Raw genomic sequence first — 137,762 nt, forward strand, 5'->3', positions numbered from 1 at the left:
CAAACTGAATGAGCCAGGACAGAAAGACCTAGCTGGCCTGAATGGCCCCCAGGGGGCCCCCAAGCAGCCCCTCTCAATTTGGGTCTGGGGGCTTTCGTTGGGCCGGGAATCTGGGAGATTCCTGCAAGGTTGCAGTTCGCGGCCCGAGAAGCACTCTCCGGCCAACATGCCCAACTGCAGCAACAGCTCCCAAAGCGAAGGAGCCAGGACCCAAAGACCTAGCTGGCCTGAAGGGCCCACAGGGGGCCACCAAGCAGCCCCTCTCCATTTGGGTCTGGGGGCTTTCGTTGGGCATGTATACCTGAGAGGTACCTGCAAGGTTAAAGTTCGCGGCCCAAGAAGCACACTCCTGCCAACATGCCCAACGTCCACCAAGAGCTCCAAAACAGAAGGAACCAGGATCCAAAGAAATAGCTGGCCTGGACGGTCACCAGGTGGCTCGCAAGCAGCCCCTCTCCATTTGGGTCTGGGGGCTTTCGTTGGGCCGGAAACCTGGGAGATTCATGCAAGGTTGCAGTTCGCGGCCCGAGAAGCACTCTCCGGCCAACATGCCCAACTGCAGCAACAGCTCCAAAACAGAAGGAACCAGGACAGAAAGACCTAGCTGGCATGAAGGGCCCCCAGGGGGCCCCCAAGCAGCCCCTCTCCATTTGGGTCTGGGGGCTTTAGTTGGGCCGGGAACCTGGGAGATTCCTGCAAGGTTGCCGTTCGCGGCCGGAGAGGCACTCTCCGGCCAACATGCCCAACTGCAGCAACAGCTCCCAAAGCGAAGGAGCCAGGACCCAAAGACCTAGCTGGCCTGAAGGGCCCCCAGGGGGCCCCCAAGCAGCCCCTCTCAATTTGGGTCTGGGGGCTTTCGTTGGGCCGGGAACCTGGGAGATTCCTGCAAGGTTGCAGTTCGCGGCCCGAGAAGCACTCTCCGGCCAACATGCCCAACTGCAGCAACAGCTCCCAAAGCGAAGGAGCCAGGACCCAAAGACCTAGCTGGCCTGAAGGGCCCCCAGGGGGCCCCCAAGCAGCCCCTCTCAATTTGGGTCTGGGGGCTTTCGTTGGGCCGGGAACCTGGGAGATTCCTGCAAGGTTGCAGTTCGCGGCCCGAGAAGCACTCTCCGGCCAACATGCCCAACTGCAGCAACAGCTCCCAAAGCGAAGGAGCCAGGACCCAAAGACCTATCTGGCCTGGAGGGCCCCCATGGGGCCCCCAAGCAGCCCCTCTCCATTTGGGTCTGGGGGCTTTCGTTGGGCATGGAACCTGAGAGGTACCTGCAAGTTTGCTGTTGGCGGCCCGAGAAGCACTCTCCGGCCAACATACCCAACGTCCAGCAACAGCTCCAAAACAGAAGGAACCAGGACCCAAAGAAATAGCTGGCCTGGAGGGTCCCCAGGGGGCCCGTAAGCAGCCCCTCTCAATTTGGGTCTGGGGGCTTTCGTTGGGCCGGGAACCTGGGAGGTACCTGCAAGGTTGCAGTTCGCGGCCCGAGAAGCACTCTCCGGCCAACATGCCCAACGACCAGCTACAGCTCTGAAACCGAAGAAGCCAGGACCCAAAGACCTAGCTGGCCTGGAGGGTCCCCAGGGGGCCCCCAAGCAGCCCCTCTCCATTTGGGTCTGGGGGCTTTCGTTGGGCCGGGAACCTGGGAGGTACCTGCAAGTTTGCAGTTGGCGGCCCGAGAAGCACACTCCGGCCAACATGCCCAACTGCAGCAACAGCTCCCAAACTGAAGGAGCCAGGACCCAAAGACCTAGCTTGCCTGAAGGGCCCCAGGGGGCCCCCAAGCAGCCCCTCTCAATTTGGGTCTGGGGGCTTTCGTTGGGCCGGGAACCTGGGAGGTACCTGCAAGGTTGCAGTTCGCGGCCCGAGAAGCACTCTCCGGCCAACATGCCCAACTGCAGCAACAGCTCCCAAACTGAATGAGCCAGGACCCAAAGACCTAGCTGGCCTGAAGGGCCCCCAGGGGGCCCCCAAGCAGCCCCTCTCCATTTGGGTCTGGGGGCTTTCGTTGGGCCGGCAACCTGGGAGATTCCTGCAAGGTTGCAGTTCGCGGCCCGAGAAGCACTCTCCAGCCAACATGCCCAACGTCCAGAAACAGCTCCCAAAGCGAAGGAGCCAGGACCCAAAGACCTAGCTGGCCTGAAGGGCGCCCAGGGGGCCCCCAAGCAGCCCCTCTCAATTTGGGTCTGGGGGCTTTCGTTGGGCCGGGAACCTGGGAGGTACCTGCAAGGTTGAAGTTCTCAGCCCGAGAAGCACTCTCCGGCCAACATGCCCAACTGCAGCAACAGCTCCCAAACCGAAGGAGCCAGGACCCAAAGACCTAGCTGGCCTGAAGGGCCCCCAGGAGGCCCCCAAGCAGCCCCTCTCCATTTGGGTCTGGGGGCTTTCCTTGGGCCGGGAACCTGGGAGATTCCTGCAAGGTTGCAGTTCGCGGCCCGAGAAGCACTCTCCGGCCAACATGCCCAACTGCAGCAACAGCTCCCAAACCGAAGGAGCCAGGACCCAAAGACCTAGCTGGCCTGAAGGGCCCCCAGGGGGCCCCCAAGCAGCCCCTCTCAATTTGGGTCTGGGGGTTTTCGTTGGGCCGGGAACCTGGGAGATTCCTGCAAGGTTGCAGTTCGCGGTCCGAGAAGCACTCTCCGGCCAACATGCCCAACTGCAGCAACAGCTCCCAAAGCGAAGGAGCCAGGACCCAAAGACCTAGCTGGCCTGAAGGGCCCCCAGGGGGCCCCCAAGCAGCCCCTCTCCATTTGGGTCTGGGGGCTTTCGTTGGGCCAGGAACCTGGGAAGTACCTGCCAGGTTGCAGTTCGCGGCCCGAGAAGCACTCTCCGGCCAACATGCCCAACTGCAGCAACAGCTCCCAAAGTGATGGAACCAGGACCCAAAGACCTAGCTGGCCTGAAGGGCCCCCAGGGGGCCCCCAAGCAGCCTCTCTCCATTTGGGTCTGGGGGCTTTCGTTGGGCCGGGAACCTGGGAGGTACCTGCAAGGTTGCAGTTCGCGGCCGGAGAAGCACTCTCCGGCCAACATGCCCAACTGCAGCAACAGCTCCCAAACTGAATGAGCCAGGACCCAAAGACCTAGCTGGCCTAGAGGATCCCCAGGGGGCCCAAAAGCAGCCCCTCTCCATTTGGGTCTGGGGGCTTTCGTTGGGCCGGGAACCTGGGAGATTCATGCAAGGTTGCAGTTCGCGGCCCGAGAAGCACTCTCCGGCCAACATGCCCAACTGCAGCAACAGCTCCCAAAGCGAAGGAGCAAGGACCCAAAGACCTAGCTGGCCTGAAGGGCCCCCAGGGGGCCCCCAAGCAGCCCCTCTCCATTTGGGTCTGGGGGCTTTCGTTGGGCCGGGAACCTGGGAGGTACCTGCAAGGTTGCAGTTCGCGGCCCGAGAAGCACTCTCCGGCCAACATGCCCAATGTCCAGCAACAGCTCCCAAAGCGAAGGAGCCAGGACCCAAGGACCTAGCTGGCCTAGAGGGTCCCCAGGGGGCCCCCAAGCAGCCCCTCTCCATTTGGGTCTGGGGGCTTTCGTTGGGCCGGGAACCTGGGAGGTACCTGCAAGGTTGCAGTTCGCGGCCCGAGAAGCACTCTCCGGCCAACATGCCCAACGTCCACCAACAGCTCCCAAACCGAAGGAGCCAGGACCCAAAGACCTAGCTGGCCTGAAGGGCCCCCAGGGGGCCCCCAAGCAGCCCCTCTCAATTTGGGTCTGGGGGCTTTCGTTGGGCCGGGAACCTGGGAGATACCTGCAAGGATGCAGTTCGCGGCCCAAGAAGCACTCTCCGGCCAACATGCCCAACTGCAGCAACAGCTCCCAAAGCGAAGGAGCCAGGACCCAAAGACCTAGCTGGCCTGAAGGGCCCCCAGGGGGCCCCCAAGCAGCCCCTCTCCATTTGGGTCTGGGGGCTTTCGTTGGGCATGTATACCTGAGAGGTACCTGCAAGGTTAGAGTTCGCGGCCCGAGAAGCACTCTCCGGCCAACATGCCCAACGACCAGCTACAGCTCTGAAACCTAAGAAGCCAGGACCCAAAGACCTATCTGGCCTGGAGGGTCCCCAGTGGGCCCCCAAGCAGCCCCTCTCCATTTAGGTCTGGGGGCTTTCGTTGGCCGGGAACCTGGGAGGTACCTGCAAGTTTGCAGTTGGCGGCCCGAGAAGCACTCTCCGGCCAACATGCCCAACGTCCACCAACAGCTCCAAAACAGAAGGAAACAGGACCCAAAGAAATAGCTGGCCTGAAGGGCCCCCAGGGGGCCCCCAAGCAGCCCCTCTCCATTTGGGTCTGGGGGCTTTCGTTGGGCAGGGAACCTGGGAGGTACCTGCAAGGTTGCAGTTCGCGGCCCGAGAAGCACTCTCCGGCCAACATGCCCAACTGCAGCAACAGCTCCCAAACCGAAGTAGCCAGGACCCAAAGACGTACTTGGCCTGAAGGCACCCCAGGGGGCCCCCAAGCAGCCCCTCTCCATTTGGGTCTGGGGGCTTTCGTTGGGCCGGGAACCTGGGAGGTACCAGCAAGGTTGCAGTTCGCGGCCCGAGAAGCACTCTCCGGCCAACATGCCCAACTGCAGCAACAGCTCCCAAACTGAAGGAGCCAGGACCCAAAGACCTAGCTGGCCTAGAGGGTCCCCAGGGGGCCCCCAAGCAGCCCCTCTCCATTTGGGTCTGGGGGCTTTCGTTGGGCCGGGAACCTGGGAGATTCCTGCAAGGTTGCAGTTCGCGGCCCGAGAAGCACTCTCCGGCCAACATGCCCAATGTCCAGCAACAGCTCCCAAAGCGAAGGAGCCAGGACCCAAGGACCTAGCTGGCCTATAGGGTCCCCAGGGGGCCCCCAAGCAGCCCCTCTCCATTTGGGTCTGGGGGCTTTCGTTGGGCCGGGAACCTGGGAGGTACCTGCAAGGTTGCAGTTCGCGGCCCGAGAAGCACTCTCCGGCCAACATGCCCAACGTCCACCAACAGCTCCCAAAGCGAAGGAGCCAGGACCCAAAGACCTAGCTGGCCTGAAGGGCCCCCAGGGGGCCCCCAAGCAGCCCCTCTCAATTTGGGTCTGGGGGCTTTCGTTGGGCCGGGAACCTGGGAGATACCTGCAAGGATGCAGTTCGCGGCCCGAGAAGCACTCTCCGGCCAACATGCCCAACTGCAGCAACAGCTCCCAAAGCGAAGGAGCCAGGACCCAAAGACCTAGCTGGCCTGAAGGGCCCACAGGGGGCCCCCAAGCAGCCCCTCTGCATTTGGGTCTGGGGCTTTCGTTGGGCATGTATACCTGAGAGGTACCTGCAAGGTTAGAGTTCGCGGCCCGAGAAGCACTCTCCGGCCAACATGCCCAACGACCAGCTACAGATCTGAAACCTAAGAAGCCAGGACCCAAAGACCTATCTGGCCTGGAGGGTCCCCAGGGGGCCCCCAAGCAGCCCCTCTCCATTTAGGTCTGGGGGCTTTCGTTGGCCGGGAACCTGGGAGGTACCTGCAAGGTTGCAGTTCGCGGCCCGAGAAGCACTCTCCGGCCAACATGCACAACGTCCACCAACAGCTCCAAAACAGAAGGAAACAGGACCCAAAGATATAGCTGGCCTGAAGGGCCCCCAGGGGGCCCCCAAGCAGCCCCTCTCCATTTGGGTCTGGGGGCTTTCGTTGGGCAGGGAACCTGGGAGGTACCTGCAAGGTTGCAGTTCGCGGCCCGAGAAGCACTCTCCGGCCAACATGCCCAACTGCAGCAACAGCTCCCAAACCGAAGTAGCCAGGACCCAAAGACGTACTTGGCCTGAAGGCACCCCAGGGGGCCCCCAAGCAGCCCCTCTCCATTTGGGTCTGGGGGCTTTCGTTGGGCCGGGAACCTGGGAGGTACCTGCAAGGTTGCAGTTCGCGGCCCGAGAAGCACTCTCCGGCCAACATGCCCAACTGCAGCAACAGCTCCCAAACCGAAGGAGCCAGGACCCAAAGACCTAGCTGGCCTAGAGGGTCCCCAGGGGGCCCCCAAGCAGCCCCTCTCCATTTGGGTCTGGGGGCTTTCGTTGGGCCGGGAACCTGGGAGGTACCTGCAAGGTTGCAGTTCGCGGCCCGAGAAGCACTCTCCGGCCAACATGCCCAACTGCAGCAACAGCTCCCAAACTGAAGGAGCCAGGACCCAAAGACCTAGCTGGCCTAGAGGGTCCCCAGGGGGCCCCCAAGCAGCCCCTCTCCATTTGGGTCTGGGGGCTTTCGTTGGGCATGTATACCTGAGAGGTACCTGCAAGGTTAGAGTTCGCGGCCCGAGAAGCACTCTCCGGCCAACATGCCCAACGACCAGCTACAGCTCTGAAACCTAAGAAGCCAGGACCCAAAGACCTTTCTGGCCTGGAGGGCCCCAGGGGGCCCCCAAGCAGCCCCTCTCCATTTAGGTCTGGGGGCTTTCGTTGGCCGGGAACCTGGGAGGTACCTGCAAGTTTGCAGTTGGCGGCCCGAGAAGCACTCTCCGGCCAACATGCCCAACTGCAGCAACAGCTCCCAAACCGAAGTAGCCAGGACCCAAAGAACTAGCTGGCCTGAAGGGCCCCCAGGGGGCCCCCAAGCAGCCCCTCTCCATTTGGGTCTGGGGGCTTTCGTTGGGCCGGGAAACTGGGAGGTACCTGCAAGGTTGCAGTTCGCGGCCCGAGAATCACTCTCCGGCCAACATGCCCAACGTCCAGCAACAGCTCCCAAAGCGAAGGAGCCAGGACCCAAAGACCTAGCTGGCCTGAAGGGCCCCCAGGGGGCCCCCAAGCAGCCCCTCTCAATTTGGGTCTGGGGGCTTTCGTTGGGCCGGGAACCTGGGAGATTCCTGCAAGGTTGCAATTCGCGGCCCGAGAAGCACTCTCCGGACAACATGCCCAACGTCCAGCAACAGCTCCCAAAGCGAAGGAGCCAGGACCCAAAGACCTATCTGGCCTGGAGGGCCCCCAGGGGGCCCCCAAGCAGCCCCTCTCAATTTGGGTCTGGGGGCTTTCGTTGGGCCGGGAACCTGGGAGATTCATGCAAGGTTGCAGTTCGCGGCCCGAGAAGCACTCTCCGGCCAACATGCCCAACTGCAGCAACAGCTCCCAAAGCGAAGGAGCCAGGACCCAAAGACCTAGCTGGCCTGAAGGGCCCCCAGGGGGCCCCCAAGCAGCCCCTCTCCATTTGGGTCTGGGGGCTTTCGTTGGGCCAGGAACCTGGGAAGTACCTGACAGGTTGCAGTTCGCGGCCCGAGAAGCACTCTCCGGCCAACATGCCCAACTGCAGCAACAGCTCCCAAAGCGAAGGAACCAGGACGCAAAGACCTAGCTGGCCTGAAGGGCCCCCAGGGGGCCCACAAGCAGCCCCTCTCAATTTGGGTCTGGGGGCTTTCGTTGGGCCGGGAACCTGGGAGATTCCTGCAAGGTTGCAGTTCGCGGCCCGAGAAGCACTCTCCGGCCAACATGCCCAACTGCAGCAACAGCTCCCAAACTGAATGAGCCAGGACCCAAAGACCTAGCTGGCCTAGAGGGTCCCCAGGGGGCCCACAAGCAGCCCCTCTCCATTTGGGTCTGTGGGCTTTCGTTGGGCCGGGAACCTGGGAGATTCATGCAAGGTTGCAGTTCGTGGCCCGAGAAGCACTCTCCGGCCAACATGCCCAACTGCAGCAACATCTCCCAAACCGAAGGAGCCAGGACCCAAAGACCTAGCTGGCCTGAAGGGTCCCCAGGGGGCCCCAAGCAGCCCCTCTCCATTTGGGTCTGGGGGCTTTAGTTGGGCCGGGAACCTGGGAGGTACCTGCAAGGTTGCAGTTCGCGGCCGGAGAGGCACTCTCCGGCCAACATGCCCAACTGCAGCAACAGCTCCCAAAGCGAAGGAGCCAGGACCCAAGGACCTAGCTGGCCTAGAGTGTCCCCAGGGGGCCCCCAAGCAGCCCCTCTCCATTTGGGTCTGGGGGCTTTCGTTGGGCCGGGAACCTGGGAGATACCTGCAAGGATGCAGTTCGCGGCCCGAGAAGCACTCTCCGGCCAACATGCCCAACTGCAGCAACAGCTCCCAAAGCGAAGGAGCCAGGACCCAAAGACCTAGCTGGCCTGAAGGGCCCCCAGGGGGCCACCAAGCAGCCCCTCTCAATTTGGGTCTGGGGGCTTTCGTTGGGCCGGGAACCTGGGAGATTCGTGCAAGGATGCAGTTCGCGGCACGAGAAGCACTCTCCGGCCAACATGCCCAACTGCAGCAACAGCTCCCAAAGCGAAGGAGCCAGGACCCAAAGACCTAGCTGGCCTGAAGGGCCCCCAGGGGGCCCCCAAGCAGCCCCTCTCCATTTGGGTCTGGGGGCTTTCGTTGGGCATGTATACCTGAGAGGTACCTGCAAGGTTAGAGTTCGCGGCCCGAGAAGCACTCTCCGGCCAACATACCCAACGACCACCTACAGCTCTGAAACCTAAGAAGCCAGGACCCAAAGACCTATCTGGCCTGGAGGGTCCCCAGGGGGCCTCCAAGCAGCCCCTCTCCATTTAGGTCTGGGGGCTTTCGTTGGGCCGGGAACCTGGGAGGTACCTGCAAGTTTGCAGTTGGCGGCCCGAGAAGCACTCTCCGACCAACATGCCCAACGTCCACCAACAGCTCCAAAACAGAAGGAAACAGGACCCAAAGATATAGCTGGCCTGAAGGGCCCCCAGGGGGCCCCCAAGCAGCCCCTCTCCATTTGGGTCTGGGGGCTTTCGTTGGGCAGGGAACCTGGGAGGTACCTGCAAGGTTGCAGTTCGCGGCCCGAGAAGCACTCTCCGGCCAACATGCCCAACTGCAGCAACAGCTCCCAAACCGAAGTAGCCAGGACCCAAAGACCTAGCTGGCCTGAAGGGCCCCCAGGGCGCCCCCAAGCAGCCCCTCTCAATTTGGGTCTGGGGGCTTTCGTTGGGCCGGGAACCTGGGAGGTACCTGCAAGGTTGCAGTTCGCGGCCCGAGAAGCACTCTCCGGCCAACATGCCCAACTGCAGCAACAGCTCCCAAACTGAAGGAGCCAGGACCCAAAGACCTAGCTGGCCTAGAGGGTCCCCAGGGGGCCCCCAAGCAGCCCCTCTCCATTTGGGTCTGGGGGCTTTCGTTGGGCCGGGAACCTGGGAGGTACCTGCAAGGTTGCAGTTCGCGGCCCGAGAAGCACTCTCCGGCCAACATGCCCAACTGCAGCAACAGCTCCCAAAGCGAAGGAGCCAGGACCCAAAGACCTAGCTGGCCTAGAGGGTCCCCAGGGGGCCCCCAAGCAGCCCCTCTCCATTTGGGTCTGGGGGCTTTCGTTGGGCCGGGAACCTGGGAGATTCCTGCAAGGTTGCAGTTCGCGGCCCGAGAAGCACTCTCCGGCCAACATGCCCAATGTCCAGCAACAGCTCCCAAACCGAAGGAGCCAGGACCCAAAGACCTAGCTGGCCTGAAGTGCCCCCAGGGGGCCCCCAAGCAGCCCCTCTCAATTTGGGTCTGGGGGTTTTCGTTGGGCCGGGAACCTGGGAGATTCCTGCAAGGTTGCAGTTCGCGGCCCGAGAAGCACTCTCCGGCCAACATGCCCAACTGCAGCAACAGCTCCCAAAGCGAAGGAGCCAGGACCCAAAGACCTAGCTGGCCTGAAGGGCCCCCAGGGGGCCCCCAAGCAGCCCCTCTCCATTTGGGTCTGGGGGCTTTCGTTGGGCCAGGAACCTGGGAAGTACCTGCCAGGTTGCAGTTCGCCGCCCGAGAAGCACTCTCCGGCCAACATGCCCAACTGCAGCAACAGCTCCCAAAGCGATGGAACCAGGACCCAAAGACCTAGCTGGCCTGAAGGGCCCCCAGGGGGCCCCCAAGCAGCCTCTCTCCATTTGGGTCTGGGGGCTTTCGTTGGGCCGGGAACCTGGGAGATTCCTGCAAGGTTGCAGTTGGCGGCCCGAGAAGCACTCTGCGGCCAACATGCCCAACTGCAGCAACATCTCCCAAACTGAATGAGCCAGGACCCAAAGACCTAGCTGGCCTGAAGGGTCCCCAGGGGGCCCACAAGCAGCCCCTCTCCATTTGGGTCTGGGGGCTTTCGTTGGGCCGGGAACCTGGGAGATTCCTGCAAGGTTGCAGTTCGCGGCCCGAGAAGCACTCTCCGGCCAACATGCCCAACTGCAGCAACAGCTCCCAAAGCGAAGGAGCCAGGACCCAAAGACCTAGCTGGCCTGAAGGGCCCCCAGGGGGCCCCCAAGCAGCCCCTCTCCATTTGGGTCTGGGGGCTTTCGTTGGGCCGGGAACCTGGGAGGTACCTGCAAGTTGCAGTTCGCGGCCCGAGAAGCACTCTCCGGCCAACATGCCCATTGTCCAGCAACAGCTCCCAAAGCGAAGGAGCCAGGACCCAAGGACCTAGCTGGCCTAGAGGGTCCCCAGGGGGCCCCCAAGCAGCCCCTCTCCATTTGGGTCTGGGGGCTTTCGTTGGGCCGGGAACCTGGGAGGTACCTGCAAGGTTGCAGTTCGCGGCCCGAGAAGCACTCTCCGGCCAACATGCCCAACGTCCACCAACAGCTCCCAAACCGAAGGAGCCAGGACCCAAAGACCTAGCTGGCCTGAAGGGCCCCCAGGGGGCCCCCAAGCAGCCCCTCTCAATTTGGGTCTGGGGGCTTTCGTTGGGCCGGGAACCTGGGAGATACCTGCAAGGATGCAGTTCGCGGCCCGAGAAGCACTCTCCGGCCAACATGCCCAACTGCAGCAACAGCTCCCAAAGCGAAGGAGCCAGGACCCAAAGACCTAGCTGGCCTGAAGGGCCCCCAGGGGGCCCCCAAGCAGCCCCTCTCCATTTGGGTCTGGGGGCTTTCGTTGGGCATGTATACCTGAGAGGTACCTGCAAGGTTAGAGTTCGCGGCCCGAGAAGCACTCTCCGGCCAACATGCCCAAAGACTAGCTACAGCTCTGAAACCTAAGAAGCCAGGACCCAAAGACCTTTCTGGCCTGGAGGGTCCCCAGGGGGCCCCCAAGCAGCCCCTCTCCATTTAGGTCTGGGGGCTTTCGTTGGCCGGGAACCTGGGAGGTACCTGCAAGTTTGCAGTTGGCGGCCCGAGAAGCACTCTCCGGCCAACATGCCCAATATCCAGCAACAGCTCCAAAACAGAAGGAAACAGGACCCAAAGAAATAGCTGGCCTGAAGGGCCCCCAGGGGGCCCCCAATCAGCCCCTCTCCATTTGGGTCTGGGGGCTTTCGTTGGGCAGGGAACCTGGGAGGTACCTGCAAGGTTGCAGTTCGCGGCCCGAGAAGCACTCTCCGGCCAACATGCCCAACTGCAGCAACAGCTCCCAAACTGAAGGAGCCAGGACCCAAAGACCTAGCTGGCCTAGAGGGTCCCCAGGGGGCCCCCAAGCAGCCCCTCTCCATTTGGGTCTGGGGGCTTTCGTTGGGCCGGGAACCTGGGAGATTCCTGCAAGGTTGCAGTTCGCGGCCCGAGAAGCACTCTCCGGCCAACATGCCCAACTGCAGCAACAGCTCCCAAACCGAAGTAGCCAGGACCCAAAGACCTAGCTGGCCTGAAGGGCCCCCAGGGGGCCCCCAAGCAGCCCCTCTCCATTTGGGTCTGGGGGCTTTCGTTGGGCCGGGAACCTGGGAGGTACCTGCAAGGTTGCAGTTCGCGGCCCGAGAATCACTCTCCGGCCAACATGCCCAACGTCCAGCAACAGCTCCCAAAGCGAAGGAGCCAGGACCCAAAGACCTAGCTGGCCTGAAGGGCCCCCAGGGGGCCCCCAAGCAGCCCCTCTCCATTTGGGTCTGGGGGCTTTCGTTGGGCAGGGTACCTGGGAGATTCCTGCAAGGTTGCAGTTCGCGGCCCGAGAAGCACTCTCCGGACAACATGCCCAACGTCCAGCAACAGCTCCCAAAGCGAAGGAGCCAGGACCCAAAGACCTAGCTGGCCTGAAGGGCCCCCAGGGGGCCCCCAAGCAGCCCCTCTCCATTTGGGTCTGGGGTCTTTCGTTGGGCCGGAAACCTGGGAGGTACCTGCAAGGTTGCAGTTCTCAGCCCGAGAAGCACTCTCCGGCCAACATGCCCAATGTCCAGCAACAGCTCCCAAACCGAAGGAGCCAGGACCCAAAGACCTAGCTGGCCTGAAGTGCCCCCAGGGGGCCCCCAAGCAGCCCCACTCCATTTGGGTCTGGGGGCTTTCGTTGGGCCGGGAACCTGGGAGATTCCTGCAAGGTTGCAGTTCGCGGCCCGAGAAGCACTCTCCGGCCAACATGCCCAACTGCAGCAACAGCTCCCAAACCGAAGGAGCCATGAACCAAAGACCTATCTGGCCTGAAGGGCCCCCAGGGGGCCCCCAAGCAGCCCCTCTCAATTTGGGTCTGGGGGCTTTCGTTGGGCCGGGAACCTGGGAGGTACCTGCAAGGTTGCAGTTCGCGGCCCGAGAAGCACTCTCCGGCCAACATGCATAACGTCCAGCAACAGCTCCCAAACCGAAGGAGCCAGAACCCAAAGACCTAGATGGCCTGGAGGGCCCCCAGGGGGCCCCCAAGCAGCCCCTCTCAATTTGGGTCTGGGGGCTTTCGTTGGGCCGGGAACCTGGGAGATTCATGCAAGGTTGCAGTTCGCGGCCCGAGAAGCACTCTCCGGCCAACATGCCCAACTGCAGCAACAGCTCCCAAACCGAAGGAGCCAGGACCCAAAGACCTAGCTGGCCTGAAGGGCCCCCAGGGGGCCCCCAAGCAGCCCCTCTCCATTTGGGTCTGGGGGCTTTCGTTGGGCCGGGAACCTGGGAGGTACCTGCAAGGTTGCAGTTCGCGGCCCGAGAAGCACTCTCCGGCCAACATGCCCAATGTCCAGCAACAGCTCCCAAAGCGAAGGAGCCAGGACCCAAGGACCTAGCTGGCCTAGAGGGTCCCCAGGGGGCCCCCAAGCAGCCCCTCTCCATTTGGGTCTGGGGGCTTTCGTTGGGCCGGGAACCTGGGAGGTACCTGCAAGGTTGCAATTCGCGGCCCGAGAAGCACTCTCCGGCCAACATGCCCAACGTCCACCAACAGCTCCCAAACCGAAGGAGCCAGGACCCAAAGACCTAGCTGGCCTGAAGGGCCCCCAGGGGGCCCCCAAGCAGCCCCTCTCCATTTGGGTCTGGGGGCTTTCGTTGGGCCGGGAACCTGGGAGATTCCTGCAAGGTTGCAGTTCGCGGCCCGAGAAGCACTCTCCGGCCAACATGCCCAACTGCAGCAACAGCTCCCAAAGCGAAGGAGCCATGAACCAAAGACCTATCTGGCCTGAAGGGCCCCCAGGGGGCCCCCAAGCAGCCCCTCTCAATTTGGGTCTGGGGGCTTTCGTTGGGCCGGGAACCTGGGAGGTACCTGCAAGGTTGCAGTTCGCGGCCCGAGAAGCACTCTAGGGCCAACATGCATAACGTCCAGCAACAGCTCCCAAACCGAAGGAGCCAGAACCCAAAGACCTAGATGGCCTGGAGGGCCCCCAGGGGGCCCCCAAGCAGCCCCTCTCAATTTGGGTCTGGGGGCTTTCGTTGGGCCGGGAACCTGGGAGATTCCTGCAAGGTTGCAGTTCGCGGCCCGAGAAGCACTCTCCGGCCAACATGCCCAACTGCAGCAACAGCTCCCAAAGCGAAGGAGCCATGAACCAAAGACCTATCTGGCCTGAAGGGCCCCCAGGGGGCCCCCAAGCAGCCCCTCTCCATTTGGGTCTGGGGGCTTTCGTTGGGCCGGGAACCTGGGAGGTACCTGCAAGGTTGCAGTTCGCGGCCCGAGAAGCACTCTCCGGCCAACATGCATAACGTCCAGCAACAGCTCCCAAACCGAAGGAGCCAGAACCCAAAGACCTAGATGGCCTGGAGGGCCCCCAGGGGGCCCCCAAGCAGCCCCTCTCAATTTGGGTCTGGGGGCTTTCGTTGGGCCGGGAACCTGGGAGATTCCTGCAAGGTTGCAGTTCGCGGCCCGAGAAGCACTCTCCGGCCAACATGCCCAACTGCAGCAACAGCTCCCAAAGCGAAGGAGCCATGAACCAAAGACCTATCTGGCCTGAAGGGCCCCCAGGGGGCCCCCAAGCAGCCCCTCTCCATTTGGGTCTGGGGGCTTTCGTTGGGCCGGGAACCTGGGAGGTACCTGCAAGGTTGCAGTTCGCGGCCCGAGAAGCACTCTCCGGCCAACATGCATAACGTCCAGCAACAGCTCCCAAACCGAAGGAGCCAGAACCCAAAGACCTAGATGGCCTGGAGGGCCCCCAGGGGGCCCCCAAGCAGCCCCTCTCAATTTGGGTCTGGGGGCTTTCGTTGGGCCGGGAACCTGGGAGATTCATGCAAGGTTGCAGTTCGCGGCCCGAGAAGCACTCTCCGGCCAACATGCCCAACTGCAGCAACAGCTCCCAAACCGAAGGAGCCAGGACCCAAAGACCTAGCTGGCCTGAAGGGCCCCCAGGGGGCCCCCAAGCAGCCCCTCTCCATTTGGGTCTGGGGGCTTTCGTTGGGCCGGGAACCTGGGAGGTACCTGCAAGGTTGCAGTTCGCGGCCCGAGAAGCACTCTCCGGCCAACATGCCCAATGTCCAGCAACAGCTCCCAAAGCGAAGGAGCCAGGACCCAAAGACCTAGCTGGCCTGAAGGGCCCCCAGGGGGCCCCCAAGCAGCCCCTCTCCATTTGGGTCTGGGGGCTTTCGTTGGGCCGGGAACCTGTGAGGTACCTGCAAGGTTGCAGTTCGCGGCCCGAGAAGCACTCTCCGGCCAACATGCCCAACGTCCACCAACAGCTCCCAAACCGAAGGAGCCAGGACCCAAAGACCTAGCTGGCCTGAAGGGCCCCCAGGGGGCCCCCAAGCAGCCCCTCTCCATTTGGGTCTGGGGGCTTTCGTTGGGCCGGGAACCTGGGAGATTCCTGCAAGGTTGCAGTTCGCGGCCCGAGAAGCACTCTCCGGCCAACATGCCCAACGTCCAGCAACAGCTCCCAAACCGAAGGAGCCAGAAACCAAAGACCTAGCTGGCCTGAAGTGCCCCCAGGGGGCCCCCAAGCAGCCCCTCTCAATTTGGGTCTGGGGGCTTTCGTTGGGCCGGGAACCTGGGAGATTCATGCAAGGTTGCAGTTCGCGGCCCGAGAAGCACTCTCCGGCCAACATGCCCAACTGCAGCAACAGCTCCCAAAGCGAAGGAGCCAGGACCCAAAGACCTAGCTGGCCTGAAGGGCCCCCAGGGGGCCCCCAAGCAGCCCCTCTCCATTTGGGTCTGGGGGCTTTCGTTGGGCCGGGAACCTGGGAGATTCCTGCAAGGTTGCAGTTCGCGGCCCGAGAAGCACTCTCCGGCCAACATGCCCAACTGCAGCAACAGCTCCCAAAGCGAAGGAGCCAGGACCCAAAGACCTAGCTGGCCTGAAGGGCCCCCAGGGGGCCCCCAAGCAGCCCCTCTCAATTTGGGTCTGGGGGCTTTCGTTGGGCCGGGAACCTGGGAGATTCCTGCAAGGTTGCAGTTCGCGGCCCGAGAAGCACTCTCTAACCAACATGCCCAACTGCAGCAACAGCTCCCAAACTGAATGAGCCAGGACAGAAAGACCTAGCTGGCCTGAAGGGCCCCCAGGGGGCCCCCAAGCAGCCCCTCTCCATTTGGGTCTGGGGGCTTTCGTTGGGCCGGGAACCTGGGAGATTCCTGCAAGGTTGCAGTTCGCAGCCCGAGAAGCACTCTCCGGCCAACATGCCCAACTGCAGCAACAGCTCCCAAAGCGAAGGAGCCAGGACCCAAAGACCTAGCTGGCCTGAAGGGCCCCCAGGGGGCCCCCAAGCAGCCCCTCTCCATTTGGGTCTGGGGGCTTTCGTTGGGCCGGGAACCTGGGAGATACCTGCAAGGATGCAGTTCGCGGCCCGAGAAGCACTCTGCGGCCAACATGCCCAACGTCCAGCAACAGCTCCCAAACCGAAGGAGTCAGGACTCAAAGACCTAGCTGGCCTGAAGGGCCCCCAGGGGGCCCCCAAGCAGCCCCTCTCCATTTGGGTCTGGGGGCTTTCGTTGGGCCGGGAACCTGGGAGGTACCTGCAAGGTTGCAGTTCGTGGCCCGAGAAGCACTCTCCGGCCAACATGCCCAACTGCAGCAACAGCTCCCAAACCGAAGGAGCCAGGACCCAAAGACCTAGCTGGCCTGAAGGGCCCCCAGGGGGCCCCCAAGCAGCCCCTCTCCATTTGGGTCTGGGGGCTTTCGTTGGGCCGGGAACCTGGGAGATTCCTGCAAGGTTGCAGTTCGCGGCCCGAGAAGCACTCTCCGGCCAACATGCCCAACTGCAGCAACAGCTCCCAAACTGAATGAGCCAGGACCCAAAGACCTAGCTGGCCTGAAGGGCCCCCAGGGGGCCCGCAAGCAGCCTCTCTCAATTTGGGTCTGGGGGCTTTCGTTGGGCCGGGAACCTGGGAGATTCCTGCAAGGTTGCAGTTCGCGGCCCGAGAAGCACTCTCTAACCAACATGCCCAACTGCAGCAACAGCTCCCAAACTGAATGAGCCAGGACAGAAAGACCTAGCTGGCCTGAAGGGCCCCCAGGGGGCCCCCAAGCAGCCCCTCTCCATTTGGGTCTGGGGGCTTTCGTTGGGCCGGGAACCTGGGAGATTCCTGCAAGGTTGCAGTTCGCAGCCCGAGAAGCACTCTCCGGCCAACATGCCCAACTGCAGCAACAGCTCCCAAAGCGAAGGAGCCAGGACCCAAAGACCTAGCTGGCCTGAAGGGCCCCCAGGGGGCCCCCAAGCAGCCCCTCTCCATTTGGGTCTGGGGGCTTTCGTTGGGCCGGGAACCTGGGAGATACCTGCAAGGATGCAGTTCGCGGCCCGAGAAGCACTCTGCGGCCAACATGCCCAACGTCCAGCAACAGCTCCCAAACCGAAGGAGTCAGGACTCAAAGACCTAGCTGGCCTGAAGGGCCCCCAGGGGGCCCCCAAGCAGCCCCTCTCCATTTGGGTCTGGGGGCTTTCGTTGGGCCGGGAACCTGGGAGGTACCTGCAAGGTTGCAGTTCGTGGCCCGAGAAGCACTCTCCGGCCAACATGCCCAACTGCAGCAACAGCTCCCAAACCGAAGGAGCCAGGACCCAAAGACCTAGCTGGCCTGAAGGGCCCCCAGGGGGCCCCCAAGCAGCCCCTCTCCATTTGGGTCTGGGGGCTTTCGTTGGGCCGGGAACCTGGGAGATTCCTGCAAGGTTGCAGTTCGCGGCCCGAGAAGCACTCTCCGGCCAACATGCCCAACTGCAGCAACAGCTCCCAAACTGAATGAGCCAGGACCCAAAGACCTAGCTGGCCTGAAGGGCCCCCAGGGGGCCCGCAAGCAGCCTCTCTCAATTTGGGTCTGGGAGCTTTCGTTGGGCCGGGAACCTGGGAGATTCATGCAAGGTTGCAGTTCGCAGCCCGAGAAGCACTCTCCGGCCAACATGCCCAACTGCAGCAACAGCTCCCAAACTGAAGGAGCCAGGACCCAAAGACCTAGGTGGCCTGAAGGGCCCCCAGGGGGCCCCCAAGCAGCCCCTCTCCATTTGGGTCTGGGGGCTTTCGTTGGGCCGGGAACCTGGGAGGTACCTGCAAGGTTGCAGTTCGCGGCCCGAGAAGCACTCTCCGGCCAACATGCCCAACTGCAGCAACAGCTCCCAAACCGAAGGAGCCAGGACACAAAGACCTAGCTGGCCTGAAGGGCCCCCAGGGGGCCCCCAAGCAGCCTCTCTCCATTTGGGTCTGGGGGCTTTCGTTGGGCCGGGAACCTGGGAGATTCATGCAAGGTTGCAATTCGCGGCCCGAGAAGCACTCTCCGGCCAACATGCCCAACTGCAGCAACAGCTCCCAAACTGAATGAGCCAGGACAGAAAGACCTAGCTGGCCTGAAGGGGCCCCAGGGGGCCCCCAAGCAGCCCCTCTCCATTTGGGTCTGGGGGCTTTCGTTGGGCCGGGAACCTGGGAGATACCTGCAAGGATGCAGTTCGCGGCCCGAGAAGCACTCTCCGGCCAACATGCCCAATATCCAGCAACAGCTCCCAAAGCGAAGGAGCCAGGACCCAGAGACCTATCTGGCCTGAAGGGCCCCCAGGGGGCCCCCAAGCAGCCCCTCTCCATTTGAGTCTGGGGGCTTTCGTTGGGCATGTATACCTGAGAGGTACCTGCAAGGTTAAAGTTAGCGGCCCGAGAAGCTCTCTCCGGCCAACATGCCCAACGTCCACCAACAGCTCCAAAACAGAAGGAACCAGGACCCAAAGATATAGCTGGCCTGAAGGGCCCCCAGGGGGCCCCCAAGCAGCCCCTCTCCATTTGGGTCTGGGGGCTTTCGTTGGGCAGGGAACCTGGGAGGTACCTGCAAGGTTGCAGTTCGCGGCCCGAGAAGCACTCTCCGGCCAACATGCCCAACTGCAGCAACAGCTCCCAAACCGAAGTAGCCAGGACCAAAGACGTACTTGGCCTGAAGGCACCCCAGGGGGCCCCCAAGCAGCCCCTCTCCATTTGGGTCTGGGGGCTTTCGTTGGGCCGGGAACCTGGGAGGTACCTGCAAGGTTGCAGTTCGCGGCCCGAGAAGCACTCTCCGGCCAACATGCCCAACTGCAGCAACAGCTCCCAAACTGAAGGAGCCAGGACCCAAAGACCTAGCTGGCTTGAAGGGCCCACAGGGGGCCACCAAGCAGCCCCTCTCCATTTGGGTCTGGGGGCTTTCGTTGGGCCGGGAACCTGGGAGGTACCTGCAAGGTTGCAGTTCGCGGCCCGAGAAGCACTCTCCGGCCAACATGCCCAACTGCAGCAACAGCTCCCAAACTGAAGGAGCCAGGACCCAAAGACCTAGCTGGCCTAGAGGGTCCCCAGGGGGCCCCCAAGCAGCCCCTCTCCATTTGGGTCTGGGGGCTTTCGTTGGGCCGGGAACCTGGGAGATTCCTGCAAGGTTGCAGTTCGCGGCCCGAGAAGCACTCTCCGGCCAACATGCCCAATGTCCTGCAACAGCTCCCAAAGCGAAGGAGCCAGGACCCAAAGAACTAGCTGGCCTGAAGTGCCCCCAAGGGGCCCCCAAGCAGCCCCTCTCAATTTGGGTCTGGGGGTTTTCGTTGGGCCGGGAACCTGGGAGATTCCTGCAAGGTTGCAGTTCGCGGCCCGAGAAGCACTCTCCGGCCAACATGCCCAACTGCAGCAATAGCTCCCAAAGCGAAGGAGCCAGGACCCAAAGACCTAGCTGGCCTGAAGGGCCCCCAGGGGGCCCCCAAGCAGCCCCTCTCCATTTGGGTCTGGGGGCTTTCGTTGGGCATTTATACCTGAGAGGTACCTGCAAGGTTAAAGTTAGCGGCCCGAGAAGCTCTCTCCGGCCAACATGCCCAACGTCCACCAACAGCTCCAAAACAGAAGGAACCAGGACCCAAAGATATAGCTGGCCTGAAGGGCCCCCAGGGGGCCCCCAAGCAGCCCCTCTCCATTTGGGTCTGGGGGCTTTCGTTGGGCAGGGAACCTGGGAGGTACCTGCAAGGTTGCAGTTCGCGGCCCGAGAAGCACTCTCCGGCCAACATGCCCAACTGCAGCAACAGCTCCCAAACCGAAGTAGCCAGGACCAAAGACGTACTTGGCCTGAAGGCACCCCAGGGGGCTCCCAAGCAGCCCCTCTCAATTTGGGTCTGGGGGCTTTCGTTGGGCCGGGAACCTGGGAGGTACCTGCAAGGTTGCAGTTCGCGGCCCGAGAAGCACTCTCCGGCCAACATGCCCAACTGCAGCAACAGCTCCCAAACTGAAGGAGCCAGGACCCAAAGACCTAGCTGGCCTAGAGGGTCCCCAGGGGGCCCCCAAGCAGCCCCTCTCCATTTGGGTCTGGGGGCTTTCGTTGGGCCGGGAACCTGGGAGGTACCTGCAAGGTTGCAGTTCGCGGCCCGAGAAGCACTCTCCGGCCAACATGCCCAATGTCCTGCAACAGCTCCCAAACCGAAGGAGCCAGGACCCAAAGACCTAGCTGGCCTGAAGTGCCCCCAAGGGGCCCCCAAGCAGCCCCTCTCAATTTGGGTCTGGGGGTTTTCGTTGGGCCGGGAACCTGGGAGATTCCTGCAAGGTTGCAGTTCGCGGCCCGAGAAGCACTCTCCGGCCAACATGCCCAACTGCAGCAACAGCTCCCAAAGCGAAGGAGCCAGGACCCAAAGACCTAGCTGGCCTGAAGGGCCCCCAGGGGGCCCCCAAGCAGCCCCTCTCCATTTGGGTCTGGGGGCTTTCGTTGGGCCAGGAACCTGGGAAGTACCTGCCAGGTTGCAGTTCGCCGCCCGAGAAGCACTCTCCGGCCAACATGCCCAACTGCAGCAACAGCTCCCAAAGCGATGGAACCAGGACCCAAAGACCTAGCTGGCCTGAAGGGCCCCCAGGGGGCCCCCAAGCAGCCTCTCTCCATTTGGGTCTGGGGGCTTTCGTTGGGCCGGGAACCTGGGAGATTCATGCAAGGTTGCAGTTCGCGGCCCGAGAAGCACTCTCCGGCCAACATGCCCAACTGCAGCAACAGCTCCCAAATCGAAGGAGCCAGGACCCAAAGACCTAGCTGGCCTGAAGGGCCCCCAGGGGGCCCCCAAGCAGCCCCTCTCCATTTGGGTCTGGGGGCTTTCGTTGGGCCGGGAACCTGGGAGATTCCTGCAAGGTTGCAGTTCGCGGCCCGAGAAGCACTCTCCGGCCAACATGCCCAACTGCAGCAACAGCTCCCAAAGCGAAGGAGCCAGGACCCAAAGACCTAGCTGGCCTGAAGGGCCCCCAGGGGGCCCCCAAGCAGCCCCTCTCAATTTGGGTCTGGGGGCTTTCGTTGGGCCGGGAACCTGGGAGATTCATGCAAGGTTGCAGTTCGCGGCCCGAGAAGCACTCTCCGGCCAACATGCCCAACTGCAGCAACAGCTCCCAAACTGAAGGAGCCAGGACCCAAAGACCTAGCTGGCCTAGAGGGTCCCCAGCGGGCCCCCAAGCAGCCCCTCTCCATTTGGGTCTGGGGGCTTTCGTTGGGCCGGGAACCTGGGAGATACCTGCAAGGATGCAGTTCGCGGCCCGAGAAGCACTCTGCGGCCAACATGCCCAACGTCCAGCAACAGCTCCCAAACCGAAGGAGTCAGGACCCAAAGACCTAGCTGGCCTGAAGGGCCCCCAGGGGGCCCCCAAGCAGCCCCTCTCCATTTGGGTCTGGGGGCTTTCGTTGGGCCGGGAACCTGGGAGGTACCTGCAAGGTTGCAGTTCGTGGCCCGAGAAGCACTCTCCGGCCAACATGCCCAACTGCAGCAACAGCTCCCAAACCGAAGGAGCCAGGACCCAAAGACCTAGCTGGCCTGAAGGGCCCCCAGGGGGCCCCCAAGCAGCCCCTCTCCATTTGGGTCTGGGGGCTTTCGTTGGGCCGGGAACCTGGGAGATACCTGCAAGGATGCAGTTCGCGGCCCGAGAAGCACTCTCCGGCCAACATGCCCAACTGCAGCAACAGCTCCCAAAGCGAAGGAGCCAGGACCCAAAGACCTAGCTGGCCTGAAGGGCCCCCAGGGGGCCCCCAAGCAGCCCCTCTCCATTTGGGTCTGGGGGCTTTCGTTGGGCATGTATACCTGAGAGGTACCTGCAAGGTTAGAGTTCGCGGCCCGAGAAGCACTCTCCGGCCAACATGCCCAAAGACTAGCTACAGCTCTGAAACCTAAGAAGCCAGGACCCAAAGACCTTTCTGGCCTGGAGGGTCCCCAGGGGGCCCCCAAGCAGCCCCTCTCCATTTAGGTCTGGGGGCTTTCGTTGGCCGGGAACCTGGGAGGTACCTGCAAGTTTGCAGTTGGCGGCCCGAGAAGCACTCTCCGGCCAACATGCCCAATATCCAGCAACAGCTCCAAAACAGAAGGAAACAGGACCCAAAGAAATAGCTGGCCTGAAGGGCCCCCAGGGGGCCCCCAATCAGCCCCTCTCCATTTGGGTCTGGGGGCTTTCGTTGGGCAGGGAACCTGGGAGGTACCTGCAAGGTTGCAGTTCGCGGCCCGAGAAGCACTCTCCGGCCAACATGCCCAACTGCAGCAACAGCTCCCAAACTGAAGGAGCCAGGACCCAAAGACCTAGCTGGCCTAGAGGGTCCCCAGGGGGCCCCCAAGCAGCCCCTCTCCATTTGGGTCTGGGGGCTTTCGTTGGGCCGGGAACCTGGGAGATTCCTGCAAGGTTGCAGTTCGCGGCCCGAGAAGCACTCTCCGGCCAACATGCCCAACTGCAGCAACAGCTCCCAAACCGAAGTAGCCAGGACCCAAAGACCTAGCTGGCCTGAAGGGCCCCCAGGGGGCCCCCAAGCAGCCCCTCTCCATTTGGGTCTGGGGGCTTTCGTTGGGCCGGGAACCTGGGAGGTACCTGCAAGGTTGCAGTTCGCGGCCCGAGAATCACTCTCCGGCCAACATGCCCAACGTCCAGCAACAGCTCCCAAAGCGAAGGAGCCAGGACCCAAAGACCTAGCTGGCCTGAAGGGCCCCCAGGGGGCCCCCAAGCAGCCCCTCTCCATTTGGGTCTGGGGGCTTTCGTTGGGCAGGGTACCTGGGAGATTCCTGCAAGGTTGCAGTTCGCGGCCCGAGAAGCACTCTCCGGACAACATGCCCAACGTCCAGCAACAGCTCCCAAAGCGAAGGAGCCAGGACCCAAAGACCTAGCTGGCCTGAAGGGCCCCCAGGGGGCCCCCAAGCAGCCCCTCTCCATTTGGGTCTGGGGTCTTTCGTTGGGCCGGAAACCTGGGAGGTACCTGCAAGGTTGCAGTTCTCAGCCCGAGAAGCACTCTCCGGCCAACATGCCCAATGTCCAGCAACAGCTCCCAAACCGAAGGAGCCAGGACCCAAAGACCTAGCTGGCCTGAAGTGCCCCCAGGGGGCCCCCAAGCAGCCCCACTCCATTTGGGTCTGGGGGCTTTCGTTGGGCCGGGAACCTGGGAGATTCCTGCAAGGTTGCAGTTCGCGGCCCGAGAAGCACTCTCCGGCCAACATGCCCAACTGCAGCAACAGCTCCCAAACCGAAGGAGCCATGAACCAAAGACCTATCTGGCCTGAAGGGCCCCCAGGGGGCCCCCAAGCAGCCCCTCTCAATTTGGGTCTGGGGGCTTTCGTTGGGCCGGGAACCTGGGAGGTACCTGCAAGGTTGCAGTTCGCGGCCCGAGAAGCACTCTCCGGCCAACATGCATAACGTCCAGCAACAGCTCCCAAACCGAAGGAGCCAGAACCCAAAGACCTAGATGGCCTGGAGGGCCCCCAGGGGGCCCCCAAGCAGCCCCTCTCAATTTGGGTCTGGGGGCTTTCGTTGGGCCGGGAACCTGGGAGATTCATGCAAGGTTGCAGTTCGCGGCCCGAGAAGCACTCTCCGGCCAACATGCCCAACTGCAGCAACAGCTCCCAAACCGAAGGAGCCAGGACCCAAAGACCTAGCTGGCCTGAAGGGCCCCCAGGGGGCCCCCAAGCAGCCCCTCTCCATTTGGGTCTGGGGGCTTTCGTTGGGCCGGGAACCTGGGAGGTACCTGCAAGGTTGCAGTTCGCGGCCCGAGAAGCACTCTCCGGCCAACATGCCCAATGTCCAGCAACAGCTCCCAAAGCGAAGGAGCCAGGACCCAAGGACCTAGCTGGCCTAGAGGGTCCCCAGGGGGCCCCCAAGCAGCCCCTCTCCATTTGGGTCTGGGGGCTTTCGTTGGGCCGGGAACCTGGGAGGTACCTGCAAGGTTGCAATTCGCGGCCCGAGAAGCACTCTCCGGCCAACATGCCCAACGTCCACCAACAGCTCCCAAACCGAAGGAGCCAGGACCCAAAGACCTAGCTGGCCTGAAGGGCCCCCAGGGGGCCCCCAAGCAGCCCCTCTCCATTTGGGTCTGGGGGCTTTCGTTGGGCCGGGAACCTGGGAGATTCCTGCAAGGTTGCAGTTCGCGGCCCGAGAAGCACTCTCCGGCCAACATGCCCAACTGCAGCAACAGCTCCCAAAGCGAAGGAGCCATGAACCAAAGACCTATCTGGCCTGAAGGGCCCCCAGGGGGCCCCCAAGCAGCCCCTCTCAATTTGGGTCTGGGGGCTTTCGTTGGGCCGGGAACCTGGGAGGTACCTGCAAGGTTGCAGTTCGCGGCCCGAGAAGCACTCTAGGGCCAACATGCATAACGTCCAGCAACAGCTCCCAAACCGAAGGAGCCAGAACCCAAAGACCTAGATGGCCTGGAGGGCCCCCAGGGGGCCCCCAAGCAGCCCCTCTCAATTTGGGTCTGGGGGCTTTCGTTGGGCCGGGAACCTGGGAGATTCCTGCAAGGTTGCAGTTCGCGGCCCGAGAAGCACTCTCCGGCCAACATGCCCAACTGCAGCAACAGCTCCCAAAGCGAAGGAGCCATGAACCAAAGACCTATCTGGCCTGAAGGGCCCCCAGGGGGCCCCCAAGCAGCCCCTCTCCATTTGGGTCTGGGGGCTTTCGTTGGGCCGGGAACCTGGGAGGTACCTGCAAGGTTGCAGTTCGCGGCCCGAGAAGCACTCTCCGGCCAACATGCATAACGTCCAGCAACAGCTCCCAAACCGAAGGAGCCAGAACCCAAAGACCTAGATGGCCTGGAGGGCCCCCAGGGGGCCCCCAAGCAGCCCCTCTCAATTTGGGTCTGGGGGCTTTCGTTGGGCCGGGAACCTGGGAGATTCCTGCAAGGTTGCAGTTCGCGGCCCGAGAAGCACTCTCCGGCCAACATGCCCAACTGCAGCAACAGCTCCCAAAGCGAAGGAGCCATGAACCAAAGACCTATCTGGCCTGAAGGGCCCCCAGGGGGCCCCCAAGCAGCCCCTCTCCATTTGGGTCTGGGGGCTTTCGTTGGGCCGGGAACCTGGGAGGTACCTGCAAGGTTGCAGTTCGCGGCCCGAGAAGCACTCTCCGGCCAACATGCATAACGTCCAGCAACAGCTCCCAAACCGAAGGAGCCAGAACCCAAAGACCTAGATGGCCTGGAGGGCCCCCAGGGGGCCCCCAAGCAGCCCCTCTCAATTTGGGTCTGGGGGCTTTCGTTGGGCCGGGAACCTGGGAGATTCATGCAAGGTTGCAGTTCGCGGCCCGAGAAGCACTCTCCGGCCAACATGCCCAACTGCAGCAACAGCTCCCAAACCGAAGGAGCCAGGACCCAAAGACCTAGCTGGCCTGAAGGGCCCCCAGGGGGCCCCCAAGCAGCCCCTCTCCATTTGGGTCTGGGGGCTTTCGTTGGGCCGGGAACCTGGGAGGTACCTGCAAGGTTGCAGTTCGCGGCCCGAGAAGCACTCTCCGGCCAACATGCCCAATGTCCAGCAACAGCTCCCAAAGCGAAGGAGCCAGGACCCAAAGACCTAGCTGGCCTGAAGGGCCCCCAGGGGGCCCCCAAGCAGCCCCTCTCCATTTGGGTCTGGGGGCTTTCGTTGGGCCGGGAACCTGTGAGGTACCTGCAAGGTTGCAGTTCGCGGCCCGAGAAGCACTCTCCGGCCAACATGCCCAACGTCCACCAACAGCTCCCAAACCGAAGGAGCCAGGACCCAAAGACCTAGCTGGCCTGAAGGGCCCCCAGGGGGCCCCCAAGCAGCCCCTCTCCATTTGGGTCTGGGGGCTTTCGTTGGGCCGGGAACCTGGGAGATTCCTGCAAGGTTGCAGTTCGCGGCCCGAGAAGCACTCTCCGGCCAACATGCCCAACGTCCAGCAACAGCTCCCAAACCGAAGGAGCCAGAAACCAAAGACCTAGCTGGCCTGAAGTGCCCCCAGGGGGCCCCCAAGCAGCCCCTCTCAATTTGGGTCTGGGGGCTTTCGTTGGGCCGGGAACCTGGGAGATTCATGCAAGGTTGCAGTTCGCGGCCCGAGAAGCACTCTCCGGCCAACATGCCCAACTGCAGCAACAGCTCCCAAAGCGAAGGAGCCAGGACCCAAAGACCTAGCTGGCCTGAAGGGCCCCCAGGGGGCCCCCAAGCAGCCCCTCTCCATTTGGGTCTGGGGGCTTTCGTTGGGCCGGGAACCTGGGAGATTCCTGCAAGGTTGCAGTTCGCGGCCCGAGAAGCACTCTCCGGCCAACATGCCCAACTGCAGCAACAGCTCCCAAAGCGAAGGAGCCAGGACCCAAAGACCTAGCTGGCCTGAAGGGCCCCCAGGGGGCCCCCAAGCAGCCCCTCTCAATTTGGGTCTGGGGGCTTTCGTTGGGCCGGGAACCTGGGAGATTCCTGCAAGGTTGCAGTTCGCGGCCCGAGAAGCACTCTCTAACCAACATGCCCAACTGCAGCAACAGCTCCCAAACTGAATGAGCCAGGACAGAAAGACCTAGCTGGCCTGAAGGGCCCCCAGGGGGCCCCCAAGCAGCCCCTCTCCATTTGGGTCTGGGGGCTTTCGTTGGGCCGGGAACCTGGGAGATTCCTGCAAGGTTGCAGTTCGCAGCCCGAGAAGCACTCTCCGGCCAACATGCCCAACTGCAGCAACAGCTCCCAAAGCGAAGGAGCCAGGACCCAAAGACCTAGCTGGCCTGAAGGGCCCCCAGGGGGCCCCCAAGCAGCCCCTCTCCATTTGGGTCTGGGGGCTTTCGTTGGGCCGGGAACCTGGGAGATACCTGCAAGGATGCAGTTCGCGGCCCGAGAAGCACTCTGCGGCCAACATGCCCAACGTCCAGCAACAGCTCCCAAACCGAAGGAGTCAGGACTCAAAGACCTAGCTGGCCTGAAGGGCCCCCAGGGGGCCCCCAAGCAGCCCCTCTCCATTTGGGTCTGGGGGCTTTCGTTGGGCCGGGAACCTGGGAGGTACCTGCAAGGTTGCAGTTCGTGGCCCGAGAAGCACTCTCCGGCCAACATGCCCAACTGCAGCAACAGCTCCCAAACCGAAGGAGCCAGGACCCAAAGACCTAGCTGGCCTGAAGGGCCCCCAGGGGGCCCCCAAGCAGCCCCTCTCCATTTGGGTCTGGGGGCTTTCGTTGGGCCGGGAACCTGGGAGATTCCTGCAAGGTTGCAGTTCGCGGCCCGAGAAGCACTCTCCGGCCAACATGCCCAACTGCAGCAACAGCTCCCAAACTGAATGAGCCAGGACCCAAAGACCTAGCTGGCCTGAAGGGCCCCCAGGGGGCCCGCAAGCAGCCTCTCTCAATTTGGGTCTGGGAGCTTTCGTTGGGCCGGGAACCTGGGAGATTCATGCAAGGTTGCAGTTCGCAGCCCGAGAAGCACTCTCCGGCCAACATGCCCAACTGCAGCAACAGCTCCCAAACTGAAGGAGCCAGGACCCAAAGACCTAGGTGGCCTGAAGGGCCCCCAGGGGGCCCCCAAGCAGCCTCTCTCCATTTGGGTCTGGGGGCTTTCGTTGGGCCGGGAACCTGGGAGGTACCTGCAAGGTTGCAGTTCGCGGCCCGAGAAGCACTCTCCGGCCAACATGCCCAACTGCAGCAACAGCTCCCAAACCGAAGGAGCCAGGACACAAAGACCTAGCTGGCCTGAAGGGCCCCCAGGGGGCCCCCAAGCAGCCTCTCTCCATTTGGGTCTGGGGGCTTTCGTTGGGCCGGGAACCTGGGAGATTCATGCAAGGTTGCAATTCGCGGCCCGAGAAGCACTCTCCGGCCAACATGCCCAACTGCAGCAACAGCTCCCAAACTGAATGAGCCAGGACAGAAAGACCTAGCTGGCCTGAAGGGGCCCCAGGGGGCCCCCAAGCAGCCCCTCTCCATTTGGGTCTGGGGGCTTTCGTTGGGCCGGGAACCTGGGAGATACCTGCAAGGATGCAGTTCGCGGCCCGAGAAGCACTCTCCGGCCAACATGCCCAATATCCAGCAACAGCTCCCAAAGCGAAGGAGCCAGGACCCAGAGACCTATCTGGCCTGAAGGGCCCCCAGGGGGCCCCCAAGCAGCCCCTCTCCATTTGAGTCTGGGGGCTTTCGTTGGGCATGTATACCTGAGAGGTACCTGCAAGGTTAAAGTTAGCGGCCCGAGAAGCTCTCTCCGGCCAACATGCCCAACGTCCACCAACAGCTCCAAAACAGAAGGAACCAGGACCCAAAGATATAGCTGGCCTGAAGGGCCCCCAGGGGGCCCCCAAGCAGCCCCTCTCCATTTGGGTCTGGGGGCTTTCGTTGGGCAGGGAACCTGGGAGGTACCTGCAAGGTTGCAGTTCGCGGCCCGAGAAGCACTCTCCGGCCAACATGCCCAACTGCAGCAACAGCTCCCAAACCGAAGTAGCCAGGACCAAAGACGTACTTGGCCTGAAGGCACCCCAGGGGGCCCCCAAGCAGCCCCTCTCCATTTGGGTCTGGGGGCTTTCGTTGGGCCGGGAACCTGGGAGGTACCTGCAAGGTTGCAGTTCGCGGCCCGAGAAGCACTCTCCGGCCAACATGCCCAACTGCAGCAACAGCTCCCAAACTGAAGGAGCCAGGACCCAAAGACCTAGCTGGCTTGAAGGGCCCACAGGGGGCCACCAAGCAGCCCCTCTCCATTTGGGTCTGGGGGCTTTCGTTGGGCCGGGAACCTGGGAGGTACCTGCAAGGTTGCAGTTCGCGGCCCGAGAAGCACTCTCCGGCCAACATGCCCAACTGCAGCAACAGCTCCCAAACTGAAGGAGCCAGGACCCAAAGACCTAGCTGGCCTAGAGGGTCCCCAGGGGGCCCCCAAGCAGCCCCTCTCCATTTGGGTCTGGGGGCTTTCGTTGGGCCGGGAACCTGGGAGATTCCTGCAAGGTTGCAGTTCGCGGCCCGAGAAGCACTCTCCGGCCAACATGCCCAATGTCCTGCAACAGCTCCCAAAGCGAAGGAGCCAGGACCCAAAGAACTAGCTGGCCTGAAGTGCCCCCAAGGGGCCCCCAAGCAGCCCCTCTCAATTTGGGTCTGGGGGTTTTCGTTGGGCCGGGAACCTGGGAGATTCCTGCAAGGTTGCAGTTCGCGGCCCGAGAAGCACTCTCCGGCCAACATGCCCAACTGCAGCAATAGCTCCCAAAGCGAAGGAGCCAGGACCCAAAGACCTAGCTGGCCTGAAGGGCCCCCAGGGGGCCCCCAAGCAGCCCCTCTCCATTTGGGTCTGGGGGCTTTCGTTGGGCATTTATACCTGAGAGGTACCTGCAAGGTTAAAGTTAGCGGCCCGAGAAGCTCTCTCCGGCCAACATGCCCAACGTCCACCAACAGCTCCAAAACAGAAGGAACCAGGACCCAAAGATATAGCTGGCCTGAAGGGCCCCCAGGGGGCCCCCAAGCAGCCCCTCTCCATTTGGGTCTGGGGGCTTTCGTTGGGCAGGGAACCTGGGAGGTACCTGCAAGGTTGCAGTTCGCGGCCCGAGAAGCACTCTCCGGCCAACATGCCCAACTGCAGCAACAGCTCCCAAACCGAAGTAGCCAGGACCAAAGACGTACTTGGCCTGAAGGCACCCCAGGGGGCTCCCAAGCAGCCCCTCTCAATTTGGGTCTGGGGGCTTTCGTTGGGCCGGGAACCTGGGAGGTACCTGCAAGGTTGCAGTTCGCGGCCCGAGAAGCACTCTCCGGCCAACATGCCCAACTGCAGCAACAGCTCCCAAACTGAAGGAGCCAGGACCCAAAGACCTAGCTGGCCTAGAGGGTCCCCAGGGGGCCCCCAAGCAGCCCCTCTCCATTTGGGTCTGGGGGCTTTCGTTGGGCCGGGAACCTGGGAGGTACCTGCAAGGTTGCAGTTCGCGGCCCGAGAAGCACTCTCCGGCCAACATGCCCAATGTCCTGCAACAGCTCCCAAACCGAAGGAGCCAGGACCCAAAGACCTAGCTGGCCTGAAGTGCCCCCAAGGGGCCCCCAAGCAGCCCCTCTCAATTTGGGTCTGGGGGTTTTCGTTGGGCCGGGAACCTGGGAGATTCCTGCAAGGTTGCAGTTCGCGGCCCGAGAAGCACTCTCCGGCCAACATGCCCAACTGCAGCAACAGCTCCCAAAGCGAAGGAGCCAGGACCCAAAGACCTAGCTGGCCTGAAGGGCCCCCAGGGGGCCCCCAAGCAGCCCCTCTCCATTTGGGTCTGGGGGCTTTCGTTGGGCCAGGAACCTGGGAAGTACCTGCCAGGTTGCAGTTCGCCGCCCGAGAAGCACTCTCCGGCCAACATGCCCAACTGCAGCAACAGCTCCCAAAGCGATGGAACCAGGACCCAAAGACCTAGCTGGCCTGAAGGGCCCCCAGGGGGCCCCCAAGCAGCCTCTCTCCATTTGGGTCTGGGGGCTTTCGTTGGGCCGGGAACCTGGGAGATTCATGCAAGGTTGCAGTTCGCGGCCCGAGAAGCACTCTCCGGCCAACATGCCCAACTGCAGCAACAGCTCCCAAATCGAAGGAGCCAGGACCCAAAGACCTAGCTGGCCTGAAGGGCCCCCAGGGGGCCCCCAAGCAGCCCCTCTCCATTTGGGTCTGGGGGCTTTCGTTGGGCCGGGAACCTGGGAGATTCCTGCAAGGTTGCAGTTCGCGGCCCGAGAAGCACTCTCCGGCCAACATGCCCAACTGCAGCAACAGCTCCCAAAGCGAAGGAGCCAGGACCCAAAGACCTAGCTGGCCTGAAGGGCCCCCAGGGGGCCCCCAAGCAGCCCCTCTCAATTTGGGTCTGGGGGCTTTCGTTGGGCCGGGAACCTGGGAGATTCATGCAAGGTTGCAGTTCGCGGCCCGAGAAGCACTCTCCGGCCAACATGCCCAACTGCAGCAACAGCTCCCAAACTGAAGGAGCCAGGACCCAAAGACCTAGCTGGCCTAGAGGGTCCCCAGCGGGCCCCCAAGCAGCCCCTCTCCATTTGGGTCTGGGGGCTTTCGTTGGGCCGGGAACCTGGGAGATACCTGCAAGGATGCAGTTCGCGGCCCGAGAAGCACTCTGCGGCCAACATGCCCAACGTCCAGCAACAGCTCCCAAACCGAAGGAGTCAGGACCCAAAGACCTAGCTGGCCTGAAGGGCCCCCAGGGGGCCCCCAAGCAGCCCCTCTCCATTTGGGTCTGGGGGCTTTCGTTGGGCCGGGAACCTGGGAGGTACCTTCAAGGTTGCAGTTCGTGGCCCGAGAAGCACTCTCCGGCCAACATGCCCAACTGCAGCAACAGCTCCCAAACCGAAGGAGCCAGGACCCAAAGACCTAGCTGGCCTGAAGGGCCCCCAGGGGGCCCCCAAGCAGCCCCTCTCCATTTGGGTCTGGGGGCTTTCGTTGGGCCAGGAACCTGGGAAGTACCTGCCAGGTTGCAGTTCGCCGCCCGAGAAGCACTCTCCGGCCAACATGCCCAACTGCAGCAACAGCTCCCAAAGCGATGGAACCAGGACCCAAAGACCTAGCTGGCCTGAAGGGCCCCCAGGGGGCCCCCAAGCAGCCTCTCTCCATTTGGGTCTGGGGGCTTTCGTTGGGCCGGGAACCTGGGAGATTCATGCAAGGTTGCAGTTCGCGGCCCGAGAAGCACTCTCCGGCCAACATGCCCAACTGCAGCAACAGCTCCCAAAGCGAAGGAGCCAGGACCCAAAGACCTAGCTGGCCTGAAGGGCCCCCAGGGGGCCCCCAAGCAGCCCCTCTCCATTTGGGTCTGGGGGCTTTCGTTGGGCCGGGAACCTGGGAGATTCCTGCAAGGTTGCAGTTCGCGGCCCGAGAAGCACTCTCCGGCCAACATGCCCAACTGCAGCAACAGCTCCCAAAGCGAAGGAGCCAGGACCCAAAGACCTAGCTGGCCTGAAGGGCCCCCAGGGGGCCCCCAAGCAGCCCCTCTCAATTTGGGTCTGGGGGCTTTCGTTGGGCCGGGAACCTGGGAGATTCATGCAAGGTTGCAGTTCGCGGCCCGAGAAGCACTCTCCGGCCAACATGCCCAACTGCAGCAACAGCTCCCAAACTGAAGGAGCCAGGACCCAAAGACCTAGCTGGCCTAGAGGGTCCCCAGCGGGCCCCCAAGCAGCCCCTCTCCATTTGGGTCTGGGGGCTTTCGTTGGGCCGGGAACCTGGGAGATACCTGCAAGGATGCAGTTCGCGGCCCGAGAAGCACTCTGCGGCCAACATGCCCAACGTCCAGCAACAGCTCCCAAACCGAAGGAGTCAGGACCCAAAGACCTAGCTGGCCTGAAGGGCCCCCAGGGGGCCCCCAAGCAGCCCCTCTCCATTTGGGTCTGGGGGCTTTCGTTGGGCCTGGAACCTGGGAGGTACCTGCAAGGTTGCAGTTCGTGGCCCGAGAAGCACTCTCCGGCCAACATGCCCAACTGCAGCAACAGCTCCCAAACCGAAGGAGCCAGGACCCAAAGACCTAGCTGGCCTGAAGGGCCCCCAGGGGGCCCCCAAGCAGCCCCTCTCCATTTGGGTCTGGGGGCTTTCGTTGGGCCGGGAACCTGGGAGATTCCTGCAAGGTTGCAGTTCGCGGCCCGAGAAGCACTCTCCGGCCAACATGCCCAACTGCAGCAACAGCTCCCAAACTGAATGAGCCAGGACCCAAAGACCTAGCTGGCCTGAAGGGCCCCCAGGGGGCCCGCAAGCAGCCTCTCTCAATTTGGGTCTGGGAGCTTTCGTTGGGCCGGGAACCTGGGAGATTCATGCAAGGTTGCAGTTCGCAGCCCGAGAAGCACTCTCCGGCCAACATGCCCAACTGCAGCAACAGCTCCCAAAGCGAAGGAGCCAGGACCCAAAGACCTAGCTGGCCTGAAGGGCCCCCAGGGGGCCCCCAAGCAGCCCCTCTCCATTTGGGTCTGGGGGCTTTCGTTGGGCCAGGAACCTGGGAAGTACCTGCCAGGTTGCAGTTCGCCGCCCGAGAAGCACTCTCCGGCCAACATGCCCAACTGCAGCAACAGCTCCCAAAGCGATGGAACCAGGACCCAAAGACCTAGCTGGCCTGAAGGGCCCCCAGGGGGCCCCCAAGCAGCCTCTCTCCATTTGGGTCTGGGGGCTTTCGTTGGGCCGGGAACCTGGGAGATTCCTGCAAGGTTGCAGTTGGCGGCCCGAGAAGCACTCTCCGGCCAACATGCCCAACTGCAGCAACAGCTCCCAAACTGAATGAGCCAGGACCCAAAGACCTAGCTGGCCTGAAGGGTCCCCAGGGGGCCCACAAGCAGCCCCTCTCCATTTGGGTCTGGGGGCTTTCGTTGGGCCGGGAACCTGGGAGATTCCTGCAAGGTTGCAGTTCGCGGCCCGAGAAGCACTCTCTGGCCAACATGCCCAACTGCAGCAACAGCTCCCAAACTGAAGGAGCCAGGACCCAAAGACCTAGCTGGCCTGAAGGGCCCCCAGGGGTCCCCCAAGCAGCCCCTCTCCATTTGGGTCTGGGGGCTTTCGTTGGGCCGGGAACCTGGGAGGTACCTGCAAGTTGCAGTTCGCGGCCCGAGAAGCACTCTCCGGCCAACATGACCAATGTCCATCAACAGCTCCCAAAGCGAAGGAGCCAGGACCCAAGGACCTAGCTGGCCTAGAGGGTCCCCAGGGGGCCCCCAAGCAGCCCCTCTCCATTTGGGTCTGGGGGCTTTAGTTGGGCCGGGAACCTGGGAGGTACCTGCAAGGTTGCAGTTCGCGGCCCGAGAAGCACTCTCCGTCCAACATGCCCAACGTCCACCAACAGCTCCCAAACCGAAGGAGCCAGGACCCAAAGACCTAGCTGGCCTGAAGGGCCCCCAGGGGGCCCCCAAGCAGCCCCTCTCCATTTGGGTCTGGGGGCTTTCGTTGGGCCGGGAACCTGGGAGATACCTGCAAGGATGCAGTTCGCGGCCCGAGAAGCACTCTCCGGCCAACATGCCCAACTGCAGCAACAGCTCCCAAAGCGAAGGAGCCAGGACCCAAAGACCTAGCTGGCCTGAAGGGCCCACAGGGGGCCCCCAAGCAGCCCCTCTCCATTTGGGTCTGGGGGCTTTCGTTGGGCATGTATACCTGAGAGGTACCTGCAAGGTTAGAGTTCGCGGCCCGAGAAGCACTCTCTGGCCAACATGCCCAACGACCAGCTACAGCTCTGAAACCTAAGAAGCCAGGACCCAAAGACCTTTCTGGCCTGGAGGGTCCCCAGGGGGCCCCCAAGCAGCCCCTCTCCATTTATGTCTGTGGGCTTTCGTTGGGCCGGGAACCTGGGAGGTACCTGCAAGGTTGCAGTTCGCGGCCCGAGAAGCACTCTCCGGCCAACATGCCCAACTGCAGCAACAGCTCCCAAACCGAAGGAGCCAGGACCCAAAGACCTAGCTGGCCTGAAGGGCCCCCAGAGGGCCCCCAAGCAGCCCCTCTCAATTTGGGTCTGGGGGCTTTCGTTGGGCCGGGAACCTGGGAGATTCATGCAAGGTTGCAGTTGGCGGCCCGAGAAGCACTCTCCGGCCAACATGCCCAACTGCAGCAACAGCTCCCAAACCGAAGGAGCCAGGACCCAAAGACCTAGCTGGCCTGAAGGGCCCCCAGGGGGCCCCCAAGCAGCCCCTCTCCATTTGGGTCTGGGGGCTTTCGTTGGGCCGGGAACCTGGGAGATACCTGCAAGGTTGCATTTCGCGGCCCGAGAAGCACTCTCCGGCCAACATGCCCAATATCAAGCAACAGCTCCCAAAGCGAAGGAGCCAGGACCCAAAGACCTAGGTGGCCTGAAGGGCCCCCAGGGGGCCCCCAAGCAGCCTCTCTCCATTTGGGTCTGGGGGCTTTCGTTGGGCCGGGAACCTGGGAGATTCATGCAAGGTTGCAGTTCGCGGCCCGAGAAGCACTCTCCGGCCAACATGCCCAACTGCAGCAACAGCTCCCAAACTGAATGAGCCAGGACAGAAAGACCTAGCTGGCCTGAAGGACCCCAGGGGGCCCCCAAGCAGCCCCTCTCAATTTGGGTCTGGGGGCTTTCGTTGGGCCGGGAACCTGGGAGGTACCTGCAAGGTTGCAGTTCGCTGCCGGAGAGGCACTCTCCGGCCAACATGCTCAACTGCAGCAACAGCTCCCAAACCGAAGGAGCCAGGACCCAAAGACCTAGCTGGCCTGAAGGGCCCCCAGGGGTCCCCCAAGCAGCCCCTCTCCATTTGGGTCTGGGGGCTTTCGTTGGGCCGGGAACCTGGGAGGTACCTGCAAGTTGCAGTTCGCGGCCCGAGAAGCACTCTCCGGCCAACATGCCCAATGTCCAGCAACAGCTCCCAAAGCGAAGGAGCCAGGACCCAAGGACCTAGCTGGCGTAGAGGGTCCCCAGGGGGCCCGCAAGCAGCCCCTCTCCATTTGGGTCTGGGGGCTTTCGTTGGGCCGGGAACCTGGGAGGTACCTGCAAGGTTGCAGTTCGCGGCCCGAGAAGCACTCTCCGGCCAACATGCCCAACGTCCACCAACAGCTCCCAAACCGAAGGAGCCAGGACCCAAAGACCTAGCTGGCCTGAAGGGCCCCCAGGGGGCCCCCAAGCAGCCCCTCTCAATTTGGGTCTGGGGGCTTTCGTTGGGCCGGGAACCTGGGAGATACCTGCAAGGATGCAGTTCGCGGCCCGAGAAGCACTCTCCGGCCAACATGCCCAACTGCAGCAACAGCTCCCAAAGCGAAGGAGCCAGGACCCAAAGACCTAGGTGGCCTGAAGGGCCCACAGGGGGCCCCCAAGCAGCCCCTCTCCATTTGGGTCTGGGGGCTTTCGTTGGGCATGTATACCTGAGAGGTACCTGCAAGGTTAGAGTTCGCGGACCGAGAAGCACTCTCCGGCCAACATGCCCAACGACCAGCTACAGCTCTGAAACCTAAGAAGCCAGGACCCAAAGACCTTTCTGGCCTGGAGGGTCCCCAGGGGGCCCCCAAGCAGCCCCTCTCCATTTAGGTCTGGGGGCTTTCGTTGGCCGGGAACCTGGGAGGTACCTGCAAGGTTGCAGTTCGCGGCCCGAGAAGCACTCTCCGGCCAACATGCCCAACGTCCACCAACAGCTCCAAAACAGAAGGAAACAGGACCCAAAGAAATAGCTGGCCTGAAGGGCCCCCAGGGGGCCCCCAAGCAGCCCCTCTCCATTTGGGTCTGGGGGCTTTCGTTGGGCAGGGAACCTGGGAGGTACCTGCAAGGTTGCAGTTCGCGGCCCGAGAAGCACTCTCCGGCCAACATGCCCAACGTCCAGCAACAGCTCCCAAAGCGAAGGAGCCAGGACCCAAAGACCTAGCTGGCCTGAAGGGCCCCCAGGGGGCCCCCAAGCAGCCCCTCTCCATTTGGGTCTGGGTGCTTTCGTTGGGCAGGGTACCTGGGAGATTCCTGCAAGGTTGCAGTTCGCGGCCCGAGAAGCACTCTCCGGCCAACATGCCCAACGTCCAGCAACAGCTCCCAAAGCGAAGGAGCCAGGACCCAAAGACCTAGGTGGCCTGAAGGGCCCCCAGGGGGCCCCCAAGCAGCCCCTCTCCATTTGGGTCTGGGGTCTTTCGTTGGGCCGGAAACCTGGGAGGTACCTGCAAGGTTGCAGTTCTCAGCCCGAGAAGCACTCTCCGGCCAACATGCCCAATGTCCAGCAACAGCTCCCAAAGCGAAGGAGCCAGGACCCAAAGACCTAGCTGGCCTGAAGTGCCCCCAGGGGGCCCCCAAGCAGCCCCTCTCCATTTGGGTCTGGGGGCTTTCGTTGGGCCGGGAACCTGGGAGATTCCTGCAAGGTTGCAGTTCGCGGCCCGAGAAGCACTCTCCGGCCAACATGCCCAACTGCAGCAACAGCTCCCAAACCGAAGGAGCCAGGACCCAAAGACCTAGCTGGCCTGAAGGGCCCCCAGGGGTCCCCCAAGCAGCCCCTCTCCATTTGGGTCTGGGGGCTTTCGTTGGGCCGGGAACCTGGGAGGTACCTGCAAGGTTGCAGTTCGCGGCCCAAGAAGCACTCTCCGGCCAACATGCCTAACGTCCAGCAACAGCTCCCAAACCGAAGGAGCCAGAACCCAAAGACCTAGCTGGCCTGAAGGGCCCCCAGGGGGCCCCCAAGCAGCCTCTCTCCATTTGGGTCTGGGGGCTTGCGTTGGGCCGGGAACCTGGGAGATTCATGCAAGGTTGCAGTTCGCGGCCCGAGAAGCACTCTCCGGCCAACATGCCCAACTGCAGCAACAGCTCCCAAAGCGAAGGAGCCAGGACCCAAAGACCTAGCTGGCCTGAAGGGCCCCCAGGGGGCCCCCAAGCAGCCCCTCTCCATTTGGGTCTGGGGGCTTTCGTTGGGCCAGGAACCTGGGAAGTACCTGCCAGGTTGCAGTTCGCCGCCCGAGAAGCACTCTCCGGCCAACATGCCCAACTGCAGCAACAGCTCCCAAAGCAAAGGAGCCAGGACCCAAAGACCTAGGTGGCCTGAAGGGCCCCCAGGGGGCCCCCAAGCAGCCTCTCTCCATTTGGGTCTGGGGGCTTTCGTTGGGCCGGGAACCTGGGAGATTCCTGCAAGGTTGCAGTTGGCGGCCCGAGAAGCACTCTCCGGCCAACATGCCCAACTGCAGCAACAGCTCCCAAACTGAATGAGCCAGGACAGAAAAACCTAGCTGGCCTAGAGTGTCCCCAGGGGGCCCACAAGCAGCCCCTCTCCATTTGGGTCTGGGGGCTTTCTTTGGGCCGGGAACCTGGGAGATTCCTGCAAGGTTGCAGTTCGCGGCCCGAGAAGCACTCTCCGGCCAACATGCCCAACTGCAGCAACAGCTCCCAAAGCGAAGGAGCCAGGACCCAAAGACCTAGCTGGCCTGAAGGGCCCCCAGGGGGCCCCCAAGCAGCCCCTCTCCATTTGGGTCTGGGGGCTTTAGTTGGGCCGGGAACCTGGGAGGTACCTGCAAGGTTGCAGTTCTCAGCCCGAGAAGCACTCTCCGGCCAACATGCCCAATGTCCAGCAACAGCTCCCAAAGCGAAGGAGCCAGGACCCAAAGACCTAGCTGGCCTGAAGTGCCCCCAGGGGGCCCCCAAGCAGCCCCTCTCCATTTGGGTCTGGGGGCTTTCGTTGGGCCGGGAACCTGGGAGATTCCTGCAAGGTTGCAGTTCGCGGCCCGAGAAGCACTCTCCGGCCAACATGCCCAACTGCAGCAACAGCTCCCAAACCGAAGGAGCCAGGACCCAAAGACCTAGCTGGCCTGAAGGGCCCCCAGGGGTCCCCCAAGCAGCCCCTCTCCATTTGGGTCTGGGGGCTTTCGTTGGGCCGGGAACCTGGGAGGTACCTGCAAGGTTGCAGTTCGCGGCCCAAGAAGCACTCTCCGGCCAACATGCCTAACGTCCAGCAACAGCTCCCAAACCGAAGGAGCCAGAACCCAAAGACCTAGCTGGCCTGAAGGGCCCCCAGGGGGCCCCCAAGCAGCCTCTCTCCATTTGGGTCTGGGGGCTTGCGTTGGGCCGGGAACCTGGGAGATTCATGCAAGGTTGCAGTTCGCGGCCCGAGAAGCACTCTCCGGCCAACATGCCCAACTGCAGCAACAGCTCCCAAAGCGAAGGAGCCAGGACCCAAAGACCTAGCTGGCCTGAAGGGCCCCCAGGGGGCCCCCAAGCAGCCCCTCTCCATTTGGGTCTGGGGGCTTTCGTTGGGCCAGGAACCTGGGAAGTACCTGCCAGGTTGCAGTTCGCCGCCCGAGAAGCACTCTCCGGCCAACATGCCCAACTGCAGCAACAGCTCCCAAAGCAAAGGAGCCAGGACCCAAAGACCTAGGTGGCCTGAAGGGCCCCCAGGGGGCCCCCAAGCAGCCTCTCTCCATTTGGGTCTGGGGGCTTTCGTTGGGCCGGGAACCTGGGAGATTCCTGCAAGGTTGCAGTTGGCGGCCCGAGAAGCACTCTCCGGCCAACATGCCCAACTGCAGCAACAGCTCCCAAACTGAATGAGCCAGGACAGAAAAACCTAGCTGGCCTAGAGTGTCCCCAGGGGGCCCACAAGCAGCCCCTCTCCATTTGGGTCTGGGGGCTTTCTTTGGGCCGGGAACCTGGGAGATTCCTGCAAGGTTGCAGTTCGCGGCCCGAGAAGCACTCTCCGGCCAACATGCCCAACTGCAGCAACAGCTCCCAAAGCGAAGGAGCCAGGACCCAAAGACCTAGCTGGCCTGAAGGGCCCCCAGGGGGCCCCCAAGCAGCCCCTCTCCATTTGGGTCTGGGGGCTTTAGTTGGGCCGGGAACCTGGGAGGTACCTGCAAGGTTGCAGTTCGCGGCCCGAGAAGCACTCTCCGGCCAACATGCCCAATGTCCAGCAACAGCTCCCAAAGCGAAGGAGCCAGGACCCAAGGAACTAGCTGGCCTAGAGGGTCCCCAGGGGGCCCCCAAGCAGCCCCTCTCCATTTGGGTCTGGGGGCTTTCGTTGGGCCGGGAACCTGGGAGGTACCTGCAAGGTTGCAGTTCGCGGCCCGAGAAGCACTCTCCGGCCAACATGCCCAACGTCCACCAACAGCTCCCAAACCGAAGGAGCCAGGACCCAAAGACCTAGCTGGCCTGAAGGGCCCCCAGGGGGCCCCCAAGCAGCCCCTCTCCATTTGGGTCTGGGGGCTTTCGTTGGGCCTGGAACCTGGGAGGTACCTGCAAGGTTGCAGTTCGTGGCCCGAGAAGCACTCTCCGGCCAACATGCCCAACTGCAGCAACAGCTCCCAAACCGAAGGAGCCAGGACCCAAAGACCTAGCTGGCCTGAAGGGCCCCCAGGGGGCCCCCAAGCAGCCCCTCTCCATTTGGGTCTGGGGGCTTTCGTTGGGCCGGGAACCTGGGAGATTCCTGCAAGGTTGCAGTTCGCGGCCCGAGAAGCACTCTCCGGCCAACATGCCCAACTGCAGCAACAGCTCCCAAACTGAATGAGCCAGGACCCAAAGACCTAGCTGGCCTGAAGGGCCCCCAGGGGGCCCGCAAGCAGCCTCTCTCAATTTGGGTCTGGGAGCTTTCGTTGGGCCGGGAACCTGGGAGATTCATGCAAGGTTGCAGTTCGCAGCCCGAGAAGCACTCTCCGGCCAACATGCCCAACTGCAGCAACAGCTCCCAAAGCGAAGGAGCCAGGACCCAAAGACCTAGCTGGCCTGAAGGGCCCCCAGGGGGCCCCCAAGCAGCCCCTCTCCATTTGGGTCTGGGGGCTTTCGTTGGGCCAGGAACCTGGGAAGTACCTGCCAGGTTGCAGTTCGCCGCCCGAGAAGCACTCTCCGGCCAACATGCCCAACTGCAGCAACAGCTCCCAAAGCGATGGAACCAGGACCCAAAGACCTAGCTGGCCTGAAGGGCCCCCAGGGGGCCCCCAAGCAGCCTCTCTCCATTTGGGTCTGGGGGCTTTCGTTGGGCCGGGAACCTGGGAGATTCCTGCAAGGTTGCAGTTGGCGGCCCGAGAAGCACTCTCCGGCCAACATGCCCAACTGCAGCAACAGCTCCCAAACTGAATGAGCCAGGACCCAAAGACCTAGCTGGCCTGAAGGGTCCCCAGGGGGCCCACAAGCAGCCCCTCTCCATTTGGGTCTGGGGGCTTTCGTTGGGCCGGGAACCTGGGAGATTCCTGCAAGGTTGCAGTTCGCGGCCCGAGAAGCACTCTCTGGCCAACATGCCCAACTGCAGCAACAGCTCCCAAACTGAAGGAGCCAGGACCCAAAGACCTAGCTGGCCTGAAGGGCCCCCAGGGGTCCCCCAAGCAGCCCCTCTCCATTTGGGTCTGGGGGCTTTCGTTGGGCCGGGAACCTGGGAGGTACCTGCAAGTTGCAGTTCGCGGCCCGAGAAGCACTCTCCGGCCAACATGACCAATGTCCATCAACAGCTCCCAAAGCGAAGGAGCCAGGACCCAAGGACCTAGCTGGCCTAGAGGGTCCCCAGGGGGCCCCCAAGCAGCCCCTCTCCATTTGGGTCTGGGGGCTTTAGTTGGGCCGGGAACCTGGGAGGTACCTGCAAGGTTGCAGTTCGCGGCCCGAGAAGCACTCTCCGTCCAACATGCCCAACGTCCACCAACAGCTCCCAAACCGAAGGAGCCAGGACCCAAAGACCTAGCTGGCCTGAAGGGCCCCCAGGGGGCCCCCAAGCAGCCCCTCTCCATTTGGGTCTGGGGGCTTTCGTTGGGCCGGGAACCTGGGAGATACCTGCAAGGATGCAGTTCGCGGCCCGAGAAGCACTCTCCGGCCAACATGCCCAACTGCAGCAACAGCTCCCAAAGCGAAGGAGCCAGGACCCAAAGACCTAGCTGGCCTGAAGGGCCCACAGGGGGCCCCCAAGCAGCCCCTCTCCATTTGGGTCTGGGGGCTTTCGTTGGGCATGTATACCTGAGAGGTACCTGCAAGGTTAGAGTTCGCGGCCCGAGAAGCACTCTCTGGCCAACATGCCCAACGACCAGCTACAGCTCTGAAACCTAAGAAGCCAGGACCCAAAGACCTTTCTGGCCTGGAGGGTCCCCAGGGGGCCCCCAAGCAGCCCCTCTCCATTTATGTCTGTGGGCTTTCGTTGGGCCGGGAACCTGGGAGGTACCTGCAAGGTTGCAGTTCGCGGCCCGAGAAGCACTCTCCGGCCAACATGCCCAACTGCAGCAACAGCTCCCAAACCGAAGGAGCCAGGACCCAAAGACCTAGCTGGCCTGAAGGGCCCCCAGAGGGCCCCCAAGCAGCCCCTCTCAATTTGGGTCTGGGGGCTTTCGTTGGGCCGGGAACCTGGGAGATTCATGCAAGGTTGCAGTTGGCGGCCCGAGAAGCACTCTCCGGCCAACATGCCCAACTGCAGCAACAGCTCCCAAACCGAAGGAGCCAGGACCCAAAGACCTAGCTGGCCTGAAGGGCCCCCAGGGGGCCCCCAAGCAGCCCCTCTCCATTTGGGTCTGGGGGCTTTCGTTGGGCCGGGAACCTGGGAGATACCTGCAAGGTTGCATTTCGCGGCCCGAGAAGCACTCTCCGGCCAACATGCCCAATATCAAGCAACAGCTCCCAAAGCGAAGGAGCCAGGACCCAAAGACCTAGGTGGCCTGAAGGGCCCCCAGGGGGCCCCCAAGCAGCCTCTCTCCATTTGGGTCTGGGGGCTTTCGTTGGGCCGGGAACCTGGGAGATTCATGCAAGGTTGCAGTTCGCGGCCCGAGAAGCACTCTCCGGCCAACATGCCCAACTGCAGCAACAGCTCCCAAACTGAATGAGCCAGGACAGAAAGACCTAGCTGGCCTGAAGGACCCCAGGGGGCCCCCAAGCAGCCCCTCTCAATTTGGGTCTGGGGGCTTTCGTTGGGCCGGGAACCTGGGAGGTACCTGCAAGGTTGCAGTTCGCTGCCGGAGAGGCACTCTCCGGCCAACATGCTCAACTGCAGCAACAGCTCCCAAACCGAAGGAGCCAGGACCCAAAGACCTAGCTGGCCTGAAGGGCCCCCAGGGGTCCCCCAAGCAGCCCCTCTCCATTTGGGTCTGGGGGCTTTCGTTGGGCCGGGAACCTGGGAGGTACCTGCAAGTTGCAGTTCGCGGCCCGAGAAGCACTCTCCGGCCAACATGCCCAATGTCCAGCAACAGCTCCCAAAGCGAAGGAGCCAGGACCCAAGGACCTAGCTGGCGTAGAGGGTCCCCAGGGGGCCCGCAAGCAGCCCCTCTCCATTTGGGTCTGGGGGCTTTCGTTGGGCCGGGAACCTGGGAGGTACCTGCAAGGTTGCAGTTCGCGGCCCGAGAAGCACTCTCCGGCCAACATGCCCAACGTCCACCAACAGCTCCCAAACCGAAGGAGCCAGGACCCAAAGACCTAGCTGGCCTGAAGGGCCCCCAGGGGGCCCCCAAGCAGCCCCTCTCAATTTGGGTCTGGGGGCTTTCGTTGGGCCGGGAACCTGGGAGATACCTGCAAGGATGCAGTTCGCGGCCCGAGAAGCACTCTCCGGCCAACATGCCCAACTGCAGCAACAGCTCCCAAAGCGAAGGAGCCAGGACCCAAAGACCTAGGTGGCCTGAAGGGCCCACAGGGGGCCCCCAAGCAGCCCCTCTCCATTTGGGTCTGGGGGCTTTCGTTGGGCATGTATACCTGAGAGGTACCTGCAAGGTTAGAGTTCGCGGACCGAGAAGCACTCTCCGGCCAACATGCCCAACGACCAGCTACAGCTCTGAAACCTAAGAAGCCAGGACCCAAAGACCTTTCTGGCCTGGAGGGTCCCCAGGGGGCCCCCAAGCAGCCCCTCTCCATTTAGGTCTGGGGGCTTTCGTTGGCCGGGAACCTGGGAGGTACCTGCAAGGTTGCAGTTCGCGGCCCGAGAAGCACTCTCCGGCCAACATGCCCAACGTCCACCAACAGCTCCAAAACAGAAGGAAACAGGACCCAAAGAAATAGCTGGCCTGAAGGGCCCCCAGGGGGCCCCCAAGCAGCCCCTCTCCATTTGGGTCTGGGGGCTTTCGTTGGGCAGGGAACCTGGGAGGTACCTGCAAGGTTGCAGTTCGCGGCCCGAGAAGCACTCTCCGGCCAACATGCCCAACGTCCAGCAACAGCTCCCAAAGCGAAGGAGCCAGGACCCAAAGACCTAGCTGGCCTGAAGGGCCCCCAGGGGGCCCCCAAGCAGCCCCTCTCCATTTGGGTCTGGGTGCTTTCGTTGGGCAGGGTACCTGGGAGATTCCTGCAAGGTTGCAGTTCGCGGCCCGAGAAGCACTCTCCGGCCAACATGCCCAACGTCCAGCAACAGCTCCCAAAGCGAAGGAGCCAGGACCCAAAGACCTAGGTGGCCTGAAGGGCCCCCAGGGGGCCCCCAAGCAGCCCCTCTCCATTTGGGTCTGGGGTCTTTCGTTGGGCCGGAAACCTGGGAGGTACCTGCAAGGTTGCAGTTCTCAGCCCGAGAAGCACTCTCCGGCCAACATGCCCAATGTCCAGCAACAGCTCCCAAAGCGAAGGAGCCAGGACCCAAAGACCTAGCTGGCCTGAAGTGCCCCCAGGGGGCCCCCAAGCAGCCCCTCTCCATTTGGGTCTGGGGGCTTTCGTTGGGCCGGGAACCTGGGAGATTCCTGCAAGGTTGCAGTTCGCGGCCCGAGAAGCACTCTCCGGCCAACATGCCCAACTGCAGCAACAGCTCCCAAACCGAAGGAGCCAGGACCCAAAGACCTAGCTGGCCTGAAGGGCCCCCAGGGGTCCCCCAAGCAGCCCCTCTCCATTTGGGTCTGGGGGCTTTCGTTGGGCCGGGAACCTGGGAGGTACCTGCAAGGTTGCAGTTCGCGGCCCAAGAAGCACTCTCCGGCCAACATGCCTAACGTCCAGCAACAGCTCCCAAACCGAAGGAGCCAGAACCCAAAGACCTAGCTGGCCTGAAGGGCCCCCAGGGGGCCCCCAAGCAGCCTCTCTCCATTTGGGTCTGGGGGCTTGCGTTGGGCCGGGAACCTGGGAGATTCATGCAAGGTTGCAGTTCGCGGCCCGAGAAGCACTCTCCGGCCAACATGCCCAACTGCAGCAACAGCTCCCAAAGCGAAGGAGCCAGGACCCAAAGACCTAGCTGGCCTGAAGGGCCCCCAGGGGGCCCCCAAGCAGCCCCTCTCCATTTGGGTCTGGGGGCTTTCGTTGGGCCAGGAACCTGGGAAGTACCTGCCAGGTTGCAGTTCGCCGCCCGAGAAGCACTCTCCGGCCAACATGCCCAACTGCAGCAACAGCTCCCAAAGCAAAGGAGCCAGGACCCAAAGACCTAGGTGGCCTGAAGGGCCCCCAGGGGGCCCCCAAGCAGCCTCTCTCCATTTGGGTCTGGGGGCTTTCGTTGGGCCGGGAACCTGGGAGATTCCTGCAAGGTTGCAGTTGGCGGCCCGAGAAGCACTCTCCGGCCAACATGCCCAACTGCAGCAACAGCTCCCAAACTGAATGAGCCAGGACAGAAAAACCTAGCTGGCCTAGAGTGTCCCCAGGGGGCCCACAAGCAGCCCCTCTCCATTTGGGTCTGGGGGCTTTCTTTGGGCCGGGAACCTGGGAGATTCCTGCAAGGTTGCAGTTCGCGGCCCGAGAAGCACTCTCCGGCCAACATGCCCAACTGCAGCAACAGCTCCCAAAGCGAAGGAGCCAGGACCCAAAGACCTAGCTGGCCTGAAGGGCCCCCAGGGGGCCCCCAAGCAGCCCCTCTCCATTTGGGTCTGGGGGCTTTAGTTGGGCCGGGAACCTGGGAGGTACCTGCAAGGTTGCAGTTCTCAGCCCGAGAAGCACTCTCCGGCCAACATGCCCAATGTCCAGCAACAGCTCCCAAAGCGAAGGAGCCAGGACCCAAAGACCTAGCTGGCCTGAAGTGCCCCCAGGGGGCCCCCAAGCAGCCCCTCTCCATTTGGGTCTGGGGGCTTTCGTTGGGCCGGGAACCTGGGAGATTCCTGCAAGGTTGCAGTTCGCGGCCCGAGAAGCACTCTCCGGCCAACATGCCCAACTGCAGCAACAGCTCCCAAACCGAAGGAGCCAGGACCCAAAGACCTAGCTGGCCTGAAGGGCCCCCAGGGGTCCCCCAAGCAGCCCCTCTCCATTTGGGTCTGGGGGCTTTCGTTGGGCCGGGAACCTGGGAGGTACCTGCAAGGTTGCAGTTCGCGGCCCAAGAAGCACTCTCCGGCCAACATGCCTAACGTCCAGCAACAGCTCCCAAACCGAAGGAGCCAGAACCCAAAGACCTAGCTGGCCTGAAGGGCCCCCAGGGGGCCCCCAAGCAGCCTCTCTCCATTTGGGTCTGGGGGCTTGCGTTGGGCCGGGAACCTGGGAGATTCATGCAAGGTTGCAGTTCGCGGCCCGAGAAGCACTCTCCGGCCAACATGCCCAACTGCAGCAACAGCTCCCAAAGCGAAGGAGCCAGGACCCAAAGACCTAGCTGGCCTGAAGGGCCCCCAGGGGGCCCCCAAGCAGCCCCTCTCCATTTGGGTCTGGGGGCTTTCGTTGGGCCAGGAACCTGGGAAGTACCTGCCAGGTTGCAGTTCGCCGCCCGAGAAGCACTCTCCGGCCAACATGCCCAACTGCAGCAACAGCTCCCAAAGCAAAGGAGCCAGGACCCAAAGACCTAGGTGGCCTGAAGGGCCCCCAGGGGGCCCCCAAGCAGCCTCTCTCCATTTGGGTCTGGGGGCTTTCGTTGGGCCGGGAACCTGGGAGATTCCTGCAAGGTTGCAGTTGGCGGCCCGAGAAGCACTCTCCGGCCAACATGCCCAACTGCAGCAACAGCTCCCAAACTGAATGAGCCAGGACAGAAAAACCTAGCTGGCCTAGAGTGTCCCCAGGGGGCCCACAAGCAGCCCCTCTCCATTTGGGTCTGGGGGCTTTCTTTGGGCCGGGAACCTGGGAGATTCCTGCAAGGTTGCAGTTCGCGGCCCGAGAAGCACTCTCCGGCCAACATGCCCAACTGCAGCAACAGCTCCCAAAGCGAAGGAGCCAGGACCCAAAGACCTAGCTGGCCTGAAGGGCCCCCAGGGGGCCCCCAAGCAGCCCCTCTCCATTTGGGTCTGGGGGCTTTAGTTGGGCCGGGAACCTGGGAGGTACCTGCAAGGTTGCAGTTCGCGGCCCGAGAAGCACTCTCCGGCCAACATGCCCAATGTCCAGCAACAGCTCCCAAAGCGAAGGAGCCAGGACCCAAGGAACTAGCTGGCCTAGAGGGTCCCCAGGGGGCCCCCAAGCAGCCCCTCTCCATTTGGGTCTGGGGGCTTTCGTTGGGCCGGGAACCTGGGAGGTACCTGCAAGGTTGCAGTTCGCGGCCCGAGAAGCACTCTCCGGCCAACATGCCCAACGTCCACCAACAGCTCCCAAACCGAAGGAGCCAGGACCCAAAGACCTAGCTGGCCTGAAGGGCCCCCAGGGGGCCCCCAAGCAGCCCCTCTCCATTTGGGTCTGGGGGCTTTCGTTGGGCCGGGAACCTGGGAGATTCCTGCAAGGTTGCAGTTCGCGGCCCGAGAAGCACTCTCCGGCCAACATGCCCAACTGCAGCAACAGCTCCCAAACCGAAGGAGCCAGGACCCAAAGACCTAGCTGGCCTGAAGGGCCCCCATGGGGCCCCCAAGCAGCCCCTCTCAATTTGGGTCTGGGGGCTTTCGTTGGGCCGGGAACCTGGGAGATTCCTGCAAGGTTGCAGTTCGCGGCCCGAGAAGCACTCTCCGGCCAACATGCCCAACTGCAGCAACAGCTCCCAAAGCGAAGGAGCCAGGACCCAAAGACCTAGCTGGCCTGAAGGGCCCCCAGGGGGCCCCCAAGCAGCCCCTCTCCATTTGGGTCTGGGGGCTTTCGTTGGGCCGGGAACCTGGGAGATTCATGCAAGGTTGCAGTTCGTGGCCCGAGAAGCACTCTCCGGCCAACATGCCCAACGTCCACCAACAGCTCCAAAACAGAAGGAAACAGGACCCAAAGAAATAGCTGGCCTGAAGGGCCCCCAGGGGGCCCCCAAGCAGCCCCTCTCCATTTGGGTCTGGGGGCTTTCGTTGGGCAGGGAACCTGGGAGGTACCTGCAAGGTTGCAGTTCGCGGCCCGAGAATCACTCTCCGGCCAACATGCCCAACGTCCAGCAACAGCTCCCAAAGCGAAGGAGCCAGGACCCAAAGACCTAGCTGGCCTGAAGGGCCCCCAGGGGGCCCCCAAGCAGCCCCTCTCCATTTGGGTCTGGGGGCTTTCGTTGGGCCAGGAACCTGGGAAGTACCTGCCAGGTTGCAGTTCGCCGCCCGAGAAGCACTCTCCGGCCAACATGCCCAACTGCAGCAACAGCTCCCAAAGCAAAGGAGCCAGGACCCAAAGACCTAGGTGGCCTGAAGGGCCCCCAGGGGGCCCCCAAGCAGCCTCTCTCCATTTGGGTCTGGGGGCTTTCGTTGGGCCGGGAACCTGGGAGATTCCTGCAAGGTTGCAGTTGGCGGCCCGAGAAGCACTCTCCGGCCAACATGCCCAACTGCAGCAACAGCTCCCAAACTGAATGAGCCAGGACAGAAAAACCTAGCTGGCCTAGAGTGTCCCCAGGGGGCCCACAAGCAGCCCCTCTCCATTTGGGTCTGGGGGCTTTCTTTGGGCCGGGAACCTGGGAGATTCCTGCAAGGTTGCAGTTCGCGGCCCGAGAAGCACTCTCCGGCCAACATGCCCAACTGCAGCAACAGCTCCCAAAGCGAAGGAGCCAGGACCCAAAGACCTAGCTGGCCTGAAGGGCCCCCAGGGGGCCCCCAAGCAGCCCCTCTCCATTTGGGTCTGGGGGCTTTAGTTGGGCCGGGAACCTGGGAGGTACCTGCAAGGTTGCAGTTCGCGGCCCGAGAAGCACTCTCCGGCCAACATGCCCAATGTCCAGCAACAGCTCCCAAAGCGAAGGAGCCAGGACCCAAGGACCTAGCTGGCCTGAAGGGTCCCCAGGGGGCCCCCAAGCAGCCCCTCTCAATTTGGGTCTGGGGGCTTTCGTTGGGCCGGGAACCTGGGAGGTACCTGCAAGGTTGCAGTTCGCGGCCCGAGAAGCACTCTCCGGCCAACATGCCCAACGTCCACCAACAGCTCCCAAAGCGAAGGAGCCAGGACCCAAAGACCTAGCTGGCCTGAAGGGCCCCCAGGGGGCCCCCAAGCAGCCCCTCTCCATTTGGGTCTGGGGGCTTTCGTTGGGCCGGGAACCTGGGAGATTCCTGCAAGGTTGCAGTTCGCGGCCCGAGAAGCACTCTCCGGCCAACATGCCCAACTGCAGCAACAGCTCCCAAACCGAAGGAGCCAGGACCCAAAGACCTAGCTGGCCTGAAGGGCCCCTATGGGGCCCCCAAGCAGCCCCTCTCAATTTGGGTCTGGGGGCTTTCGTTGGGCCGGGAACCTGGGAGATTCCTGCAAGGTTGCAGTTCGCGGCCCGAGAAGCACTCTCCGGCCAACATGCCCAACTGCAGCAACAGCTCCCAAAGCGAAGGAGCCAGGACCCAAAGACCTAGCTGGCCTGAAGGGCCCCCAGGGGGCCCCCAAGCAGCCCCTCTCAATTTGGGTCTGGGGGCTTTCGTTGGGCCGGGAACCTGGGAGATTCATGCAAGGTTGCAGTTCGTGGCCCGAGAAGCACTCTCCGGCCAACATGCCCAACGTCCACCAACAGCTCCAAAACAGAAGGAAACAGGACCCAAAGAAATAGCTGGCCTGAAGGGCCCCCAGGGGGCCCCCAAGCAGCCCCTCTCCATTTGGGTCTGGGGGCTTTCGTTGGGCAGGGAACCTGGGAGGTACCTGCAAGGTTGCAGTTCGCGGCCCGAGAAGCACTCTCCGGCCAACATGCCCAACTGCAGCAACAGCTCCCAAACCGAAGTAGCCAGGACCCAAAGACGTACTTGGCCTGAAGGCACCCCAGGGGGCCCCCAAGCAGCCCCTCTCCATTTGGGTCTGGGGGCTTTCGTTGGGCCGGGAACCTGGGAGGTACCTGCAAGGTTGCAGTTCGCGGCCCGAGAATCACTCTCCGGCCAACATGCCCAACGTCCAGCAACAGCTCCCAAAGCGAAGGAGCCAGGACCCAAAGACCTAGCTGGCCTGAAGGGCCCCCAGGGGGCCCCCAAGCAGCCCCTCTCCATTTGGGTCTGGGTGCTTTCGTTGGGCAGGGTACCTGGGAGATTCCTGCAAGGTTGCAGTTCGCGGCCCGAGAAGCACTCTCCGGACAACATGCCCAACGTCCAGCAACAGCTCCCAAAGCGAAGGAGCCAGGACCCAAAGACCTAGCTGGCCTGAAGGGCCCCCAGGGGGCCCCCAAGCAGCCCCTCTCCATTTGGGTCTGGGGTCTTTCGTTGGGCCGGAAACCTGGGAGGTACCTGCAAGGTTGCAGTTCTCAGCCCGAGAAGCACTCTCCGGCCAACATGCCCAATGTCCAGCAACAGCTCCCAAAGCGAAGGAGCCAGGACCCAAAGACCTAGCTGGCCTGAAGTGCCCCCAGGGGGCCCCCAAGCAGCCCCTCTCCATTTGGGTCTGGGGGCTTTCGTTGGGCCGGGAACCTGGGAGATTCCTGCAAGGTTGCAGTTCGCGGCCCGAGAAGCACTCTCCGGCCAACATGCCCAACTGCAGCAACAGCTCCCAAACCGAAGGAGCCAGGACCCAAAGACCTAGCTGGCCTGAAGGGCCCCCAGGGGTCCCCCAAGCAGCCCCTCTCCATTTGGGTCTGGGGGCTTTCGTTGGGCCGGGAACCTGGGAGGTACCTGCAAGGTTGCAGTTCGCGGCCCAAGAAGCACTCTCCGGCCAACATGCCTAACGTCCAGCAACAGCTCCCAAACCGAAGGAGCCAGAACCCAAAGACCTAGCTGGCCTGAAGGGCCCCCAGGGGGCCCCCAAGCAGCCTCTCTCCATTTGGGTCTGGGGGCTTGCGTTGGGCCGGGAACCTGGGAGATTCATGCAAGGTTGCAGTTCGCGGCCCGAGAAGCACTCTCCGGCCAACATGCCCAACTGCAGCAACAGCTCCCAAAGCGAAGGAGCCAGGACCCAAAGACCTAGCTGGCCTGAAGGGCCCCCAGGGGGCCCCCAAGCAGCCCCTCTCCATTTGGGTCTGGGGGCTTTCGTTGGGCCGGGAACCTGGGATGTACCTGCCAGGTTGCAGTTCGCCGCCCGAGAAGCACTCTCCGGCCAACATGCCCAACTGCAGCAACAGCTCCCAAACTGAATGAGCCAGGACAGAAAAACCTAGCTGGCCTAGAGGGTCCCCAGGGGGCCCACAAGCAGCCCCTCTCCATTTGGGTCTGGGGGCTTTCGTTGGGCCGGGAACCTGGGAGATTCCTGCAAGGTTGCAGTTCGCGGCCCGAGAAGCACTCTCCGGCCAACATGCCCAACTGCAGCAACAGCTCCCAAAGCGAAGGAGCCAGGACCCAAAGACCTAGCTGGCCTGAAGGGCCCCCAGGGGGCCCCCAAGCAGCCCCTCTCCATTTGGGTCTGGGGGCTTTCGTTGGGCCGGGAACCTGGGAGGTACCTGCAAGGTTGCAGTTCGCGGCCCGAGAAGCACTCTCCGGCCAACATGCCCAATGTCCAGCAACAGCTCCCAAAGCGAAGGAGCCAGGACCCAAGGACCTAGCTGGCCTAGAGGGTCCCCAGGGGGCCCCCAAGCAGCCCCTCTCCATTTGGGTCTGGGGGCTTTCGTTGGGCCGGGAACCTGGGAGGTACCTGCAAGGTTGCAGTTCGCGGCCCGAGAAGCACTCTCCGGCCAACATGCCCAACGTCCACCAACAGCTCCCAAAGCGAAGGAGCCAGGACCCAAAGACCTAGCTGGCCTGAAGGGCCCCCAGGGGGCCCCCAAGCAGCCCCTCTCCATTTGGGTCTGGGGGCTTTCGTTGGGCCGGGAACCTGGGAGATTCCTGCAAGGTTGCAGTTCGCGGCCCGAGAAGCACTCTCCGGCCAACATGCCCAACTGCAGCAACAGCTCCCAAACCGAAGGAGCCAGGACCCAAAGACCTAGCTGGCCTGAAGGGCCCCCAGGGGGCCCCCAAGCAGCCCCTCTCAATTTGGGTCTGGGGGCTTTCGTTGGGCCGGGAACCTGGGAGATTCATGCAAGGTTGCAGTTCGCGGCCCGAGAAGCACTCTCCGGCCAACATGCCCAACTGCAGCAACAGCTCCCAAACTGAAGGAGCCAGGACCCAAAGACCTAGCTGGCCTAGAGGGTCCCCATCGGGCCCCCAAGCAGCCCCTCTCCATTTGGGTCTGGGGGCTTTCGTTGGGCCGGGAACCTGGGAGATACCTGCAAGGATGCAGTTCGCGGCCCGAGAAGCACTCTGCGGCCAACATGCCCAACGTCCAGCAACAGCTCCCAAACCGAAGGAGTCAGGACCCAAAGACCTAGCTGGCCTGAAGGGCCCCCAGGGGGCCCCCAAGCAGCCCCTCTCCATTTGGGTCTGGGGGCTTTCGTTGGGCCGGGAACCTGGGAGGTACCTGCAAGGTTGCAGTTCGCGGCTCGAGAAGCACTCTCCGGCCAACATGCCCAACGTCCAGCAACAGCTCCCAAACCGAAGGATCCAGGACCCAAAGACCTAGCTGGCCTGAAGGGCCCCAGGGGGCCCCCAAGCAGCCCCTCTCAATTTGGGTCTGGGGGCTTTCGTTGGGCCGGGAACCTGGGAGGTACCTGCAAGGTTGCAGTTCGTGGCCCGAGAAGCACTCTCCGGCCAACATGCCCAACTGCAGCAACAGCTCCCAAACCGAAGGAGCCAGGACCCAAAGACCTAGCTGGCCTGAAGGGCCCCCAGGGGGCCCCCAAGCAGCCCCTCTCAATTTGGGTCTGGGGGCTTTCGTTGGGCCGGGAACCTGGGAGATTCCTGCAAGGTTGCAGTTCGCGGCCCGAGAAGCACTCTCCGGCCAACATGCCCAACTGCAGCAACAGCTCCCAAACTGAATGAGCCAGGACCCAAAGACCTAGCTGGCCTGAAGGGCCCCCAGGGGGCCCCCAAGCAGCCTCTCTCCATTTGGGTCTGGGGGCTTTCGTTGGGCCGGAAACCTGGGAGATTCATGCAAGGTTGCAGTTCGCGGCCCGAGAAGCACTCTCCGGCCAACATGCCCAACTGCAGCAACAGCTCCAAACTGAATGAGCCAGGACAGAAAGACCTAGCTGGCCTGAAGGGCCCCCAGGGGGCCCCCAAACAGCCTCTCTCAATTTGGGTCTGGGGGCTTTCGTTGGGCCGGGAACCTGGGAGATTCCTGCAAGGTTGCAGTTCGCGGCCCGAGAAGCACTCTCCGGCCAACATGCCCAACTGCAGCAACAGCTCCCAAAGCGAAGGAGCCAGGACCCAAAGACCTAGCTGGCCTGAAGGGCCCCCAGGGGGCCCCCAAGCAGCCCCTCTCAATTTGGGTCTGGGGGCTTTCGTTGGGCCGGGAACCTGGGAGATTCCTGCAAGGTTGCAGTTGGCGGCCCGAGAAGCACTCTCCGGCCAACATGCCCAACTGCAGCAACAGCTCCCAAAGCGAAGGAGCCAGGACCCAAAGACCTAGCTGGCCTGAAGGGCCCCCAGGGGGCCCCCAAGCAGCCCCTCTCCATTTGGGTCTGGGGGCTTTCGTTGGGCCGGGAACCTGGGAGATTCCTGCAAGGTTGCAATTCGCGGCCCGAGAAGCACTCTCCGGCCAACATGCCCAACTGCAGCAACAGCTCCCAAACTGAATGAGCCAGGACAGAAAGACCTAGCTGGCCTGAAGGGCCCCCAGGGGGCCCCCAAGCAGCCTCTCTCCATTTGGGTCTGGGGGCTTTGGTTGGGCCGGGAACCTGGGAGATTCATGCAAGGTTGCAGTACGCAGCCCGAGAAGCACTCTCCGGCCAACATGCCCAACGTCCAGCAACAGCTCCCAAACCGAAGGAGCCAGGACCAAAAGACCTAGCTGGCCTGAAGGGCCCCCAGGGGGCCCCCAAGCAGCCCCTCTCCATTTGGGTCTGGGGGCTTTCGTTGGGCCGGGAACCTGGGAGATTCCTGCAAGGTTGCAGTTCGCGGCCCGAGAAGCACTCTCCGGCCAACATGCCCAACTGCAGCAACAGCTCCCAAACTGAATGAGCCAGGACCCAAAGACCTAGCTGGCCTGAAGGGCCCCCAGGGGGCCCCCAAGCAGCCTCTCTCCATTTGGGTCTGGGGGCTTTCGTTGGGCCGGGAACCTGGGAGATTCATGCAAGGTTGCAGTTCGCGGCCCGAGAAGCACTCTCCGGCCAACATGCCCAACTGCAGCAACAGCTCCAAACTGAATGAGCCAGGACAGAAAGACCTAGCTGGCCTGAAGGGCCCCCAGGGGGCCCCCAAACAGCCTCTCTCAATTTGGGTCTGGGGGCTTTCGTTGGGCCGGGAACCTGGGAGATTCCTGCAAGGTTGCAGTTCGCGGCCCGAGAAGCACTCTCCGGCCAACATGCCCAACTGCAGCAACAGCTCCCAAAGCGAAGGAGCCAGGACCCAAAGACCTAGCTGGCCTGAAGGGCCCCCAGGGGGCCCCCAAGCAGCCCCTCTCCATTTGGGTCTGGGGGCTTTCGTTGGGCCGGGAACCTGGGAGATTCCTGCAAGGTTGCAGTTGGCGGCCCGAGAAGCACTCTCCGGCCAACATGCCCAACTGCAGCAACAGCTCCCAAAGCGAAGGAGCCAGGACCCAAAGACCTAGCTGGCCTGAAGGGCCCCCAGGGGGCCCCCAAGCAGCCCCTCTCCATTTGGGTCTGGGGGCTTTCGTTGGGCCGGGAACCTGGGAGATTCCTGCAAGGTTGCAATTCGCGGCCCGAGAAGCACTCTCCGGCCAACATGCCCAACTGCAGCAACAGCTCCCAAACTGAATGAGCCAGGACAGAAAGACCTAGCTGGCCTGAAGGGCCCCCAGGGGGCCCCCAAGCAGCCCCTCTCCATTTGGGTCTGGGGGCTTTGGTTGGGCCGGGAACCTGGGAGATTCCTGCAAGGTTGCAGTTCGCAGCCCGAGAAGCACTCTCCGGCCAACATGCCCAACGTCCAGCAACAGCTCCCAAACCGAAGGAGCCAGGACCCAAAGACCTAGCTGGCCTGAAGGGCCCCCAGGGGGCCCCCAAGCAGCCCCTCTCCATTTGGGTCTGGGGGCTTTCGTTGGGCCGGGAACCTGGGAGGTACCTGCAAGGTTGCATTTCGCGGCCCGAGAAGCACTCTCCGGCCAACATGCCCAATATCAAGCAACAGCTCCTAAAGCGAAGGAGCCAGGACCCAAAGACCTAGGTGGCCTGAAGGGCCCCCAGGGGGCCCCCAAGCAGCCTCTCTCCATTTGGGTCTGGGGGCTTTCGTTGGGCCGGGAACCTGGGAGATTCATGCAAGGTTGCAGTTCGCGGCCCGAGAAGCACTCTCCGGCCAACATGCCCAACTGCAGCAACAGCTCCCAAACTGAATGAGCCAGGACAGAAAGACTTAGCTGGCCTGAAGGACCCCAGGGGGCCCCCAAGCAGCCCCTCTCAATTTGGGTCTGGGGGCTTTCGTTGGGCCGGGAACCTGGGAGGTACCTGCAAGGTTGCAGTTCGCGGCCGGAGAGGCACTCTCCGGCCAACATGCCCAACTGCAGCAACAGCTCCCAAAGCGAAGGAGCCAGGACCCAAAGACCTAGCTGGCCTGAAGGGCCCCCAGGGGGCCCCCAAGCAGCCCCTCTCAATTTGGGTCTGGGGGCTTTCGTTGGGCCGGGAACCTGGGAGATTCATGCAAGGTTGCAGTTCGCGGCCCGAGAAGCACTCTCCGGCCAACATGCCCAACTGCAGCAACAGCTCCCAAACCAAAGGACCCAGGACCCAAAGACCTAGCTGGCCTAGAGGGTCCCCATCGGGCCCCCAAGCAGCCCCTCTCCATTTGGGTCTGGGGGCTTTCGTTGGGCCGGGAACCTGGGAGATACCTGCAAGGATGCAGTTCGCGGCCCGAGAAGCACTCTGCGGCCAACATGCCCAACGTCCAGCAACAGCTCCCAAACCGAAGGAGCCAGGACCCAAAGACCTAGCTGGCCTGAAGGGCCCCCAGGGGGCCCCCAAGCAGCCCCTCTCCATTTGGGTCTGGGGGCTTTCGTTGGGCCGGGAACCTGGGAGGTACCTGCAAGGTTGCAGTTCGCGGCTCGAGAAGCACTCTCCGGCCAACATGCCCAACGTCCAGCAACAGCTCCCAAACCGAAGGATCCAGGACCCAAAGACCTAGCTGGCCTGAAGGGCCCCAGGGGGCCCCCAAGCAGCCCCTCTCAATTTGGGTCTGGGGGCTTTCGTTGGGCCGGGAACCTGGGAGGTACCTGCAAGGTTGCAGTTCGTGGCCCGAGAAGCACTCTCCGGCCAACATGCCCAACTGCAGCAACAGCTCCCAAACCGAAGGAGCCAGGACCCAAAGACCTAGCTGGCCTGAAGGGCCCCCAGGGGGCCCCCAAGCAGCCCCTCTCCATTTGGGTCTGGGGGCTTTCGTTGGGCCGGGAACCTGGGAGATTCCTGCAAGGTTGCAGTTCGCGGCCCGAGAAGCACTCTCCGGCCAACATGCCCAACTGCAGCAACAGCTCCCAAACTGAAGGAGCCAGGACCCAAAGACCTAGCTGGCCTGAAGGGCCCCCAGGGGGCCCGCAAGCAGCCTCTCTCAATTTGGGTCTGGGAGCTTTCGTTGGGCCGGGAACCTGGGAGATTCATGCAAGGTTGCAGTTCGCAGCCCGAGAAGCACTCTCTGACCAACATGCCCAACTGCAGCAACAGCTCCCAAACTGAAGGAGCCAGGACCCAAAGACCTATGTGGCCTGAAGGGCCCCCAGGGGGCCCCCAAGCAGCCCCTCTCCATTTGGGTCTGGGGGCTTTCATTGGGCCGGGAACCTGGGAGGTACCTGCAAGGTTGCAGTTCGCGGCCCGAGAAGCACTCTCCGGCCAACATGCCCAACTGCAGCAACAGCTCCCAAAGCGAAGGAGCCAGGACCCAAAGACCTAGCTGGCCTGAAGGGCCCCCAGGGGGCCCCCAAGCAGCCTCTCTCCATTTGGGTCTGGGGGCTTTCGTTGGGCCGGGAACCTGGGAGATTCATGCAAGGTTGCAATTCGCGGCCCGAGAAGCACTCTCCGGCCAACATGCCCAACTGCAGCAACAGCTCCCAAAGCGAAGGAGCCAGGACCCAGAGACCTATCTGGCCTGAAGGGCCCCCAGGGGGCCCCCAAGCAGCCCCTCTCCATTTGAGTCTGGGGGCTTTCGTTGGGCATGTATACCTGAGAGGTACCTGCAAGGTTAACGTTAGCGGCCCAAGAAGCTCTCTCCGGCCAACATGCCCAACGTCCACCAACAGCTCCAAAACAGAAGGAACCAGGATCCAGAGAAATAGCTGGCCTGGACGGTCCCCAGGTGGCCCGCAAGCAGCCCCTTTCAATTTGGGTCTGGGGGCTTTCGTTGGGCCGGGAACCTGGGAGATTCCTGCAAGGTTGCAGTTCGCGGCCCGAGAAGCACTCTCCGGCCAACATGCCCAACTGCAGCAACAGCTCCCAAAGCGAAGGAGCCAGGACCCAAAGACCTAGCTGGCCTGAAGGGCCCCCAGGGGGCCCCCAAGCAGCCCCTCTCCATTTGGGTCTGGGGGCTTTCGTTGGGCCGGGAACCTGGGAGGTACCTGCAAGGTTGCAGTTCGCGGCCCGAGAAGCACTCTCCGGCCAACATGCCCAATGTCCAGCAACAGCTCCCAAAGCGAAGGAGCCAGGACCCAAGGACCTAGCTGGCCTAGAGGGTCCCCAGGGGGCCCCCAAGCAGCCCCTCTCCATTTGGGTCTGGGGGCTTTCGTTGGGCCGGGAACCTGGGAGGTACCTGCAAGGTTGCAGTTCGCGGCCCGAGAAGCACTCTCCGGCCAACATGCCCAACGTCCACCAACAGCTCCCAAAGCGAAGGAGCCAGGACCCAAAGACCTAGCTGGCCTGAAGGGCCCCCAGGGGGCCCCCAAGCAGCCCCTCTCCATTTGGGTCTGGGGGCTTTCGTTGGGCCGGGAACCTGGGAGATTCCTGCAAGGTTGCAGTTCGCGGCCCGAGAAGCACTCTCCGGCCAACATGCCCAACTGCAGCAACAGCTCCCAAACCGAAGGAGCCAGGACCCAAAGACCTAGCTGGCCTGAAGGGCCCCCATGGGGCCCCCAAGCAGCCCCTCTCCATTTGGGTCTGGGGGCTTTCGTTGGGCCGGGAACCTGGGAGATTCCTGCAAGGTTGCAGTTCGCGGCCCGAGAAGCACTCTCCGGCCAACATGCCCAACTGCAGCAACAGCTCCCAAAGCGAAGGAGCCAGGACCCAAAGACCTAGCTGGCCTGAAGGGCCCCCAGGGGGCCCCCAAGCAGCCCCTCTCAATTTGGGTCTGGGGGCTTTCGTTGGGCCGGGAACCTGGGAGATTCATGCAAGGTTGCAGTTCGCGGCCCGAGAAGCACTCTCCGGCCAACATGCCCAACTGCAGCAACAGCTCCCAAACTGAAGGAGCCAGGACCCAAAGACCTAGCTGGCCTAGAGGGTCCCCATCGGGCCCCCAAGCAGCCCCTCTCCATTTGGGTCTGGGGGCTTTCGTTGGGCCGGGAACCTGGGAGATACCTGCAAGGATGCAGTTCGCGGCCCGAGAAGCACTCTGCGGCCAACATGCCCAACGTCCAGCAACAGCTCCCAAACCGAAGGAGTCAGGACCCAAAGACCTAGCTGGCCTGAAGGGCCCCCAGGGGGCCCCCAAGCAGCCCCTCTCCATTTGGGTCTGGGGGCTTTCGTTGGGCCGGGAACCTGGGAGGTACCTGCAAGGTTGCAGTTCGCGGCTCGAGAAGCACTCTCCGGCCAACATGCCCAACGTCCAGCAACAGCTCCCAAACCGAAGGATCCAGGACCCAAAGACCTAGCTGGCCTGAAGGGCCCCAGGGGGCCCCCAAGCAGCCCCTCTCAATTTGGGTCTGGGGGCTTTCGTTGGGCCGGGAACCAGGGAGGTACCTGCAAGGTTGCAGTTCGTGGCCCGAGAAGCACTCTCCGGCCAACATGCCCAACTGCAGCAACAGCTCCCAAACCGAAGGAGCCAGGACCCAAAGACCTAGCTGGCCTGAAGGGCCCCCAGGGGGCCCCCAAGCAGCCCCTCTGCATTTGGGTCTGGGGGCTTTCGTTGGGCCGGGAACCTGGGAGATTCCTGCAAGGTTGCAGTTCGCGGCCCGAGAAGCACTCTCCGGCCAACATGCCCAACTGCAGCAACAGCTCCCAAACTGAATGAGCCAGGACCCAAAGACCTAGCTGGCCTGAAGGGCCCCCAGGGGGCCCCCAAGCAGCCTCTCTCCATTTGGGTCTGGGGGCTTTCGTTGGGCCGGGAACCTGGGAGATTCATGCAAGGTTGCAGTTCGCGGCCCGAGAAGCACTCTCCGGCCAACATGCCCAACTGCAGCAACAGCTCCAAACTGAATGAGCCAGGACAGAAAGACCTAGCTGGCCTGAAGGGCCCCCAGGGGGCCCCCAAACAGCCTCTCTCAATTTGGGTCTGGGGGCTTTCGTTGGGCCGGGAACCTGGGAGATTCCTGCAAGGTTGCAGTTCGCGGCCCGAGAAGCACTCTCCGGCCAACATGCCCAACTGCAGCAACAGCTCCCAAACCGAAGCAGCCAGGACCCAAAGACCTAGCTGGCCTGAAGTGCCCCCAGGGGGCCCCCAAGCAGCCCCTCTCAATTTGGGTCTGGGGGCTTTCGTTGGGCCGGGAACCTGGGAGATTCCTGCAAGGTTGCAGTTCGCGGCCCGAGAAGCACTCTCCGGCCAACATGCCCAACTGCAGCAACAGCTCCCAAACTGAATGAGCCAGGACCCAAAGACCTAGCTGGCCTGAAGGGCCCCCAGGGGGCCCCCAAGCAGCCTCTCTCCATTTGGGTCTGGGGGCTTTCGTTTGGCCGGGAACCTGGGAGATTCATGCAAGGTTGCAGTTCGCGGCCCGAGAAGCACTCTCCGGCCAACATGCCCAACTGCAGCAACAGCTCCAAACTGAATGAGCCAGGACAGAAAGACCTAGCTGGCCTGAAGGGCCCCCAGGGGGCCCCCAAACAGCCTCTCTCAATTTGGGTCTGGGGGCTTTCGTTGGGCCGGGAACCTGGGAGATTCCTGCAAGGTTGCAGTTCGCGGCCCGAGAAGCACTCTCCGGCCAACATGCCCAACTGCAGCAACAGCTCCCAAACCGAAGGAGCCAGGACCCAAAGACCTAGCTGGCCTGAAGGGCCCCCAGGGGGCCCCCAAGCAGCCCCTCTCAATTTGGGTCTGGGGGCTTTCGTTGGGCCGGGAACCTGGGAGATTCCTGCAAGGTTGCAGTTGGCGGCCCGAGAAGCACTCTCCGGCCAACATGCCCAACTGCAGCAACAGCTCCCAAAGCGAAGGAGCCAGGACCCAAAGACCTAGCTGGCCTGAAGGGCCCCCAGGGGGCCCCCAAGCAGCCCCTCTCCATTTGGGTCTGGGGGCTTTCGTTGGGCCGGGAACCTGGGAGATTCCTGCAAGGTTGCAATTCGCGGCCCGAGAAGCACTCTCCGGCCAACATGCCCAACTGCAGCAACAGCTCCCAAACTGAATGAGCCAGGACAGAAAGACCTAGCTGGCCTGAAGGGCCCCCAGGGGGCCCCCAAGCAGCCCCTCTCCATTTGGGTCTGGGGGCTTTGGTTGGGCCGGGAACCTGGGAGATTCCTGCAAGGTTGCAGTTCGCAGCCCGAGAAGCACTCTCCGGCGAACATGCCCAACGTCCAGCAACAGCTCCCAAACCGAAGGAGCCAGGACCCAAAGACCTAGCTGGCCTGAAGGGCCCCCAGGGGGCCCCCAAGCAGCCCCTCTCCATTTGGGTCTGGGGGCTTTCGTTGGGCCGGGAACCTGGGAGGTACCTGCAAGGTTGCATTTCGCGGCCCGAGAAGCACTCTCCGGCCAACATGCCCAATATCAAGCAACAGCTCCTAAAGCGAAGGAGCCAGGACCCAAAGACCTAGGTGGCCTGAAGGGCCCCCAGGGGGCCCCCAAGCAGCCTCTCTCCATTTGGGTCTGGGGGCTTTCGTTGGGCCGGGAACCTGGGAGATTCATGCAAGGTTGCAGTTCGCGGCCCGAGAAGCACTCTCCGGCCAACATGCCCAACTGCAGCAACAGCTCCCAAACTGAATGAGCCAGGACAGAAAGACTTAGCTGGCCTGAAGGACCCCAGGGGGCCCCCAAGCAGCCCCTCTCAATTTGGGTCTGGGGGCTTTCGTTGGGCAGGGAACCTGGGAGGTACCTGCAAGGTTGCAGTTCGCGGCCGGAGAGGCACTCTCCGGCCAACATGCCCAACTGCAGCAACAGCTCCCAAAGCGAAGGAGCCAGGACCCAAAGACCTAGCTGGCCTGAAGGGCCCCCAGGGGGCCCCCAAGCAGCCCCTCTCAATTTGGGTCTGGGGGCTTTCGTTGGGCCGGGAACCTGGGAGATTCATGCAAGGTTGCAGTTCGCGGCTCGAGAAGCACTCTCCGGCCAACATGCCCAACGTCCAGCAACAGCTCCCAAACCGAAGGATCCAGGACCCAAAGACCTAGCTGGCCTGAAGGGCCCCAGGGGGCCCCCAAGCAGCCCCTCTCAATTTGGGTCTGGGGGCTTTCGTTGGGCCGGGAACCTGGGAGGTACCTGCAAGGTTGCAGTTCGTGGCCCGAGAAGCACTCTCCGGCCAACATGCCCAACTGCAGCAACAGCTCCCAAACCGAAGGAGCCAGGACCCAAAGACCTAGCTGGCCTGAAGGGCCCCCAGGGGGCCCCCAAGCAGCCCCTCTCCATTTGGGTCTGGGGGCTTTCGTTGGGCCGGGAACCTGGGAGATTCCTGCAAGGTTGCAGTTCGCGGCCCGAGAAGCACTCTCCGGCCAACATGCCCAACTGCAGCAAGAGCTCCCAAACTGAAGGAGCCAGGACCCAAAGACCTAGCTGGCCTGAAGGGCCCCCAGGGGGCCCGCAAGCAGCCTCTCTCAATTTGGGTCTGGGAGCTTTCGTTGGGCCGGGAACCTGGGAGATTCATGCAAGGTTGCAGTTCGCAGCCCGAGAAGCACTCTCTGACCAACATGCCCAACTGCAGCAACAGCTCCCAAACTGAAGGAGCCAGGACCCAAAGACCTATGTGGCCTGAAGGGCCCCCAGGGGGCCCCCAAGCAGCCCCTCTCCATTTGGGTCTGGGGGCTTTCATTGGGCCGGGAACCTGGGAGGTACCTGCAAGGTTGCAGTTCGCGGCCCGAGAAGCACTCTCCGGCCAACATGCCCAACTGCAGCAACAGCTCCCAAAGCGAAGGAGCCAGGACCCAAAGACCTAGCTGGCCTGAAGGGCCCCCAGGGGGCCCCCAAGCAGCCTCTCTCCATTTGGGTCTGGGGGCTTTCGTTGGGCCGGGAACCTGGGAGATTCATGCAAGGTTGCAATTCGCGGCCCGAGAAGCACTCTCCGGCCAACATGCCCAACTGCAGCAACAGCTCCCAAAGCGAAGGAGCCAGGACCCAGAGACCTATCTGGCCTGAAGGGCCCCCAGGGGGCCCCCAAGCAGCCCCTCTCCATTTGAGTCTGGGGGCTTTCGTTGGGCATGTATACCTGAGAGGTACCTGCAAGGTTAAAGTTAGCGGCCCAAGAAGCTCTCTCCGGACGACATGCCCAACGTCCACCAACAGCTCCAAAACAGAAGGAACCAGGATCCAGAGAAATAGCTGGCCTGGACGGTCCCCAGGTGGCCCCCAAGCAGCCCCTCTCAATTTGGGTCTGGGGGCTTGCGTTGGGCCGGGAACCTGGGAGATTCATGCAAGGTTGCAGTTCGCGGCCCGAGAAGCACTCTCCGGCCAACATGCCCAACTGCAGCAACAGCTCCCAAAGCGAAGGAGCCAGGACCCAAAGACCTAGCTGGCCTGAAGGGCCCCCAGGGGGCCCCCAAGCAGCCCCTCTCCATTTGGGTCTGGGGGCTTTCGTTGGGCCAGGAACCTGGGAAGTACCTGCCAGGTTGCAGTTCGCCGCCCGAGAAGCACTCTCCGGCCAACATGCCCAACTGCAGCAACAGCTCCCAAAGCGATGGAACCAGGACCCAAAGACCTAGGTGGCCTGAAGGGCCCCCAGGGGGCCCCCAAGCAGCCTCTCTCCATTTGGGTCTGGGGGCTTTCGTTGGGCCGGGAACCTGGGAGATTCCTGCAAGGTTGCAGTTGGCGGCCCGAGAAGCACTCTCCGGCCAACATGCCCAACTGCAGCAACAGCTCCCAAACTGAATGAGCCAGGACAGAAAAACCTAGCTGGCCTAGAGTGTCCCCAGGGGGCCCACAAGCAGCCCCTCTCCATTTGGGTCTGGGGGCTTTCTTTGGGCCGGGAACCTGGGAGATTCCTGCAAGGTTGCAGTTCGCGGCCCGAGAAGCACTCTCCGGCCAACATGCCCAACTGCAGCAACAGCTCCCAAAGCGAAGGAGCCAGGACCCAAAGACCTAGCTGGCCTGAAGGGCCCCCAGGGGGCCCCCAAGCAGCCCCTCTCCATTTGGGTCTGGGGGCTTTCGTTGGGCCGGGAACCTGGGAGGTACCTGCAAGGTTGCAGTTCGCGGCCCGAGAAGCACTCTCCGGCCAACATGCCCAATGTCCAGCAACAGCTCCCAAAGCGAAGGAGCCAGGACCCAAGGACATAGCTGGCCTAGAGGGTCCCCAGGGGGCCCCCAAGCAGCCCCTCTCCATTTGGGTCTGGGGGCTTTCGTTGGGCCGGGAACCTGGGAGGTACCTGCAAGGTTGCAGTTCGCGGCCCGAGAAGCACTCTCCGGCCAACATGCCCAACTGCAGCAACAGCTCCCAAAGCGAAGGAGCCAGGACCCAAAGACCTAGCTGGCCTGAAGGGCCCCCAGGGGGCCCCCAAGCAGCCCCTCTCCATTTGGGTCTGGGGGCTTTCGTTGGGCCGGGAACCTGGGAGATTCCTGCAAGGTTGCAGTTCGCGGCCCGAGAAGCACTCTCCGGCCAACATGCCCAACTGCAGCAACAGCTCCCAAAGCGAAGGAGCCAGGACCCAAAGACCTAGCTGGCCTGAATGGCCCCCATGGGGCCCCCAAGCAGCCCCTCTCAATTTGGGTCTGGGGGCTTTCGTTGGGCCGGGAACCTGGGAGATTCCTGCAAGGTTGCAGTTCGCGGCCCGAGAAGCACTCTCCGGCCAACATGCCCAACTGCAGCAACAGCTCCCAAAGCGAAGGAGCCAGGACCCAAAGACCTAGCTGGCCTGAAGGGCCCCCAGGGGGCCCCCAAGCAGCCCCTCTCCATTTGGGTCTGGGGGCTTTCGTTGGGCCGGGAACCTGGGAGATTCCTGCAAGGTTGCAGTTCGCGGCCCGAGAAGCACTCTCCGGCCAACATGCCCAACTGCAGCAACAGCTCCCAAAGCGAAGGAGCCAGGACCCAAAGACCTAGCTGGCCTGAAGGGCCCCCATGGGGCCCCCAAGCAGCCCCTCTCAATTTGGGTCTGGGGGCTTTCGTTGGGCCGGGAACCTGGGAGATTCCTGCAAGGTTGCAGTTCGCGGCCCGAGAAGCACTCTCCGGCCAACATGCCCAACTGCAGCAACAGCTCCCAAAGCGAAGGAGCCAGGACCCAAAGACCTAGCTGGCCTGAAGGGCCCCCAGGGGGCCCCCAAGCAGCCCCTCTCAATTTGGGTCTGGGGGCTTTCGTTGGGCCGGGAACCTGGGAGATTCATGCAAGGTTGCAGTTCGTGACCCGAGAAGCACTCTCCGGCCAACATGCCCAACGTCCACCAACAGCTCCAAAACAGAAGGAAACAGGACCCAAAGAAATAGCTGGCCTGAAGGGCCCCCAGGGGGCCCCCAAGCAGCCCCTCTCCATTTGGGTCTGGGGGCTTTCGTTGGGCAGGGAACCTGGGAGGTACCTGCAAGGTTGCAGTTCGCGGCCCGAGAAGCACTCTCCGGCCAACATGCCCAACTGCAGCAACAGCTCCCAAACCGAAGTAGCCAGGACCCAAAGACGTACTTGTCCTGAAGGCACCCCAGGGGGCCCCCAAGCAGCCCCTCTCCATTTGGGTCTGGGGGCTTTCGTTGGGCCGGGAACCTGGGAGGTACCTGCAAGGTTGCAGTTCGCGGCCCGAGAATCACTCTCCGGCCAACATGCCCAACGTCCAGCAACAGCTCCCAAAGCGAAGGAGCCAGGACCCAAAGACCTAGCTGGCCTGAAGGGCCCCCAGGGGGCCCCCAAGCAGCCCCTCTCCATTTGGGTCTGGGTGCTTTCGTTGGGCAGGGTACCTGGGAGATTCCTGCAAGGTTGCAGTTCGCGGCCCGAGAAGCACTCTCCGGCCAACATGCCCAACGTCCAGCAACAGCTCCCAAAGCGAAGGAGCCAGGACCCAAAGACCTAGGTGGCCTGAAGGGCCCCCAGGGGGCCCCCAAGCAGCCCCTCTCCATTTGGGTCTGGGGTCTTTCGTTGGGCCGGAAACCTGGGAGGTACCTGCAAGGTTGCAGTTCTCAGCCCGAGAAGCACTCTCCGGCCAACATGCCCAATGTCCAGCAACAGCTCCCAAAGCGAAGGAGCCAGGACCCAAAGACCTAGCTGGCCTGAAGTGCCCCCAGGGGGCCCCCAAGCAGCCCCTCTCCATTTGGGTCTGGGGGCTTTCGTTGGGCCGGGAACCTGGGAGATTCCTGCAAGGTTGCAGTTCGCGGCCCGAGAAGCACTCTCCGGCCAACATGCCCAACTGCAGCAACAGCTCCCAAACCGAAGGAGCCAGGACCCAAAGACCTAGCTGGCCTGAAGGGCCCCCAGGGGTCCCCCAAGCAGCCCCTCTCCATTTGGGTCTGGGGGCTTTCGTTGGGCCGGGAACCTGGGAGGTACCTGCAAGGTTGCAGTTCGCGGCCCAAGAAGCACTCTCCGGCCAACATGCCTAACGTCCAGCAACAGCTCCCAAACCGAAGGAGCCAGAACCCAAAGACCTAGCTGGCCTGAAGGGCCCCCAGGGGGCCCCCAAGCAGCCTCTCTCCATTTGGGTCTGGGGGCTTGCGTTGGGCCGGGAACCTGGGAGATTCATGCAAGGTTGCAGTTCGCGGCCCGAGAAGCACTCTCCGGCCAACATGCCCAACTGCAGCAACAGCTCCCAAAGCGAAGGAGCCAGGACCCAAAGACCTAGCTGGCCTGAAGGGCCCCCAGGGGGCCCCCAAGCAGCCCCTCTCCATTTGGGTCTGGGGGCTTTCGTTGGGCCAGGAACCTGGGAAGTACCTGCCAGGTTGCAGTTCGCCGCCCGAGAAGCACTCTCCGGCCAACATGCCCAACTGCAGCAACAGCTCCCAAAGCAAAGGAGCCAGGACCCAAAGACCTAGGTGGCCTGAAGGGCCCCCAGGGGGCCCCCAAGCAGCCTCTCTCCATTTGGGTCTGGGGGCTTTCGTTGGGCCGGGAACCTGGGAGATTCCTGCAAGGTTGCAGTTGGCGGCCCGAGAAGCACTCTCCGGCCAACATGCCCAACTGCAGCAACAGCTCCCAAACTGAATGAGCCAGGACAGAAAAACCTAGCTGGCCTAGAGTGTCCCCAGGGGGCCCACAAGCAGCCCCTCTCCATTTGGGTCTGGGGGCTTTCTTTGGGCCGGGAACCTGGGAGATTCCTGCAAGGTTGCAGTTCGCGGCCCGAGAAGCACTCTCCGGCCAACATGCCCAACTGCAGCAACAGCTCCCAAAGCGAAGGAGCCAGGACCCAAAGACCTAGCTGGCCTGAAGGGCCCCCAGGGGGCCCCCAAGCAGCCCCTCTCCATTTGGGTCTGGGGGCTTTAGTTGGGCCGGGAACCTGGGAGGTACCTGCAAGGTTGCAGTTCTCAGCCCGAGAAGCACTCTCCGGCCAACATGCCCAATGTCCAGCAACAGCTCCCAAAGCGAAGGAGCCAGGACCCAAAGACCTAGCTGGCCTGAAGTGCCCCCAGGGGGCCCCCAAGCAGCCCCTCTCCATTTGGGTCTGGGGGCTTTCGTTGGGCCGGGAACCTGGGAGATTCCTGCAAGGTTGCAGTTCGCGGCCCGAGAAGCACTCTCCGGCCAACATGCCCAACTGCAGCAACAGCTCCCAAACCGAAGGAGCCAGGACCCAAAGACCTAGCTGGCCTGAAGGGCCCCCAGGGGTCCCCCAAGCAGCCCCTCTCCATTTGGGTCTGGGGGCTTTCGTTGGGCCGGGAACCTGGGAGGTACCTGCAAGGTTGCAGTTCGCGGCCCAAGAAGCACTCTCCGGCCAACATGCCTAACGTCCAGCAACAGCTCCCAAACCGAAGGAGCCAGAACCCAAAGACCTAGCTGGCCTGAAGGGCCCCCAGGGGGCCCCCAAGCAGCCTCTCTCCATTTGGGTCTGGGGGCTTGCGTTGGGCCGGGAACCTGGGAGATTCATGCAAGGTTGCAGTTCGCGGCCCGAGAAGCACTCTCCGGCCAACATGCCCAACTGCAGCAACAGCTCCCAAAGCGAAGGAGCCAGGACCCAAAGACCTAGCTGGCCTGAAGGGCCCCCAGGGGGCCCCCAAGCAGCCCCTCTCCATTTGGGTCTGGGGGCTTTCGTTGGGCCAGGAACCTGGGAAGTACCTGCCAGGTTGCAGTTCGCCGCCCGAGAAGCACTCTCCGGCCAACATGCCCAACTGCAGCAACAGCTCCCAAAGCAAAGGAGCCAGGACCCAAAGACCTAGGTGGCCTGAAGGGCCCCCAGGGGGCCCCCAAGCAGCCTCTCTCCATTTGGGTCTGGGGGCTTTCGTTGGGCCGGGAACCTGGGAGATTCCTGCAAGGTTGCAGTTGGCGGCCCGAGAAGCACTCTCCGGCCAACATGCCCAACTGCAGCAACAGCTCCCAAACTGAATGAGCCAGGACAGAAAAACCTAGCTGGCCTAGAGTGTCCCCAGGGGGCCCACAAGCAGCCCCTCTCCATTTGGGTCTGGGGGCTTTCTTTGGGCCGGGAACCTGGGAGATTCCTGCAAGGTTGCAGTTCGCGGCCCGAGAAGCACTCTCCGGCCAACATGCCCAACTGCAGCAACAGCTCCCAAAGCGAAGGAGCCAGGACCCAAAGACCTAGCTGGCCTGAAGGGCCCCCAGGGGGCCCCCAAGCAGCCCCTCTCCATTTGGGTCTGGGGGCTTTAGTTGGGCCGGGAACCTGGGAGGTACCTGCAAGGTTGCAGTTCGCGGCCCGAGAAGCACTCTCCGGCCAACATGCCCAATGTCCAGCAACAGCTCCCAAAGCGAAGGAGCCAGGACCCAAGGACCTAGCTGGCCTAGAGGGTCCCCAGGGGGCCCCCAAGCAGCCCCTCTCCATTTGGGTCTGGGGGCTTTCGTTGGGCCGGGAACCTGGGAGGTACCTGCAAGGTTGCAGTTCGCGGCCCGAGAAGCACTCTCCGGCCAACATGCCCAACGTCCACCAACAGCTCCCAAACCGAAGGAGCCAGGACCCAAAGACCTAGCTGGCCTGAAGGGCCCCCAGGGGGCCCCCAAGCAGCCCCTCTCCATTTGGGTCTGGGGGCTTTCGTTGGGCCGGGAACCTGGGAGATTCCTGCAAGGTTGCAGTTCGCGGCCCGAGAAGCACTCTCCGGCCAACATGCCCAACTGCAGCAACAGCTCCCAAACCGAAGGAGCCAGGACCCAAAGACCTAGCTGGCCTGAAGGGCCCCCATGGGGCCCCCAAGCAGCCCCTCTCAATTTGGGTCTGGGGGCTTTCGTTGGGCCGGGAACCTGGGAGATTCCTGCAAGGTTGCAGTTCGCGGCCCGAGAAGCACTCTCCGGCCAACATGCCCAACTGCAGCAACAGCTCCCAAAGCGAAGGAGCCAGGACCCAAAGACCTAGCTGGCCTGAAGGGCCCCCAGGGGGCCCCCAAGCAGCCCCTCTCCATTTGGGTCTGGGGGCTTTCGTTGGGCCGGGAACCTGGGAGATTCATGCAAGGTTGCAGTTCGTGGCCCGAGAAGCACTCTCCGGCCAACATGCCCAACGTCCACCAACAGCTCCAAAACAGAAGGAAACAGGACCCAAAGAAATAGCTGGCCTGAAGGGCCCCCAGGGGGCCCCCAAGCAGCCCCTCTCCATTTGGGTCTGGGGGCTTTCGTTGGGCAGGGAACCTGGGAGGTACCTGCAAGGTTGCAGTTCGCGGCCCGAGAATCACTCTCCGGCCAACATGCCCAACGTCCAGCAACAGCTCCCAAAGCGAAGGAGCCAGGACCCAAAGACCTAGCTGGCCTGAAGGGCCCCCAGGGGGCCCCCAAGCAGCCCCTCTCCATTTGGGTCTGGGGGCTTTCGTTGGGCCAGGAACCTGGGAAGTACCTGCCAGGTTGCAGTTCGCCGCCCGAGAAGCACTCTCCGGCCAACATGCCCAACTGCAGCAACAGCTCCCAAAGCAAAGGAGCCAGGACCCAAAGACCTAGGTGGCCTGAAGGGCCCCCAGGGGGCCCCCAAGCAGCCTCTCTCCATTTGGGTCTGGGGGCTTTCGTTGGGCCGGGAACCTGGGAGATTCCTGCAAGGTTGCAGTTGGCGGCCCGAGAAGCACTCTCCGGCCAACATGCCCAACTGCAGCAACAGCTCCCAAACTGAATGAGCCAGGACAGAAAAACCTAGCTGGCCTAGAGTGTCCCCAGGGGGCCCACAAGCAGCCCCTCTCCATTTGGGTCTGGGGGCTTTCTTTGGGCCGGGAACCTGGGAGATTCCTGCAAGGTTGCAGTTCGCGGCCCGAGAAGCACTCTCCGGCCAACATGCCCAACTGCAGCAACAGCTCCCAAAGCGAAGGAGCCAGGACCCAAAGACCTAGCTGGCCTGAAGGGCCCCCAGGGGGCCCCCAAGCAGCCCCTCTCCATTTGGGTCTGGGGGCTTTAGTTGGGCCGGGAACCTGGGAGGTACCTGCAAGGTTGCAGTTCGCGGCCCGAGAAGCACTCTCCGGCCAACATGCCCAATGTCCAGCAACAGCTCCCAAAGCGAAGGAGCCAGGACCCAAGGACCTAGCTGGCCTAGAGGGTCCCCAGGGGGCCCCCAAGCAGCCCCTCTCCATTTGGGTCTGGGGGCTTTCGTTGGGCCGGGAACCTGGGAGGTACCTGCAAGGTTGCAGTTCGCGGCCCGAGAAGCACTCTCCGGCCAACATGCCCAACGTCCACCAACAGCTCCCAAAGCGAAGGAGCCAGGACCCAAAGACCTAGCTGGCCTGAAGGGCCCCCAGGGGGCCCCCAAGCAGCCCCTCTCCATTTGGGTCTGGGGGCTTTCGTTGGGCCGGGAACCTGGGAGATTCCTGCAAGGTTGCAGTTCGCGGCCCGAGAAGCACTCTCCGGCCAACATGCCCAACTGCAGCAACAGCTCCCAAACCGAAGGAGCCAGGACCCAAAGACCTAGCTGGCCTGAAGGGCCCCCAGGGGGCCCCCAAGCAGCCCCTCTCAATTTGGGTCTGGGGGCTTTCGTTGGGCCGGGAACCTGGGAGATTCATGCAAGGTTGCAGTTCGCGGCCCGAGAAGCACTCTCCGGCCAACATGCCCAACTGCAGCAACAGCTCCCAAACTGAAGGAGCCAGGACCCAAAGACCTAGCTGGCCTAGAGGGTCCCCATCGGGCCCCCAAGCAGCCCCTCTCCATTTGGGTCTGGGGGCTTTCGTTGGGCCGGGAACCTGGGAGATACCTGCAAGGATGCAGTTCGCGGCCCGAGAAGCACTCTGCGGCCAACATGCCCAACGTCCAGCAACAGCTCCCAAACCGAAGGAGTCAGGACCCAAAGACCTAGCTGGCCTGAAGGGCCCCCAGGGGGCCCCCAAGCAGCCCCTCTCCATTTGGGTCTGGGGGCTTTCGTTGGGCCGGGAACCTGGGAGGTACCTGCAAGGTTGCAGTTCGCGGCTCGAGAAGCACTCTCCGGCCAACATGCCCAACGTCCAGCAACAGCTCCCAAACCGAAGGATCCAGGACCCAAAGACCTAGCTGGCCTGAAGGGCCCCAGGGGGCCCCCAAGCAGCCCCTCTCAATTTGGGTCTGGGGGCTTTCGTTGGGCCGGGAACCTGGGAGGTACCTGCAAGGTTGCAGTTCGTGGCCCGAGAAGCACTCTCCGGCCAACATGCCCAACTGCAGCAACAGCTCCCAAACCGAAGGAGCCAGGACCCAAAGACCTAGCTGGCCTGAAGGGCCCCCAGGGGGCCCCCAAGCAGCCCCTCTCAATTTGGGTCTGGGGGCTTTCGTTGGGCCGGGAACCTGGGAGATTCCTGCAAGGTTGCAGTTCGCGGCCCGAGAAGCACTCTCCGGCCAACATGCCCAACTGCAGCAACAGCTCCCAAACTGAATGAGCCAGGACCCAAAGACCTAGCTGGCCTGAAGGGCCCCCAGGGGTCCCCCAAGCAGCCCCTCTCCATTTGGGTCTGGGGGCTTTCGTTGGGCCGGGAACCTGGGAGGTACCTGCAAGGTTGCAGTTCGCGGCCCAAGAAGCACTCTCCGGCCAACATGCCTAACGTCCAGCAACAGCTCCCAAACCGAAGGAGCCAGAACCCAAAGACCTAGCTGGCCTGAAGGGCCCCCAGGGGGCCCCCAAGCAGCCTCTCTCCATTTGGGTCTGGGGGCTTGCGTTGGGCCGGGAACCTGGGAGATTCATGCAAGGTTGCAGTTCGCGGCCCGAGAAGCACTCTCCGGCCAACATGCCCAACTGCAGCAACAGCTCCCAAAGCGAAGGAGCCAGGACCCAAAGACCTAGCTGGCCTGAAGGGCCCCCAGGGGGCCCCCAAGCAGCCCCTCTCCATTTGGGTCTGGGGGCTTTCGTTGGGCCGGGAACCTGGGATGTACCTGCCAGGTTGCAGTTCGCCGCCCGAGAAGCACTCTCCGGCCAACATGCCCAACTGCAGCAACAGCTCCCAAACTGAATGAGCCAGGACAGAAAAACCTAGCTGGCCTAGAGGGTCCCCAGGGGGCCCACAAGCAGCCCCTCTCCATTTGGGTCTGGGGGCTTTCGTTGGGCCGGGAACCTGGGAGATTCCTGCAAGGTTGCAGTTCGCGGCCCGAGAAGCACTCTCCGGCCAACATGCCCAACTGCAGCAACAGCTCCCAAAGCGAAGGAGCCAGGACCCAAAGACCTAGCTGGCCTGAAGGGCCCCCAGGGGGCCCCCAAGCAGCCCCTCTCCATTTGGGTCTGGGGGCTTTCGTTGGGCCGGGAACCTGGGAGGTACCTGCAAGGTTGCAGTTCGCGGCCCGAGAAGCACTCTCCGGCCAACATGCCCAATGTCCAGCAACAGCTCCCAAAGCGAAGGAGCCAGGACCCAAGGACCTAGCTGGCCTAGAGGGTCCCCAGGGGGCCCCCAAGCAGCCCCTCTCCATTTGGGTCTGGGGGCTTTCGTTGGGCCGGGAACCTGGGAGGTACCTGCAAGGTTGCAGTTCGCGGCCCGAGAAGCACTCTCCGGCCAACATGCCCAACGTCCACCAACAGCTCCCAAAGCGAAGGAGCCAGGACCCAAAGACCTAGCTGGCCTGAAGGGCCCCCAGGGGGCCCCCAAGCAGCCCCTCTCCATTTGGGTCTGGGGGCTTTCGTTGGGCCGGGAACCTGGGAGATTCCTGCAAGGTTGCAGTTCGCGGCCCGAGAAGCACTCTCCGGCCAACATGCCCAACTGCAGCAACAGCTCCCAAACCGAAGGAGCCAGGACCCAAAGACCTAGCTGGCCTGAAGGGCCCCCAGGGGGCCCCCAAGCAGCCCCTCTCAATTTGGGTCTGGGGGCTTTCGTTGGGCCGGGAACCTGGGAGATTCCTGCAAGGTTGCAGTTCGCGGCCCGAGAAGCACTCTCCGGCCAACATGCCCAACTGCAGCAACAGCTCCCAAACTGAAGGAGCCAGGACCCAAAGACCTAGCTGGCCTAGAGGGTCCCCATCGGGCCCCCAAGCAGCCCCTCTCCATTTGGGTCTGGGGGCTTTCGTTGGGCCGGGAACCTGGGAGATACCTGCAAGGATGCAGTTCGCGGCCCGAGAAGCACTCTGCGGCCAACATGCCCAACGTCCAGCAACAGCTCCCAAACCGAAGGAGTCAGGACCCAAAGACCTAGCTGGCCTGAAGGGCCCCCAGGGGGCCCCCAAGCAGCCCCTCTCCATTTGGGTCTGGGGGCTTTCGTTGGGCCGGGAACCTGGGAGGTACCTGCAAGGTTGCAGTTCGCGGCTCGAGAAGCACTCTCCGGCCAACATGCCCAACGTCCAGCAACAGCTCCCAAACCGAAGGATCCAGGACCCAAAGACCTAGCTGGCCTGAAGGGCCCCAGGGGGCCCCCAAGCAGCCCCTCTCAATTTGGGTCTGGGGGCTTTCGTTGGGCCGGGAACCTGGGAGGTACCTGCAAGGTTGCAGTTCGTGGCCCGAGAAGCACTCTCCGGCCAACATGCCCAACTGCAGCAACAGCTCCCAAACCGAAGGAGCCAGGACCCAAAGACCTAGCTGGCCTGAAGGGCCCCCAGGGGGCCCCCAAGCAGCCCCTCTCAATTTGGGTCTGGGGGCTTTCGTTGGGCCGGGAACCTGGGAGATTCCTGCAAGGTTGCAGTTCGCGGCCCGAGAAGCACTCTCCGGCCAACATGCCCAACTGCAGCAACAGCTCCCAAACTGAATGAGCCAGGACCCAAAGACCTAGCTGGCCTGAAGGGCCCCCAGGGGGCCCCCAAGCAGCCTCTCTCCATTTGGGTCTGGGGGCTTTCGTTGGGCCGGAAACCTGGGAGATTCATGCAAGGTTGCAGTTCGCGGCCCGAGAAGCACTCTCCGGCCAACATGCCCAACTGCAGCAACAGCTCCAAACTGAATGAGCCAGGACAGAAAGACCTAGCTGGCCTGAAGGGCCCCCAGGGGGCCCCCAAACAGCCTCTCTCAATTTGGGTCTGGGGGCTTTCGTTGGGCCGGGAACCTGGGAGATTCCTGCAAGGTTGCAGTTCGCGGCCCGAGAAGCACTCTCCGGCCAACATGCCCAACTGCAGCAACAGCTCCCAAAGCGAAGGAGCCAGGACCCAAAGACCTAGCTGGCCTGAAGGGCCCCCAGGGGGCCCCCAAGCAGCCCCTCTCAATTTGGGTCTGGGGGCTTTCGTTGGGCCGGGAACCTGGGAGATTCCTGCAAGGTTGCAGTTGGCGGCCCGAGAAGCACTCTCCGGCCAACATGCCCAACTGCAGCAACAGCTCCCAAAGCGAAGGAGCCAGGACCCAAAGACCTAGCTGGCCTGAAGGGCCCCCAGGGGGCCCCCAAGCAGCCCCTCTCCATTTGGGTCTGGGGGCTTTCGTTGGGCCGGGAACCTGGGAGATTCCTGCAAGGTTGCAATTCGCGGCCCGAGAAGCACTCTCCGGCCAACATGCCCAACTGCAGCAACAGCTCCCAAACTGAATGAGCCAGGACAGAAAGACCTAGCTGGCCTGAAGGGCCCCCAGGGGGCCCCCAAGCAGCCTCTCTCCATTTGGGTCTGGGGGCTTTGGTTGGGCCGGGAACCTGGGAGATTCATGCAAGGTTGCAGTTCGCAGCCCGAGAAGCACTCTCCGGCCAACATGCCCAACGTCCAGCAACAGCTCCCAAACCGAAGGAGCCAGGACCAAAAGACCTAGCTGGCCTGAAGGGCCCCCAGGGGGCCCCCAAGCAGCCCCTCTCCATTTGGGTCTGGGGGCTTTCGTTGGGCCGGGAACCTGGGAGATTCCTGCAAGGTTGCAGTTCGCGGCCCGAGAAGCACTCTCCGGCCAACATGCCCAACTGCAGCAACAGCTCCCAAACTGAATGAGCCAGGACCCAAAGACCTAGCTGGCCTGAAGGGCCCCCAGGGGGCCCCCAAGCAGCCTCTCTCCATTTGGGTCTGGGGGCTTTCGTTGGGCCGGGAACCTGGGAGATTCATGCAAGGTTGCAGTTCGCGGCCCGAGAAGCACTCTCCGGCCAACATGCCCAACTGCAGCAACAGCTCCAAACTGAATGAGCCAGGACAGAAAGACCTAGCTGGCCTGAAGGGCCCCCAGGGGGCCCCCAAACAGCCTCTCTCAATTTGGGTCTGGGGGCTTTCGTTGGGCCGGGAACCTGGGAGATTCCTGCAAGGTTGCAGTTCGCGGCCCGAGAAGCACTCTCCGGCCAACATGCCCAACTGCAGCAACAGCTCCCAAAGCGAAGGAGCCAGGACCCAAAGACCTAGCTGGCCTGAAGGGCCCCCAGGGGGCCCCCAAGCAGCCCCTCTCCATTTGGGTCTGGGGGCTTTCGTTGGGCCGGGAACCTGGGAGATTCCTGCAAGGTTGCAGTTGGCGGCCCGAGAAGCACTCTCCGGCCAACATGCCCAACTGCAGCAACAGCTCCCAAAGCGAAGGAGCCAGGACCCAAAGACCTAGCTGGCCTGAAGGGCCCCCAGGGGGCCCCCAAGCAGCCCCTCTCCATTTGGGTCTGGGGGCTTTCGTTGGGCCGGGAACCTGGGAGATTCCTGCAAGGTTGCAATTCGCGGCCCGAGAAGCACTCTCCGGCCAACATGCCCAACTGCAGCAACAGCTCCCAAACTGAATGAGCCAGGACAGAAAGACCTAGCTGGCCTGAAGGGCCCCCAGGGGGCCCCCAAGCAGCCCCTCTCCATTTGGGTCTGGGGGCTTTGGTTGGGCCGGGAACCTGGGAGATTCCTGCAAGGTTGCAGTTCGCAGCCCGAGAAGCACTCTCCGGCCAACATGCCCAACGTCCAGCAACAGCTCCCAAACCGAAGGAGCCAGGACCCAAAGACCTAGCTGGCCTGAAGGGCCCCCAGGGGGCCCCCAAGCAGCCCCTCTCCATTTGGGTCTGGGGGCTTTCGTTGGGCCGGGAACCTGGGAGGTACCTGCAAGGTTGCATTTCGCGGCCCGAGAAGCACTCTCCGGCCAACATGCCCAATATCAAGCAACAGCTCCTAAAGCGAAGGAGCCAGGACCCAAAGACCTAGGTGGCCTGAAGGGCCCCCAGGGGGCCCCCAAGCAGCCTCTCTCCATTTGGGTCTGGGGGCTTTCGTTGGGCCGGGAACCTGGGAGATTCATGCAAGGTTGCAGTTCGCGGCCCGAGAAGCACTCTCCGGCCAACATGCCCAACTGCAGCAACAGCTCCCAAACTGAATGAGCCAGGACAGAAAGACTTAGCTGGCCTGAAGGACCCCAGGGGGCCCCCAAGCAGCCCCTCTCAATTTGGGTCTGGGGGCTTTCGTTGGGCCGGGAACCTGGGAGGTACCTGCAAGGTTGCAGTTCGCGGCCGGAGAGGCACTCTCCGGCCAACATGCCCAACTGCAGCAACAGCTCCCAAAGCGAAGGAGCCAGGACCCAAAGACCTAGCTGGCCTGAAGGGCCCCCAGGGGGCCCCCAAGCAGCCCCTCTCAATTTGGGTCTGGGGGCTTTCGTTGGGCCGGGAACCTGGGAGATTCATGCAAGGTTGCAGTTCGCGGCCCGAGAAGCACTCTCCGGCCAACATGCCCAACTGCAGCAACAGCTCCCAAACCAAAGGACCCAGGTCCCAAAGACCTAGCTGGCCTAGAGGGTCCCCATCGGGCCCCCAAGCAGCCCCTCTCCATTTGGGTCTGGGGGCTTTCGTTGGGCCGGGAACCTGGGAGATACCTGCAAGGATGCAGTTCGCGGCCCGAGAAGCACTCTGCGGCCAACATGCCCAACGTCCAGCAACAGCTCCCAAACCGAAGGAGCCAGGACCCAAAGACCTAGCTGGCCTGAAGGGCCCCCAGGGGGCCCCCAAGCAGCCCCTCTCCATTTGGGTCTGGGGGCTTTCGTTGGGCCGGGAACCTGGGAGGTACCTGCAAGGTTGCAGTTCGCGGCTCGAGAAGCACTCTCCGGCCAACATGCCCAACGTCCAGCAACAGCTCCCAAACCGAAGGATCCAGGACCCAAAGACCTAGCTGGCCTGAAGGGCCCCAGGGGGCCCCCAAGCAGCCCCTCTCAATTTGGGTCTGGGGGCTTTCGTTGGGCCGGGAACCTGGGAGGTACCTGCAAGGTTGCAGTTCGTGGCCCGAGAAGCACTCTCCGGCCAACATGCCCAACTGCAGCAACAGCTCCCAAAGCGAAGGAGCCAGGACCCAAAGACCTAGCTGGCCTGAAGGGCCCCCAGGGGGCCCCCAAGCAGCCCCTCTCCATTTGGGTCTGGGGGCTTTCGTTGGGCCGGGAACCTGGGAGATTCCTGCAAGGTTGCAGTTCGCGGCCCGAGAAGCACTCTCCGGCCAACATGCCCAACTGCAGCAACAGCTCCCAAACTGAAGGAGCCAGGACCCAAAGACCTAGCTGGCCTGAAGGGCCCCCAGGGGGCCCGCAAGCAGCCTCTCTCAATTTGGGTCTGGGAGCTTTCGTTGGGCCGGGAACCTGGGAGATTCATGCAAGGTTGCAGTTCGCGGCCCGAGAAGCACTCTCCGGCCAACATGCCCAACGTCCACCAACAGCTCCCAAAGCGAAGGAGCCAGGACCCAAAGACCTAGCTGGCCTGAAGGGCCCCCAGGGGGCCCCCAAGCAGCCCCTCTCCATTTGGGTCTGGGGGCTTTCGTTGGGCCGGGAACCTGGGAGATTCCTGCAAGGTTGCAGTTCGCGGCCCGAGAAGCACTCTCCGGCCAACATGCCCAACTGCAGCAACAGCTCCCAAACCGAAGGAGCCAGGACCCAAAGACCTAGCTGGCCTGAAGGGCCCCCATGGGGCCCCCAAGCAGCCCCTCTCCATTTGGGTCTGGGGGCTTTCGTTGGGCCGGGAACCTGGGAGATTCCTGCAAGGTTGCAGTTCGCGGCCCGAGAAGCACTCTCCGGCCAACATGCCCAACTGCAGCAACAGCTCCCAAAGCGAAGGAGCCAGGACCCAAAGACCTAGCTGGCCTGAAGGGCCCCCAGGGGGCCCCCAAGCAGCCCCTCTCAATTTGGGTCTGGGGGCTTTCGTTGGGCCGGGAACCTGGGAGATTCATGCAAGGTTGCAGTTCGCGGCCCGAGAAGCACTCTCCGGCCAACATGCCCAACTGCAGCAACAGCTCCCAAACTGAAGGAGCCAGGACCCAAAGACCTAGCTGGCCTAGAGGGTCCCCATCGGGCCCCCAAGCAGCCCCTCTCCATTTGGGTCTGGGGGCTTTCGTTGGGCCGGGAACCTGGGAGATACCTGCAAGGATGCAGTTCGCGGCCCGAGAAGCACTCTGCGGCCAACATGCCCAACGTCCAGCAACAGCTCCCAAACCGAAGGAGTCAGGACCCAAAGACCTAGCTGGCCTGAAGGGCCCCCAGGGGGCCCCCAAGCAGCCCCTCTCCATTTGGGTCTGGGGGCTTTCGTTGGGCCGGGAACCTGGGAGGTACCTGCAAGGTTGCAGTTCGCGGCTCGAGAAGCACTCTCCGGCCAACATGCCCAACGTCCAGCAACAGCTCCCAAACCGAAGGATCCAGGACCCAAAGACCTAGCTGGCCTGAAGGGCCCCAGGGGGCCCCCAAGCAGCCCCTCTCAATTTGGGTCTGGGGGCTTTCGTTGGGCCGGGAACCAGGGAGGTACCTGCAAGGTTGCAGTTCGTGGCCCGAGAAGCACTCTCCGGCCAACATGCCCAACTGCAGCAACAGCTCCCAAACCGAAGGAGCCAGGACCCAAAGACCTAGCTGGCCTGAAGGGCCCCCAGGGGGCCCCCAAGCAGCCCCTCTGCATTTGGGTCTGGGGGCTTTCGTTGGGCCGGGAACCTGGGAGATTCCTGCAAGGTTGCAATTCGCGGCCCGAGAAGCACTCTCCGGCCAACATGCCCAACTGCAGCAACAGCTCCCAAAGCGAAGGAGCCAGGACCCAAAGACCTAGCTGGCCTGAAGGGCCCCCAGGGGGCCCCCAAGCAGCCTCTCTCCATTTGGGTCTGGGGGCTTTCGTTGGGCCGGGAACCTGGGAGATTCATGCAAGGTTGCAATTCGCGGCCCGAGAAGCACTCTCCGGCCAACATGCCCAACTGCAGCAACAGCTCCCAAAGCGAAGGAGCCAGGACCCAGAGACCTATCTGGCCTGAAGGGCCCCCAGGGGGCCCACAAGCAGCCCCTCTCCATTTGAGTCTGGGGGCTTTCGTTGGGCATGTATACCTGAGAGGTACCTGCAAGGTTAAAGTTAGCGGCCCAAGAAGCTCTCTCCGGCCAACATGCCCAACGTCCACCAACAGCTCCAAAACAGAAGGAACCAGGATCCAGAGAAATAGCTGGCCTGGACGGTCCCCAGGTGGCCCGCAAGCAGCCCCTTTCAATTTGGGTCTGGGGGCTTTCGTTGGGCCGGGAACCTGGGAGATTCCTGCAAGGTTGCAGTTCGCGGCCCGAGAAGCACTCTCCGGCCAACATGCCCAACTGCAGCAACAGCTCCCAAAGCGAAGGAGCCAGGACCCAAAGACCTAGCTGGCCTGAAGGGCCCCCAGGGGGCCCCCAAGCAGCCCCTCTCCATTTGGGTCTGGGGGCTTTCGTTGGGCCGGGAACCTGGGAGGTACCTGCAAGGTTGCAGTTCGCGGCCCGAGAAGCACTCTCCGGCCAACATGCCCAATGTCCAGCAACAGCTCCCAAAGCGAAGGAGCCAGGACCCAAGGACCTAGCTGGCCTAGAGGGTCCCCAGGGGGCCCCCAAGCAGCCCCTCTCCATTTGGGTCTGGGGGCTTTCGTTGGGCCGGGAACCTGGGAGGTACCTGCAAGGTTGCAGTTCGCGGCCCGAGAAGCACTCTCCGGCCAACATGCCCAACGTCCACCAACAGCTCCCAAAGCGAAGGAGCCAGGACCCAAAGACCTAGCTGGCCTGAAGGGCCCCCAGGGGGCCCCCAAGCAGCCCCTCTCCATTTGGGTCTGGGGGCTTTCGTTGGGCCGGGAACCTGGGAGATTCGTGCAAGGTTGCAGTTCGCGGCCCGAGAAGCACTCTCCGGCCAACATGCCCAACTGCAGCAACAGCTCCCAAACCGAAGGAGCCAGGACCCAAAGACCTAGCTGGCCTGAAGGGCCCCCATGGGGCCCCCAAGCAGCCCCTCTCCATTTGGGTCTGGGGGCTTTCGTTGGGCCGGGAACCTGGGAGATTCCTGCAAGGTTGCAGTTCGTGGCCCGAGAAGCACTCTCCGGCCAACATGCCCAACTGCAGCAACAGCTCCCAAAGCGAAGGAGCCAGGACCCAAAGACCTAGCTGGCCTGAAGGGCCCCCAGGGGGCCCCCAAGCAGCCCCTCTCAATTTGGGTCTGGGGGCTTTCGTTGGGCCGGGAACCTGGGAGATTCATGCAAGGTTGCAGTTCGCGGCCCGAGAAGCACTCTCCGGCCAACATGCCCAACTGCAGCAACAGCTCCCAAACTGAAGGAGCCAGGACCCAAAGACCTAGCTGGCCTAGAGGGTCCCCATCGGGCCCCCAAGCAGCCCCTCTCCATTTGGGTCTGGGGGCTTTCGTTGGGCCGGGAACCTGGGAGATACCTGCAAGGATGCAGTTCGCGGCCCGAGAAGCACTCTGCGGCCAACATGCCCAACGTCCAGCAACAGCTCCCAAACCGAAGGAGTCAGGACCCAAAGACCTAGCTGGCCTGAAGGGCCCCCAGGGGGCCCCCAAGCAGCCCCTCTCCATTTGGGTCTGGGGGCTTTCGTTGGGCCGGGAACCTGGGAGGTACCTGCAAGGTTGCAGTTCGCGGCTCGAGAAGCACTCTCCGGCCAACATGCCCAACGTCCAGCAACAGCTCCCAAACCGAAGGATCCAGGACCCAAAGACCTAGCTGGCCTGAAGGGCCCCAGGGGGCCCCCAAGCAGCCCCTCTCAATTTGGGTCTGGGGGCTTTCGTTGGGCCGGGAACCTGGGAGGTACCTGCAAGGTTGCAGTTCGTGGCCCGAGAAGCACTCTCCGGCCAACATGCCCAACTGCAGCAACAGCTCCCAAACCGAAGGAGCCAGGACCCAAAGACCTAGCTGGCCTGAAGGGCCCCCAGGGGGCCCCCAAGCAGCCCCTCTGCATTTGGGTCTGGGGGCTTTCGTTGGGCCGGGAACCTGGGAGATTCCTGCAAGGTTGCAGTTCGCGGCCCGAGAAGCACTCTCCGGCCAACATGCCCAACTGCAGCAACAGCTCCCAAACTGAATGAGCCAGGACCCAAAGACCTAGCTGGCCTGAAGGGCCCCCAGGGGGCCCCCAAGCAGCCTCTCTCCATTTGGGTCTGGGGGCTTTCGTTGGGCCGGGAACCTGGGAGATTCCTGCAAGGTTGCAGTTCGCGGCCCGAGAAGCACTCTCCGGCCAACATGCCCAACTGCAGCAACAGCTCCAAACTGAATGAGCCAGGACAGAAAGACCTAGCTGGCCTGAAGGGCCCCCAGGGGGCCCCCAAACAGCCTCTCTCAATTTGGGTCTGGGGGCTTTCGTTGGGCCGGGAACCTGGGAGATTCCTGCAAGGTTGCAGTTCGCGGCCCGAGAAGCACTCTCCGGCCAACATGCCCAACTGCAGCAACAGCTCCCAAACCGAAGGAGCCAGGACCCAAAGACCTAGCTGGCCTGAAGGGCCCCCAGGGGGCCCCCAAGCAGCCCCTCTCAATTTGGGTCTGGGGGCTTTCGTTGGGCCGGGAACCTGGGAGATTCCTGCAAGGTTGCAGTTGGCGGCCCGAGAAGCACTCTCCGGCCAACATGCCCAACTGCAGCAACAGCTCCCAAAGCGAAGGAGCCAGGACCCAAAGACCTAGCTGGCCTGAAGGGCCCCCAGGGGGCCCCCAAGCAGCCCCTCTCCATTTGGGTCTGGGGGCTTTCGTTGGGCCGGGAACCTGGGAGATTCCTGCAAGGTTGCAATTCGCGGCCCGAGAAGCACTCTCCGGCCAACATGCCCAACTGCAGCAACAGCTCCCAAACTGAATGAGCCAGGACAGAAAGACCTAGCTGGCCTGAAGGGCCCCCAGGGGGCCCCCAAGCAGCCTCTCTCCATTTGGGTCTGGGGGCTTTGGTTGGGCCGGGAACCTGGGAGATTCATGCAAGGTTGCAGTTCGCAGCCCGAGAAGCACTCTCCGGCCAACATGCCCAACGTCCAGCAACAGCTCCCAAACCGAAGGAGCCAGGACCCAAAGACCTAGCTGGCCTGAAGGGCCCCCAGGGGGCCCCCAAGCAGCCCCTCTCCATTTGGGTCTGGGGGCTTTCGTTGGGCCGGGAACCTGGGAGATTCCTGCAAGGTTGCAGTTCGCGGCCCGAGAAGCACTCTCCGGCCAACATGCCCAACTGCAGCAACAGCTCCCAAACTGAATGAGCCAGGACCCAAAGACCTAGCTGGCCTGAAGGGCCCCCAGGGGGCCCCCAAGCAGCCTCTCTCCATTTGGGTCTGGGGGCTTTCGTTGGGCCGGGAACCTGGGAGATTCATGCAAGGTTGCAGTTCGCGGCCCGAGAAGCACTCTCCGGCCAACATGCCCAACTGCAGCAACAGCTCCAAACTGAATGAGCCAGGACAGAAAGACCTAGCTGGCCTGAAGGGCCCCCAGGGGGCCCCCAAACAGCCTCTCTCAATTTGGGTCTGGGGGCTTTCGTTGGGCCGGGAACCTGGGAGATTCCTGCAAGGTTGCAGTTCGCGGCCCGAGAAGCACTCTCCGGCCAACATGCCCAACTGCAGCAACAGCTCCCAAAGCGAAGGAGCCAGGACCCAAAGACCTAGCTGGCCTAGAGGGTCCCCAGCGGGCCCCCAAGCAGCCCCTCTCCATTTGGGTCTGGGGGCTTTCGTTGGGCCGGGAACCTGGGAGATACCTGCAAGGATGCAGTTCGCGGCCCGAGAAGCACTCTGCGGCCAACATGCCCAACGTCCAGCAACAGCTCCCAAACCGAAGGAGTCAGGACCCAAAGACCTAGCTGGCCTGAAGGGCCCCCAGGGGGCCCCCAAGCAGCCCCTCTCCATTTGGGTCTGGGGGCTTTCGTTGGGCCGGGAACCTGGGAGATTCCTGCAAGGTTGCAATTCGCGGCCCGAGAAGCACTCTCCGGCCAACATGCCCAACTGCAGCAACAGCTCCCAAACTGAATGAGCCAGGACAGAAAGACCTAGCTGGCCTGAAGGGCCCCCAGGGGGCCCCCAAGCAGCCCCTCTCCATTTGGGTCTGGGGGCTTTGGTTGGGCCGGGAACCTGGGAGATTCCTGCAAGGTTGCAGTTCGCAGCCCGAGAAGCACTCTCCGGCCAACATGCCCAACGTCCAGCAACAGCTCCCAAACCGAAGGAGCCAGGACCCAAAGACCTAGCTGGCCTGAAGGGCCCCCAGGGGGCCCCCAAGCAGCCCCTCTCCATTTGGGTCTGGGGGCTTTCGTTGGGCCGGGAACCTGGGAGGTACCTGCAAGGTTGCATTTCGCGGCCCGAGAAGCACTCTCCGGCCAACATGCCCAATATCAAGCAACAGCTCCTAAAGCGAAGGAGCCAGGACCCAAAGACCTAGGTGGCCTGAAGGGCCCCCAGGGGGCCCCCAAGCAGCCTCTCTCCATTTGGGTCTGGGGGCTTTCGTTGGGCCGGGAACCTGGGAGATTCATGCAAGGTTGCAGTTCGCGGCCCGAGAAGCACTCTCCGGCCAACATGCCCAACTGCAGCAACAGCTCCCAAACTGAATGAGCCAGGACAGAAAGACTTAGCTGGCCTGAAGGACCCCAGGGGGCCCCCAAGCAGCCCCTCTCCATTTGAGTCTGGGGGCTTTCGTTGGGCATGTATACCTGAGAGGTACCTGCAAGGTTAAAGTTAGCGGCCCAAGAAGCTCTCTCCGGACGACATGCCCAACGTCCACCAACAGCTCCAAAACAGAAGGAACCAGGATCCAGAGAAATAGCTGGCCTGGACGGTCCCCAGGTGGCCCGCAAGCAGCCCCTTTCAATTTGGGTCTGGGGGCTTTCGTTGGGCCGGGAACCTGGGAGATTCCTGCAAGGTTGCAGTTCGCGGCCCGAGAAGCACTCTCCGGCCAACATGCCCAACTGCAGCAACAGCTCCCAAAGCGAAGGAGCCAGGACCCAAAGACCTAGCTGGCCTGAAGGGCCCCCAGGGGGCCCCCAAGCAGCCCCTCTCCATTTGGGTCTGGGGGCTTTCGTTGGGCCGGGAACCTGGGAGGTACCTGCAAGGTTGCAGTTCGCGGCCCGAGAAGCACTCTCCGGCCAACATGCCCAATGTCCAGCAACAGCTCCCAAACCGAAGGAGCCAGGACCCAAGGACCTAGCTGGCCTAGAGGGTCCCCAGGGGGCCCCCAAGCAGCCCCTCTCCATTTGGGTCTGGGGGCTTTCGTTGGGCCGGGAACCTGGGAGGTACCTGCAAGGTTGCAGTTCGCGGCCCGAGAAGCACTCTCCGGCCAACATGCCCAACGTCCACCAACAGCTCCCAAAGCGAAGGAGCCAGGACCCAAAGACCTAGCTGGCCTGAAGGGCCCCCAGGGGGCCCCCAAGCAGCCCCTCTCAATTTGGGTCTGGGGGCTTTCGTTGGGCCGGGAACCTGGGAGATTCATGCAAGGTTGCAGTTCGCGGCCCGAGAAGCACTCTCCGGCCAACATGCCCAACTGCAGCAACAGCTCCCAAACCGAAGGAGCCAGGACCCAAAGACCTAGCTGGCCTGAAGGGCCCCCATGGGGCCCCCAAGCAGCCCCTCTCCATTTGGGTCTGGGGGCTTTCGTTGGGCCGGGAACCTGGGAGATTCCTGCAAGGTTGCAGTTCGCGGCCCGAGAAGCACTCTCCGGCCAACATGCCCAACTGCAGCAACAGCTCCCAAAGCGAAGGAGCCAGGACCCAAAGACCTAGCTGGCCTGAAGGGCCCCCAGGGGGCCCCCAAGCAGCCCCTCTCAATTTGGGTCTGGGGGCTTTCGTTGGGCCGGGAACCTGGGAGATTCATGCAAGGTTGCAGTTCGCGGCCCGAGAAGCACTCTCCGGCCAACATGCCCAACTGCAGCAACAGCTCCCAAACTGAAGGAGCCAGGACCCAAAGACCTAGCTGGCCTAGAGGGTCCCCATCGGGCCCCCAAGCAGCCCCTCTCCATTTGGGTCTGGGGGCTTTCGTTGGGCCGGGAACCTGGGAGATACCTGCAAGGATGCAGTTCGCGGCCCGAGAAGCACTCTGCGGCCAACATGCCCAACGTCCAGCAACAGCTCCCAAACCGAAGGAGTCAGGACCCAAAGACCTAGCTGGCCTGAAGGGCCCCCAGGGGGCCCCCAAGCAGCCCCTCTCCATTTGGGTCTGGGGGCTTTCGTTGGGCCGGGAACCTGGGAGGTACCTGCAAGGTTGCAGTTCGCGGCTCGAGAAGCACTCTCCGGCCAACATGCCCAACGTCCAGCAACAGCTCCCAAACCGAAGGATCCAGGACCCAAAGACCTAGGTGGCCTGAAGGGCCCCAGGGGGCCCCCAAGCAGCCCCTCTCAATTTGGGTCTGGGGGCTTTCGTTGGGCCGGGAACCTGGGAGGTACCTGCAAGGTTGCAGTTCGTGGCCCGAGAAGCACTCTCCGGCCAACATGCCCAACTGCAGCAACAGCTCCCAAACCGAAGGAGCCAGGACCCAAAGACCTAGCTGGCCTGAAGGGCCCCCAGGGGGCCCCCAAGCAGCCCCTCTGCATTTGGGTCTGGGGGCTTTCGTTGGGCCGGGAACCTGGGAGATTCCTGCAAGGTTGCAGTTCGCGGCCCGAGAAGCACTCTCCGGCCAACATGCCCAACTGCAGCAACAGCTCCCAAACTGAATGAGCCAGGACCCAAAGACCTAGCTGGCCTGAAGGGCCCCCAGGGGGCCCCCAAGCAGCCTCTCTCCATTTGGGTCTGGGGGCTTTCGTTGGGCCGGGAACCTGGGAGATTCATGCAAGGTTGCAGTTCGCGGCCCGAGAAGCACTCTCCGGCCAACATGCCCAACTGCAGCAACAGCTCCAAACTGAATGAGCCAGGACAGAAAGACCTAGCTGGCCTGAAGGGCCCCCAGGGGGCCCCCAAACAGCCTCTCTCAATTTGGGTCTGGGGGCTTTCGTTGGGCCGGGAACCTGGGAGATTCCTGCAAGGTTGCAGTTCGCGGCCCGAGAAGCACTCTCCGGCCAACATGCCCAACTGCAGCAACAGCTCCCAAACCGAAGGAGCCAGGACCCAAAGACCTAGCTGGCCTGAAGGGCCCCCAGGGGGCCCCCAAGCAGCCCCTCTCAATTTGGGTCTGGGGGCTTTCGTTGGGCCGGGAACCTGGGAGATTCCTGCAAGGTTGCAGTTGGCGGCCCGAGAAGCACTCTCCGGCCAACATGCCCAACTGCAGCAACAGCTCCCAAAGCGAAGGAGCCAGGACCCAAAGACCTAGCTGGCCTGAAGGGCCCCCAGGGGGCCCCCAAGCAGCCCCTCTCCATTTGGGTCTGGGGGCTTTCGTTGGGCCGGGAACCTGGGAGATTCCTGCAAGGTTGCAATTCGCGGCCCGAGAAGCACTCTCCGGCCAACATGCCCAACTGCAGCAACAGCTCCCAAACTGAATGAGCCAGGACAGAAAGACCTAGCTGGCCTGAAGGGCCCCCAGGGGGCCCCCAAGCAGCCTCTCTCCATTTGGGTCTGGGGGCTTTGGTTGGGCCGGGAACCTGGGAGATTCATGCAAGGTTGCAGTTCGCAGCCCGAGAAGCACTCTCCGGCCAACATGCCCAACGTCCAGCAACAGCTCCCAAACCGAAGGAGCCAGGACCCAAAGACCTAGCTGGCCTGAAGGGCCCCCAGGGGGCCCCCAAGCAGCCCCTCTCCATTTGGGTCTGGGGGCTTTCGTTGGGCCGGGAACCTGGGAGATTCCTGCAAGGTTGCAGTTCGCGGCCCGAGAAGCACTCTCCGGCCAACATGCCCAACTGCAGCAACAGCTCCCAAACTGAATGAGCCAGGACCCAAAGACCTAGCTGGCCTGAAGGGCCCCCAGGGGGCCCCCAAGCAGCCTCTCTCCATTTGGGTCTGGGGGCTTTCGTTGGGCCGGGAACCTGGGAGATTCATGCAAGGTTGCAGTTCGCGGCCCGAGAAGCACTCTCCGGCCAACATGCCCAACTGCAGCAACAGCTCCAAACTGAATGAGCCAGGACAGAAAGACCTAGCTGGCCTGAAGGGCCCCCAGGGGGCCCCCAAGCAGCCTCTCTCAATTTGGGTCTGGGGGCTTTCGTTGGGCCGGGAACCTGGGAGATTCCTGCAAGGTTGCAGTTCGCGGCCCGAGAAGCACTCTCCGGCCAACATGCCCAACTGCAGCAACAGCTCCCAAAGCGAAGGAGCCAGGACCCAAAGACCTAGCTGGCCTGAAGGGCCCCCAGGGGGCCCCCAAGCAGCCCCTCTCCATTTGGGTCTGGGGGCTTTCGTTGGGCCGGGAACCTGGGAGATTCCTGCAAGGTTGCAGTTTGCGGCCCGAGAAGCACTCTCCGGCCAACATGCCCAACTGCAGCAACAGCTCCCAAAGCGAAGGAGCCAGGACCCAAAGACCTAGCTGGCCTGAAGGGCCCCCAGGGGGCCCCCAAGCAGCCCCTCTCCATTTGGGTCTGGGGGCTTTCGTTGGGCCGGGAACCTGGGAGATTCCTGCAAGGTTGCAATTCGCGGCCCGAGAAGCACTCTCCGGCCAACATGCCCAACTGCAGCAACAGCTCCCAAACTGAATGAGCCAGGACAGAAAGACCTAGCTGGCCTGAAGGGCCCCCATGGGGCCCCCAAGCAGCCCCTCTCCATTTGGGTCTGGGGGCTTTGGTTGGGCCGGGAACCTGGGAGATTCATGCAAGGTTGCAGTTCGCAGCCCGAGAAGCACTCTCCGGCCAACATGCCCAACGTCCAGCAACAGCTCCCAAACCGAAGGAGCCAGGACCCAAAGACCTAGCTGGCCTGAAGGGCCCCCAGGGGGCCCCCAAGCAGCCCCTCTCCATTTGGGTCTGGGGGCTTTCGTTGGGCCGGGAACCTGGGAGGTACCTGCAAGGTTGCATTTCGCGGCCCGAGAAGCACTCTCCGGCCAACATGCCCAATATCAAGCAACAGCTCCTAAAGCGAAGGAGCCAGGACCCAAAGACCTAGGTGGCCTGAAGGGCCCCCAGGGGGCCCCCAAGCAGCCTCTCTCCATTTGGGTCTGGGGGCTTTCGTTGGGCCGGGAACCTGGGAGATTCATGCAAGGTTGCAGTTCGCGGCCCGAGAAGCACTCTCCGGCCAACATGCCCAACTGCAGCAACAGCTCCCAAACTGAATGAGCCAGGACAGAAAGACTTAGCTGGCCTGAAGGACCCCAGGGGGCCCCCAAGCAGCCCCTCTCAATTTGGGTCTGGGGGCTTTCGTTGGGCCGGGAACCTGGGAGGTACCTGCAAGGTTGCAGTTCGCGGCCGGAGAGGCACTCTCCGGCCAACATGCCCAACTGCAGCAACAGCTCCCAAAGCGAAGGAGCCAGGACCCAAAGACCTAGCTGGCCTGAAGGGCCCCCAGGGGGCCCCCAAGCAGCCCCTCTCAATTTGGGTCTGGGGGCTTTCGTTGGGCCGGGAACCTGGGAGATTCATGCAAGGTTGCAGTTCGCGGCTCGAGAAGCACTCTCCGGCCAACATGCCCAACGTCCAGCAACAGCTCCCAAACCGAAGGATCCAGGACCCAAAGACCTAGCTGGCCTGAAGGGCCCCAGGGGGCACCCAAGCAGCCCCTCTCAATTTGGGTCTGGGGGCTTTCGTTGGGCCGGGAACCTGGGAGGTACCTGCAAGGTTGCAGTTCGTGGCCCGAGAAGCACTCTCCGGCCAACATGCCCAACTGCAGCAACAGCTCCCAAACCGAAGGAGCCAGGACCCAAAGACCTAGCTGGCCTGAAGGGCCCCCAGGGGGCCCCCAAGCAGCCCCTCTCCATTTGGGTCTGGGGGCTTTCGTTGGGCCGGGAACCTGGGAGATTCCTGCAAGGTTGCAGTTCGCGGCCCGAGAAGCACTCTCCGGCCAACATGCCCAACTGCAGCAACAGCTCCCAAACTGAAGGAGCCAGGACCCAAAGACCTAGCTGGCCTGAAGGGCCCCCAGGGGGCCCGCAAGCAGCCTCTCTCAATTTGGGTCTGGGAGCTTTCGTTGGGCCGGGAACCTGGGAGATTCATGCAAGGTTGCAGTTCGCAGCCCGAGAAGCACTCTCTGACCAACATGCCCAACTGCAGCAACAGCTCCCAAACTGAAGGAGCCAGGACCCAAAGACCTATGTGGCCTGAAGGGCCCCCAGGGGGCCCCCAAGCAGCCCCTCTCCATTTGGGTCTGGGGGCTTTCATTGGGCCGGGAACCTGGGAGGTACCTGCAAGGTTGCAGTTCGCGGCCCGAGAAGCACTCTCCGGCCAACATGCCCAACTGCAGCAACAGCTCCCAAAGCGAAGGAGCCAGGACCCAAAGACCTAGCTGGCCTGAAGGGCCCCCAGGGGGCCCCCAAGCAGCCTCTCTCCATTTGGGTCTGGGGGCTTTCGTTGGGCCGGGAACCTGGGAGATTCATGCAAGGTTGCAATTCGCGGCCCGAGAAGCACTCTCCGGCCAACATGCCCAACTGCAGCAACAGCTCCCAAAGCGAAGGAGCCAGGACCCAGAGACCTATCTGGCCTGAAGGGCCCCCAGGGGGCCCCCAAGCAGCCCCTCTCCATTTGAGTCTGGGGGCTTTCGTTGGGCATGTATACCTGAGAGGTACCTGCAAGGTTAAAGTTAGCGGCCCAAGAAGCTCTCTCCGGCCAACATGCCCAACGTCCACCAACAGCTCCAAAACAGAAGGAACCAGGATCCAGAGAAATAGCTGGCCTGGACGGTCCCCAGGTGGCCCGCAAGCAGCCCCTTTCAATTTGGGTCTGGGGGCTTTCGTTGGGCCGGGAACCTGGGAGGTACCTGCAAGGTTGCAGTTCGCGGCCCGAGAAGCACTCTCCGGCCAACATGCCCAACTGCAGCAACAGCTCCCAAACTGAATGAGCCAGGACAGAAAGACCTAGCTGGCCTGAAGGGCCCCCATGGGGCCCCCAAGCAGCCCCTCTCCATTTGGGTCTGGGGGCTTTGGTTGGGCCGGGAACCTGGGAGATTCATGCAAGGTTGCAGTTCGCAGTCCGAGAAGCACTCTCCGGCCAACATGCCCAACGTCCAGCAACAGCTCCCAAACCGAAGAAGCCAGGACCCAAAGACCTAGCTGGCCTGAAGGGCCCCCAGGGGGCCCCCAAGCAGCCCCTCTCCATTTGGGTCTGGGGGCTTTCGTTGGGCCGGGAACCTGGGAGGTACCTGCAAGGTTGCATTTCGCGGCCCGAGAAGCACTCTCCGGCCAACATGCCCAATATCAAGCAACAGCTCCTAAAGCGAAGGAGCCAGGACCCAAAGACCTAGGTGGCCTGAAGGGCCCCCAGGGGGCCCCCAAGCAGCCTCTCTCCATTTGGGTCTGGGGGCTTTCGTTGGGCCGGGAACCTGGGAGATTCATGCAAGGTTGCAGTTCGCGGCCCGAGAAGCACTCTCCGGCCAACATGCCCAACTGCAGCAACAGCTCCCAAACTGAATGAGCCAGGACAGAAAGACTTAGCTGGCCTGAAGGACCCCAGGGGGCCCCCAAGCAGCCCCTCTCAATTTGGGTCTGGGGGCTTTCGTTGGGCCGGGAACCTGGGAGGTACCTGCAAGGTTGCAGTTCGCGGCCGGAGAGGCACTCTCCGGCCAACATGCCCAACTGCAGCAACAGCTCCCAAAGCGAAGGAGCCAGGACCCAAAGACCTAGCTGGCCTGAAGGGCCCCCAGGGGGCCCCCAAGCAGCCCCTCTCAATTTGGGTCTGGGGGCTTTCGTTGGGCCGGGAACCTGGGAGATTCATGCAAGGTTGCAGTTCGCGGCTCGAGAAGCACTCTCCGGCCAACATGCCCAACGTCCAGCAACAGCTCCCAAACCGAAGGATCCAGGACCCAAAGACCTAGCTGGCCTGAAGGGCCCCAGGGGGCACCCAAGCAGCCCCTCTCAATTTGGGTCTGGGGGCTTTCGTTGGGCCGGGAACCTGGGAGGTACCTGCAAGGTTGCAGTTCGTGGCCCGAGAAGCACTCTCCGGCCAACATGCCCAACTGCAGCAACAGCTCCCAAACCGAAGGAGCCAGGACCCAAAGACCTAGCTGGCCTGAAGGGCCCCCAGGGGGCCCCCAAGCAGCCCCTCTCCATTTGGGTCTGGGGGCTTTCGTTGGGCCGGGAACCTGGGAGATTCCTGCAAGGTTGCAGTTCGCGGCCCGAGAAGCACTCTCCGGCCAACATGCCCAACTGCAGCAACAGCTCCCAAACTGAAGGAGCCAGGACCCAAAGACCTAGCTGGCCTGAAGGGCCCCCAGGGGGCCCGCAAGCAGCCTCTCTCAATTTGGGTCTGGGAGCTTTCGTTGGGCCGGGAACCTGGGAGATTCATGCAAGGTTGCAGTTCGCAGCCCGAGAAGCACTCTCTGACCAACATGCCCAACTGCAGCAACAGCTCCCAAACTGAAGGAGCCAGGACCCAAAGACCTATGTGGCCTGAAGGGCCCCCAGGGGGCCCCCAAGCAGCCCCTCTCCATTTGGGTCTGGGGGCTTTCATTGGGCCGGGAACCTGGGAGGTACCTGCAAGGTTGCAGTTCGCGGCCCGAGAAGCACTCTCCGGCCAACATGCCCAACTGCAGCAACAGCTCCCAAAGCGAAGGAGCCAGGACCCAAAGACCTAGCTGGCCTGAAGGGCCCCCAGGGGGCCCCCAAGCAGCCTCTCTCCATTTGGGTCTGGGGGCTTTCGTTGGGCCGGGAACCTGGGAGATTCATGCAAGGTTGCAATTCGCGGCCCGAGAAGCACTCTCCGGCCAACATGCCCAACTGCAGCAACAGCTCCCAAAGCGAAGGAGCCAGGACCCAGAGACCTATCTGGCCTGAAGGGCCCCCAGGGGGCCCCCAAGCAGCCCCTCTCCATTTGAGTCTGGGGGCTTTCGTTGGGCATGTATACCTGAGAGGTACCTGCAAGGTTAAAGTTAGCGGCCCAAGAAGCTCTCTCCGGCCAACATGCCCAACGTCCACCAACAGCTCCAAAACAGAAGGAACCAGGATCCAGAGAAATAGCTGGCCTGGACGGTCCCCAGGTGGCCCGCAAGCAGCCCCTTTCAATTTGGGTCTGGGGGCTTTCGTTGGGCCGGGAACCTGGGAGGTACCTGCAAGGTTGCAGTTCGCGGCCCAAGAAGCACTCTCCGGCCAACATGCCCAACGTCCAGCAACAGCTCCCAAACCGAAGGAGCCAGAACCCAAAGACCTAGCTGGCCTGAAGGGCCCCCAGGGGGCCCCCAAGCAGCCCCTCTCCATTTGGGTCTGGGGGCTTTCGTTGGGCCGGGAACCTGGGAGGTACCTGCAAGGTTGCATTTCGCGGCCCGAGAAGCACTCTCCGGCCAACATGCCCAATATCAAGCAACAGCTCCCAAAGCGAAGGAGCCAGGACCCAAAGACCTAGGTGGCCTGAAGGGCCCCCAGGGGGCCCCCAAGCAGCCTCTCTCCATTTGGGTCTGGGGGCTTTCGTTGGGCCGGGAACCTGGGAGATTCCTGCAAGGTTGCAGTTCGCGGCCCGAGAAGCACTCTCCGGCCAACATGCCCAACTGCAGCAACAGCTCCCAAACTGAATGAGCCAGGACAGAAAGACCTAGCTGGCCTGAAGGGCCCCCAGGGGGCCCCCAAGCAGCCTCTCTCCATTTGGGTCTGGGGGCTTTGGTTGGGCCGGGAACCTGGGAGATTCATGCAAGGTTGCAGTTCGCAGCCCGAGAAGCACTCTCCGGCCAACATGCCCAACGTCCAGCAACAGCTCCCAAACCGAAGGAGCCAGGACCCAAAGACCTAGCTGGCCTGAAGGGCCCCCAGGGGGCCCCCAAGCAGCCCCTCTCCATTTGGGTCTGGGGGCTTTCGTTGGGCCGGGAACCTGGGAGGTACCTGCAAGGTTGCATTTCGCGGCCCGAGAAGCACTCTCCGGCCAACATGCCCAATATCAAGCAACAGCTCCCAAAGCGAAGGAGCCAGGACCCAAAGACCTAGGTGGCCTGAAGGGCCCCCAGGGGGCCCCCAAGCAGCCTCTCTCCATTTGGGTCTGGGGGCTTTCGTTGGGCCGGGAACCTGGGAGATTCATGCAAGGTTGCAGTTGGCGGCCCGAGAAGCACTCTCCGGCCAACATGCCCAACTGCAGCAACAGCTCCCAAACTGAATGAGCCAGGACAGAAAGACCTAGCTGGCCTGAAGGACCCCAGGGGGCCCCCAAGCAGCCCCTCTCCATTTGGGTCTGGGGGCTTTCGTTGGGCCGGGAACCTGGGAGGTACCTGCAAGGTTGCAGTTCGCGGCCGGAGAGGCACTCTCCGGCCAACATGCCCAACTGCAGCAACAGCTCCCAAAGCGAAGGAGCCAGGACCCAGAGACCTATCTGGCCTGAAGGGCCCCCAGGGGGCCCCCAAGCAGCCCCTCTCCATTTGAGTCTGGGGGCTTTCGTTGGGCATGTATACCTGAGAGGTACCTGCAAGGTTAAAGTTAGCGGCCCGAGAAGCTCTCTCCGGCCAACATGCCCAACGTCCACCAACAGCTCCAAAACAGAAGGAACCAGGATCCAAAGAAATAGCTGGCCTGGACGGTCCCCAGGTGGCCCGCAAGCAGCCCCTTTCAATTTGGGTCTGGGGGCTTTCGTTGGGCCGGGAACCTGGGAGGTACCTGCAAGGTTGCAGTTCGCGGCCCGAGAAGCACTCTCCGGCCAACATGCCCAACGTCCAGCAACAGCTCCCAAACCGAAGGAGCCAGAACCCAAAGACCTAGCTGGCCTGAAGTGCCCCCAGGGGGCCCCCAAGCAGCCCCTCTCAATTTGGGTTTGTGGGCTTTCGTTGGGCCGGAAACCTGGGAGATTCCTGCAAGGTTGCAGTTCGCGGCCCGAGAAGCACTCTCCGGCCAACATGCCCAACTGCAGCAACAGCTCCCAAAGCGAAGGAGCCAGGACCCAAAGACCTAGCTGGCCTGAAGGGCCCCCAGGGGGCCCCCAAGCAGCCCCTCTCCATTTGGGTCTGGGGGCTTTCGTTGGGCCGGGAACCTGGGAGATTCCTGCAAGGTTGCAGTTGGCGGCCCGAGAAGCACTCTCCGGCCAACATGCCCAACTGCAGCAACAGCTCCCAAACCGAAGGAGCCAGGACCCAAAGACCTAGCTGGCCTGAAGGGCCCCCAGGGGGCCCCCAAGCAGCCCCTCTCCATTTGGGTCTGGGGGCTTTCGTTGGGCCGGGAACCTGGGAGGTACCTGCAAGGTTGCAGTTCGCGGCCGGAGAGGCACTCTCCGGCCAACATGCCCAACTGCAGCAACAGCTCCCAAACCGAAGGAGCAAGGACCCAAAGACCTAGCTGGCCTGAAGGGCCCCCAGGGGGCCCCCAAGCAGCCCCTCTCCATTTGGGTCTGGGGGCTTTCGTTGGGCGGGAACCTGGGAGATTCCTGCAAGGTTGCAGTTCGCGGCCCGAGAAGCACTCTCCGGCCAACATGCCCAACTGCAGCAACAGCTCCCAAAGTGAATGAGCCAGGACAGAAAGACCTAGCTGGCCTGAAGGGCCCCCAGGGGGCCTACAAGCAGCCCCTCTCAATTTGGGTCTGGGGGCTTTCGTTGGGCCGGGAACCTGGGAGATTCCTGCAAGGTTGCAGTTCGCGGCCCGAGAAGCACTCTCCGGCCAACATGCCCAACTGCAGCAACAGCTCCCAAAGCGAAGGAGCCAGGACAGAAAGACCTAGCTGGCCTGAAGGGCCCCCAGGGGGCCTAAAAGCAGACCCTCTCAATTTGGGTCTGGGGGCTTTGGTTGGGCCGGGAACCTGGGAGATTCCTGCAAGGTTGCAGTTCGCGGCCCGAGAAGCACTCTCCGGCCAACATGCCCAACTGCAGCAACAGCTCCCAAACCGAAGGAGCCAGGACCCAAAGACCTAGCTGGCCTGAAGGGCCCCCAGGGGGCCCCCAAGAAGCCCCTCTCAATTTGGGTCTGGGGGCTTTCGTTGGGCCGGGAACCTGGGAGATTCATGCAAGGTTGCAATTCGCGGCCCGAGAAGCACTCTCCGGCCAACATGCCCAATATCAAGCAACAGCTCCCAAAGCGAAGGAGCCAGGACCCAAAGACCTAGGTGGCCTGAAGTGCCCCCAGGGGGCCCCCAAGCAGCCTCTCTCCATTTGGGTGTGGGGGCTTTCGTTGGGCCGGGAACCTGGGAGATTCATGCAAGGTTGCAGTTCGCGGCCCGAGAAGCACTCTCCGGCCAACATGCCCAACTGCAGCAACAGCTCCAAACTGAATGAGCCAGGACAGAAAGACCTAGCTGGCCTGAAGGGCCCCCAGGGGGCCCCCAAACAGCCCCTCTCCATTTGGGTCTGGGGGCTTTCGTTGGGCCGGGAACCTGGGAGGTACCTGCAAGGTTGCAGTTCGCGGCCCGAGAAGCACTCTCCGGCCAACATGCCCAACTGCAGCAACAGCTCCCAAAGCGAAGGAGCCAGGACCCAAAGACCTAGCTGGCCTGAAGGGCCCCCAGGGGGCCCCCAAGCAGCCCCTCTCAATTTGGGTCTGGGGGCTTTCGTTGGGCCGGGAACCTGGGAGATTCCTGCAAGGTTGCAGTTCGCGGCCCGAGAAGCACTCTCCGGCCAACATGCCCAACTGCAGCAACAGCTCCCAAAGCGAAGGAGCCAGGACCCAAAGACCTAGCTGGCCTGAAGGGCCCCCAGGGGGCCCCCAAGCAGCCCCTCTCCATTTGGGTCTGGGGGCTTTCGTTGGGCCGGGAACCTGGGAGATTCCTGCAAGGTTGCAATTCGCGGCCCGAGAAGCACTCTCCGGCCAACATGCCCAACTGCAGCAACAGCTCCCAAACTGAATGAGCCAGGACAGAAAGACCTAGCTGGCCTGAAGGGCCCCCAGGGGGCCTACAAGCAGCCCCTCTCCATTTGGGTCTGGGGGCTTTCGTTGGGCCGGGAACCTGGGAGATTCATGCAAGGTTGCAGTTCGCAGCCCGAGAAGCACTCTCCGGCCAACATGCCCAACGTCCAGCAACAGCTCCCAAAGCGAAGGAGCCAGGACCCAAAGACCTAGGTGGCCTGAAGGGCCCCCAGGGGGCCCCCAAGCAGCCTCTCTCCATTTGGGTCTGGGGGCTTTCGTTGGGCCGGGAACCTGGGAGATTCCTGCAAGGTTGCAGTTCGCGGCCCGAGAAGCACTCTCCGGCCAACATGCCCAACTGCAGCAACAGCTCCCAAAGCGAAGGAGCCAGGACCCAGAGACCTATCTGGCCTGAAGGGCCCCCAGGGGGCCCCCAAGCAGCCCCTCTCCATTTGAGTCTGGGGGCTTTCGTTGGGCATGTATACCTGAGAGGTACCTGCAAGGTTAAAGTTAGCGGCCCGAGAAGCTCTCTCCGGCCAACATGCCCAACGTCCACCAACAGCTCCAAAACAGAAGGAACCAGGATCCAAAGAAATAGCTGGCCTGGACGGTCCCCAGGTGGCCCGCAAGCAGCCCCTTTCAATTTGGGTCTGGGGGCTTTCGTTGGGCCGGGAACCTGGGAGGTACCTGCAAGGTTGCAGTTCGCGGCCCGAGAAGCACTCTCCGGCCAACATGCCCAACGTCCAGCAACAGCTCCCAAACCGAAGGAGCCAGAACCCAAAGACCTAGCTGGCCTGAAGTGCCCCCAGGGGGCCCCCAAGCAGCCCCTCTCAATTTGGGTTTGTGGGCTTTCGTTGGGCCGGAAACCTGGGAGATTCCTGCAAGGTTGCAGTTCGCGGCCCGAGAAGCACTCTCCGGCCAACATGCCCAACTGCAGCAACAGCTCCCAAAGCGAAGGAGCCAGGACCCAAAGACCTAGCTGGCCTGAAGGGCCCCCAGGGGGCCCCCAAGCAGCCCCTCTCCATTTGGGTCTGGGGGCTTTCGTTGGGCCGGGAACCTGGGAGATTCCTGCAAGGTTGCAGTTGGCGGCCCGAGAAGCACTCTCCGGCCAACATGCCCAACTGCAGCAACAGCTCCCAAACCGAAGGAGCCAGGACCCAAAGACCTAGCTGGCCTGAAGGGCCCCCAGGGGGCCCCCAAGCAGCCCCTCTCCATTTGGGTCTGGGGGCTTTCGTTGGGCCGGGAACCTGGGAGGTACCTGCAAGGTTGCAGTTCGCGGCCGGAGAGGCACTCTCCGGCCAACATGCCCAACTGCAGCAACAGCTCCCAAACCGAAGGAGCAAGGACCCAAAGACCTAGCTGGCCTGAAGGGCCCCCAGGGGGCCCCCAAGCAGCCCCTCTCCATTTGGGTCTGGGGGCTTTCGTTGGGCGGGAACCTGGGAGATTCCTGCAAGGTTGCAGTTCGCGGCCCGAGAAGCACTCTCCGGCCAACATGCCCAACTGCAGCAACAGCTCCCAAAGTGAATGAGCCAGGACAGAAAGACCTAGCTGGCCTGAAGGGCCCCCAGGGGGCCTACAAGCAGCCCCTCTCAATTTGGGTCTGGGGGCTTTCGTTGGGCCGGGAACCTGGGAGATTCCTGCAAGGTTGCAGTTCGCGGCCCGAGAAGCACTCTCCGGCCAACATGCCCAACTGCAGCAACAGCTCCCAAAGCGAAGGAGCCAGGACAGAAAGACCTAGCTGGCCTGAAGGGCCCCCAGGGGGCCTAAAAGCAGACCCTCTCAATTTGGGTCTGGGGGCTTTGGTTGGGCCGGGAACCTGGGAGATTCCTGCAAGGTTGCAGTTCGCGGCCCGAGAAGCACTCTCCGGCCAACATGCCCAACTGCAGCAACAGCTCCCAAACCGAAGGAGCCAGGACCCAAAGACCTAGCTGGCCTGAAGGGCCCCCAGGGGGCCCCCAAGAAGCCCCTCTCAATTTGGGTCTGGGGGCTTTCGTTGGGCCGGGAACCTGGGAGATTCATGCAAGGTTGCAATTCGCGGCCCGAGAAGCACTCTCCGGCCAACATGCCCAATATCAAGCAACAGCTCCCAAAGCGAAGGAGCCAGGACCCAAAGACCTAGGTGGCCTGAAGTGCCCCCAGGGGGCCCCCAAGCAGCCTCTCTCCATTTGGGTGTGGGGGCTTTCGTTGGGCCGGGAACCTGGGAGATTCATGCAAGGTTGCAGTTCGCGGCCCGAGAAGCACTCTCCGGCCAACATGCCCAACTGCAGCAACAGCTCCAAACTGAATGAGCCAGGACAGAAAGACCTAGCTGGCCTGAAGGGCCCCCAGGGGGCCCCCAAACAGCCCCTCTCCATTTGGGTCTGGGGGCTTTCGTTGGGCCGGGAACCTGGGAGGTACCTGCAAGGTTGCAGTTCGCGGCCCGAGAAGCACTCTCCGGCCAACATGCCCAACTGCAGCAACAGCTCCCAAAGCGAAGGAGCCAGGACCCAAAGACCTAGCTGGCCTGAAGGGCCCCCAGGGGGCCCCCAAGCAGCCCCTCTCAATTTGGGTCTGGGGGCTTTCGTTGGGCCGGGAACCTGGGAGATTCCTGCAAGGTTGCAGTTCGCGGCCCGAGAAGCACTCTCCGGCCAACATGCCCAACTGCAGCAACAGCTCCCAAAGCGAAGGAGCCAGGACCCAAAGACCTAGCTGGCCTGAAGGGCCCCCAGGGGGCCCCCAAGCAGCCCCTCTCCATTTGGGTCTGGGGGCTTTCGTTGGGCCGGGAACCTGGGAGATTCCTGCAAGGTTGCAATTCGCGGCCCGAGAAGCACTCTCCGGCCAACATGCCCAACTGCAGCAACAGCTCCCAAACTGAATGAGCCAGGACAGAAAGACCTAGCTGGCCTGAAGGGCCCCCAGGGGGCCTACAAGCAGCCCCTCTCCATTTGGGTCTGGGGGCTTTCGTTGGGCCGGGAACCTGGGAGATTCATGCAAGGTTGCAGTTCGCAGCCCGAGAAGCACTCTCCGGCCAACATGCCCAACGTCCAGCAACAGCTCCCAAAGCGAAGGAGCCAGGACCCAAAGACCTAGGTGGCCTGAAGGGCCCCCAGGGGGCCCCCAAGCAGCCTCTCTCCATTTGGGTCTGGGGGCTTTCGTTGGGCCGGGAACCTGGGAGATTCCTGCAAGGTTGCATTTCGCGGCCCGAGAAGCACTCTCCGGCCAACATGCCCAACTGCAGCAACAGCTCCCAAACTGAATGAGCCAGGACAGAAAGACCTAGCTGGCCTGAAGGACCCCAGGGGGCCCCCAAGCAGCCCCTCTCAATTTGGGTCTGGGGGCTTTCGTTGGGCCGGGAACCTGGGAGGTACCTGCAAGGTTGCAGTTCGCGGCCGGAGAGGCACTCTCCGGCCAACATGCCCAACTGCAGCAACAGCTCCCAAACCGAAGGAGCCAGGACCCAAAGACCTAGCTGGCCTGAAGGGCCCCCAGGGGGCCCCCAAGCAGCCCCTCTCCATTTGGGTCTGGGGGCTTTCGTTGGGCGGGAACCTGGGAGATTCCTGCAAGGATGCAGTTCGCGGCCCGAGAAGCACTCTCCGGCTAACATGCCCAACTGCAGCAACAGCTCCCAAACCGAAGGAGCCAGGACCCAAAGACCTAGCTGGCCTGAAGGGCCCCCAGGGGGCCCCCAAGCAGCCCCTCTCCATTTGGGTCTGGGGGCTTTCGTTGGGCCAGGAACCTGGGAAGTACCTGCCAGGTTGCAGTTCGCCGCCCGAGAAGCACTCTCCGGCCAACATGCCCAACGTCCAGCAACAGCTCCCAAAGCGATGGAACCAGGACCCAAAGACCTAGGTGGCCTGAAGGGCCCCCAGGGGGCCCCCAAGCAGCCTCTCTCCATTTGGGTCTGGGGGCTTTCGTTGGGCCGGGAACCTGGGAGATTCCTGCAAGGTTGCAGTTGGCGGCCCGAGAAGCACTCTCCGGCCAACATGCCCAACTGCAGCAACAGCTCCCAAACTGAATGAGCCAGGACAGAAAAACCTAGCTGGCCTAGAGGGTCCCCAGGGGGCCCACAAGCAGCCCCTCTCCATTTGGGTCTGGGGGCTTTCGTTGGGCCGGAAACCTGGGAGATTCCTGCAAGGTTGCAGTTCGCGGCCCGAGAAGCACTCTCCGGCCAACATGCCCAACTGCAGCAACAGCTCCCAAAGTGAAGGAGCCAGGACCCAAAGACCTAGCTGGCCTGAAGGGCCCCCAGGGGGCCCCCAAGCAGCCCCTCTCCATTTGGGTCTGGGGGCTTTCGTTGGGCCGGGAACCTGGGAGGTACCTGCAAGGTTGCAGTTCGCGGCCCGAGAAGCACTCTCCGGCCAACATGCCCAATGTCCAGCAACAGCTCCCAAAGCGAAGGAGCCAGGACCCAAGGACCTAGCTGGCCTAGAGGGTCCCCAGGGGGCCCCCAAGCAGCCCCTCTCCATTTGGGTCTGGGGGCTTTCGTTGGGCCGGGAACCTGGGAGGTACCTGCAAGGTTGCAGTTCGCGGCCCGAGAAGCACTCTCCGGCCAACATGCCCAACGTCCACCAACAGCTCCCAAAGCGAAGGAGCCAGGACCCAAAGACCTAGCTGGCCTGAAGGGCCCCCAGGGGGCCCCCAAGCAGCCCCTCTCCATTTGGGTCTGGGGGCTTTCGTTGGGCCGGGAACCTGGGAGATTCCTGCAAGGTTGCAGTTCGCGGCCCGAGAAGCACTCTCCGGCCAACATGCCCAACTGCAGCAACAGCTCCCAAACCGAAGGAGCCAGGACCCAAAGACCTAGCTGGCCTGAAGGGCCCCCAGGGGGCCCCCAAGCAGCCCCTCTCAATTTGGGTCTGGGGGCTTTCGTTGGGCCGGGAACCTGGGAGATTCCTGCAAGGTTGCAGTTCGCGGCCCGAGAAGCACTCTCCGGCCAACATGCCCAACTGCAGCAACAGCTCCCAAAGCGAAGGAGCCAGGACCCAAAGACCTAGCTGGCCTGAAGGGCCCCCAGGGGGCCCCCAAGCAGCCCCTCTCAATTTGGGTCTGGGGGCTTTCGTTGGGCCGGGAACCTGGGAGATTCATGCAAGGTTGCAGTTCGTGGCCCGAGAAGCACTCTCCGGCCAACATGCCCAACGTCCACCAACAGCTCCAAAACAGAAGGAAACAGGACCCAAAGAAATAGCTGGCCTGAAGGGCCCCCAGGGGGCCCCCAAGCAGCCCCTCTCCATTTGGGTCTGGGGGCTTTCGTTGGGCAGGGAACCTGGGAGGTACCTGCAAGGTTGCAGTTCGCGGCCCGAGAAGCACTCTCCGGCCAACATGCCCAACTGCAGCAACAGCTCCCAAACCGAAGTAGCCAGCACCCAAAGACGTACTTGGCCTGAAGGCACCCCAGGGGGCCCCCAAGCAGCCCCTCTCCATTTGGGTCTGGGGGCTTTCGTTGGGCAGGGAACCTGGGAGGTACCTGCAAGGTTGCAGTTCGCAGCCCAAGAAGCACTCTCCGGCCAACATGCCTAACGTCCAGCAACAGCTCCCAAACCGAAGGAGCCAGAACCCAAAGACCTAGATGGCCTGGAGGGCCCCCAGGGGGCCCCCAAGCAGCCCCTCTCAATTTGGGTCTGGGGGCTTGCGTTGGGCCGGGAACCTGGGAGATTCATGCAAGGTTGCAGTTCGCGGCCCGAGAAGCACTCTCCGGCCAACATGCCCAACTGCAGCAACAGCTCCCAAAGCGAAGGAGCCAGGACCCAAAGACCTAGCTGGCCTGAAGGGCCCCCAGGGGGCCCCCAAGCAGCCCCTCTCCATTAGGGTCTGGGGGCTTTCGTTGGGCCAGGAACCTTGGAAGTACCTGCCAGGTTGCAGTTCGCCGCCCGAGAAGCACTCTCCGGCCAACATGCCCAACTGCAGCAACAGCTCCCAAAGCGATGGAACCAGGACCCAAAGACCTAGGTGGCCTGAAGGGCCCCCAGGGGGCCCCCAAGCAGCCTCTCTCCATTTGGGTCTGGGGGCTTTCGTTGGGCCGGGAACCTGGGAGATTCCTGCAAGGTTGCAGTTCGCGGCCCGAGAAGCACTCTCCGGCCAACATGCCCAACTGCAGCAACAGCTCCCAAAGCGAAGGAGCCAGGACCCAAAGACCTAGCTGGCCTGAAGGGCCCCCAGGGGGCCCCCAAGCAGCCCCTCTCCATTTGGGTCTGGGGGCTTTCGTTGGGCCGGGAACCTGGGAGGTACCTGCAAGGTTGCAGTTCGCGGCCCGAGAAGCACTCTCCGGCCAACATGCCCAATGTCCAGCAACAGCTCCCAAAGCGAAGGAGCCAGGACCCAAGGACCTAGCTGGCCTAGAGGGTCCCCAGGGGGCCCCCAAGCAGCCCCTCTCCATTTGGGTCTGGGGGCTTTCGTTGGGCCGGGAACCTGGGAGGTACCTGCAAGGTTGCAGTTCGCGGCCCGAGAAGCACTCTCCGGCCAACATGCCCAACTGCAGCAACAGCTCCCAAAGCGAAGGAGCCAGGACCCAAAGACCTAGCTGGCCTGAAGGGCCCCCAGGGGGCCCCCAAGCAGCCCCTCTCCATTTGGGTCTGGGGGCTTTCGTTGGGCCGGGAACCTGGGAGATTCCTGCAAGGTTGCAGTTCGCGGCCCGAGAAGCACTCTCCGGCCAACATGCCCAACTGCAGCAACAGCTCCCAAACCGAAGGAGCCAGGACCCAAAGACCTAGCTGGCCTGAAGGGCCCCCAGGGGGCCCCCAAGCAGCCCCTCTCCATTTGGGTCTGGGGGCTTTCGTTGGGCCGGGAACCTGGGAGATTCCTGCAAGGTTGCAGTTCGCGGCCGGAGAAGCACTCTCCGGCCAACATGCCCAACTGCAGCAACAGCTCCCAAAGCGAAGGAGCCAGGACCCAAAGACCTAGCTGGCCTGAAGGGCCCCCAGGGGGCCCCCAAGCAGCCCCTCTCAATTTGGGTCTGGGGGCTTTCGTTGGGCCGGGAACCTGGGAGATTCATGCAAGGTTGCAGTTCGCGGCCCGAGAAGCACTCTCCGGCCAACATGCCCAACTGCAGCAACAGCTCCCAAACTGAATGAGCCAGGACCCAAAGACCTAGCTGGCCTAGAGGGTCCCCATCGGGCCCCCAAGCAGCCCCTCTCCATTTGGGTCTGGGGGCTTTCGTTGGGCCGGGAACCTGGGAGATACCTGCAAGGATGCAGTTCGCGGCCCGAGAAGCACTCTCCGGCCAACATGCCCAACGTCCAGCAACAGCTCCCAAAGCGAAGGAGCCAGGACCCAAAGACCTAGCTGGCCTGAAGGGCCCCCAGGGGGCCCCCAAGCAGCCCCTCTCCATTTGGGTCTGGGGGCTTTCGTTGGGCCGGGAACCTGGGAGGTACCTGCAAGGTTGCAGTTCGCGGCTCGAGAAGCACTCTCCGGCCAACATGCCCAACTGCAGCAACAGCTCCCAAACCGAAGGATCCAGGACCCAAAGACCTAGCTGGCCTGAAGGGCCCCAGGGGGCCCCCAAGCAGCCCCTCTCCATTTGGGTCTGGGGGCTTTCGTTGGGCATGGAACCTGGGAGATTCCTGCAAGGTTGCAGTTCGCGGCCCGAGAAGCACTCTCCGGCCAACATGCCCAACTGCAGCAACAGCTCCCAAACTGAATGAGCCAGGACCCAAAGACCTAGCTGGCCTGAAGGGCCCCCAGGGGGACCGCAAGCAGCCTCTCTCAATTTGGGTCTGGGAGCTTTCGTTGGGCCGGGAACCTGGGAGATTCATGCAAGGTTGCAGTTCGCAGCCCGAGAAGCACTCTCTGACCAACATGCCCAACTGCAGCAACAGCTCCCAAACTGAAGGAGCCAGGACCCAAAGACCTAGGTGGCCTGAAGGGCCCCCAGGGGGCCCCCAAGCAGCCCCTCTCCATTTGGGTCTGGGGGCTTTCGTTGGGCCGGGAACCTGGGAGGTACCTGCAAGGTTGCAGTTCGCGGCCCGAGAAGCACTCTCCGGCCAACATGCCCAACTGCAGCAACAGCTCCCAAAGCGAAGGAGCCAGGACCCAAAGACCTAGCTGGCCTGAAGGGCCCCCAGGGGGCCCCCAAGCAGCCTCTCTCCATTTGGGTCTGGGGGCTTTCGTTGGGCCGGGAATCTGGGAGATTCATGCAAGGTTGCAATTCGCGGCCCGAGAAGCACTCTCCGGCCAACATGCCCAACTGCAGCAACAGCTCCCAAACTGAATGAGCCAGGACAGAAAGACCTAGCTGGCCTGAAGGGGCCCCAGGGGGCCCCCAAGCAGCCCCTCTCCATTTGGGTCTGGGGGCTTTCGTTGGGCCGGGAACCTGGGAGATACCTGCAAGGATGCAGTTCGCGGCCCGAGAAGCACTCTCCGGCCAACATGCCCAACTGCAGCAACAGCTCCCAAAGCGAAGGAGCCAGGACCCAGAGACCTATCTGGCCTGAAGGGCCCCCAGGGGGCCCCCAAGCAGCCCCTCTCCATTTGAGTCTGGGGGCTTTCGTTGGGCATGTATACCTGAGAGGTACCTGCAAGGTTAAAGTTAGCGGCCCAAGAAGCTCTCTCCGGCCAACATGCCCAACGTCCACCAACAGCTCCAAAACAGAAGGAACCAGGATCCAGAGAAATAGCTGGCCTGGACGGTCCCCAGGTGGCCCGCAAGCAGCCCCTTTCAATTTGGGTCTGGGGGCTTTCGTTGGGCCGGGAACCTGGGAGGTACCTGCAAGGTTGCAGTTCGCGGCCCAAGAAGCACTCTCCGGCCAACATGCCCAACGTCCAGCAACAGCTCCCAAACCGAAGGAGCCAGAACCCAAAGACCTAGCTGGCCTGAAGTGCCCCCAGGGGGCCCCCAAGCAGCCCCTCTCAATTTGGGTCTGGGGGCTTTCGTTGGGCCGGGAACCTGGGAGATTCCTGCAAGGTTGCAGTTCGCGGCCCGAGAAGCACTCTCCGGCCAACATGCCCAACTGCAGCAACAGCTCCCAAAGCGAAGGAGCCAGGACCCAAAGACCTAGCTGGCCTGAAGGGCCCCCAGGGGGCCCCCAAGCAGCCCCTCTCCATTTGGGTCTGGGGGCTTTCGTTGGGCCGGGAACCTGGGAGATTCCTGCAAGGTTGCAGTTCGCGGCCCGAGAAGCACTCTCCGGCCAACATGCCCAACTGCAGCAACAGCTCCCAAAGCGAAGGAGCCAGGACCCAAAGACCTAGCTGGCCTGAAGGGCCCCCAGGGGGCCCCCAAGCAGCCCCTCTCCATTTGGGTCTGGGGGCTTTCGTTGGGCCGGGAACCTGGGAGGTACCTGCAAGGTTGCAGTTCGCGGCCGGAGAGGCACTCTCCGGCCAACATGACCAACTGCAGCAACAGCTCCCAAACCGAAGGAGCAAGGACCCAAAGACCTAGCTGGCCTGAAGGGCCCCCAGGGGGCCCCCAAGCAGCCCCTCTCCATTTGGGTCTGGGGGCTTTCGTTGGGCGGGAACCTGGGATATTCCTGCAAGGTTGCAGTTCGCGGCCCGAGAAGCACTCTCCGGCCAACATGCCCAACTGCAGCAACAGCTCCCAAACTGAATGAGCCAGGACAGAAAGACCTAGCTGGCCTGAAGGGCCCCCAGGGGGCCCCCAAGCAGCCCCTCTCCATTTGGGTCTGGGGGCTTTCGTTGGGCCGGGAACCTGGGAGATTCCTGCAAGTTTGCAGTTGGCGGCCCGAGAAGCACTCTCCGGCCAACATGCCCAACTGCAGCAACAGCTCCCAAAGCGAAGGAGCCAGGACCCAAAGACCTAGCTGGCCTGAAGGGCCCCCAGGGGGCCCCCAAGCAGCCCCTCTCCATTTGGGTCTGGGGGCTTTCGTTGGGCCGGGAACCTGGGAGATTCCTGCAAGGTTGCAATTCGCGGCCCGAGAAGCACTCTCCGGCCAACATGCCCAACTGCAGCAACAGCTCCCAAACTGAATGAGCCAGGACAGAAAGACCTAGCTGGCCTGAAGGGCCCCCATGGGGCCCCCAAGCAGCCTCTCTCCATTTGGGTCTGGGGGCTTTGGTTGGGCCGGGAACCTGGGAGATTCATGCAAGGTTGCAGTTCGCAGCCCGAGAAGCACTCTCCGGCCAACATGCCCAACGTCCAGCAACAGCTCCCAAACCGAAGGAGCCAGGACCCAAAGACCTAGCTGGCCTGAAGGGCCCCCAGGGGGCCCCCAAGCAGCCCCTCTCCATTTGGGTCTGGGGGCTTTCGTTGGGCCGGGAACCTGGGAGGTACCTGCAAGGTTGCATTTCGCGGCCCGAGAAGCACTCTCCGGCCAACATGCCCAATATCAAGCAACAGCTCCCAAAGCGAAGGAGCCAGGACCCAAAGACCTAGGTGGCCTGAAGGGCCCCCAGGGGGCCCCCAAGCAGCCTCTCTCCATTTGGGTCTGGGGGCTTTCGTTGGGCCGGGAACCTGGGAGATTCATGCAAGGTTGCAGTTCGCGGCCCGAGAAGCACTCTCCGGCCAACATGCCCAACTGCAGCAACAGCTCCCAAACTGAATGAGCCAGGACAGAAAGACCTAGCTGGCCTGAAGGACCCCAGGGGGCCCCCAAGCAGCCCCTCTCAATTTGGGTCTGGGGGCTTTCGTTGGGCCGGGAACCTGGGAGGTACCTGCAAGGTTGCAGTTCGCGGCCGGAGAGGCACTCTCCGGCCAACATGCCCAACTGCAGCAACAGCTCCCAAAGCGAAGGAGCCAGGACCCAGAGACCTATCTGGCCTGAAGGGCCCCCAGGGGGCCCCCAAGCAGCCCCTCTCCATTTGAGTCTGGGGGCTTTCGTTGGGCATGTATACCTGAGAGGTACCTGCAAGGTTAAAGTTAGCGGCCCGAGAAGCTCTCTCCGGCCAACATGCCCAACGTCCACCAACAGCTCCAAAACAGAAGGAACCAGGATCCAAAGAAATAGCTGGCCTGGACGGTCCCCAGGTGGCCCGCAAGCAGCCCCTTTCAATTTGGGTCTGGGGGCTTTCGTTGGGCCGGGAACCTGGGAGGTACCTGCAAGGTTGCAGTTCGCGGCCCGAGAAGCACTCTCCGGCCAACATGCCCAACTGCAGCAACAGCTCCCAAACCGAAGGAGCCAGGACCCAAAGACCTAGCTGGCCTGAAGGGCCCCCAGGGGGCCCCCAAGCAGCCCCTCTCCATTTGGGTCTGGGGGCTTTCGTTGGGCGGGAACCTGGGAGATTCCTGCAAGGTTGCAGTTCGCGGCCCGAGAAGCACTCTCCGGCCAACATGCCCAACTGCAGCAACAGCTCCCAAAGTGAATGAGCCAGGACAGAAAGACCTAGCTGGCCTGAAGGGCCCCCAGGGGGCCTACAAGCAGCCCCTCTCAATTTGGGTCTGGGGGCTTTCGTTGGGCCGGGAACCTGGGAGGTACCTGCAAGGTTGCAGTTCGCGGCCCGAGAAGCACTCTCCGGCCAACATGCCCAACTGCAGCAACAGCTCCCAAAGCGAAGGAGCCAGGACCCAAAGACCTAGCTGGCCTGAAGGGCCCCCAGGGGGCCCCCAAGCAGCCCCTCTCCATTTGGGTCTGGGGGCTTTCGTTGGGCCGGGAACCTGGGAGATTCCTGCAAGTTTGCAGTTGGCGGCCCGAGAAGCACTCTCCGGCCAACATGCCCAACTGCAGCAACAGCTCCCAAAGCGAAGGAGCCAGGACCCAAAGACCTAGCTGGCCTGAAGGGCCCCCAGGGGGCCCCCAAGCAGCCCCTCTCCATTTGGGTCTGGGGGCTTTCGTTGGGCCGGGAACCTGGGAGATTCCTGCAAGGTTGCAATTCGCGGCCCGAGAAGCACTCTCCGGCCAACATGCCCAACTGCAGCAACAGCTCCCAAACTGAATGAGCCAGGACAGAAAGACCTAGCTGGCCTGAAGGGCCCCCATGGGGCCCCCAAGCAGCCTCTCTCCATTTGGGTCTGGGGGCTTTGGTTGGGCCGGGAACCTGGGAGATTCATGCAAGGTTGCAGTTCGCAGCCCGAGAAGCACTCTCCGGCCAACATGCCCAACGTCCAGCAACAGCTCCCAAACCGAAGGAGCCAGGACCCAAAGACCTAGCTGGCCTGAAGGGCCCCCAGGGGGCCCCCAAGCAGCCCCTCTCCATTTGGGTCTGGGGGCTTTCGTTGGGCCGGGAACCTGGGAGGTACCTGCAAGGTTGCATTTCGCGGCCCGAGAAGCACTCTCCGGCCAACATGCCCAATATCAAGCAACAGCTCCCAAAGCGAAGGAGCCAGGACCCAAAGACCTAGGTGGCCTGAAGGGCCCCCAGGGGGCCCCCAAGCAGCCTCTCTCCATTTGGGTCTGGGGGCTTTCGTTGGGCCGGGAACCTGGGAGATTCATGCAAGGTTGCAGTTCGCGGCCCGAGAAGCACTCTCCGGCCAACATGCCCAACTGCAGCAACAGCTCCCAAACTGAATGAGCCAGGACAGAAAGACCTAGCTGGCCTGAAGGACCCCAGGGGGCCCCCAAGCAGCCCCTCTCAATTTGGGTCTGGGGGCTTTCGTTGGGCCGGGAACCTGGGAGGTACCTGCAAGGTTGCAGTTCGCGGCCGGAGAGGCACTCTCCGGCCAACATGCCCAACTGCAGCAACAGCTCCCAAACTGAATGAGCCAGGACAGAAAGACCTAGCTGGCCTGAAGGGCCCCCATGGGGCCCCCAAGCAGCCTCTCTCCATTTGGGTCTGGGGGCTTTGGTTGGGCCGGGAACCTGGGAGATTCATGCAAGGTTGCAGTTCGCAGCCCGAGAAGCACTCTCCGGCCAACATGCCCAACGTCCAGCAACAGCTCCCAAACCGAAGGAGCCAGGACCCAAAGACCTAGCTGGCCTGAAGGGCCCCCAGGGGGCCCCCAAGCAGCCCCTCTCCATTTGGGTCTGGGGGCTTTCGTTGGGCCGGGAACCTGGGAGGTACCTGCAAGGTTGCATTTCGCGGCCCGAGAAGCACTCTCCGGCCAACATGCCCAATATCAAGCAACAGCTCCCAAAGCGAAGGAGCCAGGACCCAAAGACCTAGGTGGCCTGAAGGGCCCCCAGGGGGCCCCCAAGCAGCCTCTCTCCATTTGGGTCTGGGGGCTTTCGTTGGGCCGGGAACCTGGGAGATTCATGCAAGGTTGCAGTTCGCGGCCCGAGAAGCACTCTCCGGCCAACATGCCCAACTGCAGCAACAGCTCCCAAACTGAATGAGCCAGGACAGAAAGACCTAGCTGGCCTGAAGGACCCCAGGGGGCCCCCAAGCAGCCCCTCTCAATTTGGGTCTGGGGGCTTTCGTTGGGCCGGGAACCTGGGAGGTACCTGCAAGGTTGCAGTTCGCGGCCGGAGAGGCACTCTCCGGCCAACATGCCCAACTGCAGCAACAGCTCCCAAAGCGAAGGAGCCAGGACCCAGAGACCTATCTGGCCTGAAGGGCCCCCAGGGGGCCCCCAAGCAGCCCCTCTCCATTTGAGTCTGGGGGCTTTCGTTGGGCATGTATACCTGAGAGGTACCTGCAAGGTTAAAGTTAGCGGCCCGAGAAGCTCTCTCCGGCCAACATGCCCAACGTCCACCAACAGCTCCAAAACAGAAGGAACCAGGATCCAAAGAAATAGCTGGCCTGGACGGTCCCCAGGTGGCCCGCAAGCAGCCCCTTTCAATTTGGGTCTGGGGGCTTTCGTTGGGCCGGGAACCTGGGAGGTACCTGCAAGGTTGCAGTTCGCGGCCCGAGAAGCACTCTCCGGCCAACATGCCCAACTGCAGCAACAGCTCCAAACTGAATGAGCCAGGACAGAAAGACCTAGCTGGCCTGAAGGGCCCCCAGGGGGCCCCCAAGCAGCCCCTCTCCATTTGGGTCTGGGGGCTTTCGTTGGGCCGGGAACCTGGGAGGTACCTGCAAGGTTGCAGTTCGCGGCCCGAGAAGCACTCTCCGGCCAACATGCCCAACTGCAGCAACAGCTCCCAAAGCGAAGGAGCCAGGACCCAAAGACCTAGCTGGCCTGAAGGGCCCCCAGGGGGCCCCCAAGCAGCCCCTCTCAATTTGGGTCTGGGGGCTTTCGTTGGGCCGGGAACCTGGGAGATTCCTGCAAGGTTGCAGTTGGCGGCCCGAGAAGCACTCTCCGGCCAACATGCCCAACTGCAGCAACAGCTCCCAAAGCGAAGGAGCCAGGACCCAAAGACCTAGCTGGCCTGAAGGGCCCCCAGGGGGCCCCCAAGCAGCCCCTCTCAATTTGGGTCTGGGGGCTTTCGTTGGGCCGGGAACCTGGGAGATTCCTGCAAGGTTGCAATTCGCGGCCCGAGAAGCACTCTCCGGCCAACATGCCCAACTGCAGCAACAGCTCCCAAACTGAATGAGCCAGGACAGAAAGACGTAGCTGGCCTGAAGGGCCCCCAGGGGTCCCCCTAGCAGCCTCTCTCCATTTGGGTCTGGGGGCTTTGGTTGGGCCGGGAACCTGGGATATTCATGCAAGGTTGCAGTTCGCAGCCCGAGAAGCACTCTCCGGCCAACATGCCCAACGTCCAGCAACAGCTCCCAAACCGAAGGAGCCAGGACCCAAAGACCTATCTGGCCTGAAGGGCCCCCAGGGGGCCCCCAAGCAGCCCCTCTCCATTTGGGTCTGGGGGCTTTCGTTGGGCCGGGAACCTGGGAGGTACCTGCAAGGTTGCATTTCGCGGCCCGAGAAGCACTCTCCGGCCAACATGCCCAATATCAAGCAACAGCTCCCAAAGCGAAGGAGCCAGGACCCAAAGACCTAGGTGGCCTGAAGGGCCCCCAGGGGGCCCCCAAGCAGCCTCTCTCCATTTGGGTCTGGGGGCTTTCGTTGGGCCGGGAACCTGGGAGATTCCTGCAAGGTTGCAGTTCGCGGCCCGAGAAGCACTCTCCGGCCAACATGCCCAACTGCAGCAACAGCTCCCAAACTGAATGAGCCAGGACAGAAAGACCTAGCTGGCCTGAAGGACCCCAGGGGGCCCCCAAGCAGCCCCTCTCAATTTGGGTCTGGGGGCTTTCGTTGGGCCGGGAACCTGGGAGGTACCTGCAAGGTTGCAGTTCGCGGCCGGAGAGGCACTCTCCGGCCAACATGCCCAACTGCAGCAACAGCTCCCAAACCGAAGGAGCCAGGACCCAAAGACCTAGCTGGCCTGAAGGGCCCCCAGGGGGCCCCCAAGCAGCCCCTCTCCATTTGGGTCTGGGGGCTTTCGTTGGGCGGGAACCTGGGAGATTCCTGCAAGGTTGCAGTTCGCGGCCCGAGAAGCACTCTCCGGCTAACATGCCCAACTGCAGCAACAGCTCCCAAACCGAAGGAGCCAGGACCCAAAGACCTAGCTGGCCTGAAGGGCCCCCAGGGGGCCCCCAAGTAGCCCCTCTCCATTTGGGTCTGGGGGCTTTCGTTGGGCCGGGAATCTGGGAGGTACCTGCAAGGTTGCAGGTCGCGGCCCGAGAAGCACTCTCCGGCCAACATGCCCAACTGCAGCAACAGCTCCCAAAGCGAAGGAGCCAGGACCCAAAGACCTAGCTGGCCTGAAGGGCCCCCAGGGGGCCCCCAAGCAGCCCCTCTCCATTTGGGTCTGGGGGCTTTCGTTGGGTCGGGAAACTGAGAGGTACCTGCAAGGTTGCAGTTCGCGGCCCGAGAAGCACTCTCCGGCCAACATGCCCAATATCAAGCAACAGCTCCCAAAGCGAAGGAGCCAGGACCCAAAGACCTAGGTGGCCTGAAGGTCCCCCAGGGGGCCCCCAAGCAGCCTCTCTCCATTTGGGTCTGGGGGCTTTCGTTGGGCCGGGAACCTGGGAGATTCATGCAAGGTTGCAGTTCGCGGCCCGAGAAGCACTCTCCGGCCAACATGCCCAACTGCAGCAACAGCTCCCAAACTGAATGAGCCAGGACAGAAAGACCTAGCTGGCCTGAAGGACCCCAGGGGGCCCCCAAGCAGCCCCTCTCAATTTGGGTCTGGGGGCTTTCGTTGGGCCGGGAACCTGGGAGATACCTGCAAGGATGCAGTTCGCGGCCCGAGAAGCACTCTCCGGCCAACATGCCCAACTGCAGCAACAGCTCCCAAAGCGAAGGAGCCAGGACCCAAAGACCTAGCTGGCCTGAAGGGCCCCCAGGGGGCCCCCAAGCAGCCCCTCTCCATTTGGGTCTGGGGGCTTTAGTTGGGCCGGGAACCTGGGAGGTACCTGCAAGGTTGCAGTTCGCGGCCGGAGAGGCACTCTCCGGCCAACATGCACAACTGCAGCAACAGCTCCCAAAGCGAAGGAGCCAGGACCCAAAGACCTAGCTGGCCTGAAGGGCCCCCAGGGGGCCCCCAAGCAGCCCCTCTCCATTTGGGTCTGGGGGCTTTCGTTGGGCCGGGAACCTGGGAGGTACCTGCAAGGTTGCAGTTCGCGGCCCGAGAAGCACTCTCCGGCCAACATGCCCAACTGCAGCAACAGCTCCCAAACCGAAGGAGCCAGGACCCAAAGACCTAGCTGGCCTGAAGGGCCCCCAGGGGGCCCACAAGCAGCCTCTCTCAATTTGGGTCTGGGAGCTTTCGTTGGGCCGCGAACCTGGGAGATTCCTGCAAGGTTGCAGTTCGCAGCCCGAGAAGCACTCTCCGGCCAACATGCCCAACTGCAGCAACAGCTCCCAAACTGAAGGAGCCAGGACCCAAAGACCTAGGTGGCCTGAAGGGCCCCCAGGGGGCCCCCAAGCAGCCCCTCTCCATTTGGGTCTGGGGGCTTTCGTTGGGCCGGGAACCTGGGAGGTACCTGCAAGGTTGCAGTTCGCGGCCCGAGAAGCACTCTCCGGCCAACATGCCCAACTGCAGCAACAGCTCCCAAAGCGAAGGAGCCAGGACCCAAAGACCTAGCTGGCCTGAAGGGCCCCCAGGGGGCCCCCAAGCAGCCCCTCTCCATTTGGGTCTGGGGGCTTTCGTTGGGCATGGAACCTGGGAGATTCCTGCAAGGTTGCAGTTCGCGGCCCGAGAAGCACTCTCCGGCCAACATGCCCAACTGCAGCAACAGCTCCCAAACCGAAGGAGCCAGGACCCAAAGACCTAGCTGGCCTGAAGGGCCCCCATGGGGCCCCCAAGCAGCCCCTCTCAATTTGGGTCTGGGGGCTTTCGTTGGGCCGGGAACCTGGGAGATTCCTGCAAGGTTGCAGTTCGCGGCCCGAGAAGCACTCTCTGGCCAACATGCCCAACTGCAGCAACAGCTCCCAAACCGAAGGAGCCAGGACCCAAAGACCTAGCTGGCCTGAAGGGCCCCCAGGGGGCCCCCAAGCAGCCCCTCTCAATTTGGGTCTGGGGGCTTTCGTTGGGCCGGGAACCTGGGAGATTCATGCAAGGTTGCAGTTCGCGGCCCGAGAAGCACTCTCCGGCCAACATGCCCAACTGCAGCAACAGCTCCCAAACTGAAGGAGCCAGGACCCAAAGACCTAGCTGGCCTAGAGGGTCCCCAGCGGGCCCCCAAGCAGCCCCTCTCCATTTGGGTCTGGGAGCTTTCGTTGGGCCGGGAACCTGGGAGATTCATGCAAGGTTGCAGTTCGCAGCCCGAGAAGCACTCTCCGGCCAACATGCCCAACTGCAGCAACAGCTCCCAAACTGAAGGAGCCAGGACCCAAAGACCTAGGTGGCCTGAAGGGCCCCCAGGGGGCCCCCAAGCAGCCCCTCTCCATTTGGGTCTGGGGGCTTTCATTGGGCCGGGAACCTGGGAGGTACCTGCAAGGTTGCAGTTCGCGGCCCGAGAAGCACTCTCCGGCCAACATGCCCAACTGCAGCAACAGCTCCCAAAGCGAAGGAGCCAGGACCCAAAGACCTAGCTGGCCTGAAGGGCCCCCAGGGGGCCCCCAAGCAGCCTCTCTCCATTTGGGTCTGGGGGCTTTTGTTGGGCCGGGAACCTGGGAGATTCATGCAAGGTTGCAATTCGCGGCCCGAGAAGCACTCTCCGGCCAACATGCCCAACTGCAGCAACAGCTCCCAAACCGAAGGAGCCAGGACCCAAAGACCTAGCTGGCCTGAAGGGCCCCCAGGGGGCCCCCAAGCAGCCCCTCTCCATTTGAGTCTGGGGGCTTTCGTTGGGCATGTATACCTGAGAGGTACCTGCAAGGTTAAAGTTAGCGGCCCGAGAAGCTCTCTCCGGCCAACATGCCCAACGTCCACCAACAGCTCCAAAACAGAAGGAACCAGGATCCAAAGAAATAGCTGGCCTGGACGGTCGCCAGGTGGCCCGCAAGCAGCCCCTTTCAATTTGGGTCTGGGGGCTTTCGTTGGGCCGGGAACCTGGGAGGTACCTGCAAGGTTGCAGTTCGCGGCCCGAGAAGCACTCTCCGGCCAACATGCCCAACGTCCAGCAACAGCTCCCAAACCGAAGGAGCCAGAACCCAAAGACCTAGCTGGCCTGAAGTGCCCCCAGGGGGCCCCCAAGCAGCCCCTCTCAATTTGGGTCTGTGGGCTTTCGTTGGGCCGGAAACCTGGGAGATTCCTGCAAGGTTGCAGTTCGCGGCCCGAGAAGCACTCTCCGGCCAACATGCCCAACTGCAGCAACAGCTCCCAAAGCGAAGGAGCCAGGACCCAAAGACCTAGCTGGCCTGAAGGGCCCCCAGGGGGCCCCCAAGCAGCCCCTCTCAATTTGGGTCTGGGGCTTTCGTTGGGCCGGGAACCTGGGAGATTCATGCAAGGTTGCAATTCGCGGCCCGAGAAGCACTCTCCGGCCAACATGCCCAATATCAAGCAACAGCTCCCAAAGCGAAGGAGCCAGGACCCAAAGACCTAGGTGGCCTGAAGTGCCCCCAGGGGGCCCCCAAGCAGCCTCTCTCCATTTGGGTGTGGGGGCTTTCGTTGGGCCGGGAACCTGGGAGATTCATGCAAGGTTGCAGTTCGCGGCCCGAGAAGCACTCTCCGGCCAACATGCCCAACTGCAGCAACAGCTCCAAACTGAATGAGCCAGGACAGAAAGACCTAGCTGGCCTGAAGGGCCCCCAGGGGGCCCCCAAGCAGCCTCTCTCCATTTGGGTCTGGGGGCTTTGGTTGGGCCGGGAACCTGGGAGATTCATGCAAGGTTGCAGTTCGCAGCCCGAGAAGCACTCTCCGGCCAACATGCCCAACGTCCAGCAACAGCTCCCAAACCGAAGGAGCCAGGACCCAAAGACCTAGCTGGCCTGAAGGGCCCCCAGGGGGCCCCCAAGCAGCCCCTCTCCATTTGGGTCTGGGGGCTTTCGTTGGGCCGGGAACCTGGGAGGTACCTGCAAGGTTGCATTTCGCGGCCCGAGAAGCACTCTCCGGCCAACATGCCCAATATCAAGCAACAGCTCCCAAAGCGAAGGAGCCAGGACCCAAAGACCTAGCTGGCCTGAAGGGCCCCCAGGGGGCCCCCAAGCAGCCTCTCTCCATTTGGGTCTGGGGGCTTTCGTTGGGCCGGGAACCTGGGAGATTCATGCAAGGTTGCAGTTCGCGGCCCGAGAAGCACTCTCCGGCCAACATGCCCAACTGCAGCAACAGCTCCCAAACTGAATGAGCCAGGACAGAAAGACCTAGCTGGCCTGAAGGACCCCAGGGGGCCCCCAAGCAGCCCCTCTCAATTTGGGTCTGGGGGCTTTCGTTGGGCCGGGAACCTGGGAGATACCTGCAAGGATGCAGTTCGCGGCCCGAGAAGCACTCTCCGGCCAACATGCCCAACTGCAGCAACAGCTCCCAAAGCGAAGGAGCCAGGACCCAAAGACCTAGCTGGCCTGAAGGGCCCCCAGGGGGCCCCCAAGCAGCCCCTCTCCATTTGGGTCTGGGGGCTTTAGTTGGGCCGGGAACCTGGGAGGTACCTGCAAGGTTGCAGTTCGCGGCCGGAGAGGCACTCTCCGGCCAACATGCACAACTGCAGCAACAGCTCCCAAAGCGAAGGAGCCAGGACCCAAAGACCTAGGTGGCCTGAAGGGCCCCCAGGGGGCCCCCAAGCAGCCCCTCTCCATTTGGGTCTGGGGGCTTTCGTTGGGCCGGGAACCTGGGAGATTCCTGCAAGGTTGCAGTTCGCGGCCCGAGAAGCACTCTCCGGCCAACATGCCCAACTGCAGCAACAGCTCCCAAACTGAATGAGCCAGGACCCAAAGACCTAGCTGGCCTGAAGGGCCCCCAGGGGGCCCGCAAGCAGTCTCTCTCAATTTGGGTCTGGGAGCTTTCGTTGGGCCGGGAACCTGGGAGATTCATGCAAGGTTGCAGTTCGCAGCCCGAGAAGCACTCTCCGGCCAACATGCCCAACTGCAGCAACAGCTCCCAAAGCGAAGGAGCCAGGACCCAAAGACCTAGGTGGCCTGAAGGGCCCCCAGGGGGCCCCCAAGCAGCCCCTCTCCATTTGGGTCTGGGGGCTTTCGTTGGGCCGGGAACCTGGGAGGTACCTGCAAGGTTGCAGTTGGCGGCCCGAGAAGCACTCTCCGGCCAACATGACCAACTGCAGCAACAGCTCCCAAAGCGAAGGAGCCAGGACCCAAAGACCTAGCTGGCCTGAAGGGCCCCCAGGGGGCCCCCAAGCAGCCTCTCTCCATTTGGGTCTGGGGGCTTTCGTTGGGCCGGGAACCTGGGAGGTACCTGCAAGGTTGCATTTCGCGGCCCGAGAAGCACTCTCCGGCCAACATGCCCAATATCAAGCAACAGCTCCCAAAGCGAAGGAGCCAGGACCCAAAGACCTAGGTGGCCTGAAGGGCCCCCAGGGGGCCCCCAAGCAGCCTCTCTCCATTTGGGTCTGGGGGCTTTCTTTGGGCCGGGAACCTGGGAGATTCATGCAAGGTTGCAGTTCGCAGCCCGAGAAGCACTCTCCGGCCAACATGCCCAACTGCAGCAACAGCTCCCAAACCGAAGGAGCCAGGACCCAAAGACCTAGCTGGCCTGAAGTGCCCCCAGGGGGCCCCCAAGCAGCCCCTCTCCATTTGGGTCTGGGGGCTTTCGTTGGGCGGGAACCTGGGAGATTCCTGCAAGGTTGCAGTTCGCGGCCCGAGAAGCACTCTCCGGCTAACATGCCCAACTGCAGCAACAGCTCCCAAACCGAAGGAGCCAGGACCCAAAGACCTAGCTGGCCTGAAGGGCCCCCAGGGGGCCCCCAAGTAGCCCCTCTCCATTTGGGTCTGGGGGCTTTAGTTGGGCCGGGAATCTGGGAGGTACCTGCAAGGTTGCAGGTCGCGGCCCGAGAAGCACTCTCCGGCCAACATGCCCAACTGCAGCAACAGCTCCCAAAGCGAAGGAGCCAGGACCCAAAGACCTAGCTGGCCTGAAGGGCCCCCAGGGGGCCCCCAAGCAGCCCCTCTCCATTTGGGTCTGGGGGCTTTCGTTGGGCCGGGAAACTGAGAGGTACCTGCAAGGTTGCAGTTCGCGGCCCGAGAAGCACTCTCCGGCCAACATGCCCAATATCAAGCAACAGCTCCCAAACTGAAGGAGCCAGGACCCAAAGACCTAGGTGGCCTGAAGGTCCCCCAGGGGGCCCCAAAGCAGCCTCTCTCCATTTGGGTCTGGGGGCTTTCGTTGGGCCGGGAACCTGGGAGATTCATGCAAGGTTGCAGTTCGCGGCCCGAGAAGCACTCTCCGGCCAACATGCCCAACTGCAGCAACAGCTCCCAAACTGAATGAGCCAGGACAGAAAGACCTAGCTGGCCTGAAGGACCCCAGGGGGCCCCCAAGCAGCCCCTCTCAATTTGGGTCTGGGGGCTTTCGTTGGGCCGGGAACCTGGGAGATACCTGCAAGGATGCAGTTCGCGGCCCGAGAAGCACTCTCCGGCCAACATGCCCAACTGCAGCAACAGCTCCCAAAGCGAAGGAGCCAGGACCCAAAGACCTAGCTGGCCTGAAGGGCCCCCAGGGGGCCCCCAAGCAGCCCCTCTCCATTTGGGTCTGGGGGCTTTAGTTGGGCCGGGAACCTGGGAGGTACCTGCAAGGTTGCAGTTCGCGGCCGGAGAGGCACTCTCCGGCCAACATGCACAACTGCAGCAACAGCTCCCAAAGCGAAGGAGCCAGGACCCAAAGACCTAGGTGGCCTGAAGGGCCCCCAGGGGGCCCCCAAGCAGCCCCTCTCCATTTGGGTCTGGGGGCTTTCGTTGGGCCGGGAACCTGGGAGATTCCTGCAAGGTTGCAGTTCGCGGCCCGAGAAGCACTCTCCGGCCAACATGCCCAACTGCAGCAACAGCTCCCAAACTGAATGAGCCAGGACCCAAAGACCTAGCTGGCCTGAAGGGCCCCCAGGGGGCCCGCAAGCAGTCTCTCTCAATTTGGGTCTGGGAGCTTTCGTTGGGCCGGGAACCTGGGAGATTCATGCAAGGTTGCAGTTCGCAGCCCGAGAAGCACTCTCCGGCCAACATGCCCAACTGCAGCAACAGCTCCCAAAGCGAAGGAGCCAGGACCCAAAGACCTAGGTGGCCTGAAGGGCCCCCAGGGGGCCCCCAAGCAGCCCCTCTCCATTTGGGTCTGGGGGCTTTCGTTGGGCCGGGAACCTGGGAGGTACCTGCAAGGTTGCAGTTGGCGGCCCGAGAAGCACTCTCCGGCCAACATGACCAACTGCAGCAACAGCTCCCAAAGCGAAGGAGCCAGGACCCAAAGACCTAGCTGGCCTGAAGGGCCCCCAGGGGGCCCCCAAGCAGCCTCTCTCCATTTGGGTCTGGGGGCTTTCGTTGGTCCGGGAACCTGGGAGGTACCTGCAAGGTTGCATTTCGCGGCCCGAGAAGCACTCTCCGGCCAACATGCCCAATATCAAGCAACAGCTCCCAAAGCGAAGGAGCCAGGACCCAAAGACCTAGGTGGCCTGAAGGGCCCCCAGGGGGCCCCCAAGCAGCCTCTCTCCATTTGGGTCTGGGGGCTTTCTTTGGGCCGGGAACCTGGGAGATTCATGCAAGGTTGCAGTTCGCAGCCCGAGAAGCACTCTCCGGCCAACATGCCCAACTGCAGCAACAGCTCCCAAACCGAAGGAGCCAGGACCCAAAGACCTAGCTGGCCTGAAGTGCCCCCAGGGGGCCCCCAAGCAGCCCCTCTCCATTTGGGTCTGGGGGCGTTCGTTGGGCGGGAACCTGGGAGATTCCTGCAAGGTTGCAGTTCGCGGCCCGAGAAGCACTCTCCGGCTAACATGCCCAACTGCAGCAACAGCTCCCAAACCGAAGGAGCCAGGACCCAAAGACCTAGCTGGCCTGAAGGGCCCCCAGGGGGCCCCCAAGTAGCCCCTCTCCATTTGGGTCTGGGGGCTTTAGTTGGGCCGGGAATCTGGGAGGTACCTGCAAGGTTGCAGGTCGCGGCCCGAGAAGCACTCTCCGGCCAACATGCCCAACTGCAGCAACAGCTCCCAAAGCGAAGGAGCCAGGACCCAAAGACCTAGCTGGCCTGAAGGGCCCCCAGGGGGCCCCCAAGCAGCCCCTCTCCATTTGGGTCTGGGGGCTTTCGTTGGGCCGGGAAACTGAGAGGTACCTGCAAGGTTGCAGTTCGCGGCCCGAGAAGCACTCTCCGGCCAACATGCCCAATATCAAGCAACAGCTCCCAAAGCGAAGGAGCCAGGACCCAAAGACCTAGGTGGCCTGAAGGTCCCCCAGGGGGCCCCCAAGCAGCCTCTCTCCATTTGGGTCTGGGGGCTTTCGTTGGGCCGGGAACCTGGGAGATTCATGCAAGGTTGCAGTTCGCGGCCCGAGAAGCACTCTCCGGCCAACATGCCCAACTGCAGCAACAGCTCCCAAACTGAATGAGCCAGGACAGAAAGACCTAGCTGGCCTGAAGGACCCCAGGGGGCCCCCAAGCAGCCCCTCTCAATTTGGGTCTGGGGGCTTTCGTTGGGCCGGGAACCTGGGAGATACCTGCAAGGATGCAGTTCGCGGCCCGAGAAGCACTCTCCGGCCAACATGCCCAACTGCAGCAACAGCTCCCAAAGCGAAGGAGCCAGGACCCAAAGACCTAGCTGGCCTGAAGGGCCCCCAGGGGGCCCCCAAGCAGCCCCTCTCCATTTGGGTCTGGGGGCTTTAGTTGGGCCGGGAACCTGGGAGGTACCTGCAAGGTTGCAGTTCGCGGCCGGAGAGGCACTCTCCGGCCAACATGCCCAACTGCAGCAACAGCTCCCAAAGCGAAGGAGCCAGGACCCAAAGACCTAGGTGGCCTGAAGGGCCCCCAGGGGGCCCCCAAGCAGCCCCTCTCCATTTGGGTCTGGGGGCTTTCGTTGGGCCGGGAACCTGGGAGATTCCTGCAAGGTTGCAGTTCGCGGCCCGAGAAGCACTCTCCGGCCAACATGCCCAACTGCAGCAACAGCTCCCAAACTGAATGAGCCAGGACCCAAAGACCTAGCTGGCCTGAAGGGCCCCCAGGGGGCCCGCAAGCAGTCTCTCTCAATTTGGGTCTGGGAGCTTTCGTTGGGCCGGGAACCTGGGAGATTCATGCAAGGTTGCAGTTCGCAGCCCGAGAAGCACTCTCCGGCCAACATGCCCAACTGCAGCAACAGCTCCCAAAGCGAAGGAGCCAGGACCCAAAGACCTAGGTGGCCTGAAGGGCCCCCAGGGGGCCCCCAAGCAGCCCCTCTCCATTTGGGTCTGGGGGCTTTCGTTGGGCCGGGAACCTGGGAGGTACCTGCAAGGTTGCAGTTGGCGGCCCGAGAAGCACTCTCCGGCCAACATGACCAACTGCAGCAACAGCTCCCAAAGCGAAGGAGCCAGGACCCAAAGACCTAGCTGGCCTGAAGGGCCCCCAGGGGGCCCCCAAGCAGCCTCTCTCCATTTGGGTCTGGGGGCTTTCGTTGGGCCGGGAACCTGGGAGATTCATGCAAGGTTGCAATTCGCGGCCCGAGAAGCACTCTCCGGCCAACATGCCCAACTGCAGCAACAGCTCCCAAACTGAATGAGCCAGGACAGAAAGACCTAGCTGGCCTGAAGGGGCCCCAGGGGGCCCCCAAGCAGCCCCTCTCCATTTGGGTCTGGGGGCTTTCGTTGGGCCGGGAACCTGGGAGATACCTGCAAGGATGCAGTTCGCGGACCGAGAAGCACTCTCCGGCCAACATGCCCAACTGCAGCAACAGCTCCCAAAGCGAAGGAGCCAGGACCCAGAGACCTATCTGGCCTGGAGGGCCCCCAGGGGGCCCCCAAGCAGCCCCTCTCCATTTGAGTCTGGGGGCTTTCGTTGGGCATGTATACCTGAGAGGTACCTGCAAGGTTAAAGTTAGCGGCCCGAGAAGCTCTCTCCGGCCAACATGCCCAACGTCCACCAACAGCTCCAAAACAGAAGGAACCAGGATCCAAAGAAATAGCTGGCCTGGACGGTCCCCAGGTGGCCCGCAAGCAGCCCCTTTCAATTTGGGTCTGGGGGCTTTCGTTGGGCCGGGAACCTGGGAGGTACCTGCAAGGTTGCAGTTCGCGGCCCGAGAAGCACTCTCCGGCCAACATGCCCAACGTCCAGCAACAGGTCCCAAACCGAAGGAGCCAGAACCCAAAGACCTAGCTGGCCTGAAGGGCCCCCAGGGGGCCCCCAAGCAGCCCCTCTCAATTTGGGTCTGTGGGCTTTCGTTGGGCCGGAAACCTGGGAGATTCCTGCAAGGTTGCAGTTCGCGGCCCGAGAAGCACTCTCCGGCCAACATGCCCAACTGCAGCAACAGCTCCCAAAGCGAAGGAGCCAGGACCCAAAGACCTAGCTGGCCTGAAGGGCCCCCAGGGGGCCCCCAAGCAGCCCCTCTCAATTTGGGTCTGGGGGCTTTCGTTGGGCCGGGAACCTGGGAGATTCCTGCAAGGTTGCAGTTCGCGGCCCGAGAAGCACTCTCCGGCCAACATGCCCAACTGCAGCAACAGCTCCCAAACCGAAGGAGCCAGGACCCAAAGACCTAGCTGGCCTGAAGGGCCCCCAGGGGGCCCCCAAGCAGCCCCTCTCCATTTGGGTCTGGGGGCTTTCGTTGGGCCGGGAACCTGGGAGGTACCTGCAAGGTTGCAGTTCGCGGCCGGAGAGGCACTCTCCGGCCAACATGCCCAACTGCAGCAACAGCTCCCAAACCGAAGGAGCCAGGACCCAAAGACCTAGCTGGCCTGAAGGGCCCCCAGGGGGCCCCCAAGCAGCCCCTCTCCATTTGGGTCTGGGGGCTTTCGTTGGGCGGGAACCTGGGATATTCCTGCAAGGTTGCAGTTCGCGGCCCGAGAAGCACTCTCCGGCCAACATGCCCAACTGCAGCAACAGCTCCCAAAGTGAATGAGCCAGGACAGAAAGACCTAGCTGGCCTGAAGGGCCCCCAGGGGGCCTACAAGCAGCCCCTCTCAATTTGGGTCTGGGGGCTTTCGTTGGGCCGGGAACCTGGGAGATTCCTGCAAGGTTGCAGTTCGCGGCCCGAGAAGCACTCTCCGGCCAACATGCCCAACTGCAGCAACAGCTCCCAAAGCGAAGGAGCCAGGACCCAAAGACCTAGCTGGCCTGAAGGGCCCCCAGGGGGCCTAAAAGCAGCCCCTCTCAATTTGGGTCTGGGGGCTTTCGTTGGGCCGGGAACCTGGGAGATTCCTGCAAGGTTGCAGTTCGCGGCCCGAGAAGCACTCTCCGGCCAACATGCCCAACTGCAGCAACAGCTCCCAAACCGAAGGAGCCAGGACCCAAAGACCTAGCTGGCCTGAAGGGCCCCCAGGGGGCCCCCAAGCAGCCTCTCTCCATTTGGGTCTGGGGGCTTTCGTTGGGCCGGGAACCTGGGAGATTCCTGCAAGGTTGCAATTCGCGGCCCGAGAAGCACTCTCCGGCCAACATGCCCAACTGCAGCAACAGCTCCCAAACTGAATGAGCCAGGACAGAAAGACCTAGCTGGCCTGAAGGACCCCAGGGGGCCCCCAAGCAGCCCCTCTCAATTTGGGTCTGGGGGCTTTCGTTGGGCCGGGAACCTGGGAGGTACCTGCAAGGTTGCAGTTCGCGGCCCGAGAAGCACTCTCCGGCCAACATGCCCAACTGCAGCAACAGCTCCCAAAGCGAAGGAGCCAGGACCCAAAGACCTAGCTGGCCTGAAGTGCCCCCAGGGGGCCCCCAAGCAGCCCCTCTCCATTTGGGTCTGGGGGCTTTCGTTGGGCGGGAACCTGGGAGATTCCTGCAAGGTTGCAGTTCGCGGCCCGAGAAGCACTCTCCGGCCAACATGCCCAACTGCAGCAACAGCTCCCAAAGTGAATGAGCCAGGACAGAAAGACCTAGCTGGCCTGAAGGGCCCCCAGGGGGCCTACAAGCAGCCCCTCTCAATTTGGGTCTGGGGGCTTTCGTTGGGCCGGGAACCTGGGAGATTCCTGCAAGGTTGCAGTTCGCGGCCCGAGAAGCACTCTCCGGCCAACATGCCCAACTGCAGCAACAGCTCCCAAAGCGAAGGAGCCAGGACAGAAAGACCTAGCTGGCCTGAAGGGCCCCCAGGGGGCCTAAAAGCAGCCCCTCTCAATTTGGGTCTGGGGGCTTTCGTTGGGCCGGGAACCTGGGAGATTCCTGCAAGGTTGCAGTTCGCGGCCCGAGAAGCACTCTCCGGCCAACATGCCCAACTGCAGCAACAGCTCCCAAACCGAAGGAGCCAGGACCCAAAGACCTAGCTGGCCTGAAGGGCCCCCAGGGGGCCCCCAAGCAGCCTCTCTCCATTTGGGTCTGGGGGCTTTCGTTGGGCCGGGAACCTGGGAGATTCCTGCAAGGTTGCAGTTCGCGGCCCGAGAAGCACTCTCCGGCCAACATGCCCAACTGCAGCAACAGCTCCCAAACTGAATGAGCCAGGACAGAAAGACCTAGCTGGCCTGAAGGACCCCAGGGGGCCCCCAAGCAGCCCCTCTCAATTTGGGTCTGGGGGCTTTCGTTGGGCCGGGAACCTGGGAGGTACCTGCAAGGTTGCAGTTGGCGGCCCGAGAAGCACTCTCCGGCCAACATGCCCAACTGCAGCAACAGCTCCCAAAGCGAAGGAGCCAGGACCCAAAGACCTAGCTGGCCTGAAGGGCCCCCAGGGGGCCCCCAAGCAGCCCCTCTCCATTTGGGTCTGGGGGCTTTCGTTGGGCGGGAACCTGGGAGATTCCTGCAAGGTTGCAGTTCGCGGCCCGAGAAGCACTCTCCGGCTAACATGCCCAACTGCAGCAACAGCTCCCAAACCGAAGGAGCCAGGACCCAAAGACCTAGGTGGCCTGAAGGGCCCCCAGGGGGCCCCCAAGCAGCCCCTCTCAATTTGGGTCTGGGGGCTTTCGTTGGGCCGGGAACCTGGGAGATACCTGCAAGGATGCAGTTCGCGGCCCGAGAAGCACTCTCCGGCCAACATGCCCAACGACCAGATATAGCTCTGAAACCGAAGAAGCCAGGACCCAAAGACCTATCTGGCCTGGAGGGCCCCCATGGGGCCCCCAAGCAGCCCCTCTCCATTTGGGTCTGGGGGCTTTCGTTGGGCATGGAACCTGAGAGGTACCTGCAAGTTTGCAGTTGGCGGCCCGAGATGCACTCTCCGGCCAACATGCCCAACGTCCACCAACAGCTCCAAAACAGAAGGAACCAGGACCCAAAGAAATAGCTGGCCTGGAGGGTCCCCAGGTGGCCCGCAAGCAGCCCCTCTCCATTTGGGTCTGGGGGCTTTCGTTGGGGCGGGAACCTGGGAGATACCTGCAAGGATGCAGTTCGCGGCCCGAGAAGCACTCTCCGGCCAACATGCCCAATATCCAGCAACAGCTCCCAAAGCGAAGGAGCCAGGACCCAAAGACCTAGCTGGCCTGAAGGGCCCGCAGGGGGCCCCCAAGCAGCCCCTCTCAATTTGGGTCTGGGGGCTTTCGTTGGGCCGGGAACCTGGGAGATACCTGCAAGGATGCAGTTCGCGGCCCGAGAAGCACTCTCCGGCCAACATGCCCAACGACCAGCTACAGCTCTGAAACCGAAGAAGCCAGGACCCAAAGACCTATCTGGCCTGGAGGGCCCCCAGGGGGCCCCCAAGCAGCCCCTCTCCATTTGGGTCTGGGGGCTTTCGTTGGGCATGGAACCTGAGAGGTACCTGCAAGTTTGCAGTTGGCGGCCCGAGATGCACTCTCCGGCCAACATGCCCAACGTCCACCAACAGCTCCAAAACAGAAGGAACCAGGACCCAAAGAAATAGCTGGCCTGGAGGGTCCCCAGGTGGCCCGTAAGCAGCCCCTTTCAATTTGGGTCTGGGGGCTTTCGTTGGGCCGGGAACCTGGGAGGTACCTGCAAGGTTGCAGTTCGCGGCCCGAGAAGCACTCTCCGGCCAACATGCCCAACTGCAGCAACAGCTCCCAAACCGAAGGAGCCAGGACCCAAAGACGTAGTTGGCCTGAAGGGCCCCCAGGGGGCCCCCAAACAGCCCCTCTCCATTTGGGTCTGGGGGCTTTCGTTGGGCCGGGAACCTGGGAGGTACCTGCAAGTTTGCAGTTCGCGGCCCGAGAAGCACTCTCCGGCCAACATGCCCAACTGCAGCAACAGCTCCCAAACCGAAGGAGCCAGGACCCAAAGACCTAGCTGGCCTGAAGGGCCCCCAGGGGGCCCCCAAGCAGCCCCTCTCAATTTGGGTCTGGGGGCTTTCGTTGGGCCGGGAACCTGGGAGATTCATGCAAGGTTGCAGTTCGCGGCCCGAGAAGCACTCTCCGGCCAACATGCCCAACGTCCAGCAACAGCTCCCAAACTGAATGAGCCAGGACAGAAAGACCTAGCTGGCCTGAAGGGCCCCCAGGGGGCCCCCAAGCAGCCCCTCTCCATTTGGGTCTGGGGGCTTTAGTTGGGCCGGGAACCTGGGAGGTACCTGCAAGGTTGCAGTTCGCGGCCCGAGAAGCACTCTCCGGCCAACATGCCCAACTGCAGCAACAGCTCCCAAAGCGAAGGAGCCAGGACCCAAAGACCTAGCTGGCCTGAAGGGCCCCCAGGGGGCCCCCAAGCAGCCCCTCTCAATTTGGGTCTGGGGGCTTTCGTTGGGCCGGGAACCTGGGAGATTCCTGCAAGGTTGCAGTTCGCGGCCCGAGAAGCACTCTCCGGCCAACATGCCCAACGTCCAGCAACAGCTCCCAAACTGAATGAGCCAGGACCCAAAGACCTAAGTGGCCTGAAGGGCCCCCATGGGGCCCCAAGCAGCCCCTCTCCATTTGGGTCTGGGGGCTTTCGTTGGGCCGGGAACCTGGGAGATTCCTGCAAGGTTGCAGTTCGCGGCCCGAGAAGCACTCTCCGGCCAACATGCCCAACTGCAGCAACAGCTCCCAAAGCGAAGGAGCCAGGACCCAAAGACCTACCTGGCCTGAAGGGCCCCCAGGGGGCCCCCAAGCAGCCCCTCTCCATTTGGGTCTGGGGGCTTTCGTTGGGCCGGGAACCTGGGAGGTACCTGCAAGGTTGCAGTTCGCGGCCCGAGAAGCACTCTCCGGCCAACATGCCCAACGACCAGCTACATCTCTGAAACCGAAGAAGCCAGGACCCAAAGACCTATCTGGCCTGGAGGGCCCCCATGGGGCCCCCAAGCAGCCCCTCTCCATTTGGGTCTGGGGGCTTTCGTTGGGCATGGATCCTGAGAGGTACCTGCAAGGTTGCAGTTGGCGGCCCGAGAAGCACTCTCCGGCCAACATGCCCAACGTCCACCAACAGCTCCAAAACAGAAGGAACCAGGACCCAAAGAAATAGCTGGCCTGGAGAGTCCCCAGGTGGCCCGCAAGCAGCCCCTTTCAATTTGGGTCTGGGGGCTTTCGTTGGGCCGGGAACCTGGGAGGTACCTGCAAGGTTGCAGTTCGCGGCCCGAGAAGCACTCTCCGGCCAACATGCCCAACTGCAGCAACAGCTCCAAACTGAATGAGCCAGGACAGAAAGACCTAGCTGGCCTGAAGGGCCCCCAGGGGGCCCCCAAACAGCCCCTCTCAATTTGGGTCTGGGGGCTTTCGTTGGGCCGGGAACCTGGGAGGTACCTGCAAGGTTGCAGTTGGCGGCCCGAGAAGCACTCTCCGGCCAACATGCCCAACTGCAGCAACAGCTCCCAAAGCGAAGGAGCCAGGACCCAAAGACCTAGCTGGCCTGAAGGGCCCCCAGGGGGCCCCCAAGCAGCCCCTCTCCATTTGGGTCTGGGGGCTTTAGTTGGGCCGGAAACCTGGGAGGTACCTGCAAGGTTGCAGTTCGCGGCCGGAGAGGCACTCTCCGGCCAACATGCCCAACTGCAGCAACAGCTCCCAAAGCGAAGGAGCCTGGACCCAAAGACCTAGCTGGCCTGAAGGGCCCCCAGGGGGCCCCCAAGCAGCCCCTCTCAATTTGGGTCTGGGGGCTTTCGTTGGGCCGGGAACCTGGGAGATTCCTGCAAGGTTGCAATTCGCGGCCCGAGAAGCACTCTCCGGCCAACATGCCCAACTGCAGCAACAGCTCCCAAACTGAATGAACCAGGACAGAAAGACCTAGCTGGCCTGAAGGGCCCCCATGGGGCCCCCAAGCAGCCTCTCTCCATTTGGGTCTGGGGGCTTAAGTTGGGCCGGGAACCTGGGAGATTCATGCAAGGTTGCAGTTCGCGGCCCGAGAAGCACTCTCCGGCCAACATGCCCAACTGCAGCAACAGCTCCCAAAGCGAAGGAGCCAGCACCCAAAGACGTAGTTGGCCTGCCCAACGTCCACCAACAGCTCCAAAACAGAAGGAGCCATTACCTAAAGAAATAGCTGGCCTGGAGGGTCCCCAGGTGGCCCGCAAGCAGCCCATTTAAATTTGGGTCTGGGGGCTTTCGTTGGGCCGGGAACCTGGGGGGTACCTGCAAGGTTGAAGTTCGCGGCCCGAGAAGCACTCTCCGGCCAACATGCCCAACTGCAGCAACAGCTCCCAAACTGAACGAGCCAGGACAGAAAGACCTAGCTGGCCTGAAGTGCCCCCAGGTGGCCCCCAAACAGCCCCTCTCAATATGGGTCTGGGTCTTTCGCTGGGCCGGGAACCTGGGAGATTCATGCAAGGTTGCAGTTCGCGGCCCGAGAAGCACTCTCCGGCCAACATGCCCAACGTCCACCAACAGCTCCAAAACAGAAGGAACCAGGACCCAAAGAAATAGCTGGCCTGAAGGGCCCCAAGGGGGCCCCCAAGCAGCCCCTCTCCATTTGGGTCTGGGGGCTTTCGTTGGGCCGGGAACCTTGGAGATTCCTGCAAGGTTGCAGTTCGCGGTCCGAGAAGCACTCTGCGGCCAACATGCCCAACTGCTCAACAGCTCCCAAAGCGAAGGAGCCAGGACCCAAAGACCTAGCTGGCCTGAAGGGCCCCCATGGGGCCCCCAAGCAGCCTCTCTCCATTTGGGTCTGGGGGCTTTCGTTGGGCCGGGAACCTGGGAGATTCATGCAAGGTTGCAGTTCGCGGCCCGAGAAGCACTCTCCGGCCAACATGCCCAACTGCAGCAACAGCTCCCAAAGCGAAGGAGCCAGAACCCAAAGACCTAGCTGGCCTGAAGGGCCCCCAGGGGGCCCCCAAGCAGCCCCTCTCCATTTGGGTCTGGGGGCTTTCGTTGGGCCGGGAACCTGGGAGGTACCTGCAAGGTTGCAGTTCGCGGCCCGAGAAGCACTCTCCGGCCAACATGCCCAACTGCAGCAACAGCTCCCAAAGCGAAGGAGTTAGGACCCAAAGACCTAGCTGGCCTGAAGGGCCCCCAGGGGGCCCCCAAGCAGCCCCTCTCCATTTGGGTCTGGGGGCTTTCGTTGGGCCGGGAACCTGGGAGATATCTGCAAGGATGCAGTTCGCGGCCCGAGAAGCACTCTCCGGCCAACATGCCCAATATCCAGCAACAGCTCCCAAAGCGAAGGAGCCAGGACCCAAAGACCTAGGTGGCCTGAAGTGCCCCCAGGGGGCCCCCAAGCAGCCCCTCTCCATTTGGGTCTGGGGGCTTTCGTTGGGCCGGGAACCTGGGAGATTCCTGCAAGGTTGCAATTCGCGGCCCGAGAAGCACTCTCCGGCCAACATTCCCAACTGCAGCAACAGCTCCCAAACTGAATGAGCCAGGACAGAAAGACCTAGCTGGCCTGAAGGGCCCCCAGGGGGCCCCCAAACAGCCCATCTCAATTTGGGTCTGGGGGCTTTCGTTGGGCCGGGAACCTGGGAGGTACCTGCAAGGTTGCAGTTCGCGGCCCGAGAAGCACTCTCCGGCCAACATGCCCAACTGCAGCAACAGCTCCCAAACCGAAGGAGCCAGGACCCAAAGACCTAGCTGGCCTGAAGGGCCCCCAGAAGGCCCCCAAGCAGCCCCTCTCAATTTGGGTCTGGGGGCTTTAGTTGGGCCGGGAACCTGGGAGGTACCTGCAAGGTTGCAGTTCGCGGCCGGAGAGGCACTCTCCGGCCAACATGCCCAACTACAGCAACAGCTCCCAAAGCGAAGGAGCCAGGACCCAAAGACCTAGCTGGCCTGAAGGGCCCCCAGGGGGCCCCCAAGCAGCCCCTCTCAATTTGGGTCTGGGGGCTTTCGTTGGGCCGGGAACCTGGGAGATTCCTGCAAGGTTGCAGTTCGCGGCCCGAGAAGCACTCTCCGGCCAACATGCCCAACTGCAGCAACAGCTCCCAAACTGAATGAGCCAGGACAGAAAGACCTAGCTGGCCTGAAGTGCCCCCAGGGGGCCCCCAAGCAGCCCCTCTCCATTTGGGTCTGGGGGCTTTCGTTGGGCCGGAAACCTGGGAGATTCATGCAAGGTTGCAGTTCGCGGCCCGAGAAGCACTCTCCGGCCAACATGCCCAACTGCAGCAACAGCTCCCAAAGCGAAGGAGCCAGGACCCAAAGACCTAGTTGGCCTGAAGGGCCCCCAGGGGGCCACCAAGCAGCCCCTCTCCATTTGGGTCTGGGGGCTTTCGTTGGGCCGGGAACCTGGGAGATTCCTGCAAGGTTGCAGTTCGCGGCCCGAGAAGCACTCTCCGGCCAACATGCCCAACTGCAGCAACAGCTCCCAAAGCGAAGGAGCCAGGACCCAAAGACCTAGCTGGCCTGAAGGGCCCCCATGGGGCCCCCAAGCAGCCTCTCTCCATTTGGGTCTGGGGGCTTTCGTTGGGCCGGGAACCTGGGAGATTCCTGCAAGGTTGCAGTTCGCGGCCCGAGAAGCACTCTCCGGCCAACATGCCCAACTGCAGCAACAGCTCCCAAAGCGAAGGAGCCAGAACCCAAAGACCTAGCTTGCCTGAAGGGCCACCAGGGGGCCCCCAAGCAGCCCCTCTCCATTTGGGTCTGGGGGCTTTCGTTGGGCCGGGAACCTGGGAGGTACCTGCAAGTTTGCAGTTCGCGGCCCGAGAAGCACTCTCCGGCCAACATGCCCAACGACCAGGTACAGCTCTGAAACCGAAGAAGCCAGGACCCAAAGACCTATCTGGCCTGGAGGGCCCCCATTGGGCCCCCAAGCAGCCCCTCTCCATTTGGGTCTGGGGGCTTTCGTTGGGCATGGAACCTGAGAGGTACCTGCAAGTTTGCAGTTCGCGGCCCGAGAAGCACTCAGCGGCCAACATGCCCAACGTCCACCAACAGCTCCCCAGGGGGCCCCCAAGCAGCCCCTCTCCATTTGGGTCTGGGGGCTTTCGTTGGGCCGGTAACCTGGGAGGTACCTGCCAGGTTGCAGTTCGCGGCCCGAGAAGCACTCTCCGGCCAACATGCCCAACTGCAGCAACAGCTCCCAAAGCGAAGGAGCCAGGACCCAAAGACCTATCTGGCCTGGAGGGCCCCCAGGGGGCCCCCAAGCAGCCCCTCTCCATTTGGGTCTGGGGGCTTTCGTTGGGCATGGAACCTGAGAGGTACCTGCAAGTTTGCTGTTGGCGGCCCGAGAAGCACTCTCCGGCCAACATGCCCAACGTCCACCAACAGCTCCAAAACAGAAGGAAACAGGACCCAAAGAAATAGCTGGCCTGGAGGGTCCCCAGGTGGCCCGTAAGCAGCCCCTTTCAATTTGGGTCTGGGGGCTTTCGTTGGGCCGGGAACCTGGGAGGTACCTGCAAGGTTGCAGTTCGCGGCCCGAGAAGCACTCTCCGGCCAACATGCCCAACTGCAGCAACAGCTCCCAAAGCGAAGGAGTTAGGACCCAAAGACCTAGCTGGCCTGAAGGGCCCCCAGGGGGCCCCCAAGCAGCCCCTCTCCATTTGGGTCTGGGGGCTTTCGTTGGGCCGGGAACCTGGGAGATATCTGCAAGGATGCAGTTCGCGGCCCGAGAAGCACTCTCCGGCCAACATGCCCAATATCCAGCAACAGCTCCCAAAGCGAAGGAGCCAGGACCCAAAGACCTAGGTGGCCTGAAGTGCCCCCATGGGGCCCCCAAGCAGCCCCTCTCCATTTGGGTCTGGGGGCTTTCGTTGGGCCGGGAACCTGGGAGATTCCTGCAAGGTTGCAATTCGCGGCCCGAGAAGCACTCTCCGGCCAACATTCCCAACTGCAGCAACAGCTCCCAAACTGAATGAGCCAGGACAGAAAGACCTAGCTGGCCTGAAGGGCCCCCAGGGGGCCCCCAAACAGCCCATCTCAATTTGGGTCTGGGGGCTTTCGTTGGGCCGGGAACCTGGGAGGTACCTGCAAGGTTGCAGTTCGCGGCCCGAGAAGCACTCTCCGGCCAACATGCCCAACTGCAGCAACAGCTCCCAAACCGAAGGAGCCAGGACCCAAAGACCTAGCTGGCCTGAAGGGCCCCCAGGGGGCCCCCAAGCAGCCCCTCTCAATTTGGGTCTGGGGGCTTTAGTTGGGCCGGGAACCTGGGAGGTACCTGCAAGGTTGCAGTTCGCGGCCGGAGAGGCACTCTCCGGCCAACATGCCCAACTACAGCAACAGCTCCCAAAGCGAAGGAGCCAGGACCCAAAGACCTAGCTGGCCTGAAGGGCCCCCAGGGGGCCCCCAAGCAGCCCCTCTCAATTTGGGTCTGGGGGCTTTCGTTGGGCCGGGAACCTGGGAGATTCCTGCAAGGTTGCAGTTCGCGGCCCGAGAAGCACTCTCCGGCCAACATGCCCAACTGCAGCAACAGCTCCCAAAGCGAAGGAGCCAGGACCCAAAGACCTAGCTGGCCTGAAGGGCCCCCAGGGGGCCACCAAGCAGCCCCTCTCCATTTGGGTCTGGGGGCTTTCGTTGGGCCGGGAACCTGGGAGATTCCTGCAAGGTTGCAGTTCGCGGCCCGAGAAGCACTCTCCGGCCAACATGCCCAACTGCAGCAACAGCTCCCAAAGCGAAGGAGCCAGGACCCAAAGACCTAGCTGGCCTGAAGGGCCCCCATGGGGCCCCCAAGCAGCCTCTCTCCATTTGGGTCTGGGGGCTTTCGTTGGGCCGGGAACCTGGGAGATTCCTGCAAGGTTGCAGTTCGCGGCCCGAGAAGCACTCTCCGGCCAACATGCCCAACTGCAGCAACAGCTCCCAAAGCGAAGGAGCCAGAACCCAAAGACCTAGCTTGCCTGAAGGGCCACCAGGGGGCCCCCAAGCAGCCCCTCTCCATTTGGGTCTGGGGGCTTTCGTTGGGCCGGGAACCTGGGAGGTACCTGCAAGTTTGCAGTTCGCGGCCCGAGAAGCACTCTCCGGCCAACATGCCCAACGACCAGGTACAGCTCTGAAACCGAAGAAGCCAGGACCCAAAGACCTATCTGGCCTGGAGGGCCCCCATTGGGCCCCCAAGCAGCCCCTCTCCATTTGGGTCTGGGGGCTTTCGTTGGGCATGGAACCTGAGAGGTACCTGCAAGTTTGCAGTTCGCGGCCCGAGAAGCACTCTCCGGCCAACATGCCCAACGTCCACCAAGAGCTCCCCAGGGGGCCCCCAAGCAGCCCCTCTCCATTTGGGTCTGGGGGCTTTCGTTGGGCCGGTAACCTGGGAGGTACCTGCAAGTTTGCTGTTGGCGGCCCGAGAAGCACTCTCCGGCCAACATGCCCAACGTCCACCAACAGCTCCAAAACAGAAGGAAACAGGACCCAAAGAAATAGCTGGCCTGGAGGGTCCCCAGGTGGCCCGTAAGCAGCCCCTTTCAATTTGGGTCTGGGGGCTTTCGTTGGGCCGGGAACCTGGGAGGTACCTGCAAGGTTGCAGTTCGCGGCCCGAGAAGCACTCTCCGGCCAAAATGCCCAATGTCCAGCAACAGCTCCAAACTGAATGAGCCAGGACAGAAATACCTAGCTTGCATGAAGGGCCCCCAGGGGGCCCCCAAACAGCCCCTCTCAATTTGGGTCTGGGGGCTTTCGTTGGGCCGGGAACCTGGGAGATTCATGCAAGGTTGCAGTTCGCGGCCCGAGAAGCACTCTACGGCCAACATGCCCAACTGCAGCAACAGCTCCCAAACCGAAGGAGCCAGGACCCAAAGACCTAGCTGGCCTGAAGGGCCCCCAGGGGGCCCCCAAGCAGCCCCTCTCCATTTGGGTCTGGGGGCTTTCGTTGGGCCGGGAACCTGGGAGATTCCTGCAAGGTTGCAATTCGCGGCCCGAGAAGCACTCTCCGGCCAACATGCCCAACTGCAGCAACAGCTCCCAAACCGAAGGAGCCAGGACCCAAAGACCTAGCTGGCCTGAAGGGCCCCCAGGGGGCCCCCAAGCAGCCCCTCTCCATTTGGGTCTGGGGGCTTTCGTTGGGCCGGGAACCTGGGAGATTCCTGCAAGGTTGCAATTCGCGGCCCGAGAAGCACTCTCCGGCCAACATGCCCAACTGCAGCAACAGCTCCCAAACTGAATGAGCCAGGACAGAAAGACCTAGCTGGCCTGAAGGGCCCCCAGGGGGCCCCCAAGCAGCCCCTCTCAATTTGGGTCTGGGGGCTTTCGTTGGGCCGGGAACCTGGGAGATTCCTGCAAGGTTGCAGTTCGCGGCCCGAGAAGCACTCTCCGGCCAACATGCCCAACTGCAGCAACAGCTCCCAAACCGAAGGAGCCAGGACCCAAAGACCTAGCTGGCCTGAAGGGCCCACAGGGGGCCACCAAGCAGCCCCTCTCCATTTGGGTCTGGGGGCTTTCGTTGGGCCGGGAACCTGGGAGGTACCTGCAAGGTTGCAGTTCGCGGCCCGAGAAGCACTCTCCGGCCAACATGCCCAACTGCAGCAACAGCTCCCAAACCGAAGGAGCCAGGACCCAAAGACCTAGCTGGCCTGAAGGGCCCCCAGGGGGCCCCCAAGCAGCCCCTCTCCATTTGGGTCTGGGGGCTTTCGTTGGGCGGGAACTAGGGATATTCATGCAAGGTTGCAGTTCGCGGCCCGAGAAGCACTCTCCGGCCAACATGCCCAACTGCAGCAACAGCTCCCAAACTGAATGAGCCAGGACAGAAAGACCTAGCTGGCCTGAAGTGCCCCCAGGGGGCCCCCAAGCAGCCCCTCTCAATTTGGGTCTGGGGGCTTTCGTTGGGCCGGGAACCTGGGAGATTCCTGCAAGGTTGCAGTTCGCGGCCCGAGAAGCACTCTCCGGCCAACATGCCCAACTACAGCAACAGCTCCCAAAGCGAAGGAGCCAGGACCCAAAGACCTAGCTGGCCTGAAGTGCCCCCATGGGGCCCCAAGCAGCCCCTCTCCATTTGGGTCTGGGGGCTTTCATTGGGCCGGGAACCTGGGAGATTCATGCAAGGTTGCAGTTCGCGGCCCGAGAAGCACTCTCCGGCCAACATGCCCAACTGCAGCAACAGCTCCCAAACCGAAGGAGCCAGGACCCAAAGACCTAGCTGGCCTGAAGGGCCCCCAGGGGGCCCCCAAGCAGCCTCTCTCCATTTGTGTCTGGGGGCTTTCGTTGTGCCGGGAACCTGGGAGATTCATGCAAGGTTGCAATTCGCGGCCCGAGAAGCACTCTCCGGCCAACATGCCCAACTGCAGCAACAGCTCCCAAACTGAATGAGCCAGGACAGAAAGACGTAGCTGGCCTGAAGGGCCCCCAGGGGGCCCCCAAGCAGCCCCTCTCAATTTGGGTCTGGGGGCTTTCGTTGGGCCGGGAACCTGGGAGATTCCTGCAAGGTTGCAGTTCGCGGCCCGAGAAGCACTCTCCGGCCAACATGCCCAACTGCAGCAACAGCTCCCAAACCGAAGGAGCCAGGACCCAAAGACCTAGCTGGCCTGAAGGGCCCCCAGGGGGCCACCAAGCAGCCCCTCTCCATTTGGGTCTGGGGGCTTTCGTTGGGCCGGGAACCTGGGAGGTACCTGCAAGGTTGCAGTTCGCGGCCCGAGAAGCACTCTCCGGCCAACATGCCCAACTGCAGCAACAGCTCCCAAACTGAATGAGCCAGGACAGAAAGACCTAGCTGGCCTGAAGGGCCCCCAGGGGGCCCCCAAGCAGCCCCTCTCAATTTGGGTCTGGGGGCTTTCGTTGGGCCGGGAACCTGGGAGGTACCTGCAAGGATGCAGTTCGCGGCCCGAGAAGCACTCTCCGGCCAACATGCCCAATATCCAGCAACAGCTCCCAAAGCGAAGGAGCCAGGACCCAAAGACCTAGGTGGCCAGAAGTGCCCTCATGGGGCCCCAAGCAGCCCCTCTCCATTTGGGTCTGGGGGCTTTCGTTGGGCCGGGAACCTGGGAGATTCATGCAAGGTTGCAGTTCGCGGCCCGAGAAGCACTCTCCGGCCAACATGCCCAACTGCAGCAACAGCTCCCAAAGTGAATGAGCCTGGACAGAAAGACCTAGCTGGCCTGAAGGGCCCCCAGGGGGCCCCCAAGCAGCCCCTCTCAATTTGGGTCTGGGGGCTTTCGTTGGGCCGGGAACCTGGGAGATTCCTGCAAGGTTGCAGTTCGCGGCCCGAGAAGCACTCTCCGGCCAACATGCCCAACTGCAGCAACAGCTCCCAAAGTGAATGAGCCTGGACAGAAAGACCTAGCTGGCCTGAAGGGCCCCCAGGGGGCCCCCAAGCAGCCCCTCTCAATTTGGGTCTGGGGGCTTTCGTTGGGCCGGGAACCTGGGAGATTCCTGCAAGGTTGCAGTTCGCGGCCCGAGAAGCACTCTCCGGCCAACATGCCCAACTGCAGCAACAGCTCCCAAAGCGAAGGAGCCAGGACCCAAAGACCTAGCTGGCCTGAAGGGCCCCCAGGGGGCCCCCAAGCAGCCCCTCTCCATTTGGGTCTGGGGGCTTTCGTTGGGCGGGAACTAGGGATATTCATGCAAGGTTGCAGTTCGCGGCCCGAGAAGCACTCTCCGGCCAACATGCCCAACTGCAGCAACAGCTCCCAAACTGAATGAGCCAGGACAGAAAGACCTAGCTGGCCTGAAGTGCCCCCATGGGGCCCCAAGCAGCCCCTCTCCATTTGGGTCTGGGGGCTTTCGTTGGGCCGGGAACCTGGGAGATTCATGCAAGGTTGCAGTTCGCGGCCCGAGAAGCACTCTCCGGCCAACATGCCCAACTGCAGCAACAGCTCCCAAACCGAAGGAGCCAGGACCCAAAGACCTAGCTGGCCTGAAGGGCCCCCAGGGGGCCCCCAAGCAGCCCCTCTCCATTTGGGTCTGGGGGCTTTCGTTGGGCCGGGAACCTGGGAGATTCCTGCAAGGTTGCAATTCGCGGCCCGAGAAGCACTCTCCGGCCAACATGCCCAACTGCAGCAACAGCTCCCAAACTGAATGAGCCAGGACAGAAAGACCTAGCTGGCCTGAAGGGCCCCCAGGGGGCCCCCAAGCAGCCCCTCTCAATTTGGGTCTGGGGGCTTTCGTTGGGCCGGGAACCTGGGAGATTCCTGCAAGGTTGCAGTTCGCGGCCCGAGAAGCACTCTCCGGCCAACATGCCCAACTGCAGCAACAGCTCCCAAACCGAAGGAGCCAGGACCCAAAGACCTAGCTGGCCTGAAGGGCCCACAGGGGGCCACCAAGCAGCCCCTCTCCATTTGGGTCTGGGGGCTTTCGTTGGGCCGGGAACCTGGGAGGTACCTGCAAGGTTGCAGTTCGCGGCCCGAGAAGCACTCTCCGGCCAACATGCCCAACTGCAGCAACAGCTCCCAAAGCGAAGGAGCCAGGACCCAAAGACCTAGCTGGCCTGAAGGGCCCCCAGGGGGCCCCCAAGCAGCCCCTCTCCATTTGGGTCTGGGGGCTTTCGTTGGGCGGGAACTAGGGATATTCATGCAAGGTTGCAGTTCGCGGCCCGAGAAGCACTCTCCGGCCAACATGCCCAACTGCAGCAACAGCTCCCAAACTGAATGAGCCAGGACAGAAAGACCTAGCTGGCCTGAAAGGCCCCCAGGGGGCCCCCAAGCAGCCCCTCTCAATTTGGGTCTGGGGGCTTTCGTTGGGCCGGGAACCTGGGAGATTCCTGCAAGGTTTCAGTTCGCGGCCCGAGAAGCACTCTCCGGCCAACATGCCCAACTACAGCAACAGCTCCCAAAGCGAAGGAGCCAGGACCCAAAGACCTAGCTGGCCTGAAGGGCCCCCAGGGGGCCCCCAAGCAGCCCCTCTCCATTTGGGTCTGGGGGCTTTCGTTGGGCCGGGAACCTGGGAGGTACCTGCAAGGATGCAGTTCGCGGCCCGAGAAGCACTCTCCGGCCAACATGCCCAATATCCAGCAACAGCTCCCAAAGCGAAGGAGCCAGGACCCAAAGACCTAGCTGGCCTGAAGTGCCCCCATGGGGCCCCCAAGCAGCCCCTCTCAATTTGGGTCTGGGGGCTTTCGTTGGGCCGGGAACCTGGGAGATACCTGCAAGGTTGCAGTTCGCGGCCCGAGAAGCACTCTCCGGCCAACATGCCCAACTGCAGCAACAGCTCGCAAACTGAATGAGCCAGGACAGAAAGACCTAGCTGGCCTGAAGTGCCCCCAGGGGGCCCCCAAGCAGCCCCTCTCCATTTGGGTCTGGGGGCTTTCGTTGGGCCGGGAACCTGGGAGATACCTGCAAGGTTGCAGTTGGCGGCCCGAGAAGCACTCTCCGGCCAACATGCCCAACTGCAGCAACAGCTCCCAAACAGAAGGAACCAGGACCCAAAGAAATAGCTGGCCTGGAGGTTCGCCAGGTGGCCCGCAAGCAGCCCCTTTCAATTTGGGTCTGGGGGCTTTCGTTGGGCCGGGAACCTGGGAGGTACCTGCAAGGTTGCAGTTCGCGGCCTGAGAAGCACTCTCCGGCCAACATGCCCAACTGCAGCAACAGCTCCAAACTGAATGAGCCAGGACAGAAAGACCTAGCTGGCCTGAAGGGCCCCCAGGGGGCCCCCAAACAGCCCCTCTCCATTTGGGTCTGGGGGCTTTCGTTGGGCCGGGAACCTGGGAGGTACCTGCAAGGTTGCAGTTCGCGGCCCGAGAAGCACTCTCCGGCCAACATGCCCAACTGCAGCAACAGCTCCCAAACCGAAGGAGCCAGGAGCGAAAGACCTAGCTGGCCTGAAGGGCCCCCATGGGGCCCCAAGCAGCCCCTCTCCATTTGGGTCTGGGGGCTTTAGTTGGGCCGGGAACCTGGGAGGTACCTGCAAGGTTGCAGTTCGCGGCCGGAGAGGCACTCTCCGGCCAACATGCCCAACTGCAGCAACAGCTCCCAAAGCGAAGGAGCCAGGACCCAAAGACCTAGCTGGCCTGAAGGGCCCCCAGGGGGCCCCCAAGCAGCCCCTCTCAATTTGGGTCTGGGGGCTTTCGTTGGGCCGGGAACCTGGGAGATTCCTGCAAGGTTGCAATTCGCGGCCCGAGAAGCACTCTCCAGCCAACATGCCCAACTGCAGCAACAGCTCCCAAACTGAATGAGCCAGGACAGAAAGACCTAGCTGGCCTGAAGGGCCCCCAGGGGGCCCCCAAGCAGCCCCTCTCCATTTGGGTCTGGGGGCTTTCGTTGGGCCGGGAACCTGGGAGATTCATGCAAGGTTGCAGTTCGCGGCCCGAGAAGCACTCTCCGGCCAACATGCCCAACTGCAGCAACAGCTCCCAAAGCGAGGGAGCCAGGACCCAAAGACCTAGCTGGCCTGAAGGGCCCCCAGGGGGCCCCCAAGCAGCCCCTCTCAATTTGGGTCTGGGGGCTTTCGTTGGGCATGTATACCTGAGAGGTACCTGCATGGTTAGAGTTCGCGGCCCGAGAAGCACTCTCCGGCCAACATGCCCAATATCCAGCAACAGCTCCCAAAGCGAAGGAGCCAGGACCCAAAGACCTAGCTGGCCTGAAGGGCCCCCAGGGAGCCCCCAAGCAGCCTCTTTCCATTTGGGTCTGGGGGCTTTCGTTGGGCCGGGAATCTGGGAGATTCCTGCAAGGTTGCAGTTCGCGGCCTGAGAAGCACTCTCCGGCCAACATGCCCAACTGCAGCAACAGCTCCAAACTGAATGAGCCAGGACAGAAAGACCTAGCTGGCCTGAAGGGCCCCCAGGGTGCCCCCAAGCAGCCCCTCTCCATTTGGGTCTGGGGGCTTTCGTTGGGCCGGGAACCTGGGAGGTGCCTGCAAGGTTGCAGTTCGCGGCCCGAGAAGCACTCTCCGGCCAACATGCCCAACTGCAGCAACAGCTTCCAAACCGAAGGAGCCAGGACCCAAAGACCTAGTTGGCCTGAAGGGCCCCCATGGGGCCCCAAGCAGCCCCTCTCCATTTGGGTCTGGGGGCTTTCGTTGGGCCGGGAACCTGGGAGGTACCTGCAAGGTTGCAGTTCGCGGCCTGAGAAGCACTCTCCGGCCAACATGCCCAACTGCAGCAACAGCTCCCAAAGCGAAGGAGCCAGGACCCAAAGACCTAGCTGGCCTGAAGGGCCCCCAGGGGGTCCCC

Source organism: Gallinula chloropus (assembly GCF_964237585.1).
Source record: "Gallinula chloropus genome assembly, chromosome: 1".
In the NCBI taxonomy this organism is placed as follows: domain Eukaryota; kingdom Metazoa; phylum Chordata; class Aves; order Gruiformes; family Rallidae; genus Gallinula; species Gallinula chloropus.